This window comes from Sceloporus occidentalis, unplaced genomic scaffold, assembly GCF_023333645.1.
Source record: "Sceloporus occidentalis isolate IW3139 unplaced genomic scaffold, rSceOcc1.0.p SCAF_6, whole genome shotgun sequence".
NCBI classification, from domain to species: domain Eukaryota; kingdom Metazoa; phylum Chordata; class Lepidosauria; order Squamata; family Phrynosomatidae; genus Sceloporus; species Sceloporus occidentalis.
Window position 1 is genome coordinate 43,108,390 of NW_028316986.1, and position 142,092 is coordinate 43,250,481.

At 40.7% G+C, this 142,092-nt stretch overlaps 1 protein-coding gene across 1 annotated transcript; it reads right to left on the reverse strand.

Annotated features, from left to right (window-relative positions):
- Nucleotides 1–7,125: 7,125 nt before the first annotated feature.
- Nucleotides 7,126–113,748, reverse strand: ITPKB (inositol-trisphosphate 3-kinase B). The gene is made up of 8 exons (XM_089529488.1): nucleotides 113,473–113,748; nucleotides 102,407–103,986; nucleotides 30,626–30,725; nucleotides 28,514–28,727; nucleotides 21,619–21,823; nucleotides 18,570–18,671; nucleotides 11,191–11,262; nucleotides 7,126–10,034 (listed from the first exon to the last, which is right to left on the reverse strand). The coding sequence occupies exons 2-8, from the start codon at nucleotides 103,757–103,759 to the stop codon at nucleotides 9,819–9,821; spliced, it is 2,262 nt and encodes a 753-aa protein (XP_089385614.1). The 5' UTR covers nucleotides 103,760–103,986; nucleotides 113,473–113,748; the 3' UTR covers nucleotides 7,126–9,818.
- Nucleotides 113,749–142,092: the final 28,344 nt, after the last annotated feature.

The following is a 142,092-nucleotide window of genomic DNA, read 5'->3' on the forward strand; positions in this document are numbered from 1 at the left end:
TGCTCTTGGGTTTTATGAGGCTCTTGGGCCAAATATTTCCCATCACCAACCCAGAGTCTGTATCCTGATGGGGTCTGTCAAGAATTCCATACTTCTCAATCCCATACTTCCCTCCCTCGCGCTCTCTCTCACACATGTCTTACAGAGAATGAGAATTCCTATGCCTAAATATAGGCATGTATTGCTATATATTCTGTACATAGAATGTGGATTGGTTTGTTGTTAAAGGAATTCTGCAATCTTGATGACCAACATGCATGCTATGTTCTGCATATTCTGTCATCTTTTGCTGCCACTCCAAATGTTGTGTTGCTTCCATAGCTTAATGAAAGATGAGATCTGTTTCAGGGTTGAGGGAAGATGATAGAAAGTACTGTTTAAATCTAGAGTCTGGAGCTGCAATTGTCAAGGTCAAAATCTTTTCCAGGCTGTAGCTCAGCACAGAGTACTGAAAGATTTCTTTTCTACATTTCTGCATTTTGGCTTTCTATGGTGTGCTGAAAATACCCTGATATGCTGAGCTTTTAGCAGATCAGGCCAAGTTGATTTAACCCTTGTGTACGTCACTACAAGGGTAATCTTAAAATAGGACCATTATAAAAACAAACAGCTTACAGCTTATGGATTCCCACACAGAACACCAGGATACTAATTCTTGATGGCAGAAATGTCCTGGGCCACAGGAGAGCTAGAAAAAATGTTTCCTGAAACTTCAAAGCCTGATACAAAAGCAAAGCCAGCAGGAAGTCATAGTAGAGCAGGAGTAGGAATGGTGTGACCAATGAGCCACATGCAGCTTGCCAGGCCTCCACACATGCCAATATTTTTTAGACTAAAGTTCACTTGCTCTTCTGGATGTCTCCATGGAGTGCTACTGGCCATTTAAATGTTGTCTAGTCTGAATTAAAAGTACTGGTAATGACATTGCATGACATAGTAGTTTGAGCATTGGGCTATGACTCTGAAGAGCAGGATTCAATTCCCACTCGGCTATGGAAACCCACTGGGTGACCTTGGGCAGTCACACTCTCTCAGCTTCAGGGGAAGGCAATGACAAACCTCCTCTGAACAAATCTTGCCCAGAAAACCCCATGATCGGGTCACCTTAAGATCGCCATAAGTCAGAAACAAATGCACACAGCACACAATGACATTGAAGGCTCAAAATAGCCTGGGATCTCAATAACTGTCAGAGCACTTCTCTCTGTAAAAGCAAGGACTGAGGTCTCCTGTAGGTGCCCTCCTTTGTTTCCTACCAATAGGAGCAACTCAGTCTGTGAGGATATGAGAGAGAGAGAGAGAGACTTCTGCTGGGGCTGGCCATCCCCTGGATGCATAGTTTGCCGACTCCTGAAAACCCCAGCTGAAATCTCCACAAGGTCATGCTGCTTCCTGGGTAACCCCTGGCATATATCTCAGCCTATCCAACCTCACAGGGTGGTTGTGAAGATGACCTGATATGCGAACATCAATTACACTACCATGAACTCTTGGGAGGAAAGGTGAGCTAGGCATGCAATTATGTTAACAACAACAGGGAATATCAGTGAAAGTACCTAGGATTTAGAGGAAACAGAGATGGATCAGAGGAAGCTGCAGAGATATTAGAAATACACAATATTCTGTTGAGGCAGTATGTAGGTCTTGAACTCATTCACATGCTGTTCTACATACACCCTTTCTTGTGGGTAGCTAGTACAAGTGAACTGAGTTACCTGTACAGAACTTTCCTTTCCTCTGAAATGAACTAAACCTGTTACAACCACACATTCTTTACTTCAGTAGCATTTCCAGACCTAACTCATGTTCATTCAAACTGAGCAGCTGTTTACAAAGGCAAATTCAATATAATCTTTAGCCTCATGATTCACTACCACGTCTGGGAACATAATCTAGTGATTTGGGATGCAGACATATTTTCCTGCCACAAAGTGCTGTGTGATGGCTGTCATAAATACTACTATCTGCTGCAAAAAGTTGCGGTTTGGTTGCCAACTGGGAGGCTGCCACAAGTTTTGAAAAGTATCCGAAGAAGCATTTTCTGTTGCCTCAAAAGCAGCACCCTTCAGTCATAATGGATGCAGCACTGTATCTCCTTACTGTGCTCCGCAAACTTATGTGGGGTTCTGTCACAGCTGCTTGTCACAGAAAGCCTTACTCCCGAAAGAGGACTAGAGATGCTATTTTAATCACCATCCTGCTCCTCAGTGCTTCATGCCTCAGAAAATCTTATGTTAAGGTGGCTGCCTTGCTTCTAAGGTCAGGTTTGGGAGCCCTTTCAATTTATACACATTTAAAAGTTTTAACAGTTTGTAACACATTGAAATCATAATGATGAACACCCAAAAGAAAAGCACACCACTCCATTTTCAACATTGTTCTGCCATAAGATTAAAAATCAATAAAAGGCCTACCTGAATAAATAGGGTTTAGCCTGCCAGCATAAAGAAATTCCAGTATGTACAATGCTGTAAACCAGGCTTACAATATTGTAAATACTGAACATTTTGCCAGTCTATGTTTTCAGTATAGCTGTTTATTTCTCCTTTCCCACCACCATTCCCTTCTCCTTTTGTGTCATGTCTTTTAGATTGTAACCCTGAGGGCAGGGAACCGTCTAATTAAAAATAATAATTGTAAGATGCTCTGATACACTTTAGGGCTGAAGGGCGGGGTATAAATACCATAAATAAATAAATAAATAAATAAATAAATAAATAAATAAATAAATAAATTTAATTTAATTGTTTTTAACACTTTGTATTATTCCCTATCTGTATTCTATTTCAACTTATAAGCCACTTTGGGTCCCTATTCAGAGAAAGGTGGGATATAAACTAACACTAATATTCTACATTGGCTACTTCTTTATGAGTGTGTAATGTCTTCTTGCTCAACCCTCAGCCCCATCCAACAGTCATCAGCCAAATCAAGTGAAGGAGGTCTAGCTGATCGTTGGAGGGCAAGGAGAATAACATCTTCTCTGAAGATGCCAGCCACAGATGCTGGCGAAACATCAGGAAGAAACTCTGCTAGAACATGGCCACATAGCCCGAAAAACCCACAAAAAAACTAAGAATAACATTCCTTGCTCCTTTCCACCAGAGGGGCTGGAAATGTCATCATTCTTGTGCCAATCAGCAGCTGAACAGATCTCCTTTGCTCTATCCAGCTGTTGGCTCTTTAATGGCTTAGGTCCAGACTATCTGAAAGACCGTATCTTCCCATACAAACCTATGGAAGACGACTTTCTCTTGGTCCCACCACCCCAGGCTCACTTGGTGAGGATATGAGAGAGAGCCTCCTTGGTGGCTGCTCCCACCCTCTGGAATGACCTCCTGTGAGAGGCTAGGCTGGCCCCTTCCCTGTTTCCTTTTCACCATCAAGCTAAGATTTTTTTAAAATTCAAGGACGCTCTTAATACATAATAATGTCAAAGAGGCCTTTAATTGTTTTTAACTTTTGTATATTTATGTAATTTTATACTGTTTTAAAGATAGTTGATTTTAATTTTTTTTTAATTATTGTAAAATTTTAACATGATTTTATTTGTGAGCTGCCTTGGGCCTCTTTCTGGGAGAAAAGCAGCAAAGAAGCAAACAAACATCATTCCAAGTTTGCCCCACACATTATTTATTCATTGAATTTTGTATTTCTGAATGTGTACAGTGTGAGGACAGAATGCATGCACACCTGAATATTATAAAGGTGTGGAAGCAGGGGAGAGTTCATATGACAAAAATATTTAGAAATGATTTCAGAAGACTGACAAAAATATGCCAATATTCTACATTGCCTACTTAGTTACATCTCCAACCTGACCTCCCATACAGTATCTACCTTAACAGGTAGCTTTTAGTAGGACATTTTAGTAGGACAAAGTGATGGAGCTCTGTTCAGATGGTGGTTAGGGGCACTGTAGGATGTTTCCAGCCCCCCCTCCTACCAGCAAGCAAGGCTGCATCATCACAAACAGAGCTCCTGTCACAATTCCTCACTGCAACCTCACTTGCTGATGGGGGCGGGGGTCGGGAAATGTCATCCTATTGCACTTCAGCTTCCAGATGAACAAATGTCTATCACTCAGTGCAGCTGCTGGCTGTTAAGGTAGGTTTGTGGGCCATTTAGGATTGTGGCAATACTGCTACAACAGTGATACACAGTATCACTGAATATAGAGCAGTTATGGATCCATAAACCTAGATTACAAATTTGTAATTGCAATACAGAATACCAGCCACTTTCCCAGATTTTTCTGGGTTTGTGCTGCACCAATAGATCTCCCATCCCAAATTATACCTCTGTTTTTGTTTTGGACATCTTGAAGGGTGCATGTGTATGTGTGTGTGTGTGCGCGTGCACGCATGCACACACATATATATGCTTATGCATCATGGAGGAAAGGCAATATCAAAGTAGGCATTGAACTAGCCAACTGTCTGGTACTGCCACCTGTTGGCTAAAATGAGCATCACTGAGTTCATTTTACTGAATACAAACTTTAAAAAGTAGTTACATGACTCTGTGCTGATACCTTCATGAGATCGACCAAAAGATGCAAAATATATACAAATGTTGCTTGCAAAGTCCACTCACTTTGTCACCAGGGAAGGATGATTTCAAAAAATCATGGAATGGGAGAGAAGTGACAGTGTTAGAAATGTTCTTGAAATGTTTAAGGGATGAGGGAAGGTTTATGCAGAGTGAAAGGTTACAACATATACATCATGGCTATAAGGAGGCTCGGAACAAAGAAACAAAAGAAGAGTGATATAATCCCACTTTTTAAGTCACATCAAAAAACAAAACAAAAAAACTCCTCCCTTTTAGTAATGTTTGCTAAAAGGATGAGGTGTAAGCATCAGATGTTAGCATTTTGAGTTACCTGCTAACACCCACACAACAGCAAGAGATTCTGTTCATTGTCAGCTACCCTGGCTATGTCCCTCCTTATCACTGTTGCTTCCTTTTCCCTTGCCCTCTCCATGTGTGTAAGCAGTGAAAAAAGAGGAGGAAGAGGGAAGCAATGGACTATCTTCGTCTTTTGGGACCATGGTGTGGATTGGGCCCATAGGGCAAGGGCAAGGGCAAACAAATGGGCAGTAGTGATGGAAGCAAGAAGGTAGTGCCACTCAGGAAGAGGTTGCCTATTGAAAGAATTTTGATCAAGGGGTCGCTCCCTGGGCACAGATCTGAAGTCAACTGTGGATTGATGAAAAGCAAAGAATATCAATGTCTGATCGTGAACATGAGATCCCCTTTTATCAATTTTTAGGTATACCTACACAGATGCACAAAAATAACTGGAGGTAGGATTATCAAAACCTAGTCTGCATTTTGGCTGCCGGTAGGCAGGCGATGGCTTAGTGGTTAAGATGCCAATTCTGACCATCTTAAGGTTGGAAGGTTGGTAGTTCCCATAACTAGTCCAAGCTTCTGCCAACCTAGCAGTTCAAACACATGTAAAAGTGCAAGTAGATAAATAGGTATCACTTTGGTGGGAAAGTAATAGCGTTCTGTCCATTCATGCTGACCACATGACCACTGGAGTCATCTTCAGACAATGCTGGCTTCCTCAGATAAGTAACAGAAGTGAGGATCACCCCTACAGTTGGTTACAATTAGACACATTCACATCAAGGGGAAACTTTTACCTTTACTCCATACTGAACTGCCAAAATTGCTGAACTACATTTAGTCTTACTCTCACCTTCTCCTCCACTTTAGATATGCAGCATACCTGTTTGCATTACTAAGGCAGTTCATCAAATTTAGAACAAATTGTTTGCTCTACCCAGCTTATCTCACACTGTGACAAAACAATTTAGCTATTTCAAAGAATTAGACACTCAAATATACCTTGCTGGAAAGGGATGTGTGACCCTCCATGGTGCTGGATTGCAACTCCCATCAGCCCCAATGGCAGCATAGGGACTAGTGAGAAGATGGGAGATGTAGTCCAGTATCTGAAGGGCCATGTGTTGCCCATCCCTAATATAGAATCTGTGCCTATGTGAAGCGACGTGGGAAGAAACGAATGTGTTTTTGTGAGTGAATGGCAAATTTTAGTAGGATGCTTGATATGATAAGCAAAAGGATTGATATGTTTAGCTGAAACAGCAGTCAGCCAAAGGACTTTTTCTTCAGCCCCCCCTAAACTGGACTGACCAGCCAGAAGAGACTGGACAGCTGAATATGCTGTCCAAATTTAAAACAGCACTGAAGAACAGTCTCTTCCGACAGGCTTATCCAGATGATTTTTAAATTGTGAATTTAGATGCTGAATTTTAAATATAAACTGTTTTAAAATGTGTATGTCTTATTTGTTCTTTTAAACTGTTGCATGTTTTAATTAATATATTTTAATTGATGTTGTTCATTGTTGATTTGCTGTTGTTCCCTGCCTTGATCTAAGGGGAGAGCCAGGTAAGAAATATATTGTTGTTGTTGTCACCTTACAAACTTTTCTGGCTTAAACCCAGGCTATCTGATTATATGGTTTATGTCCACACCATCCAAGAGATTGTATCTCCCTATATGAAACTGTCATATTCAAGATCCTCTGGGAGGGCTTTGTCTTGGTCCCACCACCATCACAGACTTGTCTGGACAGGACACAGGAAAGAGCTTTCTTGGTGGCTGCTCCTAGGATTTGGAATTCCCTTTCACAAGAGGCCATGAAGGAAGATGTTTTCACCACCTTTTTGCCAGTGAGCAAGGCTGCAATGATCAGAAGTAGGAGCAATTGCAGGTCTTTGCTACAGCCTCACTTACTGGCAGGAGGGGAGTAGAATCTTTCCTTGCACATCAATTGGAGGCTGAATGGATTTCCCATGCCTCATCTGGGTGGCTGGCTCTTAAGTGTGGAGGGTTGGGCCAGGAGACATATGGTTATGGAGACATAACTACATAGCCAAGGTAGGATATTGGCCACTACGTTTTGCAGTAATGCTGAATTGGATAACTAATGGCAAATTGTATTGTCGCCCTGCTCTACTGTTTCCACTTGCCATGTGTTGAGACTGATTTCTTCTCACATACATACATAAGTTTCATTTCATTCTTGGTTTCAGGCAATCTCGGGTCAAAGGAATGAAAAAGGAAAGTAACAAGACATCATGAAAGTAACCATCTCATAAGTTTTTATTTTGAGATATCTGACTTACAGGCACTGTGCATCGGTGGTGTTTTATAAGTCTGCAAGTTCATTGTTAATCAAGGAAAACTGGTGTAAAGGGTGTGGGGAAAACTACCTCACAGCAACAGTTCCAGGCTCCAAAAAGGTCTGAAAAGACGTTTGGAAGAATAATTTGCTTCTTTTAAAGTCGCAAAACAAGGAATCTTGTTTTACAAACAGATAGGCTTAAATATATATATATATAACAGAAGCCATTAAAAAGCTAGATACAATTTTAAAAGGATACAAGTTTATGCTGCTTCATGGACTTTCTCCTCCTCCACACATGTGGAAAGAGATGTTTTTAAAAACTGTATATCATTATTTAAAAGATTCCAAGCATTGAGGCTTAGTGTTCTAGGCAACTGAATAAAAGGAATGGCAATAAATAGAACTTAAAAAAAATCCAAACCACTTTTCCATGACACTAATTGAACAGAAACTAGTCCATAAGGCACTTCCACATAGGCTGTTATTAAACAGCATAGGAAGTATGAAAGGAAAAGCAGTTGAACAGAGCAACTATTTACAACAACAGACACATGTCCAATAAGATATGAATGGAGGAACTCCCAAGGGGTTGAGTTCTTGTGAAAGGCTTGCATGGGGACTCAAGGGACATTTCCCCACAATATACATTTGGTGCAAGAACAGAACCTTCCACAGCAAGACTCTGCAGCCATCCCATTGCAAGGGCCAGCAGGGTTGCAGCAATACAATTATGGGGAAGAGTAGTAGCAATGAGGCATCCGAGATGTGTCCTGAATTAAAAGTCAACTGGAAGTTATGCTCGGGAAGATTAATAACCTGAACTCAACACAGTCTTCTCAGTCCAATTTACTGCAGCACTCATGAATTGTCCCCCATGAAAAGGATCAGTAGCATTCCCTTCCAGACATTTCTGTTAACTGCTTTAGCAAGCCAGTCTGCTATCTAGCTATCTACTTTGTTCAAATGTTCCATGAGATTAAAAAATGGCCTACATTCTTAAATGCAGAAGCAAATGGTTTTGCAAGACCTAAAGTGGTGATGTGTTACCAAAATGAAAAAAAAAGACATTAGATTAATTCAGGTTATAAATAACAGGGATCATCACCAATCTCTCTCTCACTAAATGAGACTACACATTTCTTCTCTTTTACATTTCTTGCAGATATATGGAAGTTGTTCACCTCACCACACCCAAATCCACCTCTTAGGCCTCATTCATGCTATCCTTGAGATATGAAAAACTAAATGTTTAAAAGAGAGTGAATATAAGAAATTGTTTGCTGTTTCAAAAAAGATCTGCAGTGCTAATAGACACCTGAATAATGCTAGCTGCAGTTTTACCACTCTATGATAGCCCTTCCTTTGACATGCTACTAGGTCACATTGAGGCAGGGACTGACAATATATTGATTTAGTGCCCCTGTTCTGAGCCCCTCCCCATAGCACACTGCTGCTGAATTGGTCCAGCTACACCATCAAAATCATGGCCACTTCTCCCCTTCCCTTGCTTTCTTGTTGCTTTAGGAAGACAGAAGATACTCTGCACTGGAGTCTTGCCAAGCTCTAGACTGAGGATGGATGTTTTGACACTCGGCTGCACCATACAGACTTGCTACAGTTTTCAATGAATTTCAGCAGTGGCAATAGTGGTGATAAATCCAAATGCCACTACTGAGATGTGATAGTGCTGTGGCTTCAGCTGCATTCTGGGTTTTCCGTTATGGCCACCTGAACCTGGGAAGCTGCCCACCCTGTTTAAGGCAACTAGGGGAAGAATACCTCTCCCCAAGAGTTCAAGCCAATAACAGCAGCTAAATGAATGCACCATGAAATTTAACCCACAGAAGCCGATTTTTGCAATTGCTACAACTACTCAAATATTGCATAGTAGTTATAAGCTAAGAAATTGCATGGCTATATTGAAAAGTAGACCTGGTATTAATTGTTCCTATAAACTCATATATCTGGATTCCTACTTTTAAGGAGGTTAGTAAATATAAATTGTTTTATTGTCCCCTGGCTTTCTTGGTAGATCCCAAAGTTTCATTTGTGAGGGAAATACCCAGGAAAAAAGAATATATATATATATATGTATATAATCCCCACAAAGTGTCCTTCTGAAGCCATGGCTTTAACATGAGTGGCCCAAATCATATGCTCATATTGGACATGAGAGGGCAGCACATAACTACAAATGAATCTCTCCTTCACTCTGACAACTATTAGCAAAGTATTGTTAAAACAAGACTAGGGCACCACCTCTTCTTTTGCTGAGACATATGGAAATTGTATAAAACTCTTACATTAAAGGATTTTTTGTGCTGGCACAGATGACACATAAGAACCAAATACCCTATTAAGGGGGAAGTGATGCAAGTCATGCATTTTGCTAGCCAGTGACAGGAGTCGCTGCTAACACTTAAAAACCCCTGTATTGCTATTCAGTTTCTCTGACTACGTTAAATTTCATGTTCTGTATTTGTTCTGGCACAAAACTGCATATTTACACTTTAAATAAAATAATGAGCTCCTAAACTTCTAGATCTGGAAAGGAAGAGGGTGGATGGAAGGAAAGTGTCTTGTAGTGCAGTTCAGGAGGGTCAGTTTGAGGGGCTGGCTTCCAGGTAGTGGCAGAGTTGAACATTTGGCTTTAATGCAGATCTTCACTCTGAGACAATTCTGTTAGGATCTCAATGAGGTTATCCATCCCCCAGAGATAGCCATCCTCTCTGTTGCCTTCTACCCAGGGCACATTGTGCTGAAGGACCTGTCCCTCTGGAAGTGGCGTGGTTTTCCCAAAATCAATCATCCACACTTTGGCCTGTTCTCTCTTGTCATGGATGAAGAGAAGGGAACTCCCAATTACCTGCAAAAGTAAAGATAAAAAGGGATCACCACAGGTGGACTTAAAAGCATGTGCTCATCTAAAGATATTGCCTAAGATCTGCCATCACTGAAGTAGCTGCAAATACATAACTACATACTGTCTCATGATCCTCCCCAAACTTACCTTAACAGCCAGCAGCCACGTCAAGTGATGGAGATCTGTTCTGCTGGCAACTATGGCATTGCAGGATGATGTTTCCAGACCCCTTCCACCAGCAAGTTGTGGAACAACAATCAGAAGCAGGAACCTGTCACAATTCTTCTGCAGTTTACTGGGAGGAGGCTGGAAACGTTATCCTGTAGCACCCCTGATTACCAGCAGAACAGACAGCCATCATGCATTGCAGCTGCTGGCTGTTAAGGCAGATTTTGGAGGGCATTTGTGATCATGGTAATTCGTCCATTATAGTAAACATGAATACCAAACAGTACGTTTAGCTTACACATTAATAAGTGCTCAACAGGATGCCAGCCTTGGTGGTTTGCAGTTTCTATAGTGTGAAATGAAAACAAGCACTTGTGGCCCAGAAAGAATTTTAAGACCAGAGAAACAGAAAGTTTACTTTTTCCCCTTCTAATTATGAAAAAACAAAACAAAACCCGAACACAGTCCCCCTTCCTTCACTCTCATGTTTCAAATGCTGGGGTGTCTTTATAAGTGGGGTGATAAATTGGCTCAGGGCTTTAGTCTGAAATTGAAAGGAACTATCCAAAATGCAGCACCTATAGTGGGTTTCAGTTCAGCAACTTGTGTAGCTTCCTTAAACTTTGGATTAAAACTCAGGAGTACATTAACCACCCATTCCCATGAAAGCCAGCAGCTACCACTGGTCTCAAGACTGGTTAAAAACAATACTTTGAGCAAATTAAAATAATGATGAAGTTAAAATAATGACCAGCCTCAAATGAATACCCAAGAAGAAAGTATGAAGCAGGTGGTGAAAAAATTCATCCCAATATTTTTGGTGCAGAGAAAGAGGTGTGTCTGTGAATATATTTGCTGCTTGCCTGTGATTAACTTAGTTTTCATACTTATTTAGACAATTGGTAAATCTTGTTCATTTGCTTAGGCAAACTGAATTCATTTGACACATGCCTGCAGATCAAAACGATCAAATAAAAGTGGTTGGTTTTACCTCATGACTTTTGAAGAATGGTGATGTTACCAATGTTTCACGGATGCCCTTCAACCGGTTAAGGTAACAGTTCTGAAGTTGGAAGAAAAGAACTTGTTAAGGTCTTTAAAAACATCCCAGAGTCCTCTACCGTGCTAATTAGAGATATGTTTCTGGATACGCCTAACTATGTTTGGGATAGAGGAGTTCTGATTATATTATACCCAAAATGTGAAGTCCAAAGATCACAGTAGTGCCATTGTAGAGTGCTTCACAGCATGTATGCATAAACCCCCTCCCACTCCTGTTATCTTGAGCATGGTTAGAGACTCTTGTGGAAGCTGCAGAGCAACAGAGAAAAGCAAGTGGGATTGATTCACTATGGCAAATAGCAGGAGGAACTGTGAATCTGCAGGTTGGTTGCCCATAATTTAAAGAGTCTTGTTTAAGCAGCACTGCCATTTTTATTATAATTAGCATGAGTCCCAAGGGACTCAAGGAAGCTTACAAATTAAAACACAAAAAAGTGAAAACATACATTAAAATACCATTAATGTTCATGGGTCAACATTAATATTAACACAGGATCAACATTAACATGGAACCAACTTTAAAATGGAATTAACTACTAACAACATTTAAATTCAACTTAATACACTGTTTATGAAAAAGCAATTCAATAAAAATGATAAGAACAGAACAGCATCCTTGGTAAAAGCTCTTTCATTAAAACCTCTCACTTCTAAAAGTTTGCCAGAATGAAAAAAAGTCTTTGTCTGCCATCAAAAGAACTGCATTAAGGGAGTTCCAGAAGCCAAGGGACAACCACCAAGAAGGTGTTTTTCTGTGTTCCCATCACTCATGTCTGTGAAGATGATGATAAACCACCTATTCCAGAATCTCCCTATAATAATAAATGAAAAGCCCTTCCTTCAATGGCACAGAGACTTAAGAAACTTTATCTGGGCAGGACGTAAGTCAAGAATCAGATGGAAGACACTTATTGATTTAAAAAAAAAAGATGTAATTTGCCATGTTTGAAAATATACTATTATGCCAGTGCACTAACATGGATAGCAGAGTGGGTGACACTAGAAAATGGTAGAATATTAATGTTAGAAGGGTTCAACAATTGATATGGCTGGCAAGCGTATCTCTGGTATGAAAAAGCTAAGATTCATAAAAATTTTGAAAATCATTTCATCAGAAAACCTTTACTAAGAGTCTGGCAAAAACAGGGAAAAAAGCTTTTACAGAAAGATTCCAAACTGGGTCTCAAGGCAAGAAGCATTCCAAGGAAGATGGACACAGTACAAGAACTGGATCAGATACGAAGATAACCTGGTAAAAAACCAACAAAACCAATACAATATAAAGAAAATTGACGATTTTGAAAATATAGATCATAATTTGTACTGGTTCCCATATTTACAACTTAAAGAAAGCTATAAAAGGGCTTTAAAATTAGATCAGAGAAACGAATTGGATAGATAACATAATGCTTAGTAAAGGGGGGAGGGGGATGTCAAAATTATATAAATTGTTAAGAAAAAGAGAACTAGACTAAGAAGAAATTCAAAATACAATGATACAATGGGCTAAAGATATAGAAAAAAACAAACTTAGAAGACTGACAACAAGCAAGAAAGAAAACAGAGAAATTCACTACTTCACAAGAATTAAAAGAATTTTTTAAAGATTGCTCAAAGATGGTACTTGACCCCCCCCCCCCCCCCCAGAAATTACTGAAAATATATAAAACAAAACAGGACAATTGTTGGAAATGCCAACAGACTCAAGGTTCATCGATACATATGTGGTGGAGGTGTCCTAAGCTTATAAAGTATTGGGGGGGGGGGGCAATACATATGATGATAACAAAGACTTTGAAAATAAATTATCAAATGAAACCAGAAGTATATTTGTTAAACATGACATGTACATTAATTAAACAAAACAATAACAAATGTTAGAGAATTATACTTTATATGATAACCTCTGCCAGAATATTGCTAACTGGAAGACAAGTGAAATTCCATCTATAGAAGAATGGTTGTAGAAATTAATAGATATGTGTGAAATGGATAGACTAACAGCTAGGCTAAATAATAAAAATAATAAAAATATGAAGACTGTGGATAGGAGATAGATTCCAATATTAGACTCTGGGAAAAAAAAGATGGGCAGTTTGAAGAAACAAAATTATATCAGTAGACTTTTGGATAGAAATGCTGTCTGAGACTAATATGAAAGTAAATTATCAGAAGAAAAAAGTAATGAGCTGTAAAATTGTTTATAAAGTCAGAGATACATGGGAATGCAATATATGTATGAAAATGTGTTAATTAGAATAAGTGAAAGGTATGAAAGAGATACACAAGGAAAAGAGAAAAGAAAGTTGAAGAGGGTGACAGTAAGTGATTGAAGGTTAGTGTAAGTGATGGTATGAATAGGAATAGGAAGATAGAAAGAAGATAGGGTGAAAAAAGAAGTAGTAAAGGAATGATAAAAGAAGAAGTAAAGAAATGGAAGATGAAAGGGAAGAAAGAGTTAGGATTGGAATAGAGGGATAAAGATGATGAAAGCAAATTAAAAGGTAAGAATGTGAAGATAAGTAAAAAAGAAGATATTATGTTAAGATTTGATTAGCATACCAAGGAAAGAACATATGAGAATGTATTAGAATGCTCTATGTTTGATGTGTTAGATGAGGTGTTTGACTGTTGTTGACTGTTGTTGTTGTTATTATTATTATTATTATTATGCTTTATATAGCGCTGTAGATTTGCACAGCGCTGTACATATAAACAAGAAAATAGATAAGAGTACACCTGCCCATGGCATACAATCTAAGAAATAACAGCATAATACATATAAGTAATACATAACAATACAGGAGAGGGTTCAATAAAACAGGCAACAAATTAAAAATGTCAAATAGCATTATGTTTACACTAGTTATTATATAGACATATATGTTCTGGCCTGGTAATCATTTAGTGGTTGTGTTCTGGTTCATCTGAAGTTTCTGAACCTTCTTTAAAGGCAACGTCATTACAATACATTAATATAACTATCTGGATTATATGTAACCACAGCACCAGGTTCTGCTTTCTCTCTCTACAGTGCTTCACCTAGCTGCAACCTTAAGATGGTTAAAGGTTAGTGACAGATGCCATCTTTGCCTCCAGATTCCATGAGAACTCTCATATATACTGTCATTTTTAAAAAAATTGTAATTAAATTAATTAAATTAAATACATCCTGTGTGATGTAGAATGAGCCCATGGGTTAATGGTACTGAAGGCTGCTGAGAGATCTAGGAGAATCAACAGGGTTTCAGTGCTCCCATCCATTCCTGTTGTTGCTGTGTATCTACATGTCATTTTTGACTTATGATGACCCTAAGGTAAACCTATCACAGAGTTTGCTCAGCAGGCTTTTCCAGAAAGGGTTAGCCAATGCCATCCTCTGAGGCTGATAGAGTGTGACTTGCCCAGGGTGACCCAGTGGGTTTTATGGCTAAGCAGGGATTCAAAACCTGTTCTCCAGAGTCCTAGTCCAATGCTTAAACCACTACACCATGCTGGCTCTCATCCATTACCTGGTATAAATTATCCAGAAGAGCAACTAGTGTAAAATGTTTATAGCTCTCTCACCAGGCAAGAGGCAAGCAAGATGTGTAGGAGAGAGGTATGTTGAGGGGGACTGGTTTCCAGCAACGAGACATAATCTTGGGTTCCAGGAAATGAAGTTTAGTAGCCTTACAATAATTTCCAGATACACAAATCCTACTGTTTATTCAGAAGGCAGATATTTACTTAAAATCCAAAAAAGATTTCACAAACCCATTAACTCATCCTTCTCTCCCCCTTCAGCAGGGAAACCCTTCCAAGTTTTGGTAGTGGACAATTCAGTCAAATATCCCTTTCCACCAACATATTTGTAATAAAATAGACACTTTATGGAAGTTTAAAGAGCAATTATACTGATACAGAATAGTCCATAGTAACTTGAAATATGCAGTCAATCTTATTGGATTTGGAACATGCAGGAATATACAGGTGTGTGCAAGCACACACACAAACACACATGCACACACAAACACACACAAGCACATACACACACACACACACACACACACACACTCTGCCTTAACTCCCCAACCCAGCTTCCCTAACGTGTGTGCTTGCTCTTCAGCTCCAGCCACTATTGCAAAGTAAATTCTGTCAAGCATTCTAGCAGCTGTATTATTTGGCCACTTTGGGACCACTTGACCTAGGAAATGGATTATCAAAACAATCCTCAGTAGGCTGATTGTTCATAAAGATAACTCATGGTAATCCTCAGCACCTGTTTGCAAACTTGACAAATGTATATGTAGCAGCATTACTTTTATTTCCTTATTTACCCAAACTGGTTTATCTGTTTTCACTTAAAAATGAAGCTCCAAGGGATACAACTGCTACTTGCCACTGTTCCATTTGTGCACCTGGGCTAGCTAGACACCTGAGCATTTGAGACAAAAATCCCAAATTACTTCCCCTGTAACTTATAATTTGTTGCCTAGTAATCATGCCCAAAATCTGCTGCACAACACAAATGTCATTGACTCTGCTGAGGTAGGGAGAGAGAAAAAGAGGGAGAACAACATTATCAGATAATGCTAAAATTTGCAAAAATGATTGTTTGGACTGTGCTCTATGCAGCTAGCATGGCCAAGGAACTCAGCTGGAAAGCTAAATATAAAAAAGGTTTGCAGGTGTTACAATTTTAAATACAATTGTACTGGAGACAGTACAACCTTCCTATTCAAAGTCAACAATAACTCAGCCTCTTCTAAAATGGCAAGTTCTTACTCATTTGGATTGCCTCATTTGCAGAGTGCTTTATAGATATATAGCTATAGATAGATATAGATATATATAGAGAGAGCTTTATAGATTTAAACCAAGGGCACATCACCATTTTAGTCCTGAGGAGCCAGAACCAGTCTTGGCTTGGGAAGTAGGAAGCCATAACTGTATAGGTATAGACACACAAACACACACCTAAGTTCACACACATTCATTCAACTGTGGACATAAACATGTTGGTGAATGGAACAATGTTTTGAAGATAATGAGGAAACAGCTTTACATATGCAAACTTTTTATAATATATAAGTTGGGCCAATATAGAGAAAAATGTACTGTATTTTCTGGCGTATAAGACTACTTTTTAACCCAGGAAAATTTTCTCAAAAGTCGGGGGTTGTCTTATACGCCGGGTATCATCTTATAGGGCAGGTGCTGAAACTTCCAAGCCGCCGCATATGGTGGGGGGAGCTCAAAAACAGCCGTGGCCACATCCCCACCATATGCAACGATCGTATGAAAGCAGCTACCGCTCTGATAGTCTTGGAGACAGGGAGGGCTGGGCAGGCAGGGAGAGCTGACCAATCCAACAGGCTTTGTATATAACAAGGTTTCCTGCTAAATACCTACATGTCATAAGCATTTGAATTAAAATTACCATATTGAAATCAAATCTGATTTTTAAAATTTTTTATTTGGTGTGCGTTGGAAGAGGGGTAGTCTTATATGGTGAGTATATTCCAAACTCTATATTTTAACTGGAAAAGTTGGGGGTTGCCTTATACGCCCAGTCGTCTTATATGCCGGAAAATACGGGGTATGTATTCCCGAAGGCTTCACTAGTACAAATTGCGGACAATACAGTATATGGAAGTGCAGATATATTCCAGTCTTATACTACTCCTTTCTTTCAAGATCTACCATAAAAACAAAATTACTATCTTATGTAACCAACATTAAAGTTAATGTTCTACTTTTCTTGATTTAGTTTTCTATTCATTCATTTAAAAAAAGAACAAAAAGAACAAGTATGGGCAGACAATTAGGCTTATGAGACACACTTCATTTTTACTAACACACTAAGATCTACCAAACAGAGTCAGGTGTAAAAGAATGACCCTTAGAATCATTAAAAAAAAACCTTTTCAGCCCAGGAATTCAAGTATCAGAACTGCACATAGCTTACACTCCTTCTACAAAAACCCATTCCTGGCTACTCCCCTCTGACAACATTACTCTGACAAGTAAGACTGTGGATCAGGTGGAATTATTTTTGTTGCTGCTGCTATTAAACAACTGGAAGTCTTCACACATCTACTTTAAACTATCCAGAGATCTATCCGTAGATTCCATTCTATCTTCTGCCCACTCATAACAAACACACACAAATTACAGGAAAACAGATTCCACCTAAACATTAGGAGGAACGTCCTGACAGTAAGAGCTGTTGGATAGTGGAATACACTCCCTTGAAGTCTCCTCCTTTGGAGATTTGTAGACAGAGACTGGATGACCATCTGCCAGGGGTGGTTTGATTCTGAGTACCTGCATGGCAGGGGGTGGACTGGATGGCTTTTGAGGTATCTTCCCATTCTATGATTCTATGAAATCAGAATAAAATGGGTCTGCATTTGCCTCCTGAGTTGCAAGGTGTGTAACCTGGGTTAGTGTAAGCCTTGGATTCAAATGTGCTTTGGCAATGCATTTCTCATTCAACTTTACCTTTCTAAATTTTCATTAACAGCTATTTTGGTTCTAGATGCAATTCAAAGTGCTAGTTTTGATTTGTTACAATGTAAGAAGGGACTGGGGCATCTGTAGAACCCCTTCCCCCCTCTATGATCCTACCTGTTTGTCAAAGACATTTTTGGAGCTTTAGTCCCATTTTCTCTTCCTCTAGGTGCTTTCTATAGGTACACCCCCCACCCTGGTGTATGGAATATTCTCCCTACAGATGTTCCTCAGGTACTATCACTGTTATCTTTCCAAAGCCCTTGGTTGGGTAGGCTATTACATGTAGGTTTTATTTAAACCATGTCCACTGTGAATTATGGGTTTTGTGTTTGTAATGGAGATTATGCAGTCTTTCTCAATTCTTTGCAGTGGCTTTTAAATAAGCCACCTTGGATATTTATTTAAAATGGAAAGGCAGGACACAAACTTTTAAACTTTTAATCTCAGAGCAAAGTACATATAATTTCTAGGTACAATAGCTTACAAGACCAAACCTGCTTAGCTTCAGCTGTATACCTGTGCCAAATTTAGTGGCCACTCCTAGGCTGTGGAACTCAGACATTGTGGGGAAGAGAACTGGGAAATGTTACTTTTTGGACAACTCACAGAATTCCCTGAGCCAAGATGGCTGGCAGGTTTTAGGAACTGTAGTCCAAAAAGTTAATTTTTCCAACCTCTGGTTAAGGCATTTTATATCTTTTGGATGTTCTTACCTACTTGGAGAGGAGGAACATTATACTGTAAAGGTATAGATGTTAAACAACCCAGACCATGAAACAACAAAGGAAACAGTCTGTAATACTGACTCACCAGAATATTACAGTTTCCTTTAGTAAATTCTCTGAAGGCCTCCATGACTTGTTCCTTTGTTCTTGTCTTCTTGAAATCCCTGTTCACAGTGCCATCTTCCTTCTTTAAAAAGCAATGGAAAAATTCAAGGCTGTTACTCAAAAGAACCTTTTCATGTAGCTTTGTTAACATCAAATAGGATTTTGAATAACCTGTGATGAAGGAAGTTGCATGATGGCTATAACTGAATTAGCAACCTCAGCAGTTGCGGTGGAGGGGGGAAGAGAGGGACAGCTTACTAACAAAGGGTAGACAGCTTACTAGAAAAGATCCAGGTTGCCTTTTCTTTCCCCCCCTACATTTTGGGTGACATTAGCCATGTCTGTCTATTGGCAAAGATTATTCATTCAGTACAGAAGACTCACATTTTCCCTGAAGCCCTTTGCAACTCTACCCATATATGTTGAAAAAGTTAGGAGATGCTGTGCAGCAGCTTTGAGGGGCATGAGGGTGGCTCTCAATAAAGGTGGGGGGGGGCAAATAAGATAAGAAAGCTCAATTAAATGAATGGAAGTCCACTTGTACAATGCTGTATGTAGCTATATGAACATAATGCATTTTCCGTCACCCATGGATGGGAAGGGAGTAAGTCTTAAAAGATCATGAATGAGTCTAGTCATGGTTCCACATGCAAGCATATGATTTATTCACAGCCTTCCTGAATCTGGCACCCTACAGCTGTGTGGGATTACAATTTCCATAGTCTCGTGCCAGCATGGAAGGCAGAGTTATAGCAAAAGAAACTGTAATGCACATAGGTGGAATATCGATCTGTCCAGCCTAACACTGTCTATTCTAGCTACAATGGATTTCAGAAATTTGAGATACATTTCTTTTCTAGCCCTGCTATTCACAATCTCTTTAATCTACACACCCCTGACAACCTTGGAAGTGCCTGGTGACTACTTCAGACCATTGGGGTAGAAGTGATTCCCCCCTCCAGATCACCTATGCCCCATTGTTTACTCCCCAGCTACATCTGCTGCTTTTTTCTTTTCTTTTTCTTTTTTTACAAAATCAGGTATGACTATGTTCAAAAAAGGATGTGAGCCCCCAAAAATGGGCAAATAGAAATAAATGGGATAATTGAATGCCCCTGGACTTATCCATGTGTCTTGTCCATTTAGAGCTGAATTTCTTTTGGTGATGGAAGAGGCTGTGTGCATACCGCACCATTCCTACTGTTTCATCATTGCATGGGGTGTACAGAACTCTTGTGCCTGAATAACTCTTAGGCCTTTAGTATTCTAGAAGCCCTTGAAGTCAGGAGAAACCTGCACAGTTTATGTACGAATGTACACACGTTTATGTCCATGTGAATATGTATGTCTGATCCCTTGCTGGAAACAGGAGATACTAGGAGTCATTACTAAAGCATTAACCTTACAGCTCAGCAATATGCTTTGGAAAGACACATATAAACTAGTTCTTTAAGGCTTCCTGTCTGGCAGCTCTAGCTGTACTGAAAAGGTCATATCTGAAGTTTCCAGCCATGAATTTGGCTGAAAGCTTGAAGAGGAGGTTATGTTTCCATTCCAATCCACTTCTCCTGCTTCCCTAAGATATCAAAGCAATGGTGAGAATATGGAAATGTCTTCAGCTCCAGCCACATAGGAAATGACACATCACAAGGCTCCAGAATGTGGAAATATTACTTTTATGGACTACCAACTCTCAAAATCTCTAAGCCAGCAGTAGCTATCTTGGCTCGGGAATCCTAAGAGGAAGTTCCCAAAAGTAACTTTTCAAAGCTTTGCTGAATTTCTACAACTGTTGGAATATGCAGGGAATCATGAAGCATGAAAAGTGCTCAACACACTGGAGGGTTAGAGGCTATGGACAATCTAAGTTTCTGCACAGAAAAAGGCTGATTACATCCATCCAGGGCACCTCAGGAAGAGTTCATTCATTGTTCATTGTTGCTGTTAACTGCTCTCGAGTGGATCTCAACCCATGGCAACCCTGCTGATGAGACCTCTCCAAGACCCTCTGTCCTCTGCTCAACTCCTGCAAATTTATACTCGTGATCTCTTTAACAGAGTCCATCCACCTTGCCTACAGCCTTCCTCTCTTTCTACTTCCCTCTACCTTTCCTAGCATTGCTGTTTTTTTCCAGTGATTCATGCCTTCTCATGATGTGTCCAAAGTACGACAATCTGGGTTTTGCCATCTTGGCTTCTAGGGAGATTTCTGGCTTGATTTGCTCCATGACCCATTTGTTGGTCTTTTTGGCTGCCCATGGAATCCTTAGCACTCTTCTCCAGCACCACATTTCGAATTAGTTGATTTTCCTCCTATCCTTCTTCTTTACTGTCCAGTTCTCACATCCATACATGACAATGGGGAATACAATGGCCTGTACAATTCTACCTTTTGTGCTCAGTAGTATATCCTTGTTGCAATAGCAAATACATTTCTATACTGCTTATCAGTGCATTTAAGCACTCCTTAAATGGTTTACAAAGTGTAAGCTAATTGCCCCCAACAATCTGGGTACTGATATTAGCGACCTCGGAAGGATGCAAGCCTGAGTCGAGCCTGAGCCCCTGAGTGGTACTGAACTAGCAAACGTATGGTTTGTAAGTGAGTGGCTGCAGTACAGGCATTTAACCACTGCACCACCAGGGCTCTTGAGCACATGAACACAAAGGTACTCCTTACAGTGTCACAGATCTTTGGAGATTCAATGCAAACATCTGAAAGGGGCCTGAAAATATAGTCCACTGAACACTCCTGGGAAGGTAGGTTTGTGAAATGCAGAGTTTTGTAAGCATTTTCAGCTGCACTCACATCACAGAGCCAGTGGAAGAACTCACTTAATCTCAGAGGAATGAAAATTTCTTTATACTGCATTCTGCAGAGATGCATGAACATCTACCACAGTCACATATGATACAATATTTGACATTTTAATCACAGACACATGACTCTCAAGGGATTTTCTTGGGGGACTTTCTCCTCCATCCCTCCTTGGCCTTAATATCCTCTATTACAAACTTGATAACATTACCTTTATTCCCTCAATTCTGAACCCAAGAGTTGCTGTAGAACTTATTGTTTCCCTCCACTGCATGTATCGGGGCTTGGTTACTGCACGTTGAGAGTTCTCCTCCTCAGTTGGAGCACCAGGATCTACTTCAATCATCTTCTGATACATGTCCTTCCGCAGGCTTGGCTTCTTTCTGGCTTTTGTTAATTCTTCCTCCAAGTAGGTTCTGCAAGGACAATACATGTTATCAGCTTCAGAAATTGGTCCATTAATGCTATCATAGGCACCACGTGGGCAGGTTTAGGGCTGCTTGTATATTTCAGCCCACTGCAATCATCATCATGTATTCCAACATCAATGTAAGTGTTTATATGTCATATTTGTGTGTCTGTAGGAAAACAGAAATAGCAGGAAACTCAACGTAACTCTTGAGTTTTTCAGTAGTTGCCTTAATCCTGTAGGGGAAGTATGTCTTCATAAGTGAACTTGCTTTTGTAGGAATTAGAATTGGGGAGTTCAATAACATCCATATCCAGTAGAGGGCTGCTGTTATGTTACTGTGTAGCTGGCAAAATGACAGTTGCTCGATGGGTCCAATACACAATGGGACTGATGCACAACAGGATGTGCATTGCATCACTCTCAATGCACATCACACTGATACCAAATGTACCACAGACATTCTTGCCAGTGTCCTGTTATGCATCTACACAATTTACTAAAAGGGGCTGAAATTCTGTGAAATCCTGAAATCCTGTGAATATGTAACGGATTACACATTTGCAATTACTATATACTCACGATCCCTATGCAGCACCTAGTTTAGGGGCCAAACTGAGACTGTGAAAGTCCCCGAAACCCCAGTTATTAGTAAGTAGCCACTGCAATTGACAGGAGTCTGTTCCTCTGCTGATCAGGAAGCTGCTGCATGATGTTCCCACTCCCCTTTGTGCAAGTGATCTCCTTCCACAACTGGTGCAAGGGAGATTTGCAATGGAGTCCCTTTCCTGACTGTCACACCAGAGAACACTCACAGGAGGGGTGGGAATCACAGCATACAATACTGAAGTCAGCATTACAGAAATTATAATGCATGTGTGCAAAACACTCTAGGGATTTCAAAATGTCCAACAGGTGCCAATTTTTGCCATCTCAAAGCACATGATGGACAATGAGCAACCAGGACCTTATCTGGCCCATGCATTCAGAACTGAGAGCTGTTACTCTTGAGCAGGACTGGCATGGGAAAGTGCACAAACAACACTAACATACTGCGGTTTGTTGTCTTTTCAAAGGGTCCATTGGACTCATGTTTAAGACATGATGTTCCACCAGCAAATAATCTTCATTTCTTTTTTGTTTCTTTATAGAACAGTTTAATAATGCAACTGTCCCTTCCACTTGAATACTTATGTATTAAGATTCCATTATATGAAGCTGAATTATTCTAAGTAGGTTGGGATGTTCTTGACATTATTTTGGTTATATGCTATGACAGCTTTCACCTGACATAAAGTCAGGATGAACTGTAACATTATCTGCTATATGTTAACAAACAAACAAACAAAAATTCATCTTAAATCCTATGGTTGGCAACAGATGCAGCCAAGAAGTCCTTCTACTCTGCATCTATTGTGTCTGCGAAGTGTCATCCGGCAGAGCTATTCAGGGTGGTTAGGGATTTAACTCAGTTACCCACCCCACCCTGAATCCTTTGTTATAATCCACAACAGCCTGCTGTGACGCTTTTAATAATCACTTCACAGACAAAATCTTTCAGATAAGAGCCAACTTGGATGCCGGCTTTAAAACTGAGTCTTTGGAGAGGTTTCCAGCGTCTCCACCTATACTGTTATTCTGGATCAATTTGAGTTCATCAGTACTGAGGATGTTGACAAGCTTCTTGGTTGCGTGAAAAAGACAACTTGCTCTTTTTTGTGTATTTTATCTCTTTTTAGTGTATTGTATATTAATTTTTTAACTCTTTTCCAGTTTATTCTCTTTTTTTAGGGCTTGATAATGGTTTTATGTTAAGGGGGAGTGTGGGGGATTTTGGAATTTTTAATCTATCTCTTTTAATTGTACCATATTTTACTGCTAAAATCCGCTTGGATTCCCTGAGATTAAGTGGAATATAAATAATAATAATAATAATAATAATAATAATAATAATATATTATTATTATTATTATTATTATTATTATAAATTGCCATGTTAATAACCTCTTAGTTAAAAGAAAGAAGAAAGACTTCTCTGCTTGCTTACTGAATATGAACCATTTTAAAAATCACCTTTCGATATGTTAAATATTGATAGCTCTTCTCCTATAAACCACACTTGTGGAAACAAACAGCTGCTTTGCTACACTATCCTGAAAATACAGAAACTCTAATGAATGCATGTCAGATTCTGAGCTAAAAACATGAGAGCAGCTCTCCTGGGTCAGACTAAACCAGATGTGATCAACTATGTTAGAAGTGGAGGGGGGGACATTTTCAACCTGCTTCACTAGCATGCTGTTATTGCACATTTTCCTGGAACCATAAATGATAGGTTTTAGCCTAATTTTTTACTGTTCTAGGAAATGTGAGGGGCCGAGAGAAGGAAAACGTGTGTGTGGTTTGGAGTTAAAAATGGTTGTTCTGAAGGCCACCTGCAGGTTGCCTTTCCTCCACCCTTGGACTACAGGCTTCACAAGTCCTCATAGTATCCTGCCAGAAGCAATGATTCTGCCAAGAATCTCTGCTTTCATACTGTTCATTTGGGCAAAAACTGATTAACATTTGAAATATTTTATTTCTATCTTCTTCATGGTTGAAAAAGTTTATCTTAATAGGGTCCAGGAAATTCTACTCGGCCAGCCTGTTTTCAGACAAAGGGACTATTTCATCTTTTGGCGTGTACAAATACAACTACAGTGCACCCTTCTTTTATGTGGGGAATCCGTTCCAGACACACACACACACACACACACACGCATAAAAGAAATAGCGAGTGCTTGCAGGAATGCAGTGCGGTAGCAGCGCGCGTGCTCCTTGGGCACAAATGCTATTCTTTCTTCCGGCCCGCGGTGCTGCTTCTTCTGGTGCTGCTTTCAGCATATGCTGAAAGCAGCATATAATGCGCCCGTGTATGACGCAGGTGCACTGTATGTTACTGACCTGTCCGTCCATTTGCAACTTTTTGTGGTCAATGGGAGCAAGAACTCAAAACACAGGCACACATCCTTTTTCCAAATCAGGTTTACCCACTTAGCCACTAGAGGTCTCTCTCTTCGAACAGCAAGAGCTATACCTTCACCTTACTCACAGTACATCAAGAAAATTATGCCAAGATATAGGTTAGCTACCATGAAATACTTCCTTGGTGGCCTTTATGTGGTACCAAATAAGACTAAATCTTAAATGTCTCCCAGATTTGTGTGTACCCTAATAACCCAGGAACCAAATCCATTGTTGTTGTCATGTGCCTATAAGTAATTTTCAGCTTATCACAGCGTTTTCTTGGTAAGATTTGTTCAGAGGGGATTTGCCCTTCTCAGGCTGAGAGTGTTTGACTTGCCCAAGATCACTCAGTGGGTTCTCATGTCGGAGCAGGGATTCAAATCCTTATCTCTCAGAGTCCCACTCTAACATCCAAACCACTGCACCACTCTCTATTCTGCTCCAGATTTGTGCCTACCCTAATAACCAAGCCCCAGACTCAGATTGTAATACAAGTCTGCACCAAACTATGAAAGTTTTTAGCCCTTGACAACAGGTTTCCTGTGAGGTACAAACTGAGAAAAGTATGAGTGTCCAATGGAAAACTAATATTCTACTGTTCCATCCAAAAGTCTCAAAGCAATGAAAGTTTAAAACCTAACATCAGCTAGTACAGGGGTAGAAAACCTGGAGTGGGGAGACCATATTAGTCTTTTCTTGGGAGTTCCACCCTTCTATTACTGCACAGCTGGATGTGCTGTTGCAATACCAAGTTCCAGCAAAAATAAGTCATATTTCCACTTTAGATGAGGAGTGCAAAGAGTGTGTGCCTTGTTTTTAAGCCAAGCTGCACAGTTTAACCAAAAAAAACAAGGTACATGCTCCTCATGAATTCTGATCCAAGAAAAAGTGTTTTGTTTTGTCCCCCCCCCCCCCCCCGAGTAGTACAACAGAAAATTCACTAATGACAGTAAAGCTGCAAAAACTGGTGGAGGCCTCATATGTCCTGCAAGTCATGTGTTGCTGACCCAAGATCAGAAGCAAAGGTCCAGCTAGTCTGGTATCCAGCTTACAATACCGTTTATCACTTTTGGGAAACAATTTGTGTCCAGAAGTAAACTGACACAGTGCTTGAATATGGTCCTGTTCTTCATCAGTCTTCGAAGCTGTTAATAGATCTATCCCCCTTCAAATTATTAAAACCTTTTAAAGCCATCTAACCGAGCAGCTAATATGACATGTTAATTATGCACTGGGTTAATTTCCTGCATTGACAACTAATCAGTTTCCCTCATTATTTATTCCAAATAAAATATGGAATTACAATACTGAGTTAATCCTGACTTCTTTCAGAGGTCATGTAGATGCATGCAGCAGATGGTCATTGCTTAATCAGGGAATATATTAGAGTGGGGGGAAGGGGATACAAATCCATAGGTCACATGCAAACCTCAAGGCCATTTCAGTAGTTCTCAGGAGTTCCATCCCTACTCCCAACATTTTTGATTTTTAAAAAAACTTAAAAATGAAACTTCTGAGGGCATGGGGAGCAATTTCACTATTGTGGGGAGGTAAAATAATAATAATAATCATCATCATCATCATCATCATCATCATCATCATCATCATCATCATCATCCCGCCCCTCTGTGCAACACAACCGGGGTGGCTTACAAGATTAAAACATACATTCCCATCTTAGTCCTATGCAAGCTTTTTACAAAGTTGGAAGTGACCAGTTTCAGACAAAGGCCTCTTCTGGAACTAAAACATCCCAGTAAAGGTGGGACTGCTTTTCACATCTCTTGGACCAGCAGTTCTCTAATTTGGGCCTCCAGGTGTTTTGGACTTCAGCTCCCAGAATTCCCAAACATCAGCTAAACTAGGAGCTGAAGTCCAAAATACATGTTTGGGTGTTTGGTGTTTTGGACAAAGTTTAGAAACCATCATGTTGGAGGGGTATGTGGGGCATTCTGAACATTTTTAAAAAATCAAAAGAAATGTTGGGATAGGCTAGTGAAGAGCATGTAAATCCCCTGGATCTCAGGTAGTAGTGGCCCAATTCTGTATTAAAGGCTATATTAATCCTGGATGGACTTACTCATCACTTCTTTATCCATTTTCCTAGTATATACTAAATCCCTGACATCTAACATATATTCTTTGTATCATTAAATGAAGAATTCCTACTGCAAATTGAATTGGTTGGCTAGTGTTCTTAGAAGAAAAGTATGCTCTGTACAACCATATAGTTCTGAAACCCAACACACTCACACACTTTCACAGAAACCCTAGAGAACTGCAGATTTACAGACTGCCTCTAAGTCAAGCAAATGCAATCTTCCATTATCTCCCTGACAAGGATGTACTTTTTTGGGAAAAAGTACTGGTTAGCCCAGCTTAGAATGTTTTTCCATTTGTTCATGCAGCTAATTTGAACTTTGCTTTTCCTTAGCCCAAGTAGATTCCAAACCAAACACTGCAAACAGACTTTTTCCTCACAAAGAGTAAACTCATGATAACACAAGACAGTGAATTTCTTTATCCTTGAAGGGTGGGATGAGGAAGAAAGCACAACTCAGTATTTAGAGTGCCATTACAGGTAATGCTCCTCCAAGTCTGTGGTTTTTTTAGGACATTTTCTCCACAGCTTGCACAAGACTGCCAGACAATTAATTTAATTTTCCACTTTTAAAATGAATTTGAATCCACATTAACTAGAAGACACACACATCCCTTTCTTTTTTTTTTGCATTTTAGCATGATAACATTTAGGAGCAACTGGAGAGTGAAAGATATAATTAAACCTTCTCAAATTGTGAAAGGTTATAGATATACCACCCCAGTCCCAAATTATCTGGAATTCCCTAAGCTTTCCTGGATAACCTATTTTAAGTAATTTGTGTAAGTAAACAGAGTGCTCAATGTGGTTACTGTACTAAAATCTGCAATTATACAATTTGGAATACTGAGATCATTCTTGTGGTGGTAATTTGAGATTTCCCTCTGCCCCCAAAGACTAAAACTTAATTGGTTTTTGAAGAGACAATAGCCTCAGCTATAATTCAAACACATATAAACAACTGACCTGTGTTGGTTGTTCAAGTGCAACTGAAATGTAGACTGGCATTAGCGCCAACAGTTTTTCTAGAGCTGCCTTACAGCTGTATATGATCAGTCAAGAAATGCACATACACACACATACATACACACCCAAACACAGACCACAAATTACTTTCATCCAAGGCAGGAGGAAAAAAACACCACCTGCAGGGCCTAACCAGACATTATGGGAGATGTGCATTTGACACCAAGGCTGCATCTGCACTTTGACTGTCATGGCTCAGTGCTATGGCATCCTGGTATCTGTAGTTTGTTGTGGTACCAGAGTTCTCTGACAGAGATGGCTAAATATCTCATAAAACTACAAATCCCAGAATTCCATAGCATTGAGCCATGGCAGTTAAAACAGTGTCAAACTGCATTATTTCTTCAGTGTAGATGCAGCCCATCACATATCCCCTAGCTTGCAATAGCAACTAATAAAAGAAATGTGCCATATGAGGGCATCACAATCAGTGCTTCTATCGCCTCTGGCATATAGCAGCCAATGGAGCATGAACCACTATGTATGACATCACTGAATCCTGAATATATTTGACCAGGAATTACTAGGAAGAAGTGGGTTGTGTTTCATCAAAGCAAAACTGACCTGACTCCCATCTTGCAGTCCATGACACAAGGAGAATCAAAATCAGCCAGGAGATCTTCCATTTGATTGTACCGTTCCCCATCTTTCACTATATCTCCATGGTAGGCCGGAACGAAAGGCTTAAGAACATCATTCATTAAGTGGTCCAAGCAGCGCTGTTCAGATTCACAGTGCTTTTTCAGTATCCTCCCATTTGCTGCAGCTTTGAAGCTACCTGAGAGAGAGAGAGAGAGACAGACACACAAAAAAGGGTGGTTTTTTAAAAATCCACATACCTTTGGAATATCTTGTTTTTTGTTTCTACCAAAAAGACTAAGTACAGTTAGGTTGGATATATGTGGAAATTTCAAATGGCGAAAGGATTAAAAAAAATATTGTGCTATTGATCCTTTACAGAATGGTGCAGGTGTAAATGGAGAGACCATGCTAATTGAGAGATTATGGGCATTCTGGCCCAAGGAAGTAATTTTTCTAGTTGGACTGGAGTGCATTCCTTTCTGGCTCTATTAGAACCTTGATCTTTAAGGACCAGGAAACATTGGCTCTGACAAAAGATTCAGCTCATTTGCTGTCAGCAGTGGCATCACTCCTTGAAAGCCAACAGGGACAGGAGAAGAGAGAATCCTTCTGTCCTTGGGTCATCAATCCAAGGATTTATTCATACTGTGTATCCACATGTATAAATCTAGAAATTTTAATCAAAAAATTAACCCCAATAACCTGGGTCAACTTATCCATGGGTCAATGTAAGTACTGTACTTGAACTCTTTTTTAAAAGTAACCATCCCCTTCTCTGAGTAGAATGGTGAAAGGGGAGAGTTTAGTCCATCCTGTGAGCACCTAAAGGAAACAAGGACTCCCCCCTCCTTCTGTTGCAGTGCTGTTTCTGACCTGTTTGGAATGACTGGGCAGGAAAATGGCTGCAGTGGCAGCTCTTTGCCACTTCCCTTCAAAGGAGCACTGAGAAGAATCGGGCTTTGAAGGATTTGAACAAGATATTTGTGTATGTTAGATTTTCAGGGTTAAAATCATGCAAAGTTATCACATTAAAATTGAAGGATGCAAGCAGTCACTATTTGCTTTGCTATGCCTTTTCAACCTTTTTAACATGTGCACATCTTCTTAGTCTCACCTGTCTCTGGTCACCTCTCACACACATTGCACAGGCACAATTTACCATAGTTCCCTCCTCATCCAGCCAGATTTTATGGGGAGCACAAACAATTATGTCTGCTGAAGTTTTATAAGTTCTTTGGCACCATCTCTCTTTGCTTCTTCCTTTACAACCTTCGTTACATGTCCCTAAGTTTTACTTTTGACTTATCCATGGGTCATATCAAAATCCCTAATTTTGGCTCCCAAACCTGCCCATGAGTTACACATGAGGCCAACTAATAGAATCATAGGGTTGGAAGAGACCATAAGGACTATCCAGTCCAACCCCCTGCCATTCAGGAACTCACAAAGCACTCCCAAGAGATGACCACCCAACCTCTGTTTAAAGGCCTCCAAAGAAAGAGACTCCACCACTCTCTGAGGCAGTCTTCCACTGTCAAACAGCTCTTTCTAATGTTTAGGTAGAACCTCTTTTCCTGTAGCTTGAATCCATTGTTCTGTGTCCTAGTTTCTGGAGCAGTAGAAAATAATCTTGCTCCTTCCTCAATATGACAGTGTTTCAAACATTTAAACATGACTATCATGTCACCACTTAGCTTTCTCCTCTCCAAGTTAAACAATCCCAGCTGCCTAAGCCACTCCTCAGAAAGCACGGTTTCCAGGCCTTTCACCATTTTGATCACCCATTTCTGAACATGCTCCAGCCTGTCAACATCCTTTTTGAATTGTAATGACCAGAAATGGACACAATATTCTAGGTGAGGTGTATGTATATGTATGTGTACACACACACACAGTAATCAGTCACTCATTTGACCTGCCTCTGTATGCAGGAGGAAACAGGATAACTAAAACTACATACACTGATAGCTGTGTACCCAGAGGCAATACATTAACATAGTTAATTATCTTAGCTCTAAAAAGAGATTTCCTTCCTTCCATTAGACTCATTAGATGATGTTTTCCTTTGAGATATATATAGAGGACAACTTGTACCTGCGTGTCCTGCTAGTTGGATCCAAGGATATTTCTTCTTGAAGGACATAACAAAAGGAGACCAGTGCACCATATTCTTGATCTTTCGCCATGACTTACTCTAGAAAGGGAGAAAAAAAGAAAATGAATTGAGTAATACATAGAAAATGTATTCTCAGATTTCTTTGACAAGTGCATAAATGTGATAGTGGAAATACACTCGTCCCTCCACATTTGTGGCTTTGGCTTTTGCAAATTTGATTATTCATGGATTTTATTAATGTTTTGTCTAGGAATATCTAGGCCCTCCCACTTTAATACTCACACCCCAACACTACAATAGGCATGTTTTCAAAGAAGTAGCCATATTAGTCTCTTGTAGCATGAAAAGGAGGCAGAAATGGGGGGGGGGGGGGAGGTTTCAAAGGAATGTGGCAATACCTTTAAAGCCAACTGGTTTTTATTTTCACATGAGCTGTCATGGATATAAACCCCTTTCTACAGATGGAATACCGAGTGGTATTAAGACCTCAGGTATAAACCATGTTTATACAGTTGTGGGAGTGAGATCAAATGGAATAGGATGCAAATCATGTCCCGTGCTCTAAATTTTCAAAGGGCTGGGTGAGGTGATACAGGTCTTTCAGATCTTTACAGTGATCAGTTAGTGTTGGTGTGTGAAAGCAATAAATCTGCTTCCTACAAGTCATTTCCCCTGAGTTCAAAACTCTCTGGGTTTAATCTTCTCTTTGAGTAGATTCCTATTGTTATACAGTATGTGCAGTAATGAGGGTATTAATATATTTAGTGTATCATGAAGTCATTATCTTTGTTCATACCTCCACTAATGGTTTGGGATTTCTGACTATAATTCAATTCAGCAGTTTCTCTTTCTAGTCTTCCTTTGTGATTTCTTTGTGAAGGACTGCAACCTGTAAAATCCCTTCCAGTATATATAGGATAGGAATGTTGAAATGTTCTGCAACTGGTTTTTGGGTATTGCTATTTCTAATGTCAGATTTGTGTTCATTGCATAGAAATTGTCCTGTTTGTCCACTGTAGAGCATAGAGAGGCACTGCTAGCATAGACAAATTTTCTAATCCAGTCTTCATCAGACTAAGCACAGGGGGAGCAGAAAAGTCTAAAAATCACCCTGACTCAAGTCCAAGCCAATTCAGCAGCACATGTGGAAAACTCCTCTACATCCTTCAAGGTGAAATCTGATACCAACACACTTTACAATGGTTCTACATGTTTACAGACTCCCTCTTGAGGGCTTGTCTAACTATAATTCCTGTAGCTTCAACACCCTGCCAGGATGATTTTTGGACATTCTGCCTCTTTCTGCTCCCCACCCTCTCCACACCCATCCTGGTGGGAAAGTCCTGGAAGATTAAAAAAATTGGCTTTTATAAAATGGCATCTTAGGGGTCCAATAAAGACACTATCCAACTTTTAAGACAACAGGAACATTCAAGAGGTCTCACTCCTTTGCCTTCTGGTAATAACACCCTTCCATTTTCTACACTTGTATGACTGATCTTTGCTTTTACCGTCATGTTCTTGGCTTCAAAGAACGTATTTCTGATTTCATGAGAAAGACATCTGCTTTGAGCATTTGTTTTGATTACAAGAATGTCTCACTGCCCAAACAAAGCAAAGCCGTTCTGAGAACAGTTTCACCTTTCATTAATGACTCTATTAAAAATGGTTGTCCCATGTGGGAATGTGCTAAAGAGGGAACAAGGCGGCAGGGCAGGAAAAGATACTGGAAGAGTTGAAAATACCTGACGGTTCAATTTCTAAACTCTGCTGGGTGCATGCACACTGCTCTGTGGTGGGTTGGACCCCTGGTAGCACAAGAAGGCCAGAGACTGGAGCATTACTTTAAATTTCAAATCCTTCCTTTGGTGTCAAATGCTCTTTCTCTTCTAAAGCAGCTATAGTGGAAGTAGCAAATGTATGGCCCTCCAGATGGTGTTGGACTGCAGTTGACAGCAGTCCTAGCTAACATAGTCAAAGACGAAGGATGATGGGAGCTGCAATTCAATTAGCTCTGGAGCACCACAGAATTCCCATTCCTTGAGTAGCTGCTGAAAGCAAACACTGCCCTAGTCTAATGGCTAGTCACATCCAATGGGTCAACGGGTTTTATGCATGTGTTGACTTATCATTCAGAAGCTGATTTAATGGATCTACTCTAGTTGGTGAAGGTTGGGGAGTTTTTTATTTGTTTTGTTTTGGAAGGGACACACTTGTGGGTGCATCTTTTTAAAAAAAAAAAAAAAAAAGAACCATCAGCCAAAAGCATCAGAAAAACTCTTCTTAAAAACATAGGAAAGCTTCACTTCTTCCTGAAGGAAAATTGTTTCCCACAAATTGTTCACATGGAACACAGAGCTAATTAAGGCAGAGGCATTTCTTATCTCAATGCCAGAAGGCTGGACAAACCATTGAGGAAGACAAGACGCAAACAGAAAACAATGGGTGAAAATGCCTAATTGCACAAAACCAGACACCCAGCATTGTCACTCTGATCGATCCAGAATCATAATCCAAGTTCACACAAAAAGAATTAGCAGTGAGCAAGATAAATAAGATGCACAGCAAAAACAAAATACCGAATATTATGTTAAAACTCTGTGAAAATTAATACTGCAGAGAAAATCAGGATCCCTGCTTTTGCACAATGGTCTTGAATATCCTATTGAGACTAGATATCCTCTTTCATTCCATACATGATATGCTTTTTAAAAAATCCTTCTGCTGCTCAGCACATAATTATTTTTCCTTAATTACAGGTGAGGAGAAAAATCTAGACCTAAAACCATGTATGTGAAAGTAGCCTGGACTGCATGAACTGCACAACAGCAGTGCTATGGTCAGTAAGGTGAATTCTGAGTGAGGTGAATTTTCTCCAGCATCTATGTTTATCCATGGTGCTATGTCTCCACTCTTTTCACATACAGATTAGCAAGGTTTCAATACAAATTTGCTTCTGTGCCCTTGACTGCAGCTGAACACAGAACTCTGGTGAGTGAAGCTTTTCTCATCACCTCATCTCCATACCAGGAAAGCGTCCTCCTTCATGCATGCCAGGTAGTTTTTGAAAGCACACAGCAGGGCTTGATCATACATGGAGCCATTCCATTTGGAGACATTTGGCAACAAGTAGTCACTAGTCCATTCATTCTGAGGCACCAACTAATTCTCCCAGAAATGGGATGTTGCTTGGACTGCACATCCCATCATCCCCCATCATAAACTATGCTAGCTAGGACTGAGGGGAACTCCTGGAGAAGCTGTTTTACACATTGTCACAAATAACGTTCAAGACATACTTTTAAAATGCAAAGATTTCAATGTATGCTCTAAGAAAAGAGTGGGAATATGTTGTTGTCTAGATGCTGTTGGACTACAGTTCCCAACAGTTATAGCCAGCAAGGCCAATGGTAAAGAATTTTCAGAGCTGCATGTCTGGAGACTTCCAGAATGTCCACCTGTGTTCTAGGTGCTGCCATTCACACATAAGCCTGACTAAAGAAGCATTGTGGTTCTATTCAAAGGAAGGCTTTCCCCATAAACCTCATGAGGAAGAACAGTATTTGCAGCATACTTTTTAGAACTCCCAAAATCCCAAGCCAGCAAGATTTCCAGAGACCCCCAGATTCTGGGAGTTTTAATACAAAAATTATTTTCAAGCTTGATGGTGGTGGTGGGGGGAGCTGATGTCACAGCAGAATTTTATTCCAGTCCCTATTTTTCAACCACACCTCTCTCATTTAATAGTGTATTACCTAGAAGATGTACACAACTGCAATAAAAGTAAATGGAATACAAAGGCCAGATTGAGTGACTGATTGCACTAGCTGAGTGATCGATTCAGTGCATTTGCTGCAATCAATTATTGCATTGATTTACTGATTGCATTTGTATCTGAACTCTTCCTCAAAAATGGAACTGATGAAAGCTCACAGTAAGAATAACTAGTAACTTTTAAAAATGCAATTTAAATACAAACAGTTTAAGTTTAAATCAGTTTAAATCACAGTGATAAAAATACAGCAGCAGCCCCCCCCCCCCCCAGTAAATGTCCCTTCCTCAGCAAATATTTGCCTGCTAGTGAAATGGTAACAGAGAGAGGTCTCCCTTCTACAATCTTGGAACAGCCACTGAGAAAATCTTTTCTCTCATCCGCACTAGACAAGGCTCCAAGGGTGTGGACACAGAGAGAAAAGCCTTCCACAAAGATTTCAAATCCCAGACAAGCTCAAATAGGAAAATATGGTTCCTCAGATGACCTGGACTCATGTTATATAGGGTTTATATTACAAGGAAGTTCAGAATTAGAGAACAAATACTGCCTCATACTGTAGTTACACTGTATTCATACTTAAATTATCTTTTTCAAGTGTCTGAACAGTAGGGGTGGACCAGCCTGTTTTAGAAATATTTTTTGCATATCAGTCATGCAAAAATATTTCTAAATCAAAACAAAATCAAAACAAAAAAAGTATTGGGTGTGGTTTCTCCAGTTGTATTACAAGCAAAGTCATACTTGATGAGGCTCTCTTTCTGTGCAACACCTGAAAATAGAAAGCTGTTTTTGACCTGGACTTGTAACACACGTTAGCTTGTCCTCATGACAAAAATGTTTTATTCATGGACATTTAACCAACTAATTGCTTCTTTCACTTCAACTACTCTAAAAGATTCTAATCTCTACAAGACAAAGCAAATGTATATATTTTTTGTATATTTTTTGTATACATGGAATCACGGGTTGGTAATCAATGGAAATTAAGGACAGAATTCTATGTGCCCTGACTTGGATGTAAGCCCTGCTGATCTTAGTCTGGCTTAATTCTGAGCAAACAAACACTGGACTGAGTTATACATTTTACCCTTATGTACACACTCCTATAACCATAACTTTCCAATACAAATATAAAGAAGTGTCTCTTCTTGTAGGTGGTGTATGCTTTCAAGTCATTTCCAATTTATGGGCTTGCCTTATAGCATTTGTAGCATTTACATTTCTATACCACTTATCAGTGAACTCAGCACTCTCTAAGCAGTTTACAATGTATAAACCAATTGCCCCCAACAAACTGGGTACTCATTTTACTGACCTCTGAAAGGATGGAAGACTGAGTCGACTTTGGAGCCCTGGGATTGAACTCGCAACCTTGTGGCTGCAGTATCAGCACTTAACCACTGTGCCAACAGGGCTCCTAAAACTTGTCTTGACAGGTTTTATGCAGAGGGGGCTTGCCACTGCCTTCCTCTGAGGATGTGTGACTTACCCAAGGTCACACAGTGGGTTTCCATGGCTGAGCGAGGATTCGACCCCTTGATCTCCTGAGATGTATTCTAACAGTTAATCCACTATACCATACTGGATCCCAGAGATGGCTCTTGAATATCACCGCAGATGGCTTTGAAGCCACAAGAACATCAGGAAGGAAACAGCTTTGGCAATACTGATTGCATGATGATGTCACCAATCTATACTTGCCCTGCCCCTCCCCATCCATTTTCATTCATGTGGGACACACATGAATGACTTGACAATGGTGCAAGTCTCCAGATGCAAAACGTCACTCTCAGGTGAGTGGCGAGAAATTGCAAGTCACGTGGCATCACAGTATCCTCTCTTTCTCCCTGTTTCACCTCTTCCTAGCTATTCCAAAGCACCCTGGTTACCTATTTTCCCTTTCTTTCTTTCTTTCTTTCTTTCTTTCTTTCTTTCTAACTTCAATGAGGCAGCAAAGCTCTGAAATTGCATGGAAAAAGAGGCAAAAACAAAACAAAAATTCCCCAAGGCATGCTTGGTATGGGTTAAGGGAGAGCTGAGGAAGCGAGCGTAATGGAGGCAACAGCCCAAATCACACATTGACTGAGTGCAATGATGGATGGCTGCAAAGTGGTAAGTTGCCATTTTTTTTCTGAGTGACAGTTGCACTGGTGGCACAGTGGTTAAATGCCTGTACTGCAGCCATTTACTCAAAACCACAAGGTTGCGAGTTCAAGACCAGCAAAAGGGCCCAAGCTCGACTCAGGCTTGCATCCTTCCGAGGTCACTAAAATGAGAACCCAGACTGTTGGGGGCAAATTAGCTTACTTGATAATTAGCTTACTTGCTGTTCACCGCTATGATCTTTGGAATAGCGGTATATAAATAAAACAAATTATTAATTAATTATTATTATTACTGGTGCAATAATGTCCTTAGAGCATGTTTACTCAAGAAAACTAATCAAAAAAGAGTTTCTGATCCCATCCTTCTCTTTACAGCCACCTGCATCCCCTGAAAAGCCTCTCCAGGGATGAGAGAGGGATGGGAAGGGGCAACCTAAGTGGGATGGACACTGCCTAATTTGGGGCAGTTCTGACCACTCTCAGGCTTTCGGGATCCCAGTGTGGCTGCTGGAAGGACAGCAAACTATTCCTCTACAACCATCCTCAGGTAATCTAAACTGGTTCCAAAATAGCAGGTATAACAATCATGTCTGAAGAATACACACATACACACACACACACGCAAACACCAAAAATGAAGATATAAGGAGGGTTTTTAAAACCATGATGTGGCTGCTAATCGTGCAATCTAGTCTGAGCCTCAGGACAGACTCAAAGGGAAAATAATCCAGAATAGAAAGGTACATCCTATGCACATAGACCTTAGCTTCTGCAAAAGTTATTCTTTCCTAACCAGGCAGGGTCCAGATGTGCTGGCTACAAACCCCATAATCTCCAGCCAGATGGTCATGCTGACTGCAAATGTTGGGAGCTCTAGTTTGACACACCCAGAAGGGACTGAATTGGAAACAGCTGACCTAGGTCACTGTGTACACAGGACCATCTGAATGGGCAAGATAAATGGATTCAGAGGCATAGCTGTGTTAGTCTGGAATATCAGTACACAAAGGGATCTTGTTGCACCTTTGAGACTAACTGTATGTATAGTTAGTCTCAAAGGGGCAAGATCAATGTTCAGGAATAGTGACAAGAGGGCCAAGAAGGATCAGTCAAAACAGTGGGACTATTTTGTTGGCAGCCTTCTTTATCAAGTCCATGCTTATGCAAAGCTGTAGGTTTTGCCAAATTGCTGTCAACATTTCTGAAGGCATCTTCCTATACCAACAGAAGGGTTTCCACTAAGAATGCCAGGAGCTCTGTACTTTGGCTTCTTTGTTCCTTGTTGGCAGAATACACAGTTGGATTCCCCCATGCTTTTGTTTCTTTTCTTTTCTTTTTAAAAGCAGCTCTTTGCTTTGACTGATGTAATAGAAATCTCCAAGGGAGTTTGGGCTTTACATCAATAAGACTCAACTTGCACAGAAGAGGAATCCTCCTATAAAAACAAAACATAAGTCACTCAGTCCCAGGATAAGAGTGACTGCCAGAGCAGTAACTGTACTGGAGCCAAATTTTTGTTTCCTCAGCAGTCAGTCAACAATTGTATAGCAAAAGAAAACCTTGAGATACTTCAAAGCTTCAAGAATAGTACATATTACCATGGTAGCTCCTTAAAGAAGGCTGTCAACAGATTTCCTGCGTAGCCAAGGCTTCCCAATCCTAAGGGTGATCGTATCTCTTGATGAGTTAGAATCCCAGTGGCACATGATGGGGAATCTCCTTCAGAGGTTTAAACATGGAGGGATAGTTCAAACAGTGCCTTTCTCATGTTCAGGATACTAACAACCATTTCCCAGTGGCACCATCCCATTGAGAACTATGTCATTTAAAGACTCCTTATCTGTGCACTGCCCAATTGAGTGTGAAGCAGACACACCAGCACCTGTTCCCTGGGAACAGTGGCACTGGATGCACACAATTGAGCAATGCACAGATAAGGCATTCTGACATTTCACCATATGCTCCTGCCACAGGGAAGAATTTTTTAGTGGCCTGCACACAAGAGACATCGACCTTTATTTTGGCTACTATGAGCCCAAAGGATAAAGCGACATTGTCAAAAACAGTGACAAATTCAATGAGATGCTATCAGGTTTCTAGCCTAAGTACTTTCTACTGTTTGAGATGAGCAGAAGGAAGAAAGTTTGGACATATGGAATTAGTCTGTTCATATTTAGGTAATCAAATTTGTGATAAGATACAGCACCCTAGTAGGAAGAGGGTGCTCATTCTGTTTAACTTCTAATAGCTTTCAGCTTCTTGTAGATGACAAGTGGCCTATACATATGTAGCAGTTTGCAATTTTTCCTCCTGATTTCTTAACAGCAATCTTCCATACTCCTCTCCAGTATGGAGATGTACAGAAGCAACATCCTGCAGAACTCACCTGTCACATCTGTATAAGAATAATTGTGCACTTCAATTAAAATCAATAAAGCAAACTTCTCCAATATCAATTAGTTCATTGTGTGCCCCCTGGTGTAATACCTTCCTCATGTGCAGATCACTGAAAACCACTTCCTGTAATGGCGGAGGAATTTTCCAATTATATGTGAAATTGCTGTGTGCAATGCTTATGAAAATCGTACCATCTACACGCATCCTGGGATTTGAGGAGTCGCAGTTACCTGTATTTTTTTTTTCTTGAATGGCTTCAACGCACTGGTGATGTGCCATCCTTGTAACTTTGAATTTCTTCACCTAACTTCTCCCATGCCATCTTCAACAATGCTGACAGTCCACAATTTAAGTGGTTCTCTCTTACTACAGAGATATTTGGCACCAAGGAATGTGTAGATGGGAACTCACTGCCTATAGAGACCACTTTCTCCAGCACTGACAATCAACCATGGCTTGATAGACTCTAGGAGCTAGCTTGCCATTGCTCTCTGAGGGAAACATGCCACACCAGTCTATCTACTTCAGCAACAGAAGTGTATGCTTAAAACACAAATCCATCAATTGTTCAGTAAGCAGCTGGTCTCCCACCTAGGCAAAAATTCAAATGCATCCAAATTTTGCATGCATTAAATTTCTTTCAGTTCTTTTGAGAATTCTTTGTCATTCACAGGAATTGTCTTCTCCTTGTTTCACTTTTCTCTTTGACTTGCCTTTAAGGAAAATCAAGTGCTTAGTAAGCCATCAAAAAGCCACATTTATTGGACCCTATAGATAATGTAACCTTTAAAGGGTGGAATCAACTGTTTGCTGTGCAAATATTCTTCTTACCCTATTATATAAGAGCATCTAAGAGCATCCAAAAGAGCCATAAAGAAAGGGAAAGAGTGTTTGCTGAGAAATGAGTCAACCTATTTTTCAGGCTTCACAGTGCAGCCAGCCAAGGAAATGGTGTGTGTGTGTGCGCGCACACGCACACACAACTTTTAAAGAAACTGAGTGAAGGTTATTGGAATCATGTTTTAATTTCAAAAAGGCAAATACCTTTCCTGCCCCAACAAGATAATGAGGCCCAGTTTTGTTTACCAGCTAAGGACAAGTCTGCCCATTTGCAAGCCCTGGCAAGCAAAAACATCTGGCTCAACGGCTTGCCACTGGAACCACAGATTTAAGCCTGGCTTCATTCTTTTGGAAAGCTCTGGCACATACGGAGCAATCATCAAGGAGGAGATGCCAACACAAGTGCTATACAACCCTGGGGAAGATTTATTGCTTGTTGACAGCAAAAACCGTAACCCACACTACACCAAAGCTTTCCTTTTTTTATTTTTTATTTTTTGCATTTTCCTCTGCATCCACATCAGCTTCCAAACTAATCATCTTCAGTTCCTAAAAGCCAACAATAGCAACAACTGACTCCAAAATTAAGCTGCTAAAGTGAAGAAAACGTGGGGGCAAAGAACCAGGAATGACTTGAAAAAATTGTGAACTCTATAGTTGTAGCCAAGGGTCCAGTCAGGGGAATTTATTATTATTGTTATTAGCTCAATAACGCAAGAGGGGGCCTGTTACAACAGCCCTGCGAGGTCACCTCCCATTGTGTTTACTGAGAGGAACAGGAAATCCAAGAAGTGGAACAGAAACAGACTTTGCTTAACTAGTATTCAATTTATTAATAAGGGAAAACGCACACAATTCACTAGCACACACACACTCATACAAGGCTCAGGAATATCAGAGGTTAGTGTGGATAAAGAGTTCAGGCTTCACTAGGGCAATACTTTTACCAGAGTGTAGATTCGCCTCCAGGGATCGAATGGGGAAGAATGGTGATGGGACAAGTCCATTCCGCAGTTGGGTTTGAATGGAAATGCCAGTGTCCAAGTCAGAGATCCAAGTGATGTGGAGTATAGAGACCTCTCAGATGGCACACTGAATTGACCAAAGTCTGGGGTTTTTATAGAGGAAAAAGACTCAACTCTGGCAAAGGTATATAATTACTTGTCTAACACATGGATGATTATGTCTGATTGTCCTTTAGGCTTAATCTGCTCGAACAACAGACCCGGGGAGGGGGTAAACAACTCTGGGAGGGCAAACATTGCACCTCTTGATCGCATGGTCAAAATGATAATCTCATCTGTGACTTCCTAGACTATCTGGAGTGACAATATTTACTGAAGATGACTTCACTTTTTAGGTGTGGTGTGTACATGTCTCTTCGCTTAGCTCTTAATGGAGGACAGGCCACCAGAGTTCATCTAGGAGTCATATATGGCTATCATTTATTCCAAAACTTAATAGAGGTAACATAGTGATACTGAAAACAAATTCTTGGGCCACCAATGGTGTCTCATTCCATTATTCTATGTGTATATCCAGCCTTTTCTAAGGACGTTATTTTACAGTTGGCTCCAGCTGGAAAATCTCAGGTTTCAAATTAAAAACAAGAATTATCATTCCCATGATAGGAAAAAGAGCTATAGCAGTGTTGGACAAAGTGTGGCTTGTGGGCTTCATGAAGCCCCCAACTCCTTTAAGCAATCTAAGAAAAAACGAATTAACCTCTCCCTGGACTGTCACCCCAAATTAGCAGCAAATAACTACCATAAATATGCAGAATATGGCACTGTTTGGCTTCCAGAATCAGACCAGATTTGATGCCTTTTGGGTATTTAGGCTCTTATAGCTTATTACTGGATGTTTTCTTAAGCATAGCAGACTTTGGTTTGTTTTTGAATGCAAGAATGAAACTTGTCATTCTGTTGTCCTGTTTCATCTAAATGAAACTTTGGTGCATTACAGACCGCCCAAAAGCGGGCGATCTGCCGCCGCCATCATTAGCTGCGCCGAGAAGCCCCAGCGGCCAGACCGCGAGGCTTCCCGGCGCAGCTAGAAAGAAGCACCAAAATGGGGCTTCTTCTTGGCACTTGGAAGTGGCGGCGCAAGGCGCGCACTCATGGCGTCACTTCTGCCATGCCATGTCTGGATGCTGTGCGTCCGAGATGTAAAGATGGCGGCTCCGCACGTACTAGGGACAGAGCTGGTTAGGAAGGTAAGACCCTTCCTAACCCTAGCACACTCCTTTCTAACCCTAGTACACGCAGAGCGCATACTAAATAGCCATTTGTAACGCGCCTTTCTTAGTTTTCTTCAGGCAGTTTATTCAGATATTATTGCAAAGAAAGTTTTGGGACTGATTCACTTGCTTCCAGACATTTTATTCTACCTGAATGATGCATAGTCAATATGAGGAAATTACTCTGCTCCATCTTTTTAATAAATTGAAGTGGAAACACATACACACACATGCATACAAAACTCAGCTTCTTGTCATAGATACACTGCATGGTCCCTATTTCCTTAACTAGTGAGAAAGCCCACAAATAATTGTACTTTTCTTTTGATGAGCAAGCAGGAGAGACTTCTGGTACCATGGCAATACTGATTAACTTTATTTGCAAATACATTAAGAGCCAGTGTTGCATAGCTATTTGAGTGCTGGACTACAACTCTGGAAACCAGGGTTCAATTCCCAGCTCAGCCATGAAAAACCAACTGGGTGAGCTTGGGAAAGTCACACTCTCTTAGCCTCAGAGGATGGCAATGGCAAGCCTCCTCTGAACAAATCTTGCCAAGAAAACCTCATTGTAGGGTTGCCTTAGGGTCGCCATAAGTCAGAAAAATGACTTGAAGGCACACAACAACAAGCACAGTACAATTTACACAAAACACGTTTTTGTAAGCAGATAACACAGTCACTAATCCTGCACCAGATTCCAGGAGGAAGCTCTTACAAACCACACTGGCACTCCAGCCGCCAGCTAGGCTTTCCCCCTTCCTAAATTTAAATTAGTAGCTCTCTGTCTTTGATAAACATATGCAAGGTACAATCAAGGCATTAATATTTCTCCTCCTTTCCCCTGAGCCTTGTTTTTATAATGTCCCATCAAGTGAACCTGAAGTGCTGGCATTCTACCCAGTCAAAGTGATGCTCATCACAGCTGAACCCCTTCCTGTTGTACTGGTTGAAACATTGGAGATTGCCCCAGGGAACTGTCCAAATAATCTTTTTGCTGAATTCACACATAGGCATGCATGCATGCACACTGTACCTTTATGCACCCTTTTAAAGAAAAATTAAAAAAAATATGTCTATTCAGCCCAGAATTTCCTATCTTCATCAGGCAAGAGGCCATTTTTCTCAATGCGAGCAACTGAGTATTAAAAAAAAGTGAAAATTGACAAAAATAGATATAAATCAGGGAAATATGTATGCAAATGGGTAAATATACATTTGTTTTATTATAAACATTTTTATTCTATTACAATAAATATAATATCAAGAAATAAAATATGCTTAAACACTATGAATTATTTTAAAAGATTAATATTTTAATACTATAAATATTGTTGTATTAATTACAGCTCATTTAGAATCAGCATTCATTATAGAATAAATTACATTAATTTTTAAAGTTATTTCATTATCAGACAATTGTTATTTCAAATCAGCTAGGGAGTCCATTAAATTTAAATCATCTTATTAGGGTGAAGTAAGACAAACAGTAGCAGTGGCAGCAGAAGAAACAAATTAAGATTTTCTGTTCCATTTGATATAGCCAGTTCCAGCAACAAAGACAGAATCTGCTCTAGTTTTGACTAAAATCTATCAAGAAATATGGGAAACAAAACAATGGCTCACAGTTTGAAAACATTCAATATACACTCCAGTCCCCAAGAAAGTGGACATCAGGAGTACAAGACCATTGCATTAATCATCCATGCAAGCAAAGTGATGCTCAGAATTATACAACAAAGACTTTTACTATATATGGAGTGAGAAATGCCAGATGTCCAAGCTGGGTTCAGGACAAGAAGAGGCACTAGGGATCATATGGCAAACATACATTGGGTAATGAATTGTCTTGAAGAATTTCAGAAGAAAATTAGCCTGGTCCTTTTACACTGGAGTCCCTCACCATCAGTGGAGTGTGTGTGGAGATATGTGGCTGAGAAAGAGCTTGTGGATTTCCTTTACCTCCCCAATTGGGAGTAACTTGAGAATGGGGATAGTTTGAAAACCGTATCCAAAACACATTCACCTGGAATGAATTAGGATACAGGTGTATGGGATCTTTTACAACAGGAAGAAGAAAAAGTAGAGTTATATATTTAGAACTGATAAATTGATTTGATTTGATTGCTAAAAATGTGGAATTACAGCAGAAGGAAAACAGAACAGCAGCAACATTGTTCAAACAGTCCCCTTCTTGCCTATGTTATTCAACCTCTATTCCACTACAAAAGCCTTGTGTGAAAACGTCATAAATTAAGAAGTTCATCTGAAATAATGGTCATCAGGTATGATCATACTCCTCCTTGTCATTGCATATCGATCCAAAGGGAGAAGCGGGAGATATAAATAAAATTTATTATTATTTATTATATATGCAGAACTGTTGTGTAAAAATATTCTCTGGGATGTGACGTTGAAGGCTTTCACGTAGTTTTTGTGGGTTTTTCAGGCTATGAGGCCATGTTCTGGAAGAATTTATCCCTGACATTTTGCCTACATCTGTGGCTGGCATCTTCAGAGGTTGGTGGCGTAGAACAGAGTGGGGTATATATCCTGTGTGAGCCATGGTTGAGAGGAAGTGATTTACATGTTAATTTGTCTGTTGTTGAATGGCAAGGCCTCAGGATGGGAGGATTTGCAGGAAGGTATGTGTGTCTATTTAATTAACAATCTCTTGTCTGTGGGGAAAACCCCTGACCCTGGGTGATGTTCATTTGCATGTGCTGAGTCTTGATTTTGGTGTTTTTCAGGACTGGTAGCCAAACTCTGGCCTGTTACAGACTGCCAAAATAAAGCTGCTTCGGGTCTCTTTGGAGGTATGCTGTTTAAATGATGCATGCATCCTAAGAATCTGGAAGCTGCACCAAAGCTGCACTCCAGTGCTTAGGAATGGCGCAACCTCCAGACTCTTAGGACCCATGCATCATTTAAATAGCATACCTCCAAAGAGACCCAAAGCAGCTTTATTTTGGCAGTCTGTAGCAGGCCAATGTTTACTTTCAGGGTTTCTTCTTTCTTGTTGAAGTTGTCCAGGTGTTTGTGAATTTCAATGGCTTCCCTGTGCCTGACAGTTGCCGGCATGGCCCAGAATTTCAGTGTTTTAAAATAGCATTTTATGCCCAGGTTGGTTTATAATGTGTTCTGCTACTGGTGATTTTTCTGGCTGGCCCAGTCTGCAGTGTCTCTCGTGTTCCTTGATTCGTGTTTGAACACTGCTTTTTGTGGTCTCTATGTAGACTTGTCCACAGCTACACGGTATGTGGTAGACCTTCTCACGACCTCTGAAGATGCCAGTTACAGATGCAGGTGAAACATCAGGGATAAATTCTTCCAGAACATGGCCATATAGCCCAAAAAAACCACCAAAACCTGGGATGATCTAATATAAGGTGAGAACCACGTGGCCTTCCAGATGTTGTTGGGCTGAAACATCTGGCAGCTGGGATTTGTAATGCAACTATATCTAGAGAGCTGTACAATTTCCACATATGATCTAATAAGAGGTTTTATTTTGCTTACTTGAGTCTGAATGAAATCAACACATTCTAATTCATCCCTTTGTAGAAACATGTTCTTAATACTAGGCAATTTGTAGCAACTGAGACACTCTACTCATTAGCTTTCTAATTATATGAAACTATCCAAAAGGATTGAATTCTGAAATTCCCATTAGGAAGGCACTTGTACTATTAGCAGAGATTCCCAATTTAGAAGTGATGAGAGTATAGACCTGTGTAGTTAATAGCTTTTTCTGCTTTTAATTAGGATTTTTCATTATTCTGGTTTATACCTTAAAGTAAGCTAGAATCTTATGAAACTGATGTTATCTTCCCTGTAAAAGTCAGTTGGCACTGTAAGTTTCTCTTAATTTTTTAAAAAAGTCAAGGAGTATCAGTGTTTGTTTTCCAACACTCCCTAAGCAAGAGAAATTCCAAAACACTCCTTGCTTTTTACTGACACAGATTATAACAACTGATTTCAGAAATATGTCTGTTTTAATTTTAACAAACAAAATAGAGCCTTAAAACTAAGTACTACTGAACAGCCCTGACCTTTCAATTTCTTTCAAGGCCTTTTAATTCCCTGTGGTTTATATTTGGCATTAGCTGCATGAGTGTTTGGACAGCACTTTAATGATTTAAAGTGCTATTTGAAGTTTTATTGTTTTGCAGACTTCAGGAATGGAAAGAGCAAATGCTGGTAAGTGTAAAAGGGAGCTTTTCATGGCCACTGTAGCTTCTGTAAAGACAGAATACCAAGCAAGGCAGAAGAAATTCCATTTCTCCTTAGCATGCACCCCTCTTTTTTCCCACTTCCACTTAGGTCTTCAGCTGAATGGTAAGTCGGTGACACATTTTAAGATTTTATCACACAAGCTTCGGTCTTGTTTCAGTCATACCACAATTACATTTAAACAGAAGTATACCAGTTTTGCGGTGTGTGTGTGTGTGTTCATACCATACCTCTCTTCAATAGTGTGATGGGACCACTGACTGTCTCATGCACTCTCTTCTGCATTCCCCCCCTAAATATGCTTTCCTGCCCTATTCCAAAAAGGGACCCAAGGAGGCTCACAATATAAAAACTCATTAAAACAAAGTTTTAAAAGACAATTAAAATAACCTAATTAAAACATTACCAAGTTAAAATTTAAAACATACAAGAGTTTAAATATATAATCTAAAATAACTCCCTCAAATAAAGCCAACCTTGCATGATTTTAAAAAGCCTGCCTGCATAAAAATGTTTTTACCTGCTGGCAAAGAGGTGGCTAACTAGCCTCCCACTGAAACCACTGAGAAGGCTCTCTCTCGTGTCCTTACCAGGCAGGCCTGGGATAGTGGTGGAATAGAGAGAAAGCCTTCTCCCGAGGATCTAAGGGCTCTAACTGGATTGTATGGGGAGATATGGTCTCTCAAATAGTCTGGGCCTAAGCCATGTATGAAACTCTGTACTTGTGTTACCCTGAAATAAGGTAGCAAAACCTTTACATTTTTATATATTGAAAATTCTTTCTTTTAAAAAAATTTAAAATTACTACAAGGCCAAGAGTATATTTTCAGCTTTAATAAGACTGTCTGCTGGTCCACTGGGTGACGTGAAGAAATTATCTTCTAACATAGAGGAAATAGTTATTGGAAACAGGAAAATGGAATGTTTTAGCATTAATAATAGAACAGCATCTCAGCCATACAGATGCTTGCAAATTTAAAGAACAATGCTGATATACCAAGCAGGGTGGGGGGCACTGCAAAATATTTTATTCTGGGAAGGGTGTGCCCATTATCATTTATTTATTCACCCGTCACAGTTATATATGGGCCTTTGTTTAAAGAGTTCAGGACAACGTAACTAGCATTAACTGGCATTTTATCATCACAACCACCATCTTATCATCACAGCCATCACTGAATACATTCACACGGCTATATGCTAGGGGAGGGCAAAGTGCAACCTTAGTTCCACAAGCAGAATGTAAGCCTTCTTCCTCCAGTACCCAGCATTCAGTCCTTTCAAGGTCCTTGGATTGTCCCCTTTTCTGGCCATAAAAAGGAGCAAAATGCCTCTTCTGGAACAGTCAAAAGTGGAAATATATCCTTTAAATAGGTTGCACTGTTTAACATCAAAAACAATTTCCACATTTTTTTCTAAACCAGATGTAGACACTTGCACACCTCCCGTTTTGTTTTATTTAATTTTAGCACTTTTGGCCCCAGGGGAAGACACACACACACCCTGCTGCCCAAGACATGTTACAGTTATTTACACCTGTTGTAGACTGGAGTACAAGATGAAGGACATTTTTCTCAAAAATGTATGGTCTTGAAGCAAAGGGAGCCCTGGTGGCGCAGCAGTTAAATGCCTGTACTGCAGCCATTCACTCAAAACCACAAGGTTCAAGTTCAAGACCAGCAAAAGGGCCCAAGCTTGACTCAGGCTTGCATCCTTCCGAGGTCGCTAAAATGAGTACCCAGACTGTTGGGGGCAAATTAGCTTACTTGCTGTTCACCGCTATGATCTTTGGAATAGCAGTATATAAATAAAACAAATTATTATTATTATTACATAACAGGTCCTATCTTTATAGTGTTTCCAAGGCATACTGGTGTAGTATTTTCTAAACTGCAGGATGTGCCTATATTTTCCAGATGATAAACAGTAGAATAAGAATTGCATGGACTACAGCAATAATATAATTTAGGAACAGGAGAACCTCTGGCCCACGGACAAAAGTTGCCCCAGGTGACCTCTTCATTGGGAGCTAAGGACTCCAGTGAAGTCCTGTCTTTCCTCCAAAGCCTTTCCCTCACTTGGGGTCAGATATTGAGTTAGGACTTTTCTAGGACTTTTTTCACTTCAAAGCTGAGTAAAGGGACCCACTATTTCAAGATACAGGAACACTGCTTCCCACTTTTCTTTTGGGAAACGTGAGGAGAAACTGGGGCTGGGTGCCACCATTTCAGAGAACCCCTGGGGGCCTTTACATATCGCACAATTATAGCAGTATGATTCCACTTTAACTGCCATCACTGTGTTCTATGGAATCCTGGGTTTTTTAGCCCGATGAGACAGTAGAGCTCTCTGGCTGAGAATTCTAAATATCTCTCCTAAACTGCAAATCCCAAGATTCCAAAGGATTCAAAGGCTTTCATGGCCAGCATCAATAGTTTTTGTGGGTTTTTCAGGCTAGGTGGCTGTGTTTTGGAAGAATTTATTCCTGATGTTTCACCAGCATCTGTGGCTGGCATCTTCAGAGAATGGTGGCATGGAGGTGTGTGGGCTATACTGTATGATCCTTGGTTGAGAGGAAGTGATTTACATGTTAATCTCTGTGTTGGTCTGTTGTTGAATGGCAAAACTTCAGGGAGGAGATGCAAGGAGGATTATGTCTATTTAATTAGTGATCTATTGTCTGCTGGCAACCCCCTTGACCCTGGATGATCTTCACATGCATGTGCTGAGTTTTGATTTTGGTGTTTTTCAGGACTGGTAGCGAAACTTGGTTTACTTTCAGGGTTTCTTCTTTCCTGTTGAAGTTGTCCAGGTGTTTGTGGATTGCAATGGCTTCCCTGTGCATTCTGACTTGACAGTTGTTGGTGTGGTCCATAATTTCAGTGTTTTCAAATAGCATTTTATTACCAGGTTGGTTTATAACATAATAATAACAGGATTTATTTATATGCTACCCAATCACTGGGAATCCGGGCGGCTTACAACAGAGGGGATAATAGATGGTTCCCTGCCCTCAGGCTTAAAATCTAAAAAGACACGACGCAAAAGGAGAAGGGAATGGTGAGGGGGGGAGGGGATCAGGTCCAGCATTCTTCTCTCCCTCAGAGGCCTGGACCAAGGCAAATGGACTGGAGGGAGGGCTCTTTTTCTTAATCGAGGCCGGGGCTGATGGCGTTGGGCCTGTCCTTTCACTCCCTCTAAGGCCAGAAGATGACAGGTGGAAGGAGGGCTCTTCCTCTTCAGGCCCGATAGCATAACATGTTCTGCTACTGCTGATTTTTCTGGCTGGCCCTGTCGGCAGTGTCTCTCATGTTCCTTGATTCATGTTTGAATGCTACGTTTTGTGGTCCCTATATAGACTTGTCCACAGCTGCACTCCTGCTGTCATGAGAGGGTCTCTCCTGTCCTTCACTAAGTGCAGTATTTGCTGGATTTTCTTAGTCGGTCTGTAGATCACTTGGAGGTTGCATTTCATACCCCACACACTTCCATGCCACCATTCTTTGAAGATGCCAGCCACAGATGCAGGCACAATGTCAGGAATAAATTGTCCAGAACATAGCCTGAAAAACCCACAAAAAACTATTCCAAAGGGTGTTGGCATAGCAGTTAAGGCGGGATCATAGCACTCCAAGTGTATGAAAGGGCTGCTGGAGCCCTGAAGCGATGGCTATTGAATGGTCCACTCACCCAGTGGAAAGGCATAAGATGAATGAATAGGACATATGTCCAGGAAATACACCAATGGTGATGTTGGTGCATGATAGGAGTAAAGTTATCCCTACTATGTCTTTAATCCCCTGCTAATATATAGCCTGTGGCATTTTGTCCTTTGTGTAATGGATGCAGCATCATATTTAGATTTGAAGGAAACGCTGTTGTAATTCCTGTTCAGCCAGGAAATTCTAGTCATCGGTCACTGTCCAAACATATCCTACTATTTGCTCTGAGGCTGAAAATAAATGGGAGTACATTCTACACACAGGGATTGGGCTTTGAGGAAAGGAAATTGTATTAGATAACTCTTCTCCAAACTAGCAATAGACTGTCAGTGTCAGATGACTACACAATTATGGCCAAAATATTGCAAGTGGACCGAAGTCTCTTTTTACTAAAATAGAAAGTCACAGAACACTGAACTCCCCAATTGTTCCCAGTTTCCTGTTACTGGAGATTACTGCAAACAATTTCAACTGTGCTACCTTGCTGTTATGATGTGCATTGTCAAGCCAGGAACAGGAAATGCAATGGCACTTCTGAAGAGGCTTAACCCCCTGCACCAACAATCAGCTGCTGGACATTTTCTGCCCTGTTTGAAACCAATTAAATTCTTGGCATAACTCATCAAGGGCTCCTCTGTTGGCACAGAGCTGGCTGCAGCAACACCAGGAAGCCCTGGTATTTCCCTGTTCTTCTTCAGGTCTTTCACTGAATAGGGGTGGGAGGTGGGGGACACGACTTGCACTTCAAGCCTTTGTGGAAACCGAAAGGCAAGCCAGCCAGTTAAGAAAAAGTTCAGTGGCAGTGGTTGGTTGCTAAGCTACTGCGTGACGTACAGGTAGGCCCCATTTCTACATTTTTCCATTACACTGTCCTCACTCAGACTAGCGAGCCTGAACAGGAGGAGTCCCTTCAACAAGCTGCCTCTCCAGAGATCAGCAAAAGATTATAACAGTCCTGTAGGGCATTAACAGCTTGACTGCATGCATTTAAGCCAAGAAGTACGACTTGTAGGCACAGCACAAGGGTGGAGGCACTTGCTGAGTTGTTCAATACTCCTGCAACAGAAATGTGTAGCAAATGCAATGACAAAATTGTGTTGTGGCCACAATTAATTTAAAAAAACTAACAAACCAGAAAGATGCTGGCGAAATGTCAAGAATAAACTCTTCTAGAACATGGCCATATAGCCAAAAAAAAACCCACAAAAAAACATAAAGAAATAACGCAGGGGTTTATTATGTAAAGATGACTGTGTGTTGTGTGCCTTCAAGTTGTTTCCAACTTTTGACGACCCTAACGCGAATCTTATTACAGGGTTTCCTTGGCAAGTTTCTTCCAAGGGCGTTTGCCATTGCCATCCTCTGAGGGTGAGAGTGTGTGACTTGTCCAAGGTCACCAGAGGGTTTTCATGGCCCAATCAGGATGCCTGCTTATGTCAAAATCTAGAAGCTTTCCAATTTTTACAGGTGTGCATAGAAAAAGTATTTCCAAGGGTAGTGTACATTTGCTCAGCACTTCAGACTGATATTCTATCCTGGTCTGGGGCTGAGCAAAGTGTCACACTGTGGAATCTGAAGCTCTGTTGTGTCTCCCCGTTCATTTAATAGTGAAGCTAATGTCAATAATTTTCTTCTTATAACTGGGTGAAATTTACAGGCAAAGCTCCCTTTCTGAGGGGATCACATCTGCCAAGTCTCAGACAGCACATTGGGGTTTTTCTGTTATGCTTTTTCACATCCCTCCTCAAATCAATATGATTTAAAGTAAAAACTTGGAAGTCCAGATAAAGTTGTTGCCTGGTTAAAAACTAGAGATGTCTCAAAACTATACCATTTTGTCTTTTGCATTCCCCTCCATATTTTCCTTTTACGATGAATTTTTATGATGATATGGCTGTGGGAGCTTTTAAAATACATGAATTTTATACCACACTGAAACTAACTGATTAAAAGCTTGGTAGAAAGCCCATTCAGATAAGAAAGGCATCTCTAAAGCAGAGGTAGTCTGAATATCTCCAAAATGGGATGGTCATGGTCAGTATCGGGCCATCATCCTAACAGGAGATACCTTTATTAACTATATTTTTCATACAGTAAAAATTCTATAGCCACCACCACCCTGCAAAAATATGTGAAGAAAGTACAGGTACTCCTCAATTTAAAAAGTACATGTGTTCTCACTTCTTTAACAGTAAAAATTGGTACCAGTGCAGAAATAACATAGGAAGGATATGTTTCTTCACCACAAAAAAGAAGAGCAATTCAACAAACTGTTGATCCAAAACTAACAATATACACATGTGAAATGAAACAATCTGGTCAGGTAAGCAGAAATAAACAAAACTAATTAAAGATTTCTTCCAAAATTAATCTAGCGATATCTTTTCTTGTGACTGCCATATATACCAATATAGATCTATGATTCTTTAACATACTGGGCAGAACTGGTGAGGGAGGCTTATCTGATTTCCACTCTTTACTTTGTTTTGTGGATCATTCATGCTCAGTAATGAATGTTGTTTACTTTGCCTGTTGTGTAGGCAAGCACACACTGCTACAATAGGATCAGCTAGAGTAGAACCTCATTCTTTCCCAGCTCAAGTTCTACTATATTGTTTACTGCATGCAGGCTGCTGCAAGCAGACACTGGAACTCTGTTTCTCCAGCCTTCATCTTTCCAATGTTGATGCTTGCTAAAAAAAACAACAACAATAAAAACAAACAAAACACAGCTGGACAGAGGGCAAAGAAGAAAAGAATGCCCAGGATAGTGTAAAAATATTTTCTAAAAAGGAGCTTCTTCATCAAAAGCTTTGTTAAGTGAGGCATGGCCTTACATGTTCTCTAAGAATGGAGTTCAAGACATTTGTACGTAAGAATTATGCATAGTGCAACTAAAGCCAGAACTACAGTTCATGTGTAATTCAGGCAAGCTTTGGAATTCAAAAATCAAAGGCATCAAATTTGCAAATGACATCAAACTAGGAGGGGTAGCTTATGCATAGATGACCAAAACAGGATTCAAGTTGATCTTGGCAGGATGGCGAACAGAGCCAAAACTAACAAAACAAATCTAAATTGAGATAAATGCAAAGCTCTACATTTAGGTAGAAAAAATTAGATGCAAATACATAATGGCTGACACCTGGCCTGACGACATTACATGTGAAAATGAGGAAAAATGTTTAGAAGACTAGATTCTAAAGATGGAAACATCTGTGCAACTCATCATCCTTACTTTTTCATATTTCCTGCTTCTAGTCTGGTGGTGGAATACAATACTGTGGAGATTATCGCACTGCGTTCTGAGACCGTTCTCATCACGTGATGAGAACGGAACGCATTTGAGTATACCGCACGTATGTGTTCCAATCGGGTTCTCAGAACGCTTAAATGTGTTCCAAATGTGTTCCAGGAGGGTACAGATATGAATGTGTTCCCAGAGAGCTGGAACGGGATGAGAACGTTCCAACAGAAGTGTGTGCGATATTCTTATGTGTTCTCAAATCCGTTCTCTCATTCCTCCGTCTCCTGATTGGCTGAAAGAATGACAGGCAGGGAGGGAGGCAGGCAGGCGAGCGACTGCAGTGAGGGAAGGGGTGTGTGTGTGAGGGGGGAAAGAAGGAGGGAGGGAAGGGAGGAAAGTTGGGACAAGTGAGAGAAGAGGAAAGAAGGGAAAGAGAGAGAAAGAGAGAGGGAAACAGGGGGGCCAGAGCCGAGAGCAAGAGGGAGAGGGTCTGGCTGCTTCTGCGGGGGCCTCTAGTGTCATGTCCAGCGGGGCTCCTGTGCTGGCAGCCTGCAGGAGGCAAGGATGGCACGGATGCCCAGGACCTTCTCCTCCTTCCCTCCAGGAAGGAACCCACAAAAGCTCCTCTGTTTGGAGCAACACACAAAAGCAAGCAAACAACTCCCAGAATTCCATAGCAAAGAGCCAGACAAGAATTAAAGTGGGGAGGGAAGCTCACAGGCCCCACCTGGAATATTGTGTCCAGTTCTGGGCACCATAATTCAAAAAGGAGCGTGTCCAAAGGAGGGCGACTAAAATGGTGAAAGGTCTGGAAACCATGCCCTACAAGGAACGACTTAGGGAGCTGGGGATGTTTAGCCTGGAGAAGAGAAGATTAAGAGGTGATATGATAGCCCTGTTTAAATATTTGAAGGGATGTCACATTGATGAGGGAGCAAGCTTGGTTTCTGCTGCTCCAGAGACTAGGACCCGGAGCAATGGATGCAAGCTCCAGGAAAAGAGATCCCACTTCAATATTAGGAGGAACTTCCTGAGAGTAAGGGCTGTTCGACAGTGGAACACACTCTTTCCTCAGAGTGTAGTGGAGTCTCCTTCCTTGGAGGTCTTTAAGCAGAGGCTGGATGGCCATCTGTTGGGGATGCTTTGATTGTGATTTCCTGCATGGCAGAATGGGGTTGGACTGGATGGCCCTTGTGGTCTCTTCCAACTCTATGATTCTATGATTCTATGAAGGCACACATTACATGCGCACACACACAGGAGGCAAAAGGCTGACAAGCAGCCAAAATGGGGAATTGGGATGACAGCAGAGGACTCTTCTTTTCTAACCGGTTTAAAGAGCTGCTTTGGCTGCCGGGGCTCTGCCCTTGGCCCAGTCCCCTCCCTGGCAACTTGCTTTTCTTCGGCTTGAAGAGACCTGCATGGAGCTCCTCCTTCTTCCCAGCCTTGCAAAGGAGGTTTGGGATGTAACTTGCATCCCCATTTCTCTTTCTCCCTGCCTTCCTCCCGATCCCTCCTTCTTCCCTCCCTTCCCTCCCTCCTCCTTTCCCCCCTCTCTCTCTCACACACACCCCTTCCCTCACTGCAGTCGCTCGCCTGCCTGCTTCAATGCCTCCCTGCCTGTCATTCTTTCAGCCAATCAGGAGACGGAGGCGGCCTTGGTGGAATATGTTCTCGGAACGGTTTCAGGAATCGCTGTGCGGTAAAATGCAGTTCTGATCACGTTTTGATCACGTTCTAGTTTACTAATGCAGTAATATCTGTTCCAGGAACGTTCTCATCACGTGATGATAGGAACGGTCTCAGAACGCAGTGCGATAATCTCCTGTGTTACTGCACTAATATGTTGCTATGTTTAGGACCACTAGCTAATATGGCAAGTCCTTTTGAACATCAGTAGAATACCCTTCTCTCACCAGCTACCCCTATTTAGGATGAGGACAAAGAGCTACCATATAAGAATGCATGACATTCTAAGCAACTCTGATTTTCAAAATGAGCACATGATTCCCTATGCCTATATCCCTATAATTTATATTTTAAAATATAAGTGAGACATCAGGGATTTATAGAGGAAAAGAAATTTGTCTACCTTTGCCATATGTAAAGTGGTACATTTACAAGCTTGAAACTCAAAGTTGCATTTGCATATATATTTTTGCAAAACACAGATTTTGAATGTACTGTTTGTCCATCTGTGTAAACAACAAGCCTCCTTGTGTTTTAAAAAAACCAAAAACGTAAGTCTGGAAATCATCCCCATATTACCTATAAAAATGGAAATGTATGTCCTTGAACAGATTACAATGCAGCAATAGCCATTCGAGTTCATCAATACTACCTTAGCAAGCAATACTAATTAGGAATGAGAACCTTGAGAGTTATTTCTCCAAGCAAAGAAAATCCTTGAGTTTAAGTTATAGGTTTAGCTATAGACAACTATAAAACCTGTCTTACTGATTCAGACCCAGGGTCCATTTTCAACTCTATGTCAAGCCAGTGGCTACTTAAATGCCTGGCATAATGTAATAAAAATATGCAATATTTTTTGAATATTTCAATACAGAATGTTTTCAACTTCTACATTGCTCAAAAAAGGATGTTTGATTTGCCTTTCACTTCTCACTTCTATGAGCGCACAGTCTTATGTTTACATAGATAAAATGAACTCACTCTTTAACAGCCCCAAAAGATTTTAAAATCCGCAGTTGAACTTGCCTGCTATGGATAAATAATGTATACACAAATTCACATTGGTAATTGAAATTGGTGTAAATCCATATGCAAGCTAAGTGTAGCAAGCATGCACATGGTAGCATAACTGCAGGAATCACCCATGCCAGCATCCCCAGAACTCTATAGAAGACTGGAATTCAGTAAGACTTTAAGACATTCTATTAATCAGGGAAATACTGAAGTGAGACAGGCCTAAAGAGTTGTAGGTAAAACATACATATCAGAAGACAAATTCTCAGCAATCTTCAGGTTTAACAAAAAAGGAACTATGTCTTCTTAAACACCCTTTTTTGTTGTGTTTGTTATTATCCTGCTTTCTTCCCAAAATTGGGACATAAAGTGGCTTACAAACTGAAAGAACAATACAATTAAAAACATGCAAAATTGAACACTAAAATAGAATTAAACTAGTACAGTAGCAAACACATCACTCATTAAAAGAACGAAAGACAAAAAAGCTAAAAGCACTTAAAAATAATACATATTAAAACAGTTAAGAATACTAAAATGCATTAAAACATTGTGGTGGGGAAGGAACATTAACAACCTAACATTAACAACCCAAGATATGCAGATGACATAGTACTATTAGCAGAAACCAACAAGAACCTGGAACAATCACTGATAAAGGGTAAGAAGGAAAGTGCCAAGGTAAACTCAATGCTGATCATTGAGAAAACAGAAATAACCAAAGAACTACAAGAATTCTTCCTAGACAACGAGAAAATCAAAACAGTCAAAGATCAAATGATTACCAGAATAGAGACTGTAGTCAAGAAATCAGAAGACTAGGAAAGGGGAGGACAGCTATGAAAGAACTGGACAACATCCTAAAGTGCAAAGATGTAACTCTAAATACTAAAGTGAGGATAGTCCAAGTCATTGTATTGCATTTCCCATCACAATGTTTGGAGAGAAGGGTAGTGAAAAAAGCTGAAAGAAAATCAACTTATTTGATATGTGGTGCTGGATGAGAGGGCTGAGGATACCACAGACAGGCAAGAAGGCAACGAAATGGGTTCAAGGACAGATCTAGCCTGAACTTTCTCTGAGAGCTAGGATGACTAAATTGAGGCTGTCATACTTTGGCCACATCATGTGAATATATGAATAATTAGAAAAGATAATGATGCTGGGAAAGCTAGAGGGCAGTAGACAGAGAGGAAGACCACATACCATATAGTTAGACTTAATCAGGGAGGCCACAAGTTTGAGCCTGCAGGACCTGAACAGGGCAGTCGAGGACAGAGAATCTTGGAGATGTCTCATCCACAGGGTGACCATGAATCAGAGTCAACTTAAGAGCAATTAACAACAACCACCCTAAAGCAATGTTTCTCAGACTTTTTAACCTTGTAACCCCCTTTACATCTACATGTGGATGTCAACCCTCCCACTTGACATAGTATATAAATAAAAGTATTTTGTTTAGTGTGCATATTTTCGTTCATATGTGTATTCATATTTTAATATTTTATAACGAACAATCTCTCATCTTCCTCCTTCCTCAGGCAGAGGCCCCAAGCACCCTCCTTGCCTTTTTCTTCCCCTCAGGACAGAAAACATTTGGGAGGAGAAGGAGAGATCTCGCACTCCCCTTGACCTCCTTGGGGTCCCACCCCATAGTTTGAGAACCACTGCCCTAAAGGTACTGTTTGATCCTGTCTGATCTTGGAAGCTAAGTAGGGTCAGCTCTGGTTAGTACTTGGACAAGAGACTGCCAATGAATACCAGATGCTGTAGGCTATACATATTTCACAGGAAGGAACTGGTATTTCAAACCATATGAAATTAATGAGGAAACCTGCAGGTACATATATGCATGCATTGGTTATAACTGTAGCACAGGACCGCTTCTGTTACATGAGCCTAGCTAAGGAAATGGACAGTAATAAGAAAAATAAGCCTTGGACCTATTCTACCACCTTCCTATCAAAGTAAACTTTAACCCCACACTGTGAAAAAGCTGCAGCACCATGACCCAAAGACAAGCTATTCTTATGCCCTGCCTGCTACCCTTTGTCTCCCAACAACATGTGAAACACATGAGTGATGAGATAGCTTTTCCCCTTTCACACAACCAAGTTATTCCTTCTGTACTGGCAGAGTAGTGCAGTAAAGAGTCACTGATGAACTGAGTTGAGAAGATTCTTGAGAATCACCAGTCTAAAGCTTATGAAAATAAATAATAATATAAAATATATAATAATAATAAAATTTTATTTGTGTTTCCCCGCCTCTCCTGATGGATCGAAGCAGGGTTACAGGCTACTAAAATCAAAATACATACAACAATCTTATAAAATACGAAGAATAAATATAACATCAATAGCTTATCAAACCATCAGACATCCAGGAGCAAGGGCAGAATATCGTTGTCAGACAGGCAGATTGGTTATCACTCCTCGGGGGGGAGCTTGGTGAAAGACCACAGTTTTAAGTCTCTTTTTAAATGTTTCCAAAGAGGTCATGAGATGGAGCTCATTTTACAGTTAAATAAATAAATGAATAGATAAATCAATAACCAACCAACAACAATACAAAGTGAGCCAATTCCTCTACTCATTCTTATACTGTACCTCATTTTTTCCTGTCTGATCAAATCCCAGAAAAGCCAAGTCACAGTGAGGTGGAGAATAAAATTTATAAGTGAGGTAAAGAGGAAAGGAAATTGAATTTTGTATTCTAAGATAGAAAATAGACAAAGCACAGAAAACAAAAGAAGAATGCTAGTCATTGTCATGCTTATTGTTTTGTGTACTGCATCTGTATAGTCAGCCATAGTTACCCATCTCCATATTAAACAGGAGGGGACAGTTGACCTATTGATCTATCCTATAAGAATTAAGATTACTGGTATCTTAGTCACAGAGCACTGTCTGTTCTGACTAGTAGCAGTTTTCCAGTATGTCAGATATTTTCTTCCTTATCACCTGTTAACTGGGCACATGGGGAATTAAACATAGAATGTGCATGCAAAGTTGTGTCATGCTCAATGTCTTAGTGACAAAACTGAATCATACAAAACATGTGCTTAACCACTGAATCCACCCCCTAAACACCAATCAGTGACTTCACAGCCAAACGGAGATTTCTGAATCAGAGATTTTCAGTTCATCTCCCGCCTGCTGTACTAGCTTTTAGTTATGCCGAACATCACTGATGCACTGCCTTCTTTCACCTTTGACCTGATAACTATAATAATGGAGACTAAGAAGTTACCCTTCTGAGGGCAAAGTCTGACATGACTAGGCAAACCTAGTCTCAGCCACATGTTTTCTTTGCCATTAAGATCAGACAGTCCAGTATACCTGCAAGTGATGGAACTGAACATCCTAACAGAAAGTTATGCTCATTTTAAAACTTCACATCCAATGTGTTAATTTGAGATGAACATAAGAGAAGATACAACCTGCATATCTCTCTCTCTCTCTCTCTCTCACACACACACACACACACACACACACACACACATTTTTGAACTGTTAGGAACAGCAGGAAAGATATTCAAAATGTATTACAGTCCGTCTTTGACTTACGCGGGGGATCCATTCCGGATCCCGCCGCGTAAGGCTAATTCCACCTATGCTCGAGCCCCATTGGAAACAATGGGGCTCGTGCCCGGCGGCGCGGCGGCGCGTGGGGCGCAACGGGTGCGCGCGCCCATTCAATTGAATGGGACGCGCTGCCCCTTCCGCCCCGCGGCTTGAGCGCGTATGCTCAAGGCCGCGTAAGGCGTGCCCGCATATGGCGCGGGCGCGCTGTAATTAATTTTCACAGAGGTAAGCACATCTCAGTGGTAAAACATACCTCTGTAAATCTTTTAAAATTGCATTTTTACAATAGAGGGAAGAAGCTTGCTTTCTGCTGTTCCAGAAAGAAAGACCTAAACCGATGAGTTCAAACTGAAAAGAATATTTCATATGAACATTTGGAAGAACATCCAGACAGTAAAAGCTGTTTAACAATTGAACAGACTGCCATTAAGCAATGGAGGCTCTCCTTTAAAGAGAGGTTGCATGACTACCTGTCAGGGTTGTTTTAGCTGTGTATTTCTTCCAGCAGCACGGCTACAGCCCTCAAACAACAATCAATTTTCTCTTCAAATGAACTAGAGGGTGTGGGGGCATTTTCACTAAGTTTTAAGGGCCTTCTGGGACCCCTTTAATCTTAGGAGAGGCTTTTTAACAAGAGGAAATGAGTAGAAGTCACCATTTGTTAATTTCCTGGGCCTAAATGGTCTGGGAGACAAAAAGATGGTGAAAATACCCCCAAACCTCCTAGAGGGCACTGGGGATAAAACATTTGACCCCTGGGGCACCTCATGTGGACCATGAATTATACTTGGCCCACCTGTGCTGAATAGGCATAGTGGAGACCTACTTTTTCCTACCCTTTTCTTCTAATCAATACCATCCAAATGTGGTAGAAGCTACAGAAGCTAATGTTGGCACCTCATTCCCTTTATCAGTCAGTGCTACAAGTCTGCAGAGCATTATCAACTGGGGTGCTTACGGCAGTCTTTGAAACTCTTCAGTTTCACACAAATTACTTAACTATTTTCAGAGCAAGGAAGCTATGCCCTTGGTAGGGTAAAAAGGTTGATTTACCAGTAGCTGCAAATACATGCCACAACAAAGCAGTCTTTCCTTAATTTGTTTAGATTAGCAAAGCAGGTATTGAGGGATGCAAAATCAGGTATCTGCTGTCTTCTACAATTAAGTAGGAATTCTGGAGGGTAGGAGAACTAGGGGACTGTGGGGCACTTAATATCACATGCGAGTTAGATATAGGTAGGAGAATTTGTAGCCCTCCAGATATTGTTGATATCCAAACCACTTCAGTCCTCGCCAACCTGGTCAACTGCAGGGCTGGTTTCTCATCTCTGGCTTAGATAGGGAAGAGCTGGTATCTGCAAGGGGGAGAGCTAAGGTACAGATGTGTGGAGCAGAGTAGTGACGAGGTATTAGGAGTGCTCAGGCTTCCCTGTAGTGGCTGTATTCATAACTGACTGCCCGAAAATATCATCATGTATTGCTAAATACCCTAAAGATACCAGATCCTATCTGATCTTGGAAGCTAAGCAGGACCACGCCTGGTTAGTAGTTGGATGGTAGATTGCCAATGAATACCAGGCACTATCCGTTATGTATCAGACCAAGGAACTGGCCAAACCACCTCTGAGCATTCCTTGCCTAAGAAAACCCTATGAAATTCATGTGGTTGCAGTAAGTCAACAGGCCACTTGAAAGCACATAGATACAATGTCACATTTAGTTGGCTGTTAGGCATCAAGCCATAGAGTAGCTTTTTATGAATTTATCTGGTTTGTGGGTGCTTGCTTGAATGTTCTATACTGGGATAAATATGAACCAAAGCTTAGGAACATTTTGGACTAGCACTCCCATAATCCCCCTGCCAGCATGCCTAGTGGCTCCAAAACAACTAACTTTTCCAAGCTCTGAAATGAATATTGGAAAGAAGCCTGAAAACAGCAGCCAGTGCAACAACACAATCACTTATTCAAATGTCATGATAAATTGCCAATAGAGGTGATGTAGGCTAAGACACCACTGCCTACAATCCTAAAGTAAACTGGTCCAGTTCCCTTAGTAATAAAACATCTGCTACATGAAATCTCTCTCCAAGACACAGGCCATGTCTGTCTGTCATGCTTGAGGATCACTTATTTAGGTTTCCTTACACTGTTGAATCCAAAAGACAGTGAATTTACCATCATGTTTACTGGTATTCCGACACAGCCTGCCTTCACTGCTGTGTTAGCTTAGCTAGTAGAATAAGAGCCAATTGTTACAGCATGGCTTCCTTTCAACAGTTTATGACTCTTGCCAGTATTTTGGCAAGTATTTATGCTGTTATGGGCAGAACTGAATTCCATATTGTAACCAGGTCAGCATGAGACAGCAGTACTGGTAGAAACTGATTCTCCAGACTCTTGGGTACTCATTGTAGCTTGGACTCTCAACAACAGCAACAAAAAAGGCTCATACAGACAGTCTTGTTTTGTACAACCACAGCTTCTAAGGATTTCATGAGAAGCAGTGTAAGTACTTTGTTTTAGATGTATCAGCAAGATTTTAGATGTCTATTATGTGCCTTTTATATGGAAAGATATATCCACTAGCAACTTCAAAAAAAATTAACCAACTTGTGTTATACAGGACAAACCAACCAGATTTCATTTTGACCTGGGTATTACTCAAAATGCCAGAGTCCTGGAGGGCACCCACAACCGATATTTAATAGGGGGGATTTTATTAATTCTAGTAAAGCTGCTGAGAGGGCCTGTGGCTCTGAGTTACTTTCTCAAGCTCACCACTGAAGGGTCACCTTTTTGTTTTGAGCACTACGTGGAGTCCCTTTTTATTGAACCAAAGGTTTTTATGTGTTTGGACATTATTTTACTTCTCTTTGGCATCTTGTTTTATTGTGAACTTTTAAATTAATAAGTACTGGAACTTACAAGAACATGGAAACTTCAAAATGCTAGTTATAAAGCCTTATACAGCTTAGGTCTAGGCCAGCTGACATTCCATATGTTGCCCTATGAGTCTGCCCAGCCCTGACATTTACAGGAGAGGCCCTTTTCTCAGCTCTGCCAGTTTCAAAGGTATGACTGATGAGGGTGCAAGATAGGGCCTTCTCAATGGCTGCCCCTAGGGTTTGCAACTGATAATAATAATAATAATAATAATAATAATAATAATAATAAATTTTATTTCTATTTCCCACCTCTCCCTGCAGATCGAGGTGGGATTACAGTAATCAGAATATTTCAACAATAAAAACATATCAGCTACATACAATAAAACAATAGCATTATTTACTCTTCATAAAAACATGCAGTATTAACAGAGGTGAGATGTTTTACAACAGGTTTAGTTGATAGGCTCGCCGGATGAGATCCATCTTCAGTGCTTTCTTGAAGGCATCTAAGGTTGTAATCTAAGATGGATCTCTTCCGGCAAATCGTTCTATAACGTGGGGGCCATGGCAGAAAATGCTCTGTGGGAAGTTGTTGTAAGCCTGGTTTTTATGTAGTCTAATGATTTCTTCCCAGATGTTCTGAGAGTGTGGGGCGGATTGTGTAGGGATACCCCCAGGTAACTCAGCCCCAAGCTATATAGGGCTTTAAAGTGTGATAACCAACACTTTGTATTGGGCCCGGAAGCTAATCGGCAGCCAATGAAGAGATTTTAATATTAGTGTTATATGGTTAGACCTAGATGCTCCAGTGACCAATCTAGCTGCTGCATTTTGAACCGGTTGAAGCTTCCGAACTTGGAACAAAGGTAGCCCCATGTAGAGCAGATTGCAGAAGTCTAAACTAGAGATTACCAGTGCAAGTACCATTGCTTCAAGGTCCTTTTGGTCCAGGTAAAGACGCAGTTGGCATATCAACCGAAGTTGGTACCAAGCACTCCTAGCCATCACATCTACTTGAGATAACTATAGAGACAGATCCAGGAGTACTCCCAAACTGCGAACTTTGTCCTTTAGGGCAAATGTGACCCCATCCAGGACGGGTTTGCAAACTTGCTTGCCTGGGCCTGGGGATCCTGTCACTAGTACCTCCGTTTTCTCTGGATTCAGTCTGAGTTTGTTTTCCATCATCCAGCCCATTGCCAACTCAAGGTAGGCATTCAGAGGAGAGATGCCATCCTTAGTCACTGCAAGAGTCAGAGGCATAGAGAAACATATCTGGGTGTCATCAGTGTACTGATAACACCGCGCCCCATGCCTCCGGATGATCTCTCCCAGTGGCTTCATGTAAATGTTAAATAGCATGGGGGACAGAATGGCGCCCTGAGGGACACCAGATGTCAGCTCTCTCTTAGAAGAGCAGTTGTCCCCCAGCCTCACCATCTGGAATCTACCTAAGAGGTAGGAATGGAGCCACTGGAGCGCAGTGCCCTCAATACCTAACTCCCTCAGGCGTTCCAGAAGGATACCATGGTCTATGGTATCGAATGCCGCTGAGATGTCCAAGAGCACCAGCAGGGTCACACTTCCCCGTCGATGCCCAGACGGAGATCATCGACCAAGGTGACCATGGCAATCTCAACTCCATAACCCACCTTGAAGCCAGTTTGAAATGGGTCTATCCTTCATCTCTGCCTCTGCTTGGTGGAGTTGTGCCGTGTCATTCAACAACATCTGGACAGGCACACATTTCACATCCTTGGACTAAATCAATAAAAAGCAATCAAAGATTCATTGAAATTCATGGAGAAAAAAGCAAATCTTTCCAGAATTCAAATCAGAGAAAAAAAGTCCTTTTCACTTCCCAATACCTTGACATGCAGTTTAATTCAACTGTAACAATAAAGCCAGGCTTTTCTTCCAGAAAATAGTATTTGCCTAATTTCTAAAGTAAGAACAGCACTAAAGTGAGAACTGTGTTAATTGCTTACATTTTAGCAGTCACAGAAGTAGCTTCAGGACTATTAGTCAAAAAGTAAGCAGAAACTCACAGCTAAATTATATTTTTATCAGGTAAAAATGCCACATGCACAGTGCAAAAAACATTTACCTGTCACACCAGAGAGCAGACTCGAAATGAATATGAAACCAGATTTCTGTATGTCAGGGCTGTACTTAAAACCAAGAAAAAAATTACTTCTCCGCAACTGCCCATTTTCCTAAATGAACATGTTGCTGTAAGATATCATTCAAAACAAGTGGGAAGCAATATTAAAATTGACTTTATCATTCATTCATTCATTCACTTTAAATTGTCTTGTAAGTTTACTGCAAACAACTGCTTATATTCCAGCAAAACTGGTAACCAGTTGCCAAGAATGTTGTTAGCAATTATATTGATTTCTGCCTTACCAAAGAAAACATTTAAACTGATAGGTAAGCAATGATGGAACACATCTCTTAAGTCTGTAGCAGCCGTAAAAGTTTAAACACTTATATTTAGGCACTATCCCCCTAAATCTGAGTGTTGTAATTTACAATCTAAGCCTTCTCTTTCCCAACTTTATCTCAGGTATCACTAACAACAGACAATAAATCCTTTACCTTGGATAAAATGCCTTTGTGGAATTGCTCTTGTCCATTGTTATTGTCCCACCTTTGAAACCCTGGCAGTGCCATGCAGCCCTTGCAGGTTAAGTCCTCTTTTCTATAAGGAATATAATGTGTCCCTGGGAGGGAACCTGTATTGCCAGCTATGCCCTTCCACATCAAAAGGTTTACACTTCAAGCAGCAGTGCATCCAGGTTTTCATGGAGGTTTCCCAGATTTTCTGTAAAGCAATTGGCCACTGCAAGTCATTAATTCTGATGCTTAGTCACCCCTGTCATCCCAACCTGTGCCAAGCTGGAACTATTACTTCACAGTACATACTGTACCAGGTAGCAGCCAGTCCATCTAAGCTAGTTGCTCCACTCCACATCAAAAACTTCCTGCTCTCAAGATGAAAGAACATGCTTCAACCTCTATAAAATGTTAATGAAATATCCAAAATGTAGAGAATGTTGACGATCCAGGAAACATCTGGAAAATGTTCCAACATTAATAGTAAAATGGAGACTGTCTCCTCAAGCTCATCATCACCATTCACTAGTGCAACACTGTACTTTCAAACTAGACTTTTATTGTGCAGTGTAATCCCTCCATGTTTCCCACTGCTGCTTCTTCTTCTTTTTTCTTACCACCAAAAAATCCATTAAGGGGGGAAAATACAGAATTATCTATGCAATATTTTACCCCTATGTACACTCCATAGAGGAGTATCTGTTCTACTTTATAGCATTCATTATGCAATGAAATATTTGAAAGAATTCCTTATCACAGTGTATAATGTTTTTGGATGCTGTATGTTTGTAAATCGAGCTATTTATTGATTGTGTGTGTGTGTGTATAAAATCTGCCTTTCTCCAGACATATGACCCAAGACGGCTTACAACAAATTATAACAAAATACAATCTGGCCCATCTCCCTCCCTCACAGCTGTGAGAACTGTGCAAGCAAGTTACAACAGAGAAAAATTTACTCCCTCAGTCCATTTTCAGCCTTCATATCTTTTCTCAGCTTCCAAACCGCCCGGATTGGTTTGCCATAGGGCGGTATACAAATAAATATTATTATTATTATTATTATTATTATTGCAAAGCAAATACAAAAAGTATTGTGTGTGTGTGCCTTCAAGTCATCTGTCAGCTTATGGTGACTCCATGAATCTCATAGAGTTTTCTTAAGAGGGGAATACTCTGAGATGATTTTGCTAGTTCCTTCTGCTGAAATATAGCCAGGCTACAGCACCTCGTACTCATTGGCGGTTATAAGATCATTAATACAAGTGAACTCTTTCAAGCCACCGGACATCTGTGCAAACAAGGACTCCAAAACTTATTTTTCTGGTGGCAGACGTCCAGAGGGCAAACAAATTTCTTGTGCAAAGAAGTTCCACAGCCTAGGAGCAGCTACTGAGAAGTCTCTCTCCCATGTCCTCGCCAAACATACCTGTGATGTTGGTGGGATTGAGAGAGAGCCTTACCCCAAAGGCCTTCAAATTCAGGCAATATTGCATAAGCAGGTATGGTCTTTCAGATAATGTGGATTACAACTAACCCTTTCAATTCTGCCCAGAAAGAGAATGATACCAGAGCAGTTGATTAAACAAGGGAGTTCTATGCTCCCTGTAACCATCCCCAGTCATCAGTCTGGCCACAGCATTTTGGATCTGCTCTAGTTTACAAACAGTTTCCAAAGGCAACCCCACATGCAGTGTGTATATTCCAAATAGGATGTAATCAAGTCATGTGTCACTGTTGCCACATTTGACAACTTTTGGAATGGGTGCAGCCAGAACATTGGTTTTAAAACTCTTTTCCTTCTTTAATGAAAGAAGAAAATACTAAGTAACAGAATGTAGTGACTGAACTCAGTCTTATCAATTTTACCCTGATCTTACAAGTTGGAGGGTGTGGCAGCTCAAAAACAACATTATCCTGGCATTTCTACAGCTTTATGTTATTATTGTTGTTGTTGTTGTTGTTGTTATTATTATTATTATTATTATTAACGATGTTACAAAGGACTGGAACTGAGAGATTCTATTCAGAGACATAGCCATGTTATCTGGTATATCAGTATACAAAAGGATCTCGGAGCACATTTGAGACTAACCAAGTGAAAGAAGTTGCAGCATAAATTTCCATAGACTCGGTCGACTTGCATCTGAGGAAGTAGACCAAGTCTATGAAAGCTTATGCTACAACTCCTTTTGCTCCGTTAGTCTCAAAAATGCTAAAAGACCCCTTTGCATACTAAGTAGTTCTATATAAAGCTAAGTAGTTTTATATAAGATGTTCAGTTTTTCAAGGAAAAAACTGCAGCAAGATGTTGGAGTTGGTCCTAGTAGGCAAAGAGTTTTTTGCCCTTCAACTCCTCTGGAGTCCCGGTACCATTCTTTTTCTGGCCCAAAAGAAAGGATGGATTGCCTCTCCTGGAAACTTTTTATACAGGTTGCTTAATTGTTTAACAAAAAAAAACTGGTTTTAAAAAAACAGATAGTGAACTTCTGGCTATTTCCATTTTTGTTTGTTTTCCAGCAATTCATACTCCTACTGGAGAATCTTGAGAGAGGAAAACTGTCCTCCAGATACACCAGATTTGTCCACTATAGAGCTGGAGCCAGACTAAGACCTGGTTAGAGCAAACCTGCTAAAATCAATTAAACAAGATAGCCATGAATAACTTTAAGCCCAAGCACAACTAACTTTGGATTACCATATTTACTTGGACTACCATAAGTGAACAGGAAAAAGCAACAGAACAGCACCAGAGAATTAGATATATTTTTGATACCTCTCTTTTGGTAGGGGGGGGGGGGGGAGACATCTAAGAATTAAAACACTTGAAGTGTGTAAAAACTGCATTAGGGTAAGAAGAACAACAGTAAAAACAGTGTTTAAAGCTTAAAAAAAACCAAGTAACAGACAGCTTGCCACGGTACATATTGGTACTGATAAACTACCACAGTGCAGTGTCATGCTTTTTCAGTGATTCAGTTTCTCCATTTTTCCACTGTGTGTGACAAGTAATCAAGAAGACTGTGTTTTTCAGCAAAGTCCAGACTCTGCCCTTCATGTTTCCAACCATTGTAAAGTTTTTTAAAAACAGAATGGGATTGGCTTAATGAGCATGCACAAAAGAACTGGGTTTGTTACCTAAGCTGATGTACAAGGAATCTGTACGTACAGACCCTATATTCATATACTTGAATGTGCACATCTTCCATTTTTCCCAGGGAACCTATGGACACAGAACCCTTGAACATGCTGAAATCAGAGGCAAGGGAGGCAGAAAGGACCCTCATCACCACCCCATGTACTTAATTCTGGAATTAATACAGAAATCGATTTACTTATTTTCCTACCCCTCATGTACATGTATATCTTTTATCTTCTTCAGGCATTGTTACGTAGCTCCCTAGCTTGTTGTGTGTTAGAAGAGAAACTAGTCAATGAAACCATGCCATTAACTGAAAAGCAATGTCCTCTTTTGAGTGTATGTGCATGTATGCCCTTCTCCTGCTCTTCCTGTTTGCCATGTGAATAAAAGACCTCTACCCTTACAATTCAGGTCAGTTCAGAGGGCTTCAAAAATAATGCAGATCTGAAAAGGAAACCTCCTTGTTGTTGCTAGGAGGAACTGCACAAAACATGGTTTTATATGTGTTGACGTGTTTGGTTTGGATTACTGCCACCAGAAAAAGGAAATGCACTGTGCATCCTTGGCTCCTCTTTTGTCAGAGGAAATCACCTCCCATGGATGCCAAGGAATGGAAATTCTTTTGCCTATGCATCACTGCAACCCTGACACTTGCTTTCCTTAAACGCAAACTAGACCTGGCATGGAAAACAGTCCCACAGATGGAATCAGAAAGTTACTTTAAAAAAAAAATTCTGATAATCCATAAAAATATTAAAAGTAGCCTGCTCCTTTTTATTGTTGTTGTGTGCCTTCAAGTTGCTTCCAACGTAGGGTAACCCTAAGGAGAACCTATCAAGGGATTTTCTTGGCACATTTCTTCAGAAAGGGGTTGCGATTGCATCCTCTGAGGCTGAAAGTATGACACAGGCAGGTCTATCAGTGGATTTCCATGGTCAAGCCGGAATTCGAACACTTTACCCCAAAATAGAAGTGGTTTGTTTGTAGCCCAGTAGAATCATCTCTCAACCTAACCATCCCACATGATTATTGTGAGGATAAATGCTAAGTACTAGGTGACCATGAGCAAGTCACATGCTCTCAGCCTCAGGGAAAAGCAATGGCAAGCCTCCTCTAAACAAATCTTGCCAAGAAATACCCCATGATAGGGTTGCCATAAGTTGGATACAATTTGAAGGATCACAACAACAATAACAACTACTACTACTACTGAAAGGAGGGAGAATTGTAAAATGCAAAATAAATAAATAAATAATACATCACTGTGAGGTCTGGGGTTCAGTGGATGAACACATCCTTTGCAAATGATGGGGAAAGACATCCATCTGAATTCTTAGAAAGGTTTTGTTGTCAAGTTAGACAATAGTAACTTGATTAATACCAAGTCAAACTTGTGTAAGGCAGCTTCCTGTACTCCTATCTGCTTAAAATCAATTAGACAACAATACCTGACCTTCAGCAAGAACAAATCATCCCGGGGGCATAAAACAGCAGTTTTTGAAATGGGTTATCTCAGCATGCAAAGCCTGCATACAGCATTGGAATTATAAATTGCACTGACTCATGCTTCACTCACATGATCTTTGAAGGCCACTTTCATTCTCTCTCAGATCTTTCGTAAGTAATCCCATGCTGCCTTTCCTACATCAACGTTAGTTCATTGTTTGTTTCAATATTGGGTTACTCAGTTAGTCTGGAACTCACCTGCTTGTTAAAAACAACAACACATTGCTCATTACTACCAACACTCCATTCAGTTGTGCTGAAATGTCAGATAGATTAGTCAAAATCAAAATGCAAAAGCAACTAGCATTCAGCAACATGTATGTGTGACCCGTCCTTGATCAACATTTCCAGTTAAGTCACTCCTGATCTATATCACTGCAATTAAGTTTCAAGTTGGAGTCATTCTAAGAGGTTTTTAAAAATCACCAACCCAATTCTTATTATGTTAAGCCCATTGTGAGATGGCTAAATGTATGAGCTATAAGGAAGGGAAGTCCCTGGTTCAACTGTGACCTCAGTCACAATCTCACTAGGGGTGCTTCCAGAGTGACAGCTCCTGGCACTATTAATCTTTGATCTTCTATTATAAACTACAAGTGGACTGCAGGTGATTTTCAACACGATGGAGTATTGTGCTTTCAATGTTCCACCTACAGGAACTGGTGTTACATATTAGTGTAAGCAGTGAGGATACACTTTCGGATACACTGTAATTATCAACAAACTTTATAAGCCAACAACAAACCATACAGCTTTTTTTTTTTAAAAAAAATCAATTTAATTTGCACCATCTCTAATAGAGATGTGCTTGCCTAATATGACCTTTTTTAAAAGGTACAAACCAGTTTTTTTTAATTGGAAGTGTCAGAACATGTTAATTAAAATGTGTTAATTGTTTTAGATCAGAGTGTGTAAATTGAAAAACAAAAACAATAAAAATACCACATTCTACCAAGTGGTGATAAGTTTGCTTGCTGAAAGTGTCATCTCACCCATGGAAACTGCATTTCTTCAAAGTGGAGACAGTGCTAAAGTTTAGGTTTTTATTTTTTATTTTTTCACTCATCAGATTTCTATGGGTTGAAAATTATGTGGAAATTCCTCACTACCGTAAATATCTGATGCATATGTGCCCTTGATGGACAGGTTCTCACTTACACCACATTTTGCTGTCCTTCAGAGATGTAACTTTCCCTTCAGCTGACCCAATTAGAGCAAAGAAACATACTTTTTCACAGTGGATTCTCTAACAGCAAGGAAGTTTCTGGATGCAACAATAAGCCAATAAACTGAGATGAAGACATACTGTCATCCAAATGTTGTCCAAATTAAAACTCCCATCAGCCCTAAGCAGCATAGCCAATTATGAGTTCCCCATTGTTGCAGCATCCAAACTTGGTTGGAACTAAGTCCCAACTCCCAATGAATGTAGAGGCTCACTTCTAAGTAAACATGAACAGGATTGTGCTGTCAACTCCTCAACCAGATGCAATAGAAACTATTTCCCAGGATCTGGATAAAAAGAAGGGAATTAAAATCATTTTTACTTGGAATATCTTTATTGGTAAGAAGGGATTTGGAAACCTTGTGATCTTTCACATAGAATCACTGAAATATATTAAATGCAGCAAAGAAATTACCTAACATTATTGACTTCCCAGCATGAAATCTCTTAAAAGTACAGGGAATGAGGAGTGAGAGAATGAGGTAACTTGGAAAAAAAGAATTAACTTGAGAATAATATATTACACATAGCTGAACCAGCACATTATACAAAATTGGCAAGATCACTGTGCCTGCATCTGCAAGGAATCATATTCCACTTATATAATAAGCAAGGAACACTGACAAGTGAAGAGTTTTCATGATCCACGGCCACAGTTAGTTTGGAACTATTTGGAAATTGCTGTTGATAACTGCCACCACATCCGTTTTGGCTTATGGAGACCCGATGAATGAGAGACCTCCAAGTCACCCTGTCACCAATTGCCCTGCTCGTGTCTTGCAGATACAGGGCTGTGGCTTCTTTGATTGAGTCTATCCATCTCTAATGTGGTCTTCCTCTTTTCTTACTGCCTTCTACCTTACAAGCCTTATTGTCTTTTCCAGTGAGTTATGTCTTCTCATGATAAAGCCAAAGTACTACAATCTTTTAGTCATCTTGGCTTCTTGGGACAGTTCAGGCTTGACTTGCTCTAAGACCCATTTATTTGTCTTTTTAGCAGTCCATGATATCTCTAGAACTCTTCTCCAGCACCACATTGCAAATAAGTTGATTTTCTTCCCATCAGCTTTCTTCCCTGTCCAGATTTCACAACCATACATAGAAATGGGAAATAAGATAGCATGGACAATCCCAATTTTAGTATTCCATGATATATCTTTACACTTCTGGATCTTGCTAGTTCCTTCATAGCTACCTTTCCAAGTTCTACTCTTCTTCCAATTACTACATGCTGCCACACATGCTTATGATAGGGTTTAAGGCAGCAATGGGCAAACCCTAGGCCTAAGAGAGTTTGCAGAATCCCCCAGTTAAGTATTGTACAGCTTTCCTTGTTCAAAGAGAGATGCAGCACAAGAGCAACCATGCTACTGTCTTGCCCTTTGATGTCATCCAGCCTACAGAGTATACAGTGAAGGCATACCCACATACACATCTTGAAAAGTTTCCTGATCCCTGGCCTATGACCATGAAGGGTATTTATGTTGTACCATAAAGAACTCTGATTCTACAAAGCACTCCCATTCCCTGATGGCTTATGGTTTTTTTTTAATAAAATGAGTATGCTCAGATAAAATCTGAGATATTATCTGATACAGTGGTAAACCGTAGAGTGTTTAGTACACACAGCCTACTCAACCTAAACAGTTTTCCCTGCAATTCAGAAGTCCCAGAACTAGTTAAAAGGCTTTTAATCCATGCTTCTTATGTAAACTCTGCGTAACTACCACAAAGACCCCTCCTCAAGTTTAAGATGCCATGTACGTTATCCAATCCTTCCCAACCCTAAGGAGATATGCACAAAGTACAAGTAAATCCAAGGCAAAACCTTACCAAGTAGAAAGTGATTAAACCCATGAAATTATACAGTAAATTCAGGAAAAACTCTGAGTCAAGGCAGGTGCAACATATACAACCAGCCTCTAGACTGGTCTTCCTCATTCAAATATGTTCATCAGGCATATACACATATTCATATTTATATGTGCCATCACTCTTAAAATATGATCTAATCAATGTCTAGCAGTGCACAGCAAAGCACACATGTACTGATGAAAGAAGAACTTTTAGAAATAATTTTATAGTCTCAACTTACTTTTGATTACTGACTTTCTCCCATACATAACAATATATTAATGGATGATATTCTGTCCTCCCTTATTCACAATTACTTTAATAATTCTTCCTCTCACAAACAGCATATGTGCTTCTTCGTTTAGCCATAATCTCCTCCCATGCAAGAACTGTGTGTACATAATCCCATTCATTTCACTAGGACTTGTGCCAAAGATGTTTTAAAGTCTGTTTATACTTTTTTGCATTATTAATTAATGTCTCTTTACTGACTCCAAGAATATCATTAGAAAGTCAGTGTGTATAGTGGTTTGAGTGTTGGACTATGCCTCTGAAGACCAGGGTCTGAATCCCTACTCAGCCACGTAAAAACACTAGGTTACCTTAGGCTTGCCATAAATCAGAAATGACTTAAGGGCACACAACATGAACAGAATATAATTATTGGAATAATTACAGTATGGGGTTTCTGGACAATCCTGACCTTTCACTCTTTTTCTTTCTATTCTTTTGTCTTGGCTTTTCCACACTCTACTCAGATCTTTCAGTAGCTCATTGACACAAAAGTACACCCACACATTCAGAAGGCCTAAGCAAGCAGGCACACTTTCTCCAGATCAAACTCACCCACACACTTCCTTCCCATGGGCTATAGTCTTGTGCTCCTACTCATGAGCTGCACATTTTTTCTCCCCCTCCCCATATGCACACATACCATGGATGGAACAGAAGCTTAAAGGCTGCTAGTTTGATGACTTTCTGTTCTTTCTCACTTTTCCCTATTATTCAGTACAAGAAGTACTCACACACCCCAAAACACCAGATTCCTTCCTTAAACCAAACATTGATAATTTGTTGATACTGGAAGTAACTTAATCTCATATTGTCATTCTTTTCTTTGGGTGAATCAGTGCTGTTTTGGCAGACACTACTTTGAAAGCTCAGTCTGCTTCCACTGCTATCGATCAGAAACTTATTTCTCAGAGATTCAGGTTTGTGTATAGGACCAGTCCTTCTTTCTGGAGTATCACCAATGTGCTCTTATGCAGCTATTTAGCAGGAGGTCTGAGAAGGACAAAACATAGAGCATAGAAACAAGAGACTGTAAGCAATGCCCCACATCTCTAGTGAAGCACAAGCAATGAGCACAGTTTCTGGCCAGGCCAAGTTCTATCTGACAGAGTGGGAGGAGAGAAAGAAATGAGCAAGATGTTGGAATAAGGATGGCTCAGGCCCGCTGTTTTGGTGAGTATGGATTGGCCAGAGGATTTTTCTCATCCTGCCAATCCAATGGGATGTGGGAAAGGACCTTCTCTGTTGTGGCACCTCAGTGATGAAATGCCCTCGTATCAAAAACCCAATTTGCATCAATGTTTGGCTTCATTTTGGCATCAAGATAAAACACTGCTTTGTATTAGAGCCTTCAGGGTCTAAAGATTTTATCTAGTTTATACATGTGTGTGCTTTAACTGTACTAACTTGTTAGACAGCTTAATACATTTCTAGCCCGGAAATTATCTTTTAACACTTTGTATTACAAATAAGCTGAAACTGTTTAAACTAATTTTACAACACCCTGAGACTGATGTATATTTGAATGAATGAATCAATCAATCAATCAACCAATCAAATTTTACTTTCAATTTGAAATTGTACAATAGGATTAGGGTTAACCATTTAGGCTTCTTTCCCTCCTCCAAAAACAACACACTAAACTGCTACACAACAAGACTATGATGTTACAATGAAATAGCATGCTTGTATTCTGTAGCATTCAAAGATATCTTGTAGCACCTTTGAAACCATGCAAAAGAAGTTGCAGCATAAACATTCATAGACTTGGTCAACTTCCTCAGATGCATGGAGTGAACTGCCTCTGTATTCTATACCATCTAAGTTCTCAAAATGGGAAGCAAGCTTATTTAATGAAGCAAACAGCCTTAAGAACCCACTAATTTTATAAGGAATGCTTTGTCGGGTGTGACCCATCACCTGCGTTAATGGGTGGAGTCCATGCTTTGCGTACCACTGAGGCATGTCAACAGCAACAAGAATTTTTAAAAAGTTGCCACCTGGGCCACTTCTTCCAGAAATACCTGTCTCAGAAACCCCTCTCTAGTGTCTCATGAAAGCTAGACGAAAGCAAAAGTAACCATGACAGCCATAAGGGGGAAAATCCAGTATCTCCATTAGGGTAATACCAGTATCCCTATTAGGCCAAGTCATGTTCACAGAGTAATATGCAAGTTTTTGAGTTCTCCAAAACCCTTCAAGAAGCAGCGATATTTAAAGATTTCTTTGTTTTTTTTAAAATATCTGGCAGCTGGTACTGATGTTATCTTGTTTTAATTTGGTTTCTTCCTATTTGTGCACAGTGTTGTTTTGAAGAGAAAACAGTGGGTGCATCCCTTTCCTGAGCAGCAAGGTAACCCCTGACTGGAACTAGCAGCAGTTAGCTAGTGCTGGGCAAAGAGAATCACAGTAAAATCATTAATTCATTCATCTTCATTTTGGACTAATCCCAGCAACATAGTTTGGATTAATTTCTCACTGAAATGAAAAGTCTCTACACTTTTTCCTGCCACCACCATGAGCAGAATCTGGAAGTCTGTCCCTTGGATCTAAGCTTGGAGAAGTTACTTTTTTGGACTAGAGCGTCTAGCATCCCCCCATACAACCAGCATGGCCTGGAGTATTCTTGAAGTTGTTGCTCAAAGGAGTAACATTTCCACGGTCTGCATTGTATACAGTGGCTAGTCCAAGAGCCTGACTCTCTCCACTTCAGCACGGCCTTAGTTAGCCTCTTTATACTTGAATTCAAGCCTCCTCAAGCTTGAATTCCTGGCTCAATCTTCCTCTGCAGGCCCTCTGCCCTGGATTCTTTACATGGATGGGCTGCAGCTGCTCAGTCACCTTTGCCTCACCCCACCCTTGGCCAAATCATCACAGCAACAGCAAGGCTTTGCTCCTTCCCATAGCTCTCTTGTTTACAAACATGGAAAATATACACAGCAAGGCGGTACGGGAAAGGAAGTCTTCTTCCCAACACCAGGCAACTTTCAGCCAACTACTCCCTTGATTAAAATTGAATTGTGATAAGCAAGACTGGTTTTCTACAATCAATAATCTCTTCCCGTGGGCACTGGACAGCAGTCTTTCAGTGGCTACCATAGTATCAGTGTCCACAAAACCAGCTGCTAACAAGATTCAGCAGATGACAAACCAGAGCTTGGAAAAGTTCTGTTTGACTAAAAGGATCATACATATCCTCTGTTACAACAGTTTCAATAGCTGCCAGTTTGTTTCAAGACACAATTCACAGTGCTGGTTATGATCTATAAAGCCCTATACGGGCCAGGATGAGACTACATGTCAAACTATGGAGTTTATCACATCACTAAAAAACCCAGCTTACCTTTCCCGTTTTGAATTCTAATTCGGGATGCAGCCAGGGATCAGATAGTAAGGAGGGGGCCTCTTTTAAAAACCAAGCAGCTCCAGGCTTTGCCAATTGGCTGGCTGAGCTTGGATTCTAGCCGGAAGTTAGCCAGACTCCACTCTGCAGGCAGCATCAGTGGCACAATGCATCTGATAAAACCTTGCTGCATCCCTAATTCGAATTCAAAACAGGAAAGATAAGCCGGGTTTTTTAGAGATGTGATAAACTCCTATATCTCCCTATTACCAGCCTTTCCATGCCTTGAGATCCTCAGAAAAGGCCCTTATTTCAGTCTCACCATCATCATATAGGCATGGTTGGTTATGGGGTTAGTGGAGCCCTCTCTGTGTCTGCCCTTCGACTCTGAAACTCCCTTCCAAGTAAAGCTAAAAAGCCCCCCTCCTTACAGTCAGTCAGTCAGTCAGTCAACCTTTATTAGGCATAGAAAAACAACATGCATTTACAATAAAACTTCAGGATCGTTATTAAAATTTAAGCCATAATCTTGTTGCCTCCTCCTTACTATCCTTTCATCGGCAGGAAAAGACAATTTTATTCTGTCAGGATTTTGAAACAGAAATCTTTTAAATAACAGTTTTTAAAGCAGTTTGTTTTGAACTGAACTGTTTTTAAATTGCTTTTTATCTTTTTAACTGCATTTTATTTCTTAAAGTCAGTATTTAAATAGTTTTAATATTGCAAATAGTTTCATGTTATTTTAAGGCTCACTTTTTATACATTTTTGTTCTTTTTAAAATGCTAAGCTGCCTTGAGTTTCAATTTTGGGGAAAAGGCAGGATACAAATAAAGATGATGATGAGGAGGACAACAACTACTCAAATCCACCAGCCATCATGATCTGTGGCCATACTGGCTGGAGGATGTTGCAAACTGAAATGTAAAAAAAGTAATTTTTCCAAGATCTAAAAATCCATGGATATGTGATCTCTTCTTCTCATACTGAAAAAAAGTTATTTCAAAATACCATACTATCAGCTTACAAAAAGTTCTAAAACCACTTTTTTCCACTGAGTGCCGCAACACTCTGCATTTTTTAAAAAAAACTACTTCCTGTTCCAGAAACAGCAACAATTACAAATCCAAATTCAATGCTTTTTTAAGAAAGTCAGAAATAGCTTAGAGAGGCTCTTTTTATTTTTGTTCTTAAACATTTGTCTGACACCAAATTAAAAGCTGTTGGATGATGCTGGACTTGACAACTGTGGCAAGCAGAGTTATTCTCAAAACACGTACAACCCAAACTGTGGCATGTTAACAAAATGGCCCAATCCACAAGTCCACAATACAGAGGATATAATATGTATATTTTGGTTGTTTATGTTGACAATCAATTTGAATGATTTATGTCCATGTCATCCACTGTCAGTCCATCCTTTTTCTCCATGTAGTTTTCATATTCCCAGTCTCTCTGTGTAAAAGGCCACTAGGGCAATTCCTTATTATAAGGAGTGTCCTTTATTTCAGGGTTGAAAAACTTATTCTTTATAGGACTGGCAGGTGTCCCTTGTTATGAGAAATGTCCCCTATTTGGGTAGGAAGAAAATCAACTCATTTGAGGGGTGGTGCTGGAGAAGAGTGCTGAGGTTACTGTGCACAGCCAAAAAGACAAACAAATCAGTCCTTGAACAGATCAAGCATGAACTCTCCCTAGAAGCCAACATGATCAAATTGAGACTGTTGTACTTTGGCCACATCATGAGAAGGTATGACTCATTAGGAAAGACAACAATGCTAGGAAAGACAAATGACAGTAAGAAAGAGAGGAAGACCGCAAGCCAGATGGATAGACTCAATCAGGGAAGTCACAGGACTGAATTTACAGGCCCTAGGTGCAAGATTGCGAGGTTTGGAGATGTCTCACCCACAGGCTTGACCATGAGTCAGGGTCATTGTAGTTAACAACTACAATGATGTATATGGCAATAGGAAAGAAGGGAAATCACATTACTGATGGAAGCCACATCCCTGAATCTCCAAGACCTGAGCCAGGCTGATGATGATAGGGCGACTTGGGAGATCTCTCAGTCATAGGATCACCATAAGTTGTAGTAGACTTGATGGTAGTTAACACCAATAATGTTCAGGGTAGTAGTGTGGGATCAGCCATACTACCCTGCAGTCAGAGGCCTGCTCCAGTGCAAGTTCGTGCCAGATTTTAAAATATACATCAACTATTGGCAATCTGGCATGGAGGAAAATCTTGTGCAATCACATATACAGCATTTCATATTATCTTATTATCTGATTTTTCCAGTTAATTATATCTTCAGCAAATGTTCTAGATGTGCTAATCAGATCTGTAGTAGGCAGTGCTCTGTTCTTAAACATCTCTGGCTTCTAGGGAAGCACAGACAATGTAGCAATCTTTGTTTAGCTTCATCAGTCAACATTATAACTGCAATTCAAGACTGCATTTGCTATCCCTTTATTTAAAAGAAATTACTCTGATATAATTCTGATAGTGTTTTAAATTTTGTGTCAACTGACAGTTTGATCCCAATCAATGTGACTAAACAATGCCAGTTCAACATTGCACTTATTGCTTTTCCTTCAAATCCTGGTCTTTCTTTCCTGGTCTTCCCAGCTGGAATAAAATAGTGACTGTCTTTTGCAAAGGAGTACAGTGTATGCTGTTTTCCCATACATAATTTGTCCTTCCAATAGATTGCCTCCCTGAGCATGCTTACTTGGGAGTAATACCACATAAAGTGACATTTCTGGGATAATAAGCTAAGGATTGCTCCATAAAGGTGCTGCTATTATAGGACATGAGCTGAAGCATCAGCATGCACAGTGACAAAATGAAATGGCAGAGAACTAGTGCAGTTGTTGAAATATTGGAGTAGAACTGAAGAGGCCTAGATTCAAGGGCTTCATCTTACCCTCATTGGATTTGGGATCCTGGGACTTGTAGTGCAATTGTAAAAGATTGAGCAGTATTTTTTCCATGTAATATTTCCATGCTCTAACATGTGCATATGACCATTTTGGTTGTCTGCTGTTTACAAAATATGCTGAACTTTGCTTAAGCAAAGATCAAGTGATTACCAAAGGTCAACTGGTGCCGAGTTCATTTTATGTTATAAGACATCACATGACCATGACCACAGTCACATAACCATGACCACAGAGTAACCATGTGTGGGTCAGATATTTATATCCTGTTTGGTGCCCCCAAAGAATACTCTATATTCCCACACAAAGTATGATTCTGAGTGCTTTCTCATGGAATTGACAAAAAGAACAATCTCAGAGGATCTTTACTTTGCATTAACAAAACAGTGATTGGGTTTAAGACAACACCAGAATGGGTGGATAGGGAGCAGGAGATAGATAGGGAAAATGGTCTTACTCACCTTTGTGCAATAAGACCTCATTTGTAACTTAGGGACTGTAGACAGCCTGTTCAGTGCCGCCCCTGAACAGGCTGGGCTGGGGACGCAGCAGCTGCACACCACACCCCCAACCCGATGTAAATAGGAGCCATGAAACCCAGCTCCTATTTGCACCCTAGAATGAGTGCCATAAGGGCCTCAGTGCAGCCTTATGATGCCCATCGTGTGCAGGGCTATGTAAGTGCTGCACATGAGCGACATCATTGTGGTGTGCTCCATCTGTACGGATGCATGCCAAGATGCTGCCCAGGGCCCATGGTAGGATGGCTGAGGGTCTAAATGCTCAGCCCTCATGCAACCCTAGTCCATGGTCAGGCCGGCACAATGTGCCAGTCTGTACCAGGCCTTAGTCCAAGGGGATATGCAGAAAGCCTGGAGGAGGATGGAGTGATCAGCAAGCCCATTTAACCTTCATTTTGATACTACCTAAAGTTCTCTACATGTCATCAGGTCAACATGCCTTTCTCATGCGAAGCTTTCTACTGTTCCAAAGGCATTGCAGTATCTTAGGAGCATGCTTGGCTCTACATATGAAAACCCCATATATAGGGTATCCTACCAGATCAAAGAAACATGTTAGTGGAGTCTTGATGTGAAAACTCAGATTACTTTCAGAGACTCGGAACACAACAGCCACCAAAGTTTGGCTTGGTTACCACTATAATATATCAGTTTCTGCTACTGCCATACTTTGACAAAAGCCAGAGGGGGGGAAATTTGGGTCCCAGTAATATCTTTTATATAACATTTTTGGGAAACATGAATGTGGCAAATAGGAGTAGGCTAAGCGGCTTTATACACTCCAACCTAAATGGGTTCATTTTCAGTCTGAAGAGGAATGGTAGGTATGTAGAGATCTCTCCATGTGAGATGGGATGCTGAAAAATCTTGACTCCCGATTTTGTGAAGCAGCCTTTATTATTAAAGACTGTATTTCTAACCCTGCTTTTTGCCAACAGTTTCTAAGGTGGTGCAAAATGCAAAATATAAATACAATTCAACACTTTCAAAAGATGAATTTATTAAGAATAAGGCAACAGCAGGTCCTCTGAGCAATGATTAAAATAAATAAAGCAACATTAGCACATATGTACTAAGGAAATTGCTTGATCTCCATGGGGGTATCATTCAAAAATGGGTTCCTGACATCCAAAAGGCCTTGCTCCATGTCCAAACACAATGGCTTTTCTCATTTGTACACTTGTTAGTATAATTCTTCTAATGAATATGCATAGATGTTCATTCTATCACCATTTAGAAAGACTTAGTAAGGAAGGAGGACTGCTGTCAGTTTGCTAGACATACTGTTTCTGCATTTTGAATAAATGCATAACATGCACCTCCATGCTGGGAAATGCTTCTTCCTTTGAATTTCTACTTATTATCCAGGTGTTAAAAACATTTGTTGAGTGGAGGGGAGAGAGACAAAACTAGCAGCACTTTAAGTTAATATTAAAAACATGCCCAGAAAGTAATACTTGGATTACCAGGCAGTATGTTCAAGCTGAAATTGCTAAATTTGCTGAGATACAACAAGTGAGATACTATAGTGTGCCTTTTCCACTGGCTGAGGTTCAGTTCCTGGGGGCCCCACATATGAGAAAAATGTGGTAGTTCAAGACCATATTAGTCAATGGGCAACAACGTAAACAAGCCCGCATCAGCATGGCTGCATGCATGTGCCACCATTGACTAATATGGGGCAGGCTGATCCACAAGAGCTCCAACTCACAGATGGCTAGCTAGTCTGCTGATATAGCAGGCTCACTGTATAAAAAACTAAATGCACACCGCAACTAGAACAGTTGCTATATTGCAAGTGCCAGAGGCCTAGAACAAAGTATTGTAAGGGAATAATGGTGTAAGAGGAGTATTCGCAGAATGAAACAAGATACATTTTTGCTTCTTCTATTATTTCTTGCTGGAATCACTCCAAAGATGGCTGTATTCTCTCCTATGAGTACATTCCTAGAACTGTGCTGAGAGCTTTCCAGGTCCAGAGCTTCAAAACTTTTCTTTTTTGGACAACAGCTTGCTGAATACCCCAGCCATCATGGCCACTGACCAAGTCTAATTTCCACCCTAACATTTTGGTCAAGTCTAATGTAATCTGTTTTTTAAATTTTTCATTTGATCTTCCTGTATCACTGTGGTAGTTATTTAGTCTGAAGAGGGGAAAAAACTCTCCAAATATCTTATCATTTTCCCTGAAAAGAGACACTGGGAACATATTCCCAATGTCAGAATCGCATAGTCTGCTGTATAAGACGTAAAAGGGTATTATAAAAGCTTATATAAAGAAAGCTAGTTTCCCAACCACTTTTTATTTTTTAAAAGTAATTTTGGCACATATTTTCTCACTACAGCATTGGTTTTTAAGAAAACACATCAGTATGTAAAGAAGATCTAGAATTCCACTGGATTTTCTATCTTTGATTTGTTTGCTGTATGTCCCAGCCCTCCTGTACTTTTTAGATGTCACATATGTCTTATCATATTGAATTCAGAAAACAGTGACACATAAAATATTGTTTTCCATACAGTCATCAAAGGTCCAAAACACACTGCAGAAATAATCCAGTTTGAAACTGCTTTAACTGTCCTGGCTTAATGCTAGAGAATTCTGGGAACTGTAGTTTTGTGAGATATTTAACCTTCTCTGTCAGAGAGCTCTGGTGCCACAATAAACTACAATTCCCAGAAGCCAAGGCAGTTAAAGCAATCTCAAACTGGGTTATTTCTGCAGTGTGTTTTGGACCAAAGATTACCTGATTTTGCTGAGCCTCCCTTTCAAGAGGATGAACAAATAGTGATGCAAACATTGTTTTGCTCATCATTGGGCTATTCCCATTTCTTTCCTGAGAGCAAATGGGTATATCATACCTGACAACTCTCCACTCAGGTAAATAATGTTTTTAAATGGCCATGAAGGGCTAGTTTAAAAAAATAATTTTCTTTACATTCAATATTATACTGAATTAATTCAGGATAGTTCTGGGCTGAATTTAATTTAGTTTCACACTTATCTGCTCCAAAGTTTGTCAGAAAGTGCTGTAAGGTCAAGTTCAGTTTATTTAGCAAGGACCTGCAGCTGGAATCTTAATTTCGGTTAGATGCTTCTCAGGAAGGCTGTCTTTGAACCAGCTTCATGGATGAGGCATTCTCCATAACTGTGTCCACAGGAGCCAGTCAAAAAGCCACCCCTAGATACGAAATCTGTATTTTGGAATAGTCCTTTAGTGAAGTTGACTAGCACAGCAAATATTTTCAGTTTCCCTCTCCCTTCCTCTCTTTCTCCCTCCTTGTAACTGGGAAGTATGTTGTTTGCTTAAGTCAGGATGAAGCACTACTTCACTGCCTGGTGTAGAACAAAGCCAGTTGAATAGTTCTACTGTTACCATCTGAAGGAATTAATGGCTGTCTCATTGCCACATATAAAATTCAGACCTTCCTGGAGATTTTAGGACTGATGTCTGGTGCCAACAATTTTCTCTTTGTGTGTGTGTGTGTGTGTGTGTGTAGTTCAGCATCTCAAGAAACTACTAGACACCTTTCTCTATCATGCAACTGTTTATTATTTGATACCACTTCAAGGTTCAATGTGAACAACAGCCAAACAGAGACAACATAAATTGTTCAATGAGACTCTGAAAGGCTACAATACACTTTGGGCATACTTAAATAAATCATCATCACCACCTTGTAACAGTCCTGCAGAAATTTCAAAAATTAATTTATATATAAACACATATGTACATTTAAAAAAAAAACTTGAACTAGGCCAGCATCTAACTAACAATGGTACCATTGGTCCATCACTGATACAGATGTTTTCTTAAAAATAAAAGCTGTTTCTCTGTATGAGAATACAGGAAATAGATGTCAAGATGATTTTGCATCTGTAAATACACCCATCTAAAACAGCATGAGCTTTTGGATTGGTTAAATAAGGGGTACCAGAGAGACAATGAAAATATATCCTGTACTGTTTGTACCCATCCTGAACTGCCATCCTGCCACCACCTGTAGTCAATAGTTTTTGTCCAGCAATTTGTAATAAAATGTACCCCTTGCTGTTTGAAAAATGTGGACACAGATGATGCCTGGAATCTAACAAGGTGCAATTTGTTCCTGCCTAGGAATGCTTCTCCAAATGTCTATGTAAAGGGAAAGCTGTATTCTCTATGCTTCTAGCCTACAACACAGAAAGGCTGTTCTGTCTGATGTTCAGAGCAAGCAGTAAGAGAGTATTTTGTTTTTTACAGCATACAGGAGAACCACACTAAAAATATTATTCACAATTTTCTCTTCTTGCAGCTGAACACATCCTATAACACAGGATTTCCACATGCATTCAAGTAGATGTGTGGACATGTCTACAAAATGTGAGACAAACAGTGGTAGCATCAAGTTGACAAGTCTGATACCAGCTACAACATTTGGGCAAAGTCTGAAAACACTCAAATAATTTTAACCTACTGTGATTCTGTTGATAACAACATACTCCCCATAAAACTTTGGGATAGTACATTATCAGCACAAAATGCAAAGCCATGGCTATTTTTTTTTCCTTTTTTATCTTCAATATTTTGATTCATCTGCAAGTTTTTGAAGCTTGGTTTGTATTCATTCTCCACAAATGCTGCTGGCTATTTAAAGTTTGCCAACAGCAAATTTAGCTTACCTGTATTCAACTGGAGTAAATCAAAAGAAATGCCACTTAGTCCTAATGAATTCATTGAGAAAGAAGTCCCACTGCACTCACACTGAGGCTTATTCTTAAATACACATATACAAAGTATGATTCCACATACTTCCAATGCTACCTGAATTTTCTCCTGTATTTTCCAGCTCTTATTTGCTGCATTTTTTAGTAACTAAACATAAAACTGATTCACCAGCTTTCACAGTTATGGACAAATAAAGAATTTTTTATTCTTTTCAGGACTCCAGCACCATTAACTGAATGCTTTCTGCTTCCACATTTTGCCCTTTTCATTGCCTTATGATGACATCAGCATGGAATTACTTGTGAATATCCCTTAGTTGTCCTTTCAGTACTTCTGCTAGTTTTGTTCCGCCAAAGGAGAGGAAGGGATACTTAATTACTCATTTTCTCCCATCTTTTTCATTTATTTTGTTTGTTTTTTTAAAGTGGCTTCCTCTAGCAACACTAAGGGACTAAGGGGCTCTTGTTATGGAAGCATCCTTAAGACTCCTCTTCAGTTATATATATCTCCTCCTTAGTATTTACAGACTTCTCTTGTAATCCCTTCTAAAGTCATGGTTATTGTTTCTTGTTCCAGTCTCACGCCAAATTGCTGTTTGATTTTCCATGTGAAATTATTAAAGGATTATATTGTTTATCTTATCCTTTATCTCTCCTGTTTGGTTTCCTACTGGTCAGCTGTGATGGGATGGAAAGGAGAAACATTATTCAAACTGTTCCTTTATTACCATAAAGGCTGTTTAAAATTATTACTTGCTAAGTGTAAACACTGTTGACTCTTTGAATGTGACATTTATTAAAGAAGGCATTAAACATTACAACAAGTCATTGGATTAGACAACCTTGATTCAGCTCCAGCTGTGGAAGAAATGCATAACAAGAAATCCTACGGAATTATGCTTTTTGAGACTGAGGTCATCAATTGCCATAGAGAAGATAAAAACAAATGTAGTTAAGCCTGGAAAGAATGTTGCTAAAATTGGAAAAAACATTTACTGTGAGTAGCCTACGGGTACAATAACACTGTACTGTAACTTAAGCAAATTCAGCAGCATAAAGCATACCCCAAGGACTGCCAACTTTGCTTTTTAGCTCTCAAATCTCCAGGAAAGCAAAACTCTCCTGTTTCTTCCTATAACCTCTGTCGGTTCAAACAGTCCTGGTTGTACAATACTTGCTGTGTCTAACAGCAACTGTTGTACAACCTATGCTGCTACTACTTCATGGAAAGGGGAACTGCATAGTAAGTTTATTCACTGCTTGGGAAAACTCCTGGCAGCAACAGACTCCAGAACATACCAGTGAAAGTTAACAGCAGTTACTATTCATAATAGTAGTTACACGTTTGAATAGGGAGGTAGGAAGTATTTGTGAATAGCTAAAGATTTCAGTTAGCATGTAATGTCTTAAATAAGCCATGTTTGCTTGTTTTTTGTTCCAAAGAACATAACCATTTCACCATAAAATTATCTTTTCAGTATTTCAATGGCATTTCCTTTCAGTTCACAGGGAAATTTTAACAAGAAAATTTCAACACAAGGATATACCATTATCTTGGGAGGAGGGGGGAAGGCATTGCAGGGAGCTAAAAATGACAAAATGTAACACATGATGGCAAGAGTATTCTGGAATATGTAGCCTGAAAAAGTAACTTTTCCAAACTCGAAGGAGATCCTCACTTGTTTTTATTTGAGTATCAGGACTGGGGATACAGCCCCTTCCTTAAGCCTCCAAATATTGAGCAAAACAGCTGGAGAACTCAGCACCTTACCATCTCAACACTTTGTCATTATCAGGAGTGTTTATTTGTGATCATGAAGAGCCTCATGAGCTATCTCTGAGCAACAATTATATTAGGAATGCAAGACTGATACATGGCAACCTCAGCAAACATTATTGTTAAGATGGCTTTGTGAGGGTGGAATGGTTTTGTGGAGGTATAGTGAGGTGGGGTGTAGTGATGATCCTTGTGGTTTCTTCAGTTATTCATAGCTGTGCAGGGGGACTAGGAAGGAAAAAAGTTCTAAAGCTACGAAGAAAGTTCTCTTTTTGCTACACTAATTTTTATAGGAACCAGCTGTCACTGGAACCAACCTAATTTAAATGTAAGTTTCCAACTCCAAGCACAACACATTTAAAAAAAAATGGAAAATAACTTCTCCATTCTTTAGATAAATAGCATAGCATGACCAAAACGTTTACTTTAGTTCTCATTTTGTAAATGTTATTCATATACTATTCTTAGTTGCTATAAGAATGTTCCAAACTTTAGACAGACTTCATGTATCGTATTTTCTGGCGTATAAGATGACTGGGCATATAAGACGACCCCCAACTTTTCCAGTTAAAATATAGAGTTTGGGATATACTCGCCATATATAACTAAATATAACAGCTAACAAAGTTAAAAATACAGAACATATAAATCCCTGATACCCTCCCCTCCTTAAAAAAGTATTAAATCCAATCTAGAGTTTAGAAAAGGGGGAAAAAAAACATACAAGTTAAAAACTGACCAGAAGGTCAGCAACATCACATCAGCAAAACAATCAATGGGAGCAGCAGTATCTTATTCCCAGACATTTTTCTGAGGCTGGGTTCTCTGATTTGGGAAGGCCTGCCGGAAGAGATCCATCTGAACAGCCTTTTTAAAGCTGTCTAAGGATGTAAGTAGACGGATCTCATCCGGCAGTCCATTCCACAGTCTGGGGGCGATGATGGAAAATGCCCTCTGGGAGGTAGCCGAGAACCTAGATTTTTGTGGCTGAAGTAGGCCTCTCCCAGAGGAGCGGAGTGCGCGGGGAGGATTGTAGGGGAGAAGGCAGTCCCGAAGATAATTTGGACCCAAGCCATTTAGGGCTTTAAAGGTGATAACCAACACCTTGCACTGGGTCTGGAAGCTAATGGGCAGCCAGTGGAGGGACTTTAGAACCAGGGTAATATGGTCCCTCCTGGATGTTCCAGAAATTACTCTGGCTGCCATATTCTGTACTAGTTGCAGTTTCCGGTCCAAGCACGAGGGTAGCCATATGTAGAGCACATTACAGAAGTCTAGACGTGAGGTTACCAGTGCGTGCACAACAGTCTCAAGATCCCTTACTTTCTATAAGATGACACCTGGTGTATAAGAAGACCCCCAACTTTTGAGAAGATTTTCCTGGGTTAAAAAGTAGTCTTATACACCAGAAAATACAGTAGTTCTCATTTCCACGCTCATTCCAGATATCAGCAAAGGTTCAATATAATACATAAGACATTGGGAAATTACTTTTCTTTTAAAAAAGAAAGATGTCCTTGCAAAAGAGGTAGCCATACCATAGTCACCTCTTTTCTTTTTCAGTAAAAGAAGCTGTACATCATATCACTACAGAAAGGTCATTGAGAAGAAGGACAGCACATGCCTTGTATGAAAAAGGGAACCATGTTCAATCCTCAGCATCTTCTGGTAGGGCTTGGAGTAGCCAGAGAAACCTATGTGAGTCAATACAGATAATACAGAACTAGAGAGACTGAAGGTTATAATTAGTATAACACAGATTCCTGGGGTGGTTGCTCTAAGGCAAAGAAACATACAGCCGCCAACTCCCCTTTGTGTGGTCCCCCAAACCCCAACCTCTCCAAGAACCTGCACCATCAAAAACATATTTAATAAATTCAGGCACAATTATTTGAAAATGGTCAGATCTGCTCATAATGCATCCCAACCCAATACCTTTCACAATTCTCTCAACAAAGTAGGAATTCATAACTGCAAATCTGGGGCACTGCTGCAGAGGAAAAAGTTAGCCATTACTAACATTTCAAGGTTGTAGGAAAAGGGAACATTTCTCTACAAATCTCCAGGTACTCCAGTGCAATTCTCTCCCCTTACTCCAATTGTAACAAAATTGCTTCAAAGTGTCCCCTATTACCAATTGCTAGTAGATTCCTGCTTTACTAGGTCTTTATATCAGTGGCCTCCAAAGTATTGCAGCAGCTGAGGAATGTGTCACAAATTGATAGGCATTCAAAACAGACTGTGAAAGTGAAGGCCTAGATAGAAAATAGCAGGCAGAGTGGAGATGCTGTTAGGCTGTACTGTTTAATTGTCCCTGGTGCTAAGAGCAGGTATTGGCACAGAAATGTGCTTTGCCACTTCTGCTTCTCTCCACATCCAAGGGGGCACGCCACCCTATGAGAGCACTGCCTGCTTGGAGTACAAACCTCCATTAACATAAGCAAAACAGCATGACTGTTTAGGAACTGTGTGTGTGCACTTGCCTGCTTGCTTGCTAGCTGGCTGTTGAAAGGGAAAGCTTGTTCATTCCTTTGACTGGCAGTGACTGGGAAATAATGCTGAAGTGTGCTTTGTTTATACATCAGATGTTCTCGCCAAGTACCAGTCAGACCCTTTGCGTCTGTTTTCCCCAGGCAGTTCCAAATCGTGGTTTGACTAAAAACCACTTTATTATTTATTCCACATATCACAGTTCTTAGTAACTTACCCATTCCTTCTGGAGGTCTGATATTACTTGAGGAATGAAGGAAGAAAGGGATCCATTATTAAGTGGGAGCTAAATTTTGTGAAAGAATAAGTAATAGTTGGTTACTAATCCTAAACTGTATCCTAAACTGAGTTAGGTGACTAGGACTGGGTCATAGGGAGTCTGGATCTCACTCACTAGGAGCTAGTATGATGAAGAAGCAGGAGTGATGATCATGGCACAGACTCAATGGCATACTAATCAATATTTCTTTGATTAAACCATATTTTGTGTTGTATGTGATCCTTCCTGTTCAACTTTTCTGGTTTTTAAAACATCTTGGTTTTCTGTCACAATATTGCACTTCGGAATATAGGAGAGGCATTTCAGGATACATGTGTATAAACACACACACACAATTGTTGTACACAGAAATTCATCCTGGATCTAGCTGGCTCAGGACATAGCATATTCCCACTCCCACTTGTGTTCCTGATTAGTTGCAATCCTAGGATGGCTGTACCACTTCTGAAGATGTAGATCAGCTCTCACATTTCATAAAATTTATAATAATTTACTATAAGTTGGTTGCAGTTCATGTGCTGCAATGCAATGATTTTTCAGTTCTCTGATATGGGGCTGTGGCAAGCCCCCCCCCCCCCAAATTTGCCAGAGACAGGGACTACTGTATATTTGTGCTCATAGACTACAACTAGTTTCTTTCTTAGTGGGAAACCTGCCACAGACTTGCAGGTAGTAACTTACCGACTTGCACTGATTTATTTTGAGTAGCACTGCTCTAAAGCATCTAAGCTAGGTGACCTGCTACCAGTGAACCAAGCCTGAGTATTTGTTGTATGTTCAAAACAGTCCGACACTCAGGACATGCTGCCTGACAGACTAGGGCTTATAGCAATTGAACTAGGACTTGTAGCAGTGGTGAGGAACTTTTGGCCCTACGAATGTTTTGGGATTGTGGGAGCTGTGGTCCAAAACACCTGGAAGGCCTAAGGTTTTCCTTCCTTGTCCTCTGTATCACATGACACAAGCAGTGTTAAGGGACCTGGCTCCCAGATAAGGGTTTGTGAGTTGTCTTCAAGCCAATTTGGGAGAGTAGATGGGTAGGCATTTGTAACTTGTTCAGGTTGCATGAGTTCTGACAACAGTCCAAACCAGACGGGGAAGATATCAGATGAGAAGCAAGGGTAATAACTCAAGTACACACCAAATCCATCCTGGAGAGGTCAGAAAGACGTACCCCCAGCATAACTGTGCTATCACACTGAAGGTTTCAGACACATTATGCACATCCAGGACTTATCCAGTAATAGGGGAAGTCCTGGATGAGCAAAAGGCAAAACCCCCTCTGAAGGCAAAAGGCAAACCCCCTCTGAACAAGTCTTGCTAAATCGGAGAGGACATGAAGGCACACAACAGCAGCTTTCTTTAACCAGTAACATTTGTTTCAAAACAAAATTGTCTGGTCCTTCAAGTATGTCCTGAGAAAGTTGTGCTTTGAGAAAGGGAAAAGGGAAAGGGAAAGGGAAAATAATTTTGCATATTGGAAAGCTACAACATGTGCAGCATGAAACCTCAGCTCTGAAGTGTGAAACATGGGACTTATTTGGCAGCCAGAGTTTGCATTTCTAGCATGCGATCATAGATATCTGAAAACAAGTGCTCCCCCCTTCAAATGATTTCTAACTTTCAATCAAGATTTGAAATAAAACATACTGAAATTTATTAAGAGAAAGAAATCACCAGATATTTTGTAAGTGAATCATGTCTTCAAAATTATTTAAAGTCTAGCTGCTTTTAATTGGATAGCTAGAAACTTCAAAATTTAAAGAAAATGTGAAATTATTATTTAAATATTTTGTATCCAGAAAAAGAACAACAACCATGGAACAGTGGTGTAACATTTCCCATGTTATTTACTGTCTTGTTTATAATAGATTTATGTTTAGTGAAAACACTAGTTCAGTACTAATGTTTAGTCCTTTAGTGTGGCACTAAAGTTATTTTCTTGATTATGTTGGCACATCTATATGGTATAAAATGCCACAGTGGCTAAATGCAGTCTTGCATAATGCTGAAAGTTCATGTTTATGTTCCGGTGGCTGAATACATCTAGTTGTTCTGACTAGTCTTAGATAGATGGAGCCCAAACAAGATTCCAAACACGTATGTTTAGAGCACAGTAATCGCTATGGATAAATGGAAGTCTTTTGGGGAAATTGCTATCTAAGCCTTCATGGACTTTGCCCTCTGTAAAACAAATGTTATTAGGTAGATGTTAACATCTGCAGATGTTAAAAAGAAGGGCCAAGAAATACCGCCTACAGGGTCCAAAAGTCAAACCCCTAAAGCAATATGGTCAACTGCAACATTTTTTTTAACAAAGGAGTGATAACACCTTCTATGTCTCTCCCAGCTAATTCAGTGTATAACCAACTATATAACTACATTGGGTAGCAATGTTTGGACTACTCTCTGCTAATAGAAGTGCATATAAAACCTCTGATCTAAACTACAACCTATAAAGCAGAAGGAAAAGAACAAAGTATTCAGGCCCTTGTGTTGGCAACGCATAAAACTGTGCCTGTAACTGATGCATAAGTCAGTTTGTGCACAGACAAGACGTTTTCCAGGAAATTTGAGGGCATATTGTAGTTGTGATTCCTCACCATTGTGCATAGATTCCCCCACCATTTGTGAAGTTTTTGCTGTGTTTTGTGGGGGTGGTATCTGGAAAATAATGAAACAAATGCAAATGGAGAGACACTTTCATTTACATAACTGTACAGTTGGCCCTCCACATTTGCGGCTTTGACTTTTGTGGATTTTATTATTTGCAGTTTTGATTATTATGTTCTCTTTAGGAATCTCTAGGTCAAGGGCAACTCTGCCAGAAGTTGATCATAGAGTGGTGCTGGAGAACCTAGACGTTGGTAGAGAAAACACTTTTTTAGGCATTTGTAGGTCCTCCAGCATGATTCTGTGGTCAGTTTCTCACAAATGTTGAGCAGAGAATTGCTTGGATTCAGCATAGCAAGGGCTAACAATTTCCCTTTTGCACCAGCAGCAACTCCAACTGGGTTTCGAGGCAGCTTTGCTTATCTTTTCGCTGGAAAGCATTCAGAAAATATAAAACAAGGACAGTAGAAATAAACAAACAAACAATAACATCCTACTCATAAATGCAAGCATCCCAAACCATTTGAAAACTCTTGGCTACAAAAATGGTCGGTACTCAGTTTTAAACATGGATTTTACTTTGAGGCATGCTTATGTATAGTCACTGGGTGTGAATAAATGCAGATTCTACTCTCTCAAGACACATGGACTGTAGTGTTTGTTACTTTTTTGTATATTCATTCTCTGCTGCACAGATTGGTTCCTTTGGCTTTAAAAAACTGCTTTTTCTAACTATCACTACCAGAATCCTCCCAGCCAACAAGGTCAATGGTTATGCTGCCTGGTAAGATTCTGGGAACAGTTGACCAAAAAGCAGTTTTCCCAGGCTATAGCCTATGCATACATACATATATACATATAGTGACTATATGTGGCTTTAACTTTATGTGGAAGGTTAAGCTGCTAGAAATATAATGGTGTGTATGCCATGCCACATGCAGGAACACTCCCCCATTAAAACAAATGGGGTTTGAACATACACGTTTTCCCCCATACGCAGGAAGGTCCAGAACAGATCCCCCCGCATATGGGGAGGGCCCACTGTCTCTGTGTGCGTGTGTGTGTGTGTGTGCGTGTGCTCACGCACTCACAAATTTTCTACACATTATTTTTAGATGAACAAATAAAATATTAACTGGGGGGAGAGAGAGACAGAGAGAGAATAAAGATGTTTGCCAGTCAATAGCAAATTGTAGATATCATACTAGTCCAACTTATACTGCACAATGAAAAGAAGGAGTTTTAGGTCCACCATGAGCCTTCAGCGGATGACCACATCTTATCAGATTCTACTATTATTTAAAACACAAAATATGTGGTGTTTAAAATGTTAAACTGAGAATATTAGATCTGCAGATTCTATGACACGGGGGATAAGAATGACTTGCTGAATCATAAATATTCATATAGTCCAGCATTCGGTTTCCTATACTGGTCAACAAGATGTTTCTCAAAGTCAACACCTGTTTCTCCCAAACATCCTGAGCTCAAAAGTCTGAAATTCCATTCTGAGCTATTATAGTCAGTATGTATGTTTGTGTGCTTGTGACGTCAAACCACTTGTCAATTTATGGGGACACCATGAATTTCACAGGGTAAGGAATACTCAGAGGTGGTTTTGTCAGTTGCCTACAGCACCCAATATTCATTGGCAAACTTCCATCCAAGTACTAACTCTGCTGGGCAGGCTGACCCCTCTCAGGTTCCAAGGCCAGACAGAATCTGGTCCCTTTGGGATATTTGGGCCTCAATTTGCTACTGTACCATAATTCATTTCTTAACCTTAGGTATATACCTCTCATATGCAACTTTAGCTATATCTATGTGTTTGTATACATGTACATGTAAGCATATACACGTCAGAGCTTGATAAAGTTTCATTTCTGGATTTTCTTGTGTGCCTTTAACTTGCTTCCAAGTTATAGAGACTAAGGCCTATTGCAGGGCTGGCAAGATTTGTTCTGGGGATATGCTTGTGTGCCTTCCTCCAAGGCTGAGAGTTTTTCTTCCCCAAGGTCATCCTGCAAGTTTCCAGGGCTGAGTGGAGATTCAAACTTGGGTCTCCAAGGATCCTAGGCCAACACACAAACCACTACACCACACTGGCTCACCATTTTTGGATGACAGCTCTCTGAATTCCCAATCACCATGTATGAGCTGGAGCATTCTATAATTCAAATCTGTAGTTTTTCCAAGCTCTGGTATGTGTATGTGAGACATTTTCTGTAACACACCATTTTCATATTTGAAACAAAAATTAAAATAACTGCTGCAAAATAGTGGTTTCTGCCTTTCAGTTACTGCAAACCATGTCTGACGTGAAACTGGCCAACAACTACTTTTTTCCAAAGTGGAAACATCTCAGCTCCCCATAACAAAGACAGCCTTGAGCCAATGACAGAACCTTTCTGACCTGTGCAGGGAAAGTCAAAGACCATTACGGTATATTAGAGAGTACTAATATTGCAGCATAGATGACATTTCTCTGACAATCTGCTCCTAAGCTGTGTGGTCAAGAGAAAAGAGGGGATGAGAGAAGAGGGGACCTAAGCAACTGATCTGCTGAGGAGCCAAGACTAGAGACAGCAACTATGGGTAACTTCTGCAAGCCAGGGGCAATGGGACCAGATCTTATTGCTTCATCTGAGCTCCTACTGGCCACCACTTACACACTGCAGGACATGGGTGACAGTGCCTGTAAACTCTTTTTGGTTTTATCTTTTGAAGAAAAAAAGTTTCAAAGCTTACACCTCAAAGTCCCTGAGACTGTGCCAACCAAGAGAAAGAGACAAGATAGGCCAGGATGAAATGCTGGAATTCTCTCCCTGGAAGCTATACCCAGGATGTATAATCCATGGTCTAGATTGAATAATAAAGCCTGTTGTCTTTTTTTTTAAGCCCCTTCACTTTACATTCAAGTAAATGCAGCATTCCTGCCTATCCCCCTCTTTTAGAGTCTCACTAATTTTCGAAACTTGAGCTTCATGTGCAATATTTTCAGTTCCTATGACAGGTGGGTTGAAGGCAAGCACACACATACACACACCCTTAGAATATGGAAATCACTACACAAAGATGTAGTTAATAAAGGAATGCTGGACCAATTGCCTTTGGTGTCATAACAATCAAAAAGCAATAAAAACTCAAAGGACTCAGAACAATGTAATCTGAAGCTAACAAGTCCTATTTCAACAAAATAAAAATGTTACAAAGAACTTTGTTAGGAATTTATTACATTGCCCCACAGCACAGAGGTTGAAGAAGTTACATTTCTGGACAACACAATTCTCTAAACATCATAAGCAATGTCCAAGCTGATGTGGGAATTCTGAGTTGTCCAAAAAATAACTTTCCTAAGATATGTCTCTAGTTTATGTACAGGATACACTGAGTAGTAATCTAGTTGTGGAATTTGGGAAAGTAACAGTGAAATCTTCTTGTAATTTGAAATACCTTTCAGAGCAGGGAAAGTCTGAGCAGCCTGGCCTTCTTAGCAAATAGTGAACAACGTGGGGGCTGAAGCCCAGAAACAATAACAGAATATGCCTTTTGGTTTTAGTCATGTTGTTAGCTACCATGAGAGCTATATTTAGTGGAAAGGCAGGATACAAATGTAGCAAACAAATACACGCTGGTTATCTGAAAGAAAAAAGTGTCAGTATGATTAACAGAATTACCATACAACCTCCTTAGTTGTTCCTATAATCTGGACCAGGGTGTGTCAGACAAACCTGGCAATGCAGGCTGGGAGATTCTGAGAAGTGTTGTCCAGAAAAGTAACTTTCTAAGCTCTCCCACAAAAGGTGGTAGTAATCCTTTGTAGCAAGTGTAGGCCAACCTTTATATCAAGCCCACTTTTGCCAGATTCCCAAAAGTCCCTGCATTTTCCACACTCCCAAAATTTAGGAGGTGATTTTATTTTGTCCCCAAATGGCAAAAAGGACCCACAAACCCTAATGGCTATTTTACTACATTTTTTAGCACTTTTGTACTCTCCACATTCTATCCTTTTGTCAGAATATGATCCACAGACCCCTTGAGGTTCTGGGGGTAGTTGGATGATGTGGGGGGGGGGGGTGCACTTTTATTTTCATAAACTTCTTAATCAGAAATTTAGCATTTCTTTCTATTATGAATGTAGGCAGATATTTTTGTTGCATTTTTCTCAAAATCATTCACATTCATCACTGCTTTTAAATTACGATAGTTATTACATCTGCTGCAGCAAGAGTCAGGGTGAAACCTATGGACCTGCTGCCATAGAATGCCAAAGGGCACAAAAAAGGTTGAAATCTCCCACTCTAGATGCATTTTTTTCAATTTTTCCTCAAACCAGGAGGTGCTTAGACTTCCTGCTCCAACCATTTCCTAGTCTGATGAAAGGCCCATAGAAGTCAAAAGATAGCCTCCACAGGCTTTAAAGGAGGACAGAGAAGGATGCTTCTAAACATGGCAAAATAGCCAACAGCTGCCACCAAAGGCCAGAGTGGTGAGAAATCAAAAACATCTTTTTCATTTTGTGGGACGACAATGGAACAATGCAGCCCTCCAAGGTCTCCGGGAAACCAATGTAGTCCCCTGACAATTGCCCACTCTTGCTTTATAGGAAGGAGTTATATAGGGTTTCACTTGCTGCAGGTGAATAGGGGTTGCTGCCCAAAAGGAAAGGGGGCAGTAGCGCTAGAAAGTTTGAGGACCACTGATCTAAAGCAGTTCACCTTCTGTGGAGCCATGACGTTTATGGTACCGCTCTACCTAACTTACCTCACAAGAGTTTTACAAAGATAAATGTGGTTTCTGAAAACAGCACACCATGAAATAAAACTGAAATTACAGTTGGCCCTGCAATGGTCTTGCGACTTGCAGTTTTGATTATTCGCAAGGTCAAGGCCATTTCCATGGGCATTCCTCCTCCTCAGGAAAAAAAGCCCAGGAGCCAACCGTTTCTTTCCCGGCCGACCAAGAGGAGCTCCTGCTCCTCTTCACCTGTCCACCTCTCCCTTTAACTGGCTTCTATGTGGAGGGTGAGGGTGGAGTTATTTGTGATTTTTCCATATTCGTGGGGGGGGGGGGCTCATTCCCCTAACCCCCATGAATATGGGAGGGAGTATTGTATAACAAAGAGGCCTTCTTATAGATGCATATGGAGAATTTAGAACACTACAACCACAGTATACCTTTATGGGGACTGAAACTACAAGAGTATACTCTCCAAACAGTTTACTCCATCGAGTAATGTCACTGACACAACATTTTTACTCTTTCCTATGTTTTCTTCAAGCAAAATATATTATTCCTTAATTGAAAACACAGAGCAAGCACAATCCAAGGCTTCCCTGACATGCTTTGCCTAGACTAGCAGCAGTTATGGATGTCAAGGAGGTCAAGTTCATTGTAATTCTGTCTATCACACTGACACTCCCTCTTTCAAACAGCCATTGCATGTACTGTTAGTCCACTTGAATGCTCTGGATAATTTCAGACTCCCCCAACAAGGCTTCTCTGTTCCAAAATTTTCAAAGCCACCTAACAAAGAAATTACTCTCTGAGTTCAAAATAGAAACTACAGTAATACCAAAGTTTGGATAAGGATTTTTTAAACTACAATACCCAAAATATTCTATCCAGCACAATGACTGTTGATGCTGGCTGAGGGGCTCTAGGAGTTCTCCTCCCAAAAAATTATTTCTCCAAGCTCTGACCAGACTAATCACTAGAGTATATTCTTTCCACCTACTTTTACGTATATCATTGACTTCTTCTCCAGCGAGACAGAGTGGTATACAACACAAATGTCTGCTCCTCACAAGTTCCCATTTACATGATTCAAAAATGAGAATAACTGCAGTCCATCTCACAGAAAAAGAACATTAAGTATCAATCATATTGCACTTTCTTCAGAGTTTGATTTTTTTCAGGTTTAGAAGAAAAAGAAACCAGCCTCACATCACCTTTCAGCTGAGACACTGTTGCCTAACCAGGATTCTTGGAACTGTAGATTGCAAAATAGCTTGAAGTGATCATTTTGCTGAAACATCAACACAGAATCTTCTTCACAAAATATACCAGGAGAACTTAGAACAGACAACCAGATGTTCCTGAAATGTTCACTTATCATGCAGTTTTCATTCTCAGAAAACAAAAGCCAGAGTGAACCTACAGTTACCAATGAAAGCATTTTCCTGTAGAAGATACTCATCTATACTCTGTATAGTAGCTTTGTTCTCACTGCCATAACAAAGGGAAGAAAACTGCTCTCCTGAATTAGAAAGGGCAGAACTATTATTTTCAAAAATTTAATAAGACATGTTAACATCATAGATGAAAATGCAAAGCAGCAAACATATCTGCACACAGTCGTATTTAAAATTCTGGTGATACACTTCAGAGCCATAACGGACACAGAGAGAAAAACCCTCAAAGTTCTGCTTTTGCTAATGTCTTTCATGCTGCCATGACTGTAGCCTTTTCAGGATCAGAATGCATGAATCTACTTGAAGCACATACTTTATTAGATTACAATCAGATCATGATGTGAAGGTTTCAAGTTACATAAAGGTCCTCCGGGGACAAAACACTACATGAAATATATGGATGTTCCCTTAAAAAATAAACACAACCAGGAATAAGGCAAGTCTGCAAGTATAATATCATTTAAAACTCATAACATCAGTGGAAGATAGGGAACAGGGAAAAGAAAAGAAAAATAGCTTTGTTTGGGGGTACATCTTGAATGTACAATAGTAGAAAGTGAGTGGTCTGAGGACATGCGTGCTGACCATTCCCACAATGTGCTGTCTCCACCCCTTCTATACTTGACCATTACACATTCATGATGAAGGGATGTATCTAGCATGCTTAGATGAACACATGTTCATCTCTCAGGAAGGCTTCTAAGTGCATTCAATTGAGTACTGCCAACACAGGTGAGGGTCTTGGGGATGAGCCAATGTACATCTTTGGGCTCTAATTCTGTGCCTTTGCATATTCATGCACAATGCTTGAAGGGGGTTAATGTTAACTATAAATGGGTCTTTATTTGCTCTTACATATTTCACGTAAATCTGACTTTGGTTTCCAAGCCACAGCATATTCAGAGCACTGCACAATACAGGTGGTTGGTTCATAATGAAAACAACAGGAGAAGACTGTCTTGTTATTTAATGACAATGGATAGGTTCTCTAGCTTTTACATTCTGAGCATGGCAGGAAAATCAAGGATTAAATGAGGATCTTGCCCATTTGCTGTTTTGGAATGGTCAGACTGGTGTCAAGGAGATAAAAAGTGTCAGGTACACTCCAGGAAGTATGTTAGCTTGCAAGGTTCTTGTTTACCTCATATATTCCCCGTTAATATATCTTTGTTTCTTTGACTGAGCAAGGATGAAACTGCTGATAATTCCACACGAGGTAAACAAGAACCTTGCAAGCTAACGCTTCCTGGAGCATACCTGGCACTTTTTATCTCCTTGACGCCAGTCTGTTTGGCCATTCCAAAACATCAAATAGGCAAGATGCTCGGTTAATCCTTCCCTTTCCTGCCATGCTCAGAATGTAAAGGCTAGAGAACCTATCCTATACTTGCTCAGCCAAAGAAATCCATTAGGTGATCCTTGGCAAGTCACACTCTCAGCCTAAGAGGCAGGCAAAAGGCAAATGAATAAGTGCTGTCAAGAAAACTGTGAGGGGGTCACCTTAGGATTGCCATACATCACAAACAATTTGAAGACATGCAACATGTGTCAAAAATGTTATTTTCTTCCCTTTCTAAAAAAATAAAATAGGTGTGTGAAAACTCTTCTGACAACCACATGATCTTTAGAAATTTGTTGCTAAGTCAGACAGAGTGTGCCTGGCACTTCCTCTGGCTTTTTGAAAAAGGAGCTTGAAGAATGCATGATTAGTAACATCTGAAGGTTCTTAGTGATGAATTAGAACTGTGTGGTGAGCTAGCAAGTTTTCTTTCCCTCCAGTAACAAATAACAGTAGCTTTTCCCATTCACAGATGGGACGAGTGTGAACAGATGAAATGCACTCTGCTCTAAATTCACACAGCACTTTAGTCCTGCTGTGAGATAACTTCCTACCCCTTATCTTAATTTGGAAATCCATGTGCAATTTGATTTTGAGCAGTTGAACCACCTGTGGTGTATCACAGGCCCACAAGGATTTGGAAACTATCAGAGGGGATAAAAACAATATAGCTCTACCATATCTACATTTGCAAGCAACAACTGCATGTAAAGAAGTTCACATGGAACTGCTTTTTGTTCAAACTGAACTAAGGGTTATATGTTTGCAATGTGAATGAAAACTGATGTTACGTAGGGTCTTCTCCTTTTTTCTTTAACTATATCTGATTTTAAACCAAAGTAATTATTATATCTGGGGGTTTTTACACAAACATTTTAAAATATTGTGCCTGTGTGTGCCTTGAAGTCACCTGAAGACTTAGGGCAATCCCATGAATATCACAGGGGGTTTCTTAGGCAAGGAATAGTCAGAGATGGTTTTGCCAGTCAGATCCTTTCTCTGAAATACAGCCTACAACACCTGATATATGTTGGCAGTCTCCCATCCAAGTACTAATCAGGCCTGACCCTGCTTAGCTTCCAAGATCAGATGGAATCTGGTGACTTTATGGTATTTAGGCTTTTGAAGTCTCTTAAAATTTAAGGATGACTATCTATTAAACAGGTGTAAGTTTTACTGTATATATTTAAGAACTCAGGGGGGAAATCTGCAATTCTTAACATTAAGTATTATAAATGACAAATGTGAAGCACAAGAGGGTCCCATCTTGTATAACACCAGAATCAACTACAAATTCCATAAGGTAGATGATGCACTCCTAAACCCCTCTGATTTCCTGAGGGTCCTAAATTGCACACTTATGATTCTCTTAAACACCTGCTACAGGCATTTGTTTACCTTACATCCCAGTAAGTTGCTATTTTGTTCAGTAACTACTATCCTGGATTATGAGGTATTCTAGAAATTATTATAGTCTTAGTCTTCAAGCAGAAATCTTGCTTGCACATGTGTTGTTGTGTGCCTTAAAGTCATTTATGATTTATGGCAATCCTAAAGTGACCTTATCATGGGTTTTCTGGGGCTGAGAGTGTGTGACCCACTCAAGGTCACCCTGTGGGTTTGCATGGCCAAGCAGGGAATCGAACTCAGATCTCCAGAGTCATAGTCCAACCCTCAAACCACTACGCTATATCTACTACTTTCAAAAAAGTAATATGTTTTTTGTCTCTTGAGTAGATATAATTTTGCAATGCATGCAGGCTCCATGAGCAAAAATTTTACTATATTGTTCTAGATTGCATAAAGGCTTTATTCTATGGGAACCCACTATAGTTTAGGTTTTACAGCAATCAGTTGGTATGCATGCTTCTTTAGTGAAATGGGGATTTAAAACAATTTCTAGGAAACTTGATGTAAATCATTGGTTTTAAACTGATCTCATTTCTTGGCCATTTAAATATTTAAAGCTGGGCGTAAGTCCAACTGCATTTAGTTGGACTTACTTCCAAGAAGTCATTCATAGGATTGTTCTGTGAGTTGCCTCTATTTAACTCGGCCCACCCTAAGTGTATGATGCTCTCTAGAGATGCAATTATTTTGTCAATAAATCACAAGGAGAGTAGCCAAGATGGATACACAGCCCATCCCCCAGAGATCCCTGGATGAACCCTCAAAGAATGACTGTCATGTGGTTATCTTTTGACTCCATTCTCCAGACTTAATTTGCTTCCTACCCATATCACCAAACTCCATGAAAATGTCTAGCACACTGAGATCACACAAAATGACCCATGTGTGACTCCTTAAAGTGAAAATATTGATCAGTAACCCTAATTCTTAACAGAAAGAAGATCAGCAGAACAAGCCAGACACAGGAAAAGTTAAGGGATTACAAAGGTAAAATTTAAGCAGTGCAGATAAAAAGTTTTAAAAAAAATCTTGCAAAGAAATATTTCCATGTCAAAACGTGAAAAAGGAGATGCCAACTGTATGAAAATAATAACTTTTTAAAATCTTGCAAAAAAGCATTTCCATGTCAAAACGTGAGAAAGGTCAGCAGGGAGATGTGAACTGTTTTAAAAAATTAATAATATTAATAATAATTTTAAAATTTCTTGCCAAAAAAGCATTTCCATGTCAAATTGTGAAAAGGTGGGCAGAGGGATCCCAACTGTGTGAAAATAATTTCTAAAAATCCTTGCAAGCAGCATTTCCCCTTCAAAATGTGAAAAAGGGAGTCAAGGAGCTAGATGCCAAGTGTCTGAAAATAATTTCTAAAAAAATATTGCAAAAAGCATTTCCATGTCAAACTGTGAACTAGGTGGGCAAAGAGATGCCAAATGTGTGAAAGTAATTTTCAAAGAATTATTACAAAAAGCATTCCCACATCAAAATGTGAAAAAAAAAAGGTTGGCGGGGGATGCTAACTATGTGAAAATAATTAATTTTAGCAAAATTCTTGCAAGAAAGCATTTCCATGTCCAAACGTGAAAAAGGTTGGCAGGGAGATGCCAACTGTCTGTGAAAGTACCCTCAGCAAGACCCCGAGAAGCCTGTGGTTGCCCTGCTGCCATTGCCCAAGCCTAGTTCAAGGGGATGACAGGGGAGACAAGTTTAGCAGTAGTGTAGCTGTATTGAGATAAATATAAACGTTCTTCTCTGTGCATCCGACTTACCACTCTGGGCTTGTCCAAGGTCTGGAGGAAGGCCGGATTCTGGTCCAAGGCGCGCTCGGGGTCGCTGGAGATGTCCTCCTCGGACTCTTCCCAGGAGGAGGAGAAGCCCGTCGAAGAGGCCGAGGAAGAGGAGAGTTTCCGGCCGGGGTTATGTTTTGGAGGGCTGCCCCCCACTCCAGCCTCTTCCTCCTCCTGAGCCCCCCCCAGGTCAGTGACAATGACAGCAGGGATGCTGCTGCTGCTAGCAGTAGGAGTAGGAGTAGTGCTGCTGCTGCTGCCGCTGCCAAGTCCTCCTCCTCCTCCTCGGCAGCAGCAGTGCTCTTTCTCCTTGGGAGACTCCCCCGACGGTGGGACCCCTCCTGCCTGCTCTGCTGCCAGTCCAGCCCCGGGGGCTTCAGCCATGGGCTCCCAGGCTGTCCTCTGCTTCCTCTCCGAAGCTTGCCAGCGGTTCTCTTGCCTGCCTTCAGTCCTGGCCAAGTGAGGGGGCTCCCCGACGGGTTCCTGGGTGGCTTCGGTGCTGGAGCCACTCCTCTCCTCTTTGTCTTCCAAGAAACCCAAATCCTCGGAGGACCCACTCCGTTTCGACAGAGGCACCTCCTCGGGGCCATCCCTGGGCGCCTGGGAGCCCTCCTGGCCCACCTCTGGGGCGCCCTCCCCTTCGAGGGAGCCTTTCCCCGGTCCTTTTCTCCTCCCCAGCTCAGCCCCACAAGGAAGGCTTGCCTCGGTGCTCCTCACGTCTCTGTTCCAGGAAAACCTCCCTTCGTGGGTCCTGGGGCCCTCCTTCTCTTCAGTCCCAGCCCTGTGAGAGCCTTTCCCCGACGGCTGGGGCCTTGGAGGCTCCCCCGCAGCCCCTTGGCGGCCAAGGAGGGGCGAGGAAGGCGGGGAGCCCCTCCTCCTGCTCCTCCTGGGGCTCTTGAGGAGGACAGCCCCGACGGCAGCGGAGGAGGCCGCCTGGATCTGGGCCTCGAAGAGCCCCACTTTCTGGGTGACTTGGACGTTCTGCAGCTCCCGCTGGAAGAGGCGAGAAGCCGAGGATGGAGACGGCGACCTGGAAGGAGGGCTGGCCCAGCTGGGGCTGCTCAGCCGTCGAGGGCTCCTCGGCAGGGATGCCTCCTTCCCTTCTTCTTCTTCTTCCTCGGGGAAAAGGAAAGCCTGGGGGGCTGGGGAAGGGAAGGTGCTCTGGCTACTAGGCCGCTCTCCCCTTCGGACAGGACTGGGCAGCCCTTGCCGTCGAGGCCCGGGCATGGCTTGGCTCCTTCTCCCTCCTCCTCCTCCTCCTCCTCCTCCTCCTTCCTCCTCCTCGCCGCTCTTCATCATCACCAAGGGGTTGAGGGCATAGCAGGACACGGCCATAGTCCTGGCTCCAGCCGTCGGGGCACAGGAGACTCCCCTGCCGCCTCCTCCGCCTCCTCCTCCTCCTCCCGCTGCTGCTCCTCTTCCTCCCAAGTCAGCCTTTGCCCAGCAATTGCAATAGTTTCTGCCGCAGCAGCAGCAGCAGCAGCAGCATGGCCCTCCGCGGGAGAGCAGCGCAGGATGTAGGAGCAGCAGCAGCGTCCAGCCTCCCGCGGCTCCATCCACAACTGAGGAGGGAATGAAGGAGAGAGAGGGACCCGGTCAGGCACTCAGCGCGGGAAAGGCAGCCCCTCCTGGCCCCCTGATTGGCTGCCGCGGACGGAGCGGACGGCCAATGGCGACGAAGCCACTCCGTGAAAGGGAGGAGAGTGACCACAAGTAATGCGAAGGCAATAGCCGTGTTAGTCACTGAAGTCAGCAGGTGGAGGCAGACCCTTTGAGACTAAACGCTGAAGCTAGACTTCAGTCTCCTTCCTCAGATTCTGGGAATGGTAGTTGGTTGTGGCACCAGAGCGGAGCTCTACCATTCCCAGAATCTGAGGAAGGAGACTGAAGTCTAGGAAAGCCCCTGCTGCCAACTTCTTTCTTTGAGTCTCAAAGGGGCTATAAGAGCTCTCTACATACAGGTAAATGCAGTGAATGAAGGGAGGAAGGTCTCAAACACACACTGCGGAAACAATCCACTTCAACACTGCTTTAACTGCTAGGAAACCCAGGGAATTGTAGTTTATTGTGGCACTGGAGCTCTTTGACAGAGGTCCAAAATACCCTGCAGAAACAATCCCTTTAAGCCTCAGCCATGTTGGCTAATAGTCTGGGAGCTGGAGTCCAAAATCTCTTAAAGGGCACAGTCTGGGGACCACTGCTTTTAACTGCAGTAAATCCTGGGATCTGGAGTTTATTGTGACACCATGGGTCCCAAACACACAGTGCAGAAACAATCCACTTTAACACTGCTTGAACTGATAGGGAATCCTGAGAACTGGAGTTTCATTGTGGCACCAGAGGTCCAGAGCACACTGCAGAAACAATCCACTTTGAGACCTCTTTAACTGCTAAGGACCTTGGGAACTGTAGTTTATTCTGGCACCAGAGCTCTCTGACAGAGAAGGCTAAATGTCTCACAAAACTACAGTTCCCAGAATTCCCTAGCACTTAACCAAGGCAGTTAAAGTGGTATCAAATTGGAGTATTTCTGCAATGTGTTTTGCAAACAGAGCCAGTTGTGATAGTGGTGAAAGGATTCTGGGGGTTGTAGTCCAAACAAGTAACTTTCCCAAAACGGTTCGATCATTGGATGATAATACTAACTCAAGTCCTTTCTTTTGATGGTCTCCGAGATACAAATCATGAAGCGATGGTCTTTGTGTTTGCACTAAACTAACTCTACTTAAAGTAACCATAGCCACAGGCATAGTGAAATAAGTGGGTAATAAACAGGCTTTTTTAATTTGCCCACAAGCAAATAAATAAATATCAAGGGTGAAGTGCTATCTTAGAAGGATATAAAGACAGTCTAAAGGAGGATGCTTGAAGTGTCCTGCTCAGTGCTGGTTTTGACAACATAAGCTGGAGACCAAGGCTTGCCCCCCCAGAATTGGTTTTCAGTGCAATAGTCACTCCTAGACCTAGGCCTTTCCTGATTAAAGTGCCCAGCCACAGAATGACTGCCTCCACATCATGGATTAGCCCACCGCTCTGTCCTTGGTATATTTTTATTGTGTTTTTTAATTGTGTTTTTAATAGATATTTTAATTGTAACATGTTTAATCCTGTTTTAAGGGGAGGAATTTGGGACATGTTATAAATGTGGATATTTTAACATGTTGTGAGCCGCTTTGATTGTCTAGTTACAGAAAAGCGGGATAAAAATAAAAGTTTTATTATTTATTTATTAGACAATTGGAGCGTGGTATGGTCTCCTTCTTTGGAGGTCTTTAAACAGAGGCTGGATGGCCATTTGTCAGGGATGTTTTGATTGTGAGTTCCTGCATGGCTGGGGGGTTGGACTGGATGGCCCTCCAGATCTCTTCCAGCTTTAGGATTCTAATATGGCAAAATGAGAACAATGGGGATCTCAGTAACCACAACCAGCACCAACATCTCAAAGGAATGGGCAGCAGAGCAGAAGATCCAACCACCAAGTGCTCTAAGGCCGAGAAGCTTTTTATTAAAGATGAAATGCAGCAAGGAACAGAGGTAGTCAGCCTTTTTATTTAAGCTAAGAAAAATAAAAGTGTTAGCCTTTTTATTTAAGCTAAGAAAAATAAACGTGTGAGCCTTTTTATGAAAGCCAAGGAAAATAAAAGTGTGGGCCTTTTTATTAAAGCTAAAGAAAATAAAAGTGTGAGAGCTTCGATTCATCATTATAAACCCGAGGGAAGTGATGACAACTGCCCTGTGCCCAGGCCATGAGTCTGGAGGAAATTATAGAGACTGGGACTGGAAACTCTAACACTGACTTTTTTCCAGGTTGTGTGTGTGTGTGTGTAATGACTGAGGAAAAGAAGCCAGGAAAAGACGGTGTGAAAACACCAAAATCAACAGGGGATAGCAATATGGTATGTTGAGTTATAGTGGTTTGAGTGTTGGACTAGGATTCCAAGAGACCAGGGCTCAAAGATCCCTGCTCAGTCATGGAAACACACCAGGTGACCTTAGGCGAGTCACACTCTCTCAGCCTTCGAGAAAGACAATGGCAAACTTCTGAATAAATCTTGCCAAGAAAACCCTAGGACAAGGTTGCAATAAATCAGAGTTGAATTGACCAGCACATAGCAACAAAAGTGTGGTACAGCAGGAATATCTGGGCCAGGACCTGCAAGATAATGGAAAGGAATACTGTACTGGGATATGAGCCAGTTCAATGGGGTAACTGTGTGGAGGACTACACACAAAAAAATTGTTTTAAAAAATGGGGTCATAAGAAGGTTGCAGAAACATATCTGCTGAATTTTTCTAAAACCTGAGTTTGTGCTACTTTAAATTGTTACTTTATCCTGGAAAAGATAAAAGTAGTCCTTTGACATGAGTGTCTAGTTGTAACCGACTATAGGGGGTGGTGCTCATCACAGTTACTAAGTAATACAGCCAGCACTGTCCAAAGACTACTCTGATGGTCATGTGGCCAGCATGACTGCACCGAACACTGTTACCTTCCTACCAAAGTGGTACCTATCTATCTGCTTTCATTTGCATGCTTTTGAACTGCTAGGTTGGCAGAAGCTGGGACTAGTGATGGGAGCTCACCCTGTCATGCCGCACTCAGGCCTCAAAATGCCAATCTTCTGATCTTCCGATCATCAGACTTAGTGTCATAACCACTAAGCCTCCACATCTCTCTACTTCACCACATTTTTAATTTTAATCTTTGTCCAGTGCAAAGGTGAAAAATCTACAACTCTTCCAATGTTGCTGAACTCCATCTCTGGCCCTGCTGGCTGTGGCTAATGGAAACTGAGGGGCAGTACAGATCGCCCCAAAAAGGTGCGCTGGAGTCACCTGTTTTAACTGCGGAAGGATTCTGCAGCCGCCAAATTGCATGGCATCCTTCCACAGTAAAAAGAACCCGGTTCTTCCAGGTTTTTGTGGCGCATTGTGTAAGTCATGGCACACTCGTGATGTACGCAACGTGCAGCAACATGCAGACGCTGCAAGACGGCAGCGGCATCATGATGGCGCCCATGTGGCCAGGACGCCACCATGATGCAGCCACTCATATGGACTAGGGTTCTGGAGCATGCGATTGCCGCCCGCTCTGGAACCCTAGTTTCGCCGCCAGAACACCGCTTTTGGACAGTGTGTCTCGGGCCTGAAAGCCAACATTATCAAGAGATATGCATGTTCTGTAGTCCTGTCTTAATAGTTTGCAACTCTGAATCTGTCACCAGTTGGACAGCTTGCTGAAACTGTAATGAAATTACTTCATGCATGCACTTATGCACTTAGGAGCCCTGGTGGCACAGCAGTTAAATGCCTGTACTGCAGCCATTCACTCGAAACCACAAGGTTGCGAGTTCAAGACCAGCAAAAGGGCCCAAGCTCGACTCAGGCTTGCATCCTTCCGAGGTCACTAAAATGAGTACCCAGACTGTTGGGGGCAAATTAGCTTACTTGCTAATTAGCTTACTTGCTGTTCACCGCTATGATCTTTGGAATAGCGGTATATAAATAAAACAAATTATTAATTATTAATTATGATAAAACAAGTCTTATTGAATTTAATAAGATTTATTTTTGAGCATAGGCTCCAGCTGCATGTTATTACTTCCTCCTTTAATCAAGTATGTATGCAAACATATATTATGCATGTATGTTTATACAGGTATATGGATATATTCTGCTGCTTGTGGCAGTAAATTCCTAATGTCTCTTCATATGAGTATGGAAAGGTTTAATGCCTTTATTTATTTATTTATTTATTTATTTATTTTATATGCCACCTTTCTCCCACAAAGGAGCCCAAAGTGGCTGGTTCACAGATAAAATTTGTCTAATTTGTCTTCCGGCAGGTTTACTCAGATGATTTTAAATTGTGAATTTTAAATGATGTATTTTACACATGGATGGTTTTAATGGCCTGTTACAGAGTGCCAAAATAAAGCTGCTTCTCTTTGGAGGTATGCTATTTAAATGATGCATGGGTCCTAAGAGTCCGGAGGTCGCGCCAAGCCACACTCCATTCCTAAGCACTGGAGTGCAGCTTTGGTGCAGCTTCCGGATTCTTAGGGTGGTGCATAATTTAAACAGCATACCTCCAAAGAGACCCGAAGCAGCTTTATTTTGGCAGTCTGTAACAGGCCAATATGTGTATATCTTGTGCTTTTAAACTGTACGCATGTCCTTTTAAATTGATGTGTATTTTAATTTATGTGTTTTAACTGATGTGGTGTGTCTGCTAATTGTTCTTGTTTCTGGCCTTGATCCATGGGGAGAGGCAAGTAAGAAATAAATATTGTCATCATTTTCATTATTAATATCAATGATCTCCTCTAGATTAATCAATGCCTCCATTTTTTATGCTGACGTTATGTGCAAGGAACTGTTCTTGTGCATGTGTAACACCCTTCACATTGTAGCTAGCTCAGTGTACAGTCAGCCCTTCTTATACATGGATTTCTTATACATAGATTCAAAAAAAGTATAAATTTCAAATATCAAACCTTGATTTTCCATTTTTTATAAGGGACACCATTTTGCTATGTCATTATATTTAATGGGACTTGAGCATACACAGATTTTGTTATACACGGGGGATCTTGGAACCAAACCCTAGCATATAACAAGGGTTCACTGTATTTATCTGCCCATGTAGTGTGGCTGCTTGCTGTATGCACAAATACTCAAGGTGTACCTAAGACCTTTTTGTTCAGGTAAGGTCTTGGTAACTGGTTGGCTGCTGAAAAGGGACTTTTAATGGACAGTGTCATACTTCTTCCTTTGTCTTGCCTGATGTGATTTTAAATTGTTTTTCATCCAGTTGTTTTAATGCAATTGATTTAACTGTGTTCTGATATTATAACCTGGTTTTGTTTTGGGTTGTATCTGCTCGCTGTGAGCTGCCTTGAATCCCAGGCCTATTTACACTACCGAATTACTGTATAGCACTAATATTCCACTTTAGCTGGCATGGTCCCTGGGATTGGAAGTTTAGGGAGGCACATCTAGAATCTCAGCCAAAATGTCCCCCCAAACTACAAACCCTGAGATTCCATAGGACAGAACCATGGCAGTACAAGTGGTATTTGTTGCTGTTGTTGTGTGCCTTTAAAATCGTTTCCGACCTATGGCAACTGTATCATAGGGTTTTCTTGCCAAGAGTTGTTTAGTGGAGGTTTGCCATTGCTTTCCCTTGAAGCTGAGAGCATGTGACTTTCCCAACATCACCCAGTGGGGTTCATTACTACTACAACCCTGGTCTCCAGAGTTGTAGTCCAACACTCACACCTTTATACCACATTGGCTCTCAATAGCAGTACTATAATTTTGTAGTGTGAATGGGGAGGTCTTGGGAGAAGGCTGAGATATAAATCAAATAAATAAACCTTGCTCTCCCTCAGCACTACGGTTCTACTTTGATTTGCCTCCTGATCTTGTGGCTATCATTTGGAAAAACTGGGACATTCTGTTTATCATAGATCTCCTATTTGGAGTATTTCTTCATGCAACTGAACTGAGTTCTGCCCACAAAAACACAGAGCACAATAACTCTGTGAGTCTTTAAGATGTCATGTGGTTCTTAATTGTTTTTTAGTATGATAGGCTAATGAGCTCTCTCTCTCTCAAATCTGTAATGGTATTCTCTCTAATTTTTTTAGTACTTCATAAGTACAAGACCCATAGTTCTAACTCCATCATAGTGAGGCAGGCAAAAACTAAAAATTATTTATCTAGGATTGAATTGGGAATGAGCTCTAAAAGCCAAACCATCTCGTCTAGCCATCAAACTATATTGTTTAGTGAGTACAACTGTATGCTTTACTAAACATCCCGTGTGATCACTTTGTCATCATACATATTTATATTAATTTTACAGGATTAGGTCAATTCTTAGATTAAGGCTATACCTGTAATGTCTCTTATTTCTTGGTATTGTTTTGTACATGCGTGTTTATATTTCCCTCTTACTGTCTACTGATTACAAAACACAGTGAACTGCACGCCTTGGGGCTAGGCTTGTAAATTATACAGAGTGTGCGAATATTTGCAGTGCCACATGCATGCACACTTCTTGCAGTACCTCCACTTTTAAATGAATCAATCTACAACTGTTTGTTTGTTTGCTTTAAAGTTTTTCACATTTACTAGGACTCTCTATCACCTGCATTTTTACATATTTCCCAGAATTCTGCCCTATACTACACAGAAACATTCTGGGGAGTCTAGCAAGCATACTTTCCTTGCAGTTTGTGTTGGTTGGAGTCAGATTTGGTTGTTCAGTGCTAAGCAGTTGTCTCTGAACCAGTTAGAAAAGTTCCTTTTTAGGACTACAACTCATGTCATGCTGACTGGGACTAGTAATTTGAAAAAAAGCAACTTTCCCAAGCACTCCTCTATACTTGAATGGCTTCTCAAAACGAGAGTTCATTTTGTGGAAAATCTGAGTATGCCTAAATATGGAGGGAAGCAATATATGCTGGATATTTTGTAAACATACAAGATATTTTGTGTGTGTATTTTAGGTACAGTCTAAAGCCCTGCGACAGATGTCTTAACCTTACACAACTAGACAAACAACTAATGGCAAAACTCTACTAGTAGTGGCTGGTCCATTTGGGCAAATGGGGTACTGCCCCGCACAGGCCAGGGCATTTGTAAAGCTATTGTTGCTGGGTGCCCATTGTCCCATTCAAAAGGTTCAGAAGTATAAGTTTCTCCACTACATATAAACCTGACATTCAGATTGCATTGAAAGTGATTTTTTCAAATAAATTAGTAAATAGGTACAAATAAATTTCCCTGCATTACTATCCTAGCCATTTTTATTATCCTGCCTGAATTAAAAAGAAGAAAAAAAATCTGGAATTTTTACCAAGGCTTAGAAAAATTGCTAATGAACACCACTGCTCCAGAATTGCAAACGACAGGCGGGTGAGTTTTTAAATTCTAGTTTTCAGCATGGCATAGTGGTCTGAGTGTTAAATGATGACTCTGGAGATCAGGGTTTGATATCTAGCTCGGTCATGAAACCCATGAGGTGACCTTGGACAAGGCACCCTCTCTCAACCTCAAGTTAAGGCAATAGCAAACCTTCTTTGACAAACTTTGCCAAGAAAACGTCTTATGGTCACCAGAAGTCAGAAACGACTTGAAGGCAAACACACACACACACACACACTTGCAGAAGGGACTGAAACAGGAGGGGAATCATGTACTTCGCTGTGTGTCTGTTCATCTCCCCTGGGTGTCCTAAAACTAGGCCTGGGTTTCAATTTGGACACCAAACTATTACTTTAAAAAGTTTTGCCTCATGTTCAGAAGGAATGTCTCTTTTATCTGCACTGGCTGATGTACCCTCCAGCCCAATAACCAGAATGGGCACCCACCATGGCTGATTTCCACCACTGACAAAAGGGGAGATCCCCACTCTTGTTCACCAGGTCTCCCACATGTTCACACCACAATGTTGTGGTGTGGTTGGTAGCCCCTACGCATGGGCTGCTCAGTACCTCTGGCCAGAGAGCAAAAGGGAGGCTTGCAGAACTTGAGAGGAGGTGTAGGGGATTGTTCCTGGGCACATCTACACTGTGGAAATAATGCAGTTTGACACCACTTTAAGCGCCACAACTCCATCCTATGAAATCTATGAAACTGCAAAAGATGGGCGGGGGGATGTTGGGTTTTATTTGTAGTTTCGCTAGGTCTTTTGCCTTTTCTGCCAAAGAGCATCGGTGCCTCACCAAACTACAAATCCTCAGATTCTGTAGGACGGAGCCATGGCAGTTAAAGTGATGTCAAACTGTGTTCATTCCACAGTGCAGATGGTTTTCCCTGCCAGCTTCAAGCTGGCATCTCTGCTCCTAGGGGGTAGTTTCTGGAAAGACACCTCTCCAATGTTTCCCTCTGGGCAAGCATGGTTTCTCTGTACATAAAACGCAGACACGCATACAACATCCTGCATGTTTACAAAACGTCCAACGAATATTGCTTCCTTCCCTATTTAGGCACACTCAGATTTTCCACCAAAGGGAAACTAAGGTCCAAAGCACACTGCAGAAATAATCCAGTGTGAGACCGCTTTAACCGCCCTGGCTCAATGTAGGCAATTTTGGAAAGTGTAGTTTTGGGAGACATTTAGCCTCCTCTGTTAGAGAGCTCTGGTGCCACAACAAATTACAATTCCCAGGATTCGCTAGCACTGAGCCAGGACAGTTAAAGCGGTCTCAAACTGGATTATTTCTGCAGTGTGTTTTGGACTGTGGCCATTCAAGCATTGCAAGCAATGTTTGGGAAAGTTGCTTTTCCCCCCCCTTTCAAATTACTGGTGCCAGACACTCCCAGCCAGTGAGTTGTAAAGTCCCCCCAAAAAACAACTTTTCTAAGGAGTTTTATCACACAAAGGAGATTGGGAGTTTATCCAGTGAATATCCCAGAAAAAAGGTGTAATTACGCAAAATGATTTCACACGTCACACAAAACCCGCTGTGAAAGTGGCCACAAAGATGCATTAATGCCTATCTTTTTACTTTTGGGGTTTCAGCGACAATGCCTTTCCGGTATCACTCTCTTTGCGCAATTGTGTGTGACCACCATTTTCACTTTCTTTGCGGGATGCTTCAAATACGCTTTAATCTCTCTTTTATGCTGAAATTAGCCTCGGTGTAATAAACTCCTTTAACTCTGCTTCAGAGACAACGCTTTAGCACTGAACCATTGAATTTGAACTCCAACCAACACAAAATGGCAAGGAAAAGTAAAAACATGCCTCTTGCTTGCTGGATTCCCCCCCCCCTCCAAAAACAAAAGCATTTCTATGGCTATAGAAGTAGTAGAGGGTGGGATTTGGGGAAACAGGAGCTTTAATCTGGGGCCAGAAGAAAAGACAATGCCCAGATTTCCATAGCCTTGAGCCATGGGCTGCATCCACACTGCAGAAGTAATCTGGGTTGATAGCACTTAAAGTGCTATCCTTCTGCAGTGTGGATGCACCCTCAAAGGGAAAAGCAGTGTCAAACAAAGCAGGGAAGAGAAGAATGAGAGAGTTTGGCCCTTACCTGGGTCAGCAGAGCCCTTTCACATCTTTTCCTGAGTTGGAGAAAAATAAAACCCTGGACATCCAACTCCAAAAAACAACAACAAGGCTCCAGGAAAGGCTCTCCTCCTCCTCCCCCTCCAGATCCCCCTCAGGATGGTCTCTTCTTAGGCCTCTGTAGAGATCTCCTCCCCTGTCCCTCCAGGCCAGCCCCAAACCCCCTGGGCGAAATCAAAGAAAACACGCGTGTCGTGGGCGTCTCGTCTGAATGGAAGAGGCTGATCGCTGGCCGCCTTGCCTGTTTGTTGACTGTGCGAAAGAGAGAGAGGGAGCGAGGCAGAGGGAGGGGGTCGGAAAGCAGGAAGGAAGTTGTGAGCTTGTCTGGGGTTGAACTCAGCGGAACAAGTTTCTTTTCTTTCTTTTTTCCTCCCTCCCTTTCTTCCTTGCCTCTTTTTCGATTGCTTGGCAGCAGCGATGGAGGGAAACACTTTTGCAAATGTAAAAAAAAAAGTTTCCACTGTGAGCTGGGCTTCCTGGTTAAAGATACACCGTCCCTTTCATTTCATTTGATGTGGTCGTTTCTTGCTTTTTCCACTCCTGCTACAGTTGTTTCAAAACGGGCCAAAGCATTCGCTACCCGAGTTCCTTTTTTGCAGAAGAGCAAGGCTAAACATCATCATCATCATCATCATCATCATCATCATCATCTTATAGTAAATAAATAATAAAATAATAAATCATCAAATCATCATCATCATCATCATCATCATCCTAGACTGGAGTGGCTCTGCTTTGCAACTGCAAGGCACATGGGAGTAGGAGACATAAGGGAAAGAACAGCAGTTGTGGTTGTGGTTGTCATTTTTATTGATTTTTTTAACTTCTGGCCACCCTGAGGCCATGGGTTTTCCGTGGCAAGTTTCTTCAGAAGTCCTTCCAATTTCTCCCTCATAAATGCATCTCAGGAAGTAGGCTGAAGTCTACGAAGGCTCATGCTGCCAATTTCTTTCTTTCAGGTAAGTCTCAAAGGTGCTGCAAGAACGCTCTGCGTACTGATTCTGCAGACTAACACAGCTATATCTTTGAATTCTTCAGAGGGTGGTTGCCTTCCCCTGAGGCTGAGAGAGTGTCACTTGCCCAAGGTCACCCCCTGATAGGTTTTTATGCTCCAGCGGGGAACCAAACCCTGATCTCCAGAGTCCTAGTCTGACACTCCAGCTGTGGAATAACAATCACATTGTTTTTTTAAAAAACCTTCAAAGCCCACTTTCCCTTTACAGCCTTATTTTTATTTTGCAGAGAGAGAGATGAGCAAAGGATGCTTTGAGGATGTGTCCAGCTTCCAGAGGCAGAAGCTGACTCCAACTGCAGTGGTCCTTCCACATTCACTGGGGTTAGTGGTGAAGGATCTCTTTTTATGTAGAGAAATCTTGTAGCAACTTTGAGACTAACTGAAAGAAAGAAATCGGCAGCATGAGCTTTTGTAGGCTTCAGTCTACTTCCTCAGATGCACAGTTCAAAATGTGGTTTGTATCCATTGCTCCTTGTCCTAGTCTCTGTTCCCTCTTTCATATGGCATCCCTTCATATATTTTGGACATCCTTTCAAATACTTGGGAATGAAAAGAAACCTAGGATTGTATGTACACCTATTTACAAATAAGAACACCATCAAAATAGGAGAATTAGTGCAAAAGGACCTCCTCCATTATAGTGTCTGGAGTCCATTCTGGTTGTTGGTCATACCTGGGCCGACCGAACAAGGGGCAAAGTGCATTGTTCATACATGGAGAGAGAGAGAGAAAGAAGCATTCAAACATGCATACATGCATGCATTCATCCAGGCATTTACTTTCGGTAGGGGTGGCTTGAGACTAAGCCAAATGGACCTACCTCTGCTGCTGCTGTAATAACATAAATTGGGAAAGCAAAACTCACCCTTTCTAGAAATTCATCTTACCCCTTTTGTGACCCCCCCCCCCATATACACTTGTCCCTCCACATTCACTAGGGTAACAGGACCCCCATGAATGTGGAAAAACTGCAAATAAGAACAACACTATGTTTTTACCTGAGAGAACGCCTCTTGAGGAATCACTAGGTCCTCCAGTGCAACTCTGTGGTCAACATCTGCCAGACGTTGAGGACAGAATTGCTCTGGAGGAGCTACAAATGCCTAGTGGAGTGTTCTCTCTAGGAATCTCTAGGCCCTTCAGTGCAATGTTTGGTTAAAGTTGACTATAGAGTTGTGCTGGAGGATCTAGATATTCCTAGAGAGAATATATTATTGCAGACCGTGAATAATCAACTCAGCAAAAGTCAAAGCTGCAAATGTGAAGGGTCAAGTGTATTTTTTTTCTGGTGCCACAGCTGCCATTATTAGCAGCCTGTTGCAGAGAGAGAAGCGAGAGGATGAGTCTCCTTATATTTGCTCAACTGGGACCAACTGCAGTTTGGCTCCTGCTCCCTTGAGCATAGCATATCTAGTAACATATCATAGTGCAAGCAGTGCCACCAGGAATACAGTCACCAATTATGTCTTACCGCATGATGTCACTGGTATCCTGGTGTCATCATTCTGTTGTATCTCTGTTGCAAATTTGCATTTTTTCACACTGGAAATAATCTACTAATGACTCCTTTCTTGCTACCAAAATATAACCCTTTGTGCTGCAGAACACACATTGCATTTCCTTCCATGAAAACTCCAATAGTGGATGAGATATGAATGCAATGTGGCTGTGTGGCCAGCTTATTCCTCTCTCAAAGATTCCCAGGAGATCTGTGCAGGGAATCCACACACCAGTTCTGGTGCTTGGGTGGCAATGACAACTTTTGTGGCATGTTTAATTTAATTTAATTTTAAAGCCCTCCTTATGCTGTCATAACAGCATAATATTATAATGCCTTAACATTTTAGCATCAGAATTTAATAGCTTGATGGAACTTTCTACCACAAAAGGCAAAACACAGTTAACAGGAAAAAAAATGGCACAGTTGAAAAGTCAAGTCAGTTTCATCTACACAAAATGGAAAGAAATGGCAGGGAGTGGCATGGCCACCTTCTTTTCCTGCCTGACCTCACATGAGAAAAGATCTCATCCATTGCCCGATGTTATGATGTCATAACATCATAGCAGCATGATGGCAAAAAACAACAACAGACTAACTGTGAAGTGAGAGTTGAGATAGGAGTCTATGATAATATAGGTACTGTGGAAGAGAAATCCATTTGTGGAATGTGCTGTGGTGAGATTACTGCAGAAAGGCAGCGAGGTGCAATATAGTTAATCTATAATCAGGACGCCTACTGCAAATGACTGGAACAAGAGCTAGATTGCCACAGTGGTTTGAGTGTTGGGCTACAACCCCTCGATTACCAGCTCAGTCATGAAACCCACTGGGTGACCTTGAGGAAGTCACACTCTCTCAGCCTCAGGGGAAGGCAATAGCAAACCTCTGAACAAATCTTGCCAGGAAAACCCTGTGATAGGCTCACCTTAGGGTCATCATAAATCAGAAACAACTTGAAGGTACACAACAACAACAAAGGAGCAGTGCAGTAAGGCCACAGAATTGTCTCTGCATCACCATCTCGCTTAAACACTATGGCTTGTTACAGACTGCCAAAATAAAGCTGCTTCGGGTCTCTTTGGAGGTATGCTATTCAAATGATGCATGGGTCCTAAGAGTCCGGAGGTTGCACCAAAGCCACACTCCATTCCTAAGCACTGGAGGGCAGCTTTGGTGCAGCTTCCGGATTCTTAGGATGCATGCATCATTTAAATAGCATACCTCCAAAGAGACCCAAAGCAGCTTTATTTTGGCAGTCTGTAACAGGCCAGAATAACTGAAAAGTCTTGGAACTGCATTTCCTTGTTTCTCTCTGTCCTTCCAATACATTTTGTTTTTGTTATTCCATGTTTTATGCTCACAGGCCCTGGCACTTTCTGAGGAGCAGACCTCGGAAAAGCTCCATTAGGAATATAACTCTCAGAATTCTCCAACCTACCTGGCCACTACTTATTATTCAAAGAAAATAACAAGGTGAGAGGCTGCAATAAGCAAGTGCTTAGAGCAAAAAACTGAAATATAAAAATAAGGGAACTATTTAACCCTCTTTACATTTATTTTGGAAGAACCACTGTATAATCAGAGTTTGTAATTTTTGGACTGCAACTCCCAGAATCCTCTTGGTAGGGGATTCTGGGAATTGTGGTCCAAACTGGTAACTTTTCCAAGCTCTGGGTTTAATCATGGTTGGATTGTTAGAGCAATCATGGTTGATCATCAGGGCAAGACCTGTGAGAACTGGCTTCATATCCTCATTTGGTCTTGATGGTCACTAGTAGGTGGCCTTGGTTTCAGTCCGTATCATTCAGTCTAATCTTCCTCACGTGGTTTCTTCTCCATTTGGCACAGGAGAGTGGATTTTGACCAATGGAGGGCTGAAAACCACAAGACCTGCATAACCTAAAGGCAGCACACAGTACTGGAAGCATGAAAACAGGAAGTACAAATCATTCACACTTGCTCTGTCACTGCTTATTTGTAACATTCAAAATTGCCTGCTCAGCAGCTACCCCTTTCAGCTTATTTGTCAGCGTCTAGTCTTAAACTTTTTATAGAAGAGCAGCGAAAGCTTCTTGTTTTAACTTACCCTTAATGGCCAGGGGTCAAGTATATATAGCATTTCTCTAGTTTGCATTAATGCTTTGTTTTTTTAATGGTTATTGGACCGCAGTCAAAGTAGGCTTTGCCCACACCAAGGTCTCCATAAATGTGGTGTTCTTTCTCAAAATGTCAGCAGTTGTGGGATCTGTGAATGTTGCATATCTGTCCTTTCAATTGACAACATGATCTGTGGGTTTACCCCCACATTGATCTCTTGCCCATTGATACAACTGTAGAAGACAATGTTGGCATTGGCATGAGGCTCAGGACCATCTCAAGGACTATGCTGCCAAAGGCAGGACTGCAAATGGTGCCAAACCATTGGCAACTATGTTATTTTGCCATCAGAGGCAGAAAGTTTCACGTAACTCCTCCCACCCACACACCAACATGACAGTAAAAATACCACAATAAAGGTTTAACAATTTGCTGGTGATCTTTTATCACTTAAAATTAGCTGTCTAGAGTAGAGCAACCATCTCACTTTCCCTGAGAAGGGCTTCTACAAACTTCTAAAACCAATTCAGGCTTCATTCCTATATTCACTTCCCTATAAATTCCACTAAACTTTGTAGAGCTTATTTCTGAGTAAATGAATAGAGAATTAATCTGTACATTCATTGTTACTGATTCTTCTATTTAACTCCCTAATTGGTTTTTTAAATCTCCCTTTTTAATTCACTCACTAAATTTACCCATGCCTTCACTGAAATTAAATACTAGAGTATACTTTTAGCTGATGATTATCACATAAATTTGGATCCAGATGAGCAATGCAATCCTAATTCAAAGGTACATCAGATGTAACGGTTAGCCACAAATTCTCTTTAAGAAGTTGACCTCAAGAGATCTGCCAACATAGCAAATCTGCCAGCAGAATTGCTCTGCTGGCAGGACAGGCAGGGAAGGAATGAAAGAGGAACCTGGGCACACTAGATCTAGACCTCCTCCAATCCAGAGATACAGCCACACTGCTCACACAAAGATAGGCCAAGTTGAGAGAAATTCCAAGTAGTTGGCATTACCTCTAAGCTAAGCAAGGTCTGACTTAAGCACAGCCTCATCTGACCCTTAAGCATTTTCACCAGCTAAAGTTGAATTTTTGGTGTGTCCTTAATGCACTGTATAATTTAATAGGTGTACACCTATTAAATTATAGGATACAATCCAGTTAAAGTTAACATTCTTAAGTATCCAATTATTTCAATGGGATGGTTAAAGATAACAATTTAAACCATTCTTGTTTAAATCAGTGAGCTGCAACAAACATAGCACTGGCTGGATTGTGTCCAAATTGTACAAGTATATTAAAATCCCACTGAAATGCCTGAAGTCACATTATGATTAAGCAAGAAACAACAGTTCTTTACATTTAAGAAAAAATGTTCTGTGTATATGCAGACTTCTTTCTCAAATAGAAGAACAGCCCCATGCCTGCTCTTTTAAATCAGAGAATGAACATGTGTGGCCCTCCAGATTTTAATAATATAATATAGTTTAATATAGTTTATTTGTAACCCGCTTTTCCAAAATTTTGATCAAAGTGGCAAGTTGAGAGAAATTCCAAGTAATTTGGAAGTAATTTATCTATGTTGCATCCAGCTCTCATCATCTGTAGCCAGTGCTGAGGGATGATGTTTGCTGCAGTTTAATAATAACTGGAAAGCTATAAAATCACTCTTGATTTAAATGCATAAACATTAAGATGATAATCCTATGCATACTTACCTGGGGATAGGTGCTACTGAATCCAATAGGATTTACTTCTGAGCAGATGTATCTACAGTTGCATTGCCAATAGCTAATTGTTTATGTCTAATGTTAAACCTACATGGACTCCAGAACAAGTCCAGCTGGTCTAGGTTCAAGCAAGCAGCCTTAACAGTAGTTGAAGATAAAAAGAAAGTGCTACATAGATAGTTTGACAGATGTAATAGCTGTACGTTTGATTCAGATTAGCAGGCCAGTATAGTCCTAACTCCCACACTTAATAGCATTGTCCATGGCTGGTACGAATTAGGCTGCAATACTAAAATCCTAGCTTTGTCTGACTTTCTTTTGTGTAATCAGGCATGAGGTTGCAGAGTTAAAAACTGTTAAATGCTCTGTGCAATGCCTTACAACTCAGCATTACAACTCAGCATTATGACTTCCTTCCGTACAAAAAGCAGGGAAAACATTATAAGCAGCAAGAGTCTCACCCTCACAAAGTTACAACTGAACTCAATGGAATTTAGTTCCAAGTATTATATTTAAAATAAGGGCATATTACAGCAGACACTTCTATTTTTAAATTGGGTTTTATTGTAAATATAGGGTCAGGGGAGAGAAAAAGATTTTTTTTTATTTTGTTTTATTTCAAGGAAGGGATGAGAGAAGAGCCCAAGTCCATTATTTCTTACAATATTTATTTCCCACCCTATATCCAAAGATCTCAGGGTACATATACCCAATGCCCAATATATGGTATAATCATGGATTGGCCGCTGTGGGAACACCATGTTCACTAGAATGGCCTAGTGCAGTTTTTATATGCATTTGAGAAATAGAAAGGGGGAATATTGGTTCAAAATTCACTTCGAAGGAAAGGTTTCTGTTTCTTAACCTGATCATTTTTATTCTAATAGAATATGATTGTATAACCATAATTGGACAGCTTTGCCTTTGTTTTAGTTTATTGAAATAGTGGCAGGAAAAGGAGGAGGGGTTGTTCTGGGTTGTTGTTTTTTTAAGTCTCTAAAATGCCGTAGAAAGTCATTTCCCTCCCCCCCCCTTATTTTAGGGACTACCCCCCCCCATGCCTTTGTAACCCATAGTAGATGTATGATTTGTGACATTGCTGACTGAGATAATCCACAGTACCTTTTTAGGGATGAGACAAGCAGGAAGTCACAGGAAATGCTGCAAAAGTTTCCACTCAGTGCTGAGTGGCTGATACTTCTTTAAAAAATGTATTGTGGGCTTTGGGAGGAACCAGCTGTATAATTTGAGAGACAAAAATAAGAAGGTAGAAAATTTAACATACTTTATGATCCAAGCCACATACACCCAAAGGCTCTAGATGATCAAGATTTAACAGAATACATATGATATGAAAAATGATTTTTATCTCAAGCTTTCAATTCTGCAAAAATTAAGGAGAGTTTTGGAAATGTTCAGCAGATGTTAATAAATGGATACATCTGGGTTGTTATTATTAATCTTGAAAAGCTAAAGCAATAGAGCTATGAAAATAGCCTTAAATGAGGTAGTTGGCCAGCACTTTATTTATGATCTGTATACAGTACTTCTTATTGCCATGCAACGTATTACAAAAACCAACGGGCCTACATTTGAAATTATCGCTGCATGTGTTGAGGTTTTCATAGTAAAGGACCAGCCCTTAAATGTCAAGCAATAATTCTGAGCAATTAAGCTTTTGGAGAAAGTTCAGCACCTCCCTATAAAACACTGGAGACAATAAAAACTAATTGGAAATTACAGGTCTATAAAAAATACATCATCTTAAGCAGCAGAGGTACATGAGGAGGTGGGGTTCAATGCTTATTTCATAACGAAAGCAAACAATACAAAGTTCCACAGTTCTACTGATTCCTTATTGCTCTGAAGGTCAGAATTGACAAGGTAGTGAAATATCTGCAATTATTCTCAGTTTGAAGGCTTCATTGCATTTCACTCTGATCCCACTCCCTTCAATATACATTTGTGAGGCCTGAATATTGCACTCTTTCAGAGCATCATAGGAAATGCCATCTGATCCCTGAAAGCTCATGCTAAAATATGTCCATTCATTTTAAAGGTGCCACAAAACTCTCCTTTTGTTTCTCTCCTCTGTGTGTGTGTGTGTGTGTGTGTGTGCGCATGCGCCTTCAAGTGACCAGTCAACTTATGGTAACCCCGTGAATTTCATAGGATTTTCTTACACAAGGAGTACTCAGAGGTGGTTTTGCATGTACCTTCCCTGGGAATATAGCCTACATCACATGGTATTTGTTGGCGGTCTCCCATCTAAGTAATAACTAGTACTGACCCTGCTTAGCTTCCAAGATGAGATGGGATCTGGTGCCTTTAGAGTATTTACCCTGCTTTCTTTTTATACCCAAACAGACTAAAGACATTACTTCATACAGCTTTTAAACCATGATTTCACCAGAAAAGAAGTGGTTTTGGTGATACTCATCACATGCCACTGTCACCTCTTCCAACACATCCCTTTTAATTGATGAAGAAATTCATTAATGACCTCATGATTGTGCATGGATTCATCATCCCACTGACATGGAAGCTATCAGATACCAGTGGCCACTATAAGATATTCTGTGAAGATACCCTTAAAGAAGATTTGGAAGCCGCATCACATACAAATATGGATGCAAGGTGGTAATATGTGTGACACCCATATTGTACCATTTACACTGATTATTTGTGTGTTTTCAAGCCTAATTTAAAGTAGAGGTATTGTATTTTAAGACAAAGCAGTTAAAAGGACCACCTTTTACTCATGTCACATAACTTTCAACTGTTCTGATTTGGCAGCACAGTCCCAGCTAATCCTCTGTCGTCCCACTTTTTCAGCTGCTTTCAAAATGTCCCAGTTGTCATCACTTACATTAATTGCACCAAACTGAGTTCAGACTGTAAAAGCATGAGGGAAGAGAGGAGAAGAAGGTTCAGAATTTGCCCCACAGACTCTCTGAGATTGTGTGTTCTTCTTCATTAATAGCTTTTGCCATTCTTGACCACACTCTGATTTTGTTGACTACACATGTCCCAGTTTTCACCAGTGAAATGCTGAGGTTATGATATCAGCCTGCTCTTATACTGACATCCACTTCTGAGACTTAGTTCATGAGACTGTCTATAAACCCATTAGGAGATATATAATCCCCCTTCCCGTGTTGCTACCACATTTGTTCCTGTTACGATTCAATAGGTGCCATCATTAGAAGGTTTTAAGCAGGCATTCACTCACTCATTTATGGTGTTTTTTAAATTATTGCAAACATTTTAATTGGGCTTTTCTTAATATGGTGCTGCTGATCTCCAGTTTTATTGGGCTGAATATATTTTTAAAATGTTTTGATGTTATTGGGTGATACAAATGGTAACCACTATAAATGTTATAAATAGCAAGTTATCGCAAAGCACAGTGCAATCAAAATTAAGATATTGCATATCTCACTGTAGCTGCCAAAATTAAGTTGAATTGTTCTAGGGAAATACAATCCTCCCTCCAAATTTATGGGTTATCCATTCTGGAACCCCCTCCCCTGTGAATTTGTAAATTCACATATAGTCAAGCCCCATAGGCTTGAATGGACGCATACTCCCGTGCTCGACAGGTGTGGGCACCATTAAGTTTAATGGAGGGTGTCCTTCCATGAATAATCAAAACTGCAGATCTCAAGTCCGTGAAAATGGAGGGACAATTCTAGTGTGTGTGTGTGTATTACAAAATATAACTGGGGGTATTGCACACTCTAGGCTGCATTTACACTGCAGAAATAATGCAGTTTGACAACACTTTAACTGTCATGGCTCAGTGCTATGGGATCCTGGGATGTGTAGTTTGTTATGGCTCAATATCTCATAAAACTACAAATCCCAGAACTCCATAGCATTGAGCCATGGCAGTTAAAGTGGTGTCAAACTGCATTATTTGTGCAGTGCATATGCAGCCTTTAATGTATCAAAGATAGATTTTGATAACTGAGGGCCATGCATGGTAGACCTAGGTAATAGACCTTTACTGGAGAGGACCTCATGGAAGCAGTTTGAGGTAGTTTTTTGTGGGTTTTTTTGGGCTGTGTGGCCATGTTCTAGAAGAGTTTGTTCCTGACATTTTGCCAGCATCTGTGGCTGGTGAAACATCAGGAATAAACTTTTCTAGAACATGGCCACATAGCCCAAAAAAACCCACAAAAAACTATGGATGCTGGCCATGAAAGCCTTCAACTTCACAGTTTGAGGTAGTCTGCAGATGTGATTAGAAGAACCAGAGTAGAGAGATGCTTAATCGCATTCAGCTCTTTTCTGCTTAGAATTGTTATTCTGTGTCTTTGCCTTAATATGTGGAAATGGTCAAGTTTGCAGGAAGGTGAGCTGAAAAAGAACCAAGAGGGCATCCATATTTGTTCAGGTTTGCAGCTTCAGATGGCTGCTTTATTTAAAACAACAATTAGCAATAGCATGTACACTTGTATACCGCTAATCAGTGAACTCAGCTCTCTCTAAGTGGTTTACAATCTGTTAGCTAATTGCCCCCAACAAGCTGGGTACTTATTTTACTGACCTACATAAGGATGGAAGGTTGAGTCAATCTTGGAGCCCCCTGGGATCAAACTCAAAACCTTGTGGCTGCGGTGCTAGCATTTTAACTACTGTGCCACCAAGGCTCCTTACAATTGTTTAAGTGTAATTGTACATACCATCAGGTCACCTGTCAACATATGTTAACACCATAAATTTCATGAGGTTTTCTTAGGCAAGGAATACTCAGGGGTGGTTTGCCACTGTCTTTTTCTGAATGTAACCTACAGCATCTGGTATTGCTTAGTAGTTCTCATCCAAGTACTAACCAGGCCTGACCCTTCTTCATTTCCAAGACCAAATGGGATCTGGTGCCTTTGAAGCATTTTGGCACTTGCATTTAATCCATGATGTTTTATATTGTTATAATTTGGCTTAATTTATATATTTCTGCAAGCTGTTTTGTAAGGAAATTTTTCTGTAAGAGAAGATATACATGATAGATTGAGCAGATAGCAAAGTTAAGTTAATAAATGCATTTCAGCTTGCTTTTAACTGAAACTAGATGGGAAGCTGTGTTTGCACAAAAGAGTGTGCGAGAGAATTATTGAGTAAGAGGCTGAACTACAACTGCTTAGAATGGCAACAAATTTGCTTCTTATATGTGCAGCAGAGTGGCATCTCAGTAGGAGGAACATGTCAAATTGCAGTAGAGATGTTCACGATAGCTCACAAAAGATACACAGTGGAAACATAAAGGAGATAAAAACTGTAATCTAACAAAGTAACCAGCTAAGAATAATTTAGGGTTTGATTCATGAAAGTATGTGAGCACAACCATTACACTTTGAAAATCAGAACAAGACAATACAGTTAAACAAGAGACATAGTCCAGATCAATGTACCATTAAACAGAATAAGGTACAACCTGACCCCTATGTGTGTGTTTTCTCCAGTGTGTTAATCATACTGCAGACGCTGAAATGTAAGACAGAATTATGACTATGATATATGCTGAGGAAGTCCAGAAACAGATTGTGCAGGCTTAACATTTGGTATATCTAGTTCTTCTAAATTTGAAAGAAATTTTACAAACAGCAAGTATACAGACCGAATTAAGCAAAGTAATATATTCAGTAATTAATTCAAATAGGATGCCATGCAGCATCGATTGTTTTAACTAATGCTGAAGATCCTGGACCTAAATAAAAGTTACAAGCAGTTGTCACTTACTTACATAGATATATTCAATGCTAAAACGTCAGGTGTGGATGAGGCAGATCTAGGCAGAATAATGGCATTTTAGGCAGGGTTCTGACGACTGGAGGAGGCATTGTTAGAGCAAGACTGATGAACCTTTGGCCATCCAGATTTTGCTGAGAATCCAAGTCCCATCAGCCTTAGCTAGCCTGGCAAATGGTGACTGATTCTGGGAAAACTAGATGGAAAGAGTGGAGAGCCACAGGTTCCCTACCTCTGTGTATTCATGGATGTGAAACAGGATATGCAAAATGTCAGTTGAGAATAGAAGTTATGTTTGATGCTGCAAGTCTGCATCTAGCCAACATGAAGTGTAAAACCAATAGGCTTGGAATTTTAGGGTTTAAAATCAGAGCAGGAAAATTTGTATTATATTGTATTATACTGAATTGTATTGTATTGTATTATACTTTATTTATTCCCTACCTTCCCCTCAAAGCTGAGACTCAAGGAGACTCAAGATGCCTCAAAGCAGTTAGTTTCCACAGAAGTAGATGTGATATTCTTTTGAAGCAGAAACAGCTACCCATGGTTTTTACATACAATTAAAATTCTGAAATCATATAATCATGCAGCTGGAAGTGACCACAAGGGCCATATATTCCAAACTCCTGCTCTTCCAAGCCCCTGCAAACCACAGAAATACCAGAAATAATTTGTCAAACAGATCCTCACTTTTGGAAAATAAAATTATTTGAAAGCCTGGGCTCCTTGTCAAATTCACAGCAACCTACGAAGCAAACATAGACCAGACCAGACTATTTCTCCAGCTGTCCTAATATTGTCTGTGCTGACTAGCCATAAATCTCCATGGACTCAGGCAGATATCCCCCCCCCCCCTTGTCTGCTCGCCTGCTCCTTTTAACTAGGATGAGAAACTAGAGCTGAGAATTGTAAATAACCCTCCCTATAAGGCAAATCCCAGAATTCCTTGTAGAATGGAACAGTGACAGTTAAAGTGGAATTATATAAAATTATTGCATCAGAATGCTTTAATTTTGCAATGCGAAAGGGACTAAGACAGGTGCAATGGGTCCCCACTGTGGATTGTTCATCTCCACAGAGTTGTCTCCTTTCAAACTCTTGAGCAGTCTGAAGGATTGCTAACAAAATAGATTCCCTCCAATGTGTGAGTAGGGATGTTGTCCTTATGGTTTTTGTGCAGATATCTCATTAGCCTCTGTATGATCAGAATGCTGGACTAGATAGACCTTGGTTTCCTCCAGCAGGGGTCATCTTCTCTCCTTAAGTCAGTGGTTCCCAACCTTCCTAATGCCGTGACCCCTTAATACAGTTCCTCATGTTGTGGTGACCCAAACCCATGAAAATATTTTCGTTGCTGCTTCATAACTGTAATTAAATAGGTGTTTTCCAATGGTCTTAGGCGACCCCATGAAAGGGTCATTCGACCCCCAAAGGGGTCCCGACCCACAGGTTGGGAACCACTGCCTTAAGTTTTCAAAGTGAGCAAAACTCAGGCTCTGTTAACCCATAAACTTTGCCTATCACTGACCTTGATACAAGAAGAAGAAGAAGAAGAAGAAGAAGAAGAAGAAGAAGAAGACTACAACTCAAAAGTGCATTTGGGTAGTCCTTTCTGCATTTTCTTAAGACTTAGAGGTGAAGAGATTAAAGTGGTTTCCTGAGCCAGTGCTGATGTAATCCTCATGAGGTAGGTAATAATGTAGGTAATAAATCACAAGAAGAGACTATTACTGTATGAGACCAAAGGCCTATCTTGTCCTACCCCAGATACCTATGAAACACTGTCATCACTAGTAATCATTGTTATCACTTATCACTCATTCATTTGTCTAATCCTTTTTGTAAAACTGCCAAAGTTTTACAAAGTAATACTTCTCATAAGAAAAAGAGAGGATGGCTGTCCACTCCTAGAAGTTAACTAGTAAAACAAGCAGACAACTTTGCAAGTTACCATGTAAGGGACATCCCATTGCCAGACAAAAGAATTGCTCATCTGAATTCCCATTTCTTAGAATCTGTCAGGATTAAGAAAATGGCTTTTATCTGATTTAAAGAAATTAATTAGAAATATTACAGATAGGATTTCTTCAAATGAAAAACAATTTAGCCTTTTAATATTGCTGTGTCATGGACACAGCTCATTTACTCAGGCAAAAACCTTTTGCTCATTATAGTTTTTCCAAATTGCATAGCTTTGCTTCTCTCCTCCCAAAATATTTCAGTTCTCATTATATTGTTTGATTAAAAATACACCCCCCTCCCATTTTGACTGGGTATCCATTGTGGACCCCCCCCCCACCTGCGAAAATGGAAAATTCATTGGCTTGAATGGCGGCACATGTCCCATTTTGTCCCCTCCATTAGCTGCCCACAAATGGGCAAGGGATGCAGATTCCAAGTCCATGAAAATGGAGGTGCAACTGTAGTTGGTAATTGGACTTTCTGCCAATATTAATAATACTACTGATAATAAATTATTTATTTATAGCCCGCCCAGTCACAAGGAGTCTGGGCGGGTTACAGCAATAAAAATACAGAATACAATAAAAATTCAAAATTATCCCCTTCCCAATCCCCAATCCCCCTCACTCTCCCCAAACTGAATTTGCAGTAACTGAAATAAGCTAAGGATGAAGGGTGAAAACTAGAGGAGGAGAGAAAAACTGGGACAGTTTTTTTCTTTAAAGTATAACAGAGGATTAATCAAGACTGTTTCTGCCAAACTGGGACAGTTGGAAGGTATGGATTTTCACTTTTGCCATTTTAAATTCTCTACATGTTAACTTGGGAGTTAATTTTGAATTAAATTATTTGTGCTCTCAGGTAAATACGTATAAAAGGACCATAAGGCCAAATCCAGTTCTCCTGTTGTCCCAATCTGGTTCTTCAAAGTTCTCCAGATGGCAAAAGTCCCTAACATTTGATACCATCATTTGTCAAGGAGCTCATACTAATAAGCTCATACTGGGATTTGTGGACACAGTGAGAGAAAGTGATAGTATTGGAGATCTCACAGGGAAAAAAAATCCTAGATCTTTGTTGTTCAAACTTGAAGTGACGTGGTCAATGGGACATGCATAATCTCATGAATTTCATTATGAATCAAATGTGGGAAGGAGGTTTGATGTCCTCAGAAAACACTTTGTACTTGTCCCATATTTCTGTAGGTACTGCATAGAAATCTACATGTGTGCCATTACTGTGCTGCCAACCAGATAGGTGAGGCACAGGTATATAGTAAATCAGTCTTTCCCAATGCAATGTTCTTTGTACATGTTGGATTACATGGGCCTGGCTCTACCATAAAAGCAGATGCAACAAATGTTAATGTCACTTAAAAGGGCAGCAAATGTTTAGTCATTTAATTGGTTATTATTGCATTTTTAGAGTCAGTGTAATGTAATGGTTTGAGCATTAGAATACGGCTCTGGAGCCCAGGGTTCAGATCCTCACTCAGCCGTGGAAACCCACTGAATAAACTCAGGTAAATCACACTCTCTCACCCTCAGTGAAGGGCAAAGGCAAACCTCTTTAAAAATCTTGTCAAGAAAACCCCATATGTTCACCTTAGGGTCACCATAAGTCAGAAACAAGTTCAAGGCACACAGCAGCAACAAACGGTATTTTACTATTTAGAGATGAAAAGGTCCGGGGGTATTTTCCTCCTCCTGTAACAAAACAATTTGGCTGGCTTTAGTTGCCATTTTCTTCTTGTATCTGAACCTGCAAAATGTTTTGTCCAGGTCTGTAGTCCAGCATTGTCTGGAAAGCTTCAGATCAACAAAGGCTGTAGTGAACTTTAAAATGTGCCCTCATAATCAAAGAAATGGAAATACTGTTAAAATCAGCCCTTTGTGGGAGTGCTATAGAATGATGAGTGATTGTAGAGGCAGCTACGGGTGGAAAATAGGAGATAGTTTAGGGATTTTACTTCATGGACGTTTTATTACAGAAAAATGTACAGGTCCTGCCAATTGCATGACTTTTTCTCCTTTTCATTTAACAAACATAATCCTCCCACACCTACTGTGATCCAAAATTTAGCAGGATCCACTGGTTGAAGACAGGGAAGCAAAAGGGAAATTACGCACAAAGAGCTAACTAAGCATCAAGAGGGCAGTGTGGTCCTGGACAGGCCACTGGGGAGGGAGAACAATATGTGCTCTTTTCTTTCCAAACCTTTAATGGAAAGAAAGATTATGCTAGAAAGGTGGCATCATTTGAAATGTCATAGAAGGCAGGATTGAGCATCTTGAGAATTCTTGTTTGTTGAAAAGAAGGTTTGTAAAATGATGTAGTCTGTAAAGGCAGAGAGAGCTTCTTCTGTAAAATACAAGTTAGTTTTCCCAGCCTCTTGCTCTCTTCTATTTCATGAAATGACCTTTCCACAAGAGGATCATATGCTGCTATGCCATGTGTACAAGATCCAACAGCTATGAATGCACCCAAATCCAAAAAGCCTTTCCAAGTTGATTCCAGCACATACCTTGCAGAATTTCAAGGTTTTTCTGCACAGAAAATATTTTTGCACATTTTCCATGTGGGAAATGCTATTTCTTGCTTTTTTTGGTGCAAAAATAACATTTTATGCACGCTCTGATGTCACCCTGCATAAAGGGGCAGTCTGTTTAGCCCTTGATTTTAGCAATTTTCTTCCAAGTGCAGTTTTTGAAGACAATTCACAGTATGGAACTTATTTTGCATAAACTGTACACCGCACATATTATTTTTGCACAGAAAAAAAAGCCTTTTTCTCAACAAAATGCTGTACGTGGGGACTGGCTCTGCACAAAAATTGTATATTTATTTGCACCAAAAAAAGCAAGAAATAGCATTTTCCACATTAAAAATGTGCAGAAATATTTTCTATGCAGAAAAACCTTGCCCCTAAAGTTAGGGGCGAAACAGACTGCTCCCTTGCACCAGCTTTGGGGTGGCATCAGAGTGCGGCATTTACACGTTGTGCTCTCTGACACTGCCCCAAAACCAGCATCATGTCGCCTGCCTGATTGCATGTGCACCAGTTTTGTGGTACTCTGGCAGTGCAGCGTTTACACATGCTGCAGGAACATCACAAAGCCGCAGTGGCACTGGAAAAGCCGGCTTTTGCCAGCTCAAAAAGCAGCAGCATTTTGCTCCATCTTATCAGGCTGGCAAAAAGCCAGATCGGGGCTACAGCATATGGTTGCCATGGCCCTGATCCGGCTTTCTCAAGGGCGGCTTGAAGCCACCCCTTCAGGGTCATCAATTTCAGCCCATACTCATTGCTTCCCTGAAGGATGAAATCAATGAAGAATTAATCCCTAGTCTGCAGGAGAGGCCATCTTCTAAGTCCCACCCAGTGGCATCACGAGGGGGATGTTGGGTGTGTGGACCACACCAGGTGACACCCTAAGAGGGGGTACCACTGCTGCTCAAACACCTGTATTTTGGTAGAATTATTGGGGCATTTGACAGTATCTCTTTAAAATGCTTTAAGAGATGTTGGGAGTGAGGTGAAGCTCAATGGAAAAAGAAAGGAGGAGCTGCTGAATTTTTTAAAATTCAAATTTCAAATGTCAACATTTTAGTTTCTTTTTTTTAAATGAAATTTTATACTTTATTATGATGATTTTCAGTCTAAGTCAGTTCTCCACCATGATGCCCCATTTTTGGAATTCCCGTTTCCTCTTCCTCCTCCTCCATCAGGTCCTTTTAATATTAGTCTTCAGAAAGAAATCAAAGATACTGTGTTTCTCTTCAATTTATAATATGGTTTGGTATTGCAATCTGCTTGTTTTATTTGCTGTCTGTTTGTTTTTTCTGGTTTTCTGGTAATAGTTTTATATTTTGCTTAGCCACATCAGAGATCTCTGTGATTAAGAGGTAGAATAAAAATATTTATACATAACAATAAATTGAATTAAAATCTGAGCTACACAAAGGAAAAGGGGAATTGGAGCAGAAGAGGGAATAATAAATAATAAAAATAATAAAAATTTTATTTATATGCCGCCCTTCCTTCGATCAGGGCGGCTTACAGCATAAAAACAGACAATTCAAAATACAATTCAATAAAAATACAATAAAAATACACATACAGAGTTACAAAAACTCAACCCAACAGTAAAAAGCCCCTTGGCCCAGCCTCTTGGCCACGAAAGAGGAGGGAGGCCCGCAGGAGATCTATTCGGGGAATGCCTGTTGGAACAGGAAGGTTTTCAAGTCCTTCCTAAATTGGGCCAGGGTGGTAGACGAGCGGAGCTCTATGGGCAGCGCATTCCAAAGGGCTGGGGCAGCTATGGAAAACGTCCTCCGCGAAGTGGAGGCTAACCTAGCCCCAGGCACCTTCAGTAGCTGCTGCCCAGACGTTCTGAGGGTGCGAGGCGGAATGTACGGGGAGAGGCGGTCCTTTAGGTATCCTGGGCCCAAGCCCAGGATAAGCAGATTCACTGTGCAGCCCTAAAGATTCTTGCTCTGGTTCATTGTTCCATTTAGTATCAGGCTAAAATTAAAAAAAAAATCTCCCAGGCCTTTTATGATCTTAATATTATGATTCCAAGTTATGTAGTTGAATATCTGTTGAATATCTAAGATGTTATTGGACTAGATGGCCCTTGTGGTCTCTTCCAACTCTATGATTCTATTGGCTCTGCAATTGTAAACACTTAAATTTGTAAAGACATTTTGAGGATATACGTTTAGCCTCTGTCGCACTAGTGGGTGTTTAAATGCCTGTTATTGTTTCCTATGCATTCACCCTCTATTACTTGTATATAAGCTATTGCACTAGTAAGTGTGGTTTTGCAAGGCTTATCTGACCTTATTTTTACATTTTATATATGCATATTGCTAGTATTGAATAAAAAATCTGCTGAAACATATTGAACTGCTCTTATTTTTTGTGCTGCAGGAATCTGTCCCTAATCTTTCCATGTTATTTCTTCTTCTGTTTCTAAAATTTATTTTAAAAAGTAATGCTGTTACCCCAAGATTCATCCTTCCATATTTGATATAAAAATTAATAAAGTTGGTGTGGGTGATCTGAGAATGACCCCGCTGTGGACACCCCGAATCCATGGCCAGCTTGAATTCCTGCATGAAGCAGTTAGCAAGGAAGAGGTTGCAGGGAGTCCACCTTGATGAAATCATTGGAATTTTCCAGCATATCCTATTACGTTTGGAGAGGGTGAAGGGATCATGGCTCAGGAAAAGAAGTGGACTTGCAATCCAGCACACTAATCTCTTTTGTCTGAGGTATTTGCACTAACCACCCCCAAATTCAAACTGGTTTTGGACCATTCTTTCCCTGACAACCATTTTAAGGTGCTTTAAACCTTTTTGAGCCTTGGTTTCTGCTCCCAAGCAACAATTTCAGTATAAATATCAACCCTTAACTGTCCGTTCTTTGGCTTTAGTCCAGTTGCAGTCATGCACTCTTTCGGTTTACTTGGCTAAGCACCTCAATACTCTTGCCACCCCCACTTGCCACAGGAGCTATTGAGTCCTCTCTTCATTCCGGACCCTCTTCAATTGGAAACAAGATCAGTCCAGGTAATGTATTGCCATTAGCAAAGCTTTACTTCTATTCACCTCTCCCACCTTTGTTTCCTAGCTCGTGTGTGTGTGTGCGTGCGTCCCCCTTAATAAAATATAAAACTTATTTGAAATACCTCTGGAGACCTGGTATAGCTGGGATGTATCCCAAGGTTGCTATACCAGGTCCAAATTCACACAGAACTCCAGAGGCATTTCAGATACGTTTTATATTGTATTAAGGGGAATAAGTAAAATGCACATACACACAGGTTTGAAAAATTTACTCGTTTGGACTACACTTCCATGAATCTCCTAACCAACATGGCCAGTAGCTGCCTGGCTGGTACAGTCCTAAAAGGTTATGTTTTCCAAACTCTGCAATGAAATCTATATAGTCCTCACCAATAAATTCCATTAATGAGGTTATACAATTGTGTAATACCTGTGTAACTCTCACCAGGTTACATCCTGGTTGTATACACATTATACATGTATAACCTTTTGATATGCCTTTAACTTGTAGCTCCATCCTCTGGAACTCTTGGATTTATAGTCTGGTGAGGTACTTAGAACTGTGCTAGAGACTTTTTGTGCTAGAGACCAGGGGAGTGGACTACAGCTATCTGGGAGAGAAGTCTACAATCAAGCTACAAATTTCAGAATCCTGTTAACAGTTACAGGACTATTAAATTGGTATAATTGTAAATTGTAGGATGCATCTTTTGAGAAGGACAGAGAACTAAATTTGAGCTCTGAAAGTGAGTGTTGGCTATTCTTCTTTAAATAGCTGATGTGGGAGCAATGGACTTTGCCAAATGTTTATTGGAGTGCTTAAACTACACCTCCATCTATATGCTCAAACTTGTTTTTTGTAGAGAAATGCAAATATTATGAACCGCTGCTAAGTCTCCAGGAAACTCATTCTAGAGAGAGCCAGGATACCTGCTGAGCTCCTGGATCCCCTCCTAGCACCTAAGAGAAATTGAGTAAGCATAAACATATACAATTTCTGCAAAGTTAGTAAGACCAGTGTTGCCTCTTGCACTTTGGAAAAGTTGCTTTTGTATAGTCTGAAAAAGTAACTCTTCCAGGCTTGGGAGCCTTATGTTGCCCTTGTCCTAATGGGATAAAAAGGGAAGATTGTTATCAGAAGAAACGGAAAAAGAGATGAGAGATTTTGTTACTCTAAAAGAATTTGTTACATTAAAAGAATTTTTAATTTCCTCTCAAGAAGCAGAGATTCTTGTCTCTCCCCCCCCCCCCCCCATAAAACTGGGACTGTTGCTGAATATGAGATGCAGTTGCTTTGGTTACCATTCTGTTGGGCACAACAATTACCCAGCCAGCAAGGAACACCCCACTCTCCCCCACCCACTCAGCCATTGCTTGTCTAATATCCTAAGGAGAAAGCAATGGCAGATGCTATTCCTTCTGTTCAGACAGACTGTAATTGTACAGGTTGCTCTCTCACTGGGAGATGACTTGTGCAGCCAGCAATGAGTAATGCATTGTACTGACTATAAATGGTATGAAATTGTGGGAGCTTTGGACCTCTAATTCATACACAGCATCCTGTAGATTTGAAATAATCATAGGTATATCTATTACAGGTAATAAGGTTGTCAAAGATATGGAAATGTATTTGTGTACCTCTCATTGTGTATCATATAATACATATTTCCCCTTGTTGCACACTGTGTCATTGACACACCAGCATCTTAACTTGTTTTTTAAAAATAGTTTTTCTAGAAGCACAATTTGTGCTATTGTGTTAGAAAAGTGTATGCTTTTGTGCAACTGTCGTAAGTACCTATTATACAGTGTCAGTGATGAGGATGAGACACAGTTCCTCTGTGTCATCATGGATGAGATGCAATTATGGCCCCTGGGCATTTTTGGAGTCTCTTTTTATAGAGGGGAACAAAAGAAGAGCCCTGTGGGTTAAGACTCAAGGCCTATCTAGTCCTACAGTCTGTTCCCACATAAACAGGACATGAGCACAATAGCACTCGCCCACTCATGTTCTTCAGCAACTGGCACTGAAAGCCATACTGCTTCTGATGCTGGAGATAATACACAGCCAGTATAATATATGGCTAGTAGCCATTTTGTAACCGAATCCTCGATTAATTTGTCTAATCCCCTTTCAAAGCTGTCCAACTTGGCAACTTGTCACTAGGTCTTGTGGCAGCAAATTCCACAGTGTGACTGCATGCTCTGTGGAAAAAGTCCTTCCTGTTATCTGTTCCAAATCTCTCCCTATTCAGCTTGGTTGGAATGTTCTAGTTTTATATAATAAGGGGTAGAAAAAAATCCTCCACCTCTCCTTTTTCCAAACTATGTATAATTTTATGCAGTTCTATATTCTGATAGGAGTCTCATTGATCTAAATAGAGAGGGACATCTTCATTGGGGGCATTCACACTTACATTTTTGTCTCGAGGAGATCTGGATCTCCAAACTGATGCAATGCCGGATCGGTGTTCCCACTATATTTTAGATTACCAAATCTTTCTGTGGCATTTAAACCCTGCCGTCATTCACACTTGCTACCATTTTGGTATAAAATGGAAATGGAAGCGTCTCTAGTTCCAGGAATGATGCAGTACGATCCGAATAAATTCAGTGGCGCACTCACACATGCGGATCATTGTGGCTCTTTAAAAAACTGGTATCGAATACATCGGGTTAAATGGGTTTCACACCAGGTTATTTTCCTAGTGTGAATGGGACCATTGTTCATCTGTAGTTCCTCTCAGCCCTAGCCAATGTAGGCAATAGTACAGCATGATGGGAATTGTAATCCAACAAGATCTGGAGGTCCACAAATTGTCAGATCTAGAGCATGGGTAGGGAATCTGTGGTCCTACAAATGTTTTTCAGTTCCAGCATCCATCATCTCTGACAATTGGTTGTGATGGTTGGGGCTGATATGTGTTGAAGTCCAACAACATCTGAAATGTCACAGCTTCCCCACCTGTGAAAAGAATATCATAAAATTACAGTCAGTTTATCTCAGGTTCAAATGCTCATGTAATCCCTGTGAATGATTGATTTGGCTAAGCAGTTGAAGAAATCTCACAAATGTGAGATAGTTTGGTTCAGAAGGAGAGAACGGGACCTGGAGAGAAGCCTCATTTGCTGAGATAAGAATTAAGTCCTGATCACTTTGAATAAGGAAATATAATTTTAAAGCATGGATTTAGGAAAGATGGAAGGATGGAAGGGTAATTCCTCCTAGTGGACTTGCATATTTGTTTGTATCTATTTTGAAGCCTACAATAATAGTTGAGCAGCAAAATTTCTGCAATCTGTTAATGAAGGGAAGTACACACATGCTGGATTGGGAACACTCCATATCATGCATTCCTTCATTACCATGATTGGGCTGTTGCTGACCTCTTATGCTCTCTTCTGCCTTCATCCTCAACCCAGCCCCCCTGCCCTATTCCCTACCCAGGATGCATTTTATTTGTTTGTGCGTGTTTGTCTTTTTAAATGCAGTCCCTGAGTTAAACAAATGTGGTTTAAAAAAAATAAAATAAAAACTAAAACGTACTAGAAAAAAAAAGGCTGTTCTGGAAAAGAGGAAGGGGGAGAGGAGATACAAGGAGATACTGACAGCACATGACTGCACAATCCCAGAAATCCCAGAACTGCCACAGGAATAATTTACCACACCTGAGGACTGGTGCTATGCCAGTGCTAATGGGAATTTATTGATCTTTTTTCTACTAATAGCAAGATGTGGAATAACGACATTTGCACAAAAAGACAGTGAGGAGAGGGAGATGACATCATGCTACAGGTATTGCCACTGGTGCTATTAACAAACTTTTATGATGCTTTGAAAGCCACATGGTTAAGACACCTTCTGACAATTGCAAAATCAGAAGGTTGGCTATTTGAGGCCCAAGTGCTGTATGATGGGATGAGCTCCTATCACTAGTCCCAGCTTCTGCCAACCCAACAGTTCAAAAGCATGCCAATACAAGTGGATAAATAGGTACCACTTCAGTGGAAAGATAACAGTGTTCTGTGCAGTCATGCTGACACATGACCACCGAGTCATCTTCAGACAATGCTGACTCTTTGGCTTAGTAATGGAGATGAGCACCACCCCTACAGTTGGCCACAATTAGACAATCTTGTCAAAGGAAAACCGTTACCTTTTAAAAGCCACATGTGATAAAGTCCCAAGTCTTATTGTAGGTAGGGTTGCCATCCCCGAGGACCTCCAAACTGGGGGAAATGTAGGACAAGGTTTTAAAATGTAGGACCTTTTTTTAAAATTTCCTGGCCAGGAAATTAAAAAAAAAAGGTCCTACATTTTAAAACCTTGTCCAAGGCCTCCCTGGGGCCTGGGAGACAGCGTCTCCCAAGCCCCAGCGAGGCCTTGGAGGACTCCGTGATTGCGGAACCGCTTCCAGGGCCTCCCTGGGGCCAGGGAGACAGCGTCTCCCAAGCCCCAGCGAAGCCTTGGAGGACTCCGTGATCGCGGAGCCGCTTCCAGGGCCTCCCTGGGGCCTGGGAGACAGCGTCTCCTAAGCCCCAGCGAAGCCTTGGAGGATTCCGCAATCGCGGAGCCGCCTCCAGGGCCTCGCTGGGGGGATCCCGGGGGCGGGACCAAACCGGGGCGGGACCGTGGGGACCCGCCCCAAACCAGGAAAGTCCCACCCCCAGGCGGGATATGGCAAGCCTAATTGTAGGGTACCACATTTGCTCTTGGTAGAAATGTATGTTGCTTGCCTCTGCATATGTTCTACTTGTATCTCTATAAACAAAAACACCATATATCTCCCAACATTCTCTCTGCCAAAGAAAATAAACCCTGGGTCATGTTGCCCCTGGAAACCTTCTTACTGCTTGAACAAGGAAGGAATGCATAACAAAATGCTTGTATTAATTTCCAGTAGGGTAGTCTTGTTCGGATTTTTGAACAGTTCCTTTTTTATACTACAGCTTTCCAAATACCCCATCTAACATACCCGAGCTTGTTCTGGGTGAGGAATTTTGAGAACTGTAAGCCAGAACAAGAAATTTTCCAAACTTGAGTCTGTTTCATAAAAGCAAGAGTCTAGCTGCACCTCAAAGATTATTATTACTTGGTATATTTTGTTAATTGGTATATTTCAGAGAAAAGAACCAGCAAACCATTCTGAGTATTCTTTGCCTAAGAAAACCCTATGAAATTAATGGGGTCACCAAAAGCCGACAGGTGACTTGAAGGCACATACAACATTTGTGGACTACAGTTCACTTTAGATGTAAATATGTTTTTAAGTAGGGAAACGTGCAGTGTTTTGAGTAGGACAATTTGTGCAGGCTTGCTCTTAGAACTCATGTGCACACTCTTTTTGCAGAATATTAATTAGGTATGCCTGACGTATACCTTGCTCTATGGCACAAGTGGTGTCATTGGGAGCTGCAGAGGTGCAGACCACACCAGGTGACACCTTGGAGGAGGTTTGATGTCCAATTGGCCCCTCCCCTCCCCTCGGGGTGTGTGTGGGTGTATGACGCTGTGTGTCTCTCTATACTCTCTCTCTCTCTCTCTACACACACACACACACAAGAAGGGGTGGGTGCCAGGCATACACACTCATACATAAGGAATTGGTGTTTTGTAAAGCTAGAGAGTATGAATTACCATTTCAAGACCAAGCCAACTCAAAACACTTTGCATTGTGATTAGGAAAACTCAAAACAATAAACTGTTCCTGGGAAAAACTATCCTCCCCTGCCCTTCCACCATGCTTCTGCTACTAGGATGATTCAGGAGGAAAAGGATTTCTTGGAGCAGTATGACAGATGATGCCAGAAATTCAACTAATCAAAAACTCCCAGTGCTCCTGCTCTGTGAATTCCATGATACCACTGCTTAAAATAGTGCAAGATTCACTATCTTTAGAAAAGTCCACTAACTGGATCCAAATGTAGAATTTTTTCCCCATGATTGGATTGACATCTGGCCTAGTGGCAGTAAAGACTTCTAAGAACAACCAAACTACACTCATCCCTCCATATTTGAGACTTTGATATTTGCGGATTTGATTATTCACAGCTTTGATTAATACGTTCTCGCTAAGAATATCTAGGTCTTCCAGTGCGACTCTATGGTCAATTTTAATTAAAAGTTGCACTGAAAGACCTAGAAATTCCTATAGAGAATACTCTACTAGGCATTTGTAGTTCCTCCAGTGCATTTCTATGGTCTGTGTCTGTTGGACGTTGACCACAGAGATGCACTGAAGGAGAGATTCACAAAGAGGTGTCCTCTCAAGTAAAAACATGGTGTTTTTGTTATTTGTGGTTTTTCCATATTCACAGGGGTCTTGTGCTCCTAACCCTAGCGAATATTGAGAGACAAGTGAAAAAAGATGATCACACCAGGGCCAATTCAGCAATAATCACAGCAGTGAAAGTTTACGCAACAGTAGTGCTACAGCGCTCAATAGTTTTGTACAGTTGCACAATTGCATGATAATTGTGACATAAACACCTAATAATATTGTAATCACGTTCCGCACACATCCACGAATGAAAATTAGTACACTGAAACTGATCCTTTCATGCATGCACCATTTTGGCAATACGGCGCATGTCTGCAAATCATGTTTCCATCCTACATTGAAAACAATAAAACAAAATAAAATTTATTACTTCACTACATCATTTTAATCCAAGGTAAACAAAATTATGGCCCATATCTGAAAAGAAGACTGAAATTCACCGCAAAACCGATCCTGGCAATGAGAGCGGATTGCCTCCACTGAAATGCAGTCTGGGTAAATGTCCCTGGTTAGCTTTCACATCCTCACAATCGTGCTTCATTCACTCTATTTAAAAGACATTCACAGGACTTCCTTGTGAATGGTTTGTTGCAGGAGCATTTTGGGTTCTTCATGGGAGAAATCCAGGATGAGCGCAATGTCATCTGAAAATCTTCTGCACGACTGCACAATTATACCAGGCTTGTGCCTTTACTCCTGTTTTTTTTCCCCTGTCTGAAAATCTCCTAAACTAAGAAAGTGTCCTTGCCTGACCATGAGTTCCTTATGTTCGGCCCAATAGCATCTCACCCTTAGCAAAACCATCTAAATTTTGTGCAAGAGACAATTGTGGAAATCTTTAGATTGTCCAAAGTAAGACAAGATATATACAGCGTGCCCGCGTCATACACGGGCACGCTTTACGCGGACTTGAGCTTACGCGCTCAAGCCGCGGGGCGCGCACGGGGCAGAAGGGGCGGCGCGTCCCATTCAATTGAATGGGCACACGCGCCCATTGCACCCCGCGCGCCGCCGCACTGCCGCGCCGCCATCCATGAGCCCCATTGTGTCCAATGGGGCTTGAGCATAGGCGGAATTCATCTTACGCGGAGGGATCCGGAACGGATCCCCGCGTAAGGCGAGGGCCGACTGTAATATTGGAGTTCATATAACTTACTTTGAATGCTGGATTTGCTTTTCTTGGCACAAACAGATGGCTATTTTTATCCAGAGGACACATGCTGATCAGCAATAATGAATTATTCTTTCTCTTTATTTTCCTGACCTAGAGTGTGAATAATAGATTATATGTATTTTATAACAACAAATGCAACAGTATTTAAAAACAAATCTTAGACAGGACCTGTGGCTTCCCAGTGCTGGATTCCAAGTCCTATCAGCTCAGCTAATGGTGTGGGGTGATGGAAGTAGTAGTTTCTCAACATCTGGAATGGCCACAGGTCTGGCATCTCTGATATAAAGCATAAACCTGCCTGTATTATAATTTGTCCAATAAAAATAGGTGTCCAGGAATTCCAGTATTTTTAATAGCAGGCATTTCTATCTCTGTTAAGAGACTTTGGAGTTTTGCACACAGCTAAAAAAAACAGCTTACCTTCCCCAGTTTCAATCCTCTTCCAGGATGCAGATGGGTATTATTGCTCACATTTTGCTGCCAAGGCCACCTCCCACCTAAAACACACCTAAAACCCAGTTCCCAGCTGCCCTCAGCCAGCCGATTTGCAAAGCCGGGAAGCTCTCGACTTTGCAAATTGGCCAGCTGAACATGGCTGGGAGCCAGGATTTTGGCAGGTTTTAGGCAGGAGGCAGCATCGGTGGCAAAATGCGATGATAATACCCAGCTGCATCCTGGAAGAGGATTCAAACCGGGAAAGCTAAGCCGGGTTTTTGGCTGTGCAAAAAACTCCATAATTTTAGATCAAACCTTGCAAAGGTTCCTTTGTTTGTATTACAGATCCTGGGATCCCCCAGCCTAAACATGTTGGCTGGGCAATTCTTGGATCTGTAGCACAAAAATGGAATTTTTCCCAAGCTCTGTTTTAGATATAGTATGTAGAATCATAGAATAATAGAGTTGGAACAGTCCAACTCCCTGCCATGCAGGATGGAAATCCAAATCAAACCATCCCCAACAGATAATAACAGTAACAACAACAACAATGGCTAGTAGACTGTATTTCCATTCTGGCTACAGAACAAGAGACTTCTTTGTCCCGTTATGAACATAGACACTAAAGCTGCTAGCTTTTATCTAGGCTAATATGTTTTTTCAAAATAACTTTAGCGGGCCTATTTACAAGGCTGATACTGCAGAACCCTCTAGCTTTCACATAGCAAAAATTTAAAGCATATTTCTATTTGGTTTTAAATGTAGTAGTTAATCAATTAAAATGGTTAGGATTTTTCACTATTTCAAAATCTGCTGAAATTTATTTCCAGAACCTATGAGAAGAGCCAGAGTGTATAAGTCACTTTCACACTTATAGGAATCTTGTTTCACAGTGGAAGAGCTGCTTCTGGATTCTTTACCTTCAGCCATTCCCCCAGCCCATCTGAAATTACTTTTACACTCTAGATTTACACATGTATTAGGTTACATGTGTGTAACAGATATAAAAGTGTGTTAACAAGAATGCTCAGCATAACCGATGCCTCATTCAAGGC

What these genes read in the sequence shown, in the direction of transcription:
- ITPKB (XM_089529488.1), bottom strand. Translation starts at nt 103,759, where the DNA reads ATGGCCGTGTCCTGCTATGCCCTCAACCCCTTGGTGATGATGAAGAGC. An exon ending in CCTTGGACAAGCCCAGAGTG is followed by an intron (nt 30,726 to 102,406) that starts GTAAGTCGGATG and finishes CTCCCTTTCTAG; the next exon opens with AGTAAGTCATGGCGAAAGAT. An exon ending in TCAGAATTGAGGGAATAAAG is followed by an intron (nt 18,672 to 21,618) that starts GTAATGTTATCA and finishes TGCTTTTTAAAG; the next exon opens with AAGGAAGATGGCACTGTGAA.